Source organism: Dendropsophus ebraccatus, chromosome 9 (genome assembly GCF_027789765.1).
Source record: "Dendropsophus ebraccatus isolate aDenEbr1 chromosome 9, aDenEbr1.pat, whole genome shotgun sequence".
Taxonomy (NCBI): domain Eukaryota; kingdom Metazoa; phylum Chordata; class Amphibia; order Anura; family Hylidae; genus Dendropsophus; species Dendropsophus ebraccatus.
The window spans coordinates 37,121,572-37,265,750 of NC_091462.1; the positions used below are offsets into that span (position 1 = coordinate 37,121,572).

General features: G+C 44.8%; 2 protein-coding genes across 3 annotated transcripts in view; one reads left to right on the plus strand and one right to left on the minus strand.

The window, feature by feature from the left end:
- Positions 1-15,937: 15,937 nt before the first annotated feature.
- Positions 15,938-85,574, minus strand: NFE2L2 (NFE2 like bZIP transcription factor 2). Of its 2 annotated transcripts, none has more exons than XM_069983002.1 (5): positions 85,473-85,574; positions 21,078-21,350; positions 20,919-20,993; positions 19,358-19,534; positions 15,938-18,178 (listed from the first exon to the last, which is right to left on the minus strand). In XM_069983002.1, the coding sequence occupies exons 1-5, from the start codon at positions 85,503-85,505 to the stop codon at positions 16,994-16,996; spliced, it is 1,743 nt and encodes a 580-aa protein (XP_069839103.1). In that variant the 5' UTR covers positions 85,506-85,574; the 3' UTR covers positions 15,938-16,993. The 2 variants fall into 2 exon arrangements, with proteins under 2 accessions (XP_069839103.1, XP_069839102.1); XM_069983001.1 differs by lacking the exon at positions 85,473-85,574 and adding an exon at positions 40,676-40,881.
- Positions 85,575-122,898: 37,324 nt separating this feature from the next.
- The window catches only part of AGPS (alkylglycerone phosphate synthase), a 160,995-nt gene continuing 139,714 nt past the window's right edge, over positions 122,899-144,179 (plus strand). Inside the window, exon 1 of the mRNA XM_069983004.1 lies at positions 122,899-123,207. Within this exon, the coding sequence (XP_069839105.1) occupies positions 123,062-123,207 (146 nt within the window). The 5' untranslated portion in view covers positions 122,899-123,061. The remainder of the gene's footprint in view (positions 123,208-144,179) is intronic.

The following is a 144,179-nucleotide window of genomic DNA, read 5'->3' on the forward strand; positions in this document are numbered from 1 at the left end:
TAGTCTGACTAAACAGACCTCACATTTGCTTATTTTTGCATCACTTTTGGGAGTTTTAATAGCATGAAAATGCACTTGTATAGCTTTACTAAGGCTTCACATTAGTGTTCTTATGTAGAGCATTTGCCCAGAGGTGTTTGAAACAAACATTGGAAATGTTGTAATTTCCTGTCGGTAGTCTTGATGTCAACCATTCTTTAACTTCATGGAGGTTCCCTTCAGTGCAGATGGAAATCATGAGAAACTTTAAGGAGTTATCCAGCGCTACAAAAACATGGCCACTTTTCCCCCGTCTCGTCTCCAGATAGGGTGGGGTTTCATACTCCGTTCCATTGAGGTAAATGGAGCTTGCAAACCACATCTGAAATGGAGACAAGAGGCTGAAAAGTGGCCATGTTTTTGTAGCTCTGGATAACTCCTTTAAACTAGAGCTACACAGTTAAGTATGATTCAGTATGTCCACCATTTAATATCTACTATAACCACCATAGACAGATGCTAAATGTGCTGGGAGTGACTTACTAAGGTCATGATGGGTTGGCACAGGTATCTGGCCATGCTCGCTGCAGTGCATCCTACAGATGCTGGGTCTATGGGGGACATTTCTAGATTGGACATGATCAATGTGGTCCCGCAGAATTGGCTTCAAGTCTGGGAAGTTAGGAGGCTAGGGTAGTACTTAGAAGTCTTGGTCCTGCTCGTCCAACCATTTCTAGCCATGTGACCTGTCAGTTACTTACCGAAAGATCCCATCCACCCCAGGGAAGACAGTCCGGGTGTATAGATGCATAAAACAAATCGGTTGAGACTGGAATTCCACATTTAAAGGAGAAGTCTGCTGAAAATTTTTAATAAAGTATTGTATTGCCCCAGGGCCGGCGTTAGGGGGGGGGGGCAAGCAGGGCAAATGCCCAGGGCCCCCATCCCCCAGGGGCCCCTTACCGCAGTTACAGTAGGAGAGGAGAGCACAGACAGGGTCCTGCAGCGTCTGGCAGTGATCCCTGGCTGCCGCTATCAGGGGTCACACAGAGGCTGCAGGACGCTGGGCTCGGTGTCTGCTCCCCCTCCCTCCAGCTCCTCTTACTGCACGTGACTTCCTCCTCTGGTGTGGAGCTGTCAGGACGATGGAGGAGAGGGCTGCCGGGTGAGGATGACAGCCTGCTGCTGCAAGGAACATGAGGGAGATGCACCACTGCACCCAGCATGCTAGAGGGGGGTAAGTATTCTGTACATGTAGTGTGTAATGTGTATGGATGCTATGTGTATAATGGATGAATGCAGTGTGTGTTACATGTCATGTGTAGTGTGTGGGCTCGATGGTTTGAATCTGCATAATGTGCCGCCATTCTCTGGCCTCATCAGTCCTATGTAATTGCTGCAGCTCCTATGTATAGTGTATGGTGACATCACTAAGGCAATACCGTGTATTTTATTGAGAAAAAAATAAGGTGGTATTCAGTCCTTAGGTGGTGGTCAGTCTATGGCGGTAATATTGGTCTGTATGTAGTGTCATTATGCAGTGGTCACTCTTTGGCATTAATATTGGTCTGTATATAGCATATATATATATAGTCATTACTGCCATAGATTGACTACCACGTAATGACACTATATACAGACCAATATTACCGCCCTACAGTGACCACCACATAATGACTCTATATACACACTATATACAGACCAATAGTAGAACCATAGAGTGATCGCCACATAATATTGGTCTGTATATTGAGTCATTATGCAGTGGTCACTCTTTGGCATTAATATTGGTCTGCATATAGCGTATATATGGAGTCATTACTGCCATAGATTGACTACCACATAATGACACTATATACAGTACAGCCACAGTACAGTATATATAGTACAGCCATAGAGTGATCGCCACATAATATTGGTCTGCATACAGTGTATATAGAGTAATTATGCAGTGGTCACTCTATGGCGGTAATATTGGTCTGTATATAGAGTCATTATGGGGCGGTCACTTTATGGTGGTAATATTGGCCTAAATATAGTATGTTTTCTTCAAAAACTGTATGGAGGGAATATTTGGTCCTGATTATAGTGATTTTTTTTTATTTATTTTTTTTAAAGCAATTCATATAAATAGTTCTTGTGCTTACACCACTAGTGGCAGTCCTGACATGTAGGGGCAGTCCTGGCATTTAGCAGCAGTCCTGGCATGTAGCGGCAGTCCCGGCATGTAGCGGCGGTTCCGACATGTAGGGGCAGTCCCGGCATGTAGCGGCGGTCCCGACATGTAGGGGCAGTCCCGGTATGTAGCGGCAGTCCCGGCATGTAACCTTCTGAACTGAGTAAGGGCCCTAATACATGGAGCGAAAATTGTTCGAATCAGGACGCTATCGCTCTGTGAGGACACCGGGGAACGTGATCAGGTAGTATATATCTTTATTGTTTACTATATACAGCAAGGATTGCACACACATCACTAATGATATACTGTATATATACACATAGGGGGAGATTTATCAAACATGGTGTAAAGTGAAATTGGCTCAGTTGCCCCTAGCAACCAATCAGATTCCACCTTTCATTACTCACATTCTAAGTAGGTGGAATCTGATTGGTTGCGAGGGGCAACTGAGCCAATTCTTCTTTACACCAGTTTGATAAATCTCCTCCATAGCTTTTGCTGCATCATAAAAGAGCCATGTAGTAGGCTCTCTAAGCGAGCTCCATTCTACCAGATTGGCGCTCACTTCTGCGGAATATCGGGCCGTGTAATACGGCCTTAAAATTGGCCGTACACTTCCAATAACTGCTGGCTGAACAATCCTTCAGCTGACAATTATCTCTCCCATCCGGTCCCGTCCTCCCCATACACAGAAATTTGGCACATCTGAGTTTTCCTGTGTTCTCTATGAGAGGGGAAAGCCATAGCCATACAGATCTGATGGCGGCTTATCTCTCTGAGAACAAAGAGGTAGGGCATTGACTTCCCATCAAGCTCGACCCCCTATGTCCACTGATATCATCTGTCAGAGGACTGTCCAGAGAGCCCCATACACCTTACACTGATGGCTAAACCCACCAGGAGCAACAGGTACCACCAACAAAAGAGTAAAATGTATGGGGACCTTAACCCTTAGACGACCCAGGGCGTATAGTTACGCCATGGAAGTCTGTCCCCAGACGACCTAGGGCGTAACTGTACGCCCTGGGTGTTTCTCCCGCTATGAAGCGTGCTCCGGAGCGGAGCGCGCTTCATAGCAGGTGGGGGCCGGCTGCAATCAGCAGCCGGGACCCCACCGGTAATGACACGCTGCAGCGATCGCGCTGCTGCGTATCATTAACTCCTTAAACGCCGCGATCGCGGCACGGCCGCGGCGTTTAAGTGTAGGTGACAGGGGGAGTCCCCTGTCACTTACCGATCGGGACCCCGCAGTGTGACTGCGGGGGTCCCGATCGGTAAAACGGACCGCCGGAGGTCTCTTACCTGCCTTCGTGCGGTCCGATCGGCGATATGCTGCACTGAGCCTGCACAGGCAGGCTCAATGAGCAGATCACCGATAACACTGATCAATGCTATGCCTATCAGGGGTCCAGATGGCGACCAAAATGGTCGCCAATGCGACTGACATCTTGCAAATGGCGCCCAGATTTATTAATCTGGGCGCCATTTGCGACTGGCCCCGGCGGCGGTGCACTGTCTCTTTAAGGACAATGACCGCCTTCCGCACGCTGCACCGAAGCATGTCCCCGCACACTGGGGACACGCTTCTCCAGTGACGTCATCCAGCATGTCCGTCATTCATTGGACGGACGGCCGCAGAGGCGCCACACTCATCCAGCGCCTCTCTCACGCCTCTCCTCACCCGGCGGATCCTCAAGTTCACCCTAGCGGCACCATACTTAGATTGTTGGTGACTGGGTGAGTATAACCGGAGGGGCGGCAGGGGTGGCGGCCGGCCAGTAATGTGTGTGGGGGGGACCGCGGCCTGGGTAGTGTGTCTATTGTGATGGCGGCCAGGTGCGGTAGTCAGTGCGTGGGGGTGGGGGGGGGATGTATAGACTGCACAGTACCACTTCCCTCAGTGTCTGTATGTATATACACTGCACAGTACCACTTCCCTCAGTGTCTGCATGTATAGACTGCACAGTACCACTTCCCTCAGTGTCTGTATGTATATACACTGCACTGTACCACTTCCCTCAGTGTCTGCATGTATAGACTGCACAGTGCCACTTCCCTCAGTGTCTGTATGTGTAATAGACTGCACAGTACCACTTCCCTCAGTGTCTGGATGTATATACACTGCACAGTACCACTTCCCTCAGTGTCTGGATGTATATACACTGCACAGTACCACTTCCCTCAGTGTCTGGATGTATATACACTGCACAGTACCACTTCCCTCAGTGTCTGGATGTATAGACTGCACAGTACCACTTCCCTCAGTGTCTGTATATATATATATAGACTGCACAGTACCACTTCCCTCAGTGTCTGTATATATATATAGACTGCACAGTACCACTTCCCTCAGTGTCTGTATATATATATATAGACTGCACAGTACCACTTCCCTCAGTGTCTGTATATATATATATATATATACTGCACAGTACCACTTCCCTCAGTGTCTGTATATATATATATATATATATATATATATATATATATATATATAGACTGCACAGTACCACTTCCCTCAGTGTCTGTATATATATATATATATATATATATATATATATATATATATAGACTGCACAGTACCACTTCCCTCAGTGTCTGTGTGTGTGTGTATATATATATATATATATATATATATATATATATATATATATATAGACTGCACAGTACCACTTCCCTCAGTGTCTGTATAAATATATATATAGACTGCACAGTACCACTTCCCTCAGTGTCTGTATGTGTATATATATATATATATATATATATATCTATATATCTATATATATATATATATATATATATTAGACTGCACAGTACCACTTCCCTCAGTGTCTGTATATATATATAGACTGCACAGTACCACTTCCCTCAGTGTTTGTGTATGTATACACTGCACAGTACCACTTCCCATATACATTGCCACAGGGGCTATATGTCATCGGCTGCCGGGGGCTATATATATATATATATATATATATATATATATATATATATATATATATATGTGTATATATATATAGATGATTGCTGGTAAGATGGCAGCTGGCTGAGGGAACACACCGGCAGCAGGGGGGTATATGGTTGTCAAGTTGCAAGTTTCCATGTTGAACGTTTTCAAACTAAGAAAAGAGAGAATCTAAAGGAGGAGGATGCTGCCGTGGCCTCTGCACACAGTAAGTCCCATTTAACATAACATTAATTTTACATGGTTTAAAATGTTGGCGACCAAATATTCTATTTGGCGCCTAAATTTTTCAGGTTAGGAGCCTATGGCTCCTAGGTAAATTTTTTTAGTCTGGAGCCCTGCCTATGGCATAGCAATGATCAGTGTAAAAATCAAAGTAGTGTATGTACAAGTCCCCCAAAGGGACTTCAAATGTGTAAAAAAAAAAAAGTTAAAAACACTAACACACTACCCCAAAACCCCTCCCCCAATAAAAGTTGAAATCACCCCCCTTTCCCATTATATAAATAAAACATATAAAAATAAATAAACAAATAAACATAATATACCGTAGCGTGCGTAATTGTCCGATCTATTAAAATATAACAAGCGTTATTGCGAACGGTAAACGGCGTACACGAAAAGAGGGAAAAAAGTGCGCGGATTACCGATTATGTTACATTATATAGAAAAAAAATTCATAAAAAGTGATTAAAACGTCCGATCTTCACAAATATGGTATTAATAAAAACTAGAGATCATGGCGGAAAAAATGACACCCCATACAGCCCCATAGGTGAAAAAATAAAACCGTTATAAGCGTCACAATAGTCCCATTTTATTTATAATTAATTGCCAAAAAAAAGGATTTCATTTAAAAAAAATATATAACATTAGAGAATCAGTGTAAACCTGCATATGGTTCTGTTCGGACTGACCTATAGAATAATAGTATCATGTCGCTTTTACCATATAGTGCATTACGTAGACACAGGAACCCCCCAAACTTTACCATATTGCATTTTTTTTTTACGATTTCACCTATTTATATCTTCATAAATAATATATTTGGAATTCCATCATACATGTTATGGTAAAATGTAAGACGCCATTACAAAGTACAACTATTCCTGTAACAAATAAGCCCTTACATGGCCTAGTAGATAAAAAACTGAGAGTGCTAGAGCTCTTAGAAGGGGAGGAGGGAAAAACGGAAACACTAAGATCAAAATTTGCGCGGTCCACTGGGTCATTTTGGGCCTGGTCCTCAAAGGGTTAAATTGTTGCTAAAATATTTCAGCATTTGGGGCCCCACCTTCAACTTTTCCCAGGGCCACATCTAGTCTAAAACCGGCACTGTATTGCCCCCCAAAAGTTATACAAATTCCCAATATACACTTATAACGGGAAATGCACATAAAGTGCTTTTTTCCCTGCACTTACTACTGCATCAAGGCTTCACTTCCTGGATAACATGGTGATATCACGACCCGACTCCCAGAGCTGTGCGGGCTGTGGCTGCTGGAGAGGATGATGGCAGGGGGATGCTCAGTGTTCCTCCAGTGCCCTGAGTCCCGCTACCATCATCCTCTACAGCAGCCACAGCCCACACAGTTCTGGGAGTCAGGTCGTGACATCACCATGTTATCCAGGAAGTGAAGCCTTCATGCAGTATTAAGTGCGGGGGGGGGAAGCACATTATAAGCATTTCCTTTCATAAGTGTATATTGGTAATTTGTATAACTTTTGGGGGGCAACACAATACTTTTAAAAAAATTTTTTGCCATTAAGTGTGATGCTGTTTTTTTGCTGAAAAGCAGACATGTTTTTTTTTTAAAGCCTGGATAACACATGAAACACCTACTTGTCATCTATTCATACATTTTAGGAGGAAAAACTGCATACATTTATGCCAAAATTTACACATATATTGTCTTTGTTAATACATTTTTAGCCATGTCCTCCCCAATAAACCACACACCTTTTTCTTTAATTTATGTTGGACACTTTTTGCTCAGTTTTGGCACATGCAGTGATTTTCAGCAGTTTAACCCCTTAACGACATCGGGCGTAAGTATACGCCCCCGCAGGGTGGGCTTTAACGCAAACGGGCGTATACTTACGCCCGATGTTTCCCCGATCGGGGACGATGGCCTGCTATAATGTATAGCAGGCCATCTCTGCTCGTCAGCACGGGGGTGATTAACCCCTCCCGTGCCGACGATCGCTGCTATATGCTGATCAATACAGATCAGCATATAGCAGCTGAAAACAGCTTTCCGGGTCATCTGTGACCCGGAAAGCAATGGCGATTGGTGCTGTCCAAGATGGCACCAATCGCCATTAGTGTCCCCAAGAAAGATGGCGCCGATGCCACCCCCACGATCGCCGTGATAGGCCGGCCAGTACATCATGGCGATCATACTGTAAAAACACAGTTTTGCCGGGTTCTGCACCCCTCAGTTAGGTAGCTGAGGGGTGCAGAACAGATGTGTGTGGTGCAGGTGTACCATACTCACCTGATCTGGGCGTCCGGAGCGACGATCTGCGGTCCGCGCCGTCCTCGCGTCTTCTTCGGTTCACTTCCGGGTTCGGTCGTCTAGTGTCGGAAATCTTCGTAATCACTCGGGTTCGGCGGGCCTCGGCAATCTCCGGCAGTGTTGCTCTACTGCCTCCTAGCAGCTGATCAGTGAATATCATTCACTGATCAGTTGCTTTGGGTTAAAAAGATTTTATTTTATTTTTTTTCGTTTTTTGCGTCTAACGCTGCTGAGTGCTGATCAGCATTGCACGTAAGTGTGCCGCTGATCAGCAACTCCTCCTTTTTGGCATAGGGGCGTTTTTTTCCCCCCTATATCCTACCGCCACTGTCTGCTGATAAGTACCGCACATAAGTGCGGCATTTATCAGCAGCTTCTTTCTTGGCGTAGGGATATTTTGTTCTTACTGTCAAAAAAACACGTAAAAAACACCACTACACCACACTACATGAAATAAAGTTTTACACTACACCACTACACATATACATACCCCATATACCAATCCCCGTATAAAGATGACCCCCAGGGTGTTTTCGGTGGCGGACGCATACGCTATTATTGCCTCAGACACCGAAACAGCCAGTGAGGATGAATGGGGGATCCTTCTTTCCTCCATTCATCCTCATCATCCAGTGACGTGTCTAGGGGTAGCGTAGCATACGCTGCCCCCAGACACGTCTTTCCCGCCAGTACCGTCCCAATAAGAGATGACGGTATGGCGAAAAATTCTACAAACTCTGTGAGACTGTGAGTTCAGGGTACACTTACAGATCCAGGGTACGTGCACACTGCGGAATGGCGAAGGATAACCCTTTGTGCATTCCGCAGCTGGCACCCGCCGGCGGACTGATGGAGGCGCGTGTCTTCTCTCGTGTCATAGACTCCATCCTATGCACGGGTGGATTCCGTTGTCCGTCCAAAGAATAAACACGTTCACTCTTTGGACAGAGGGCAGAATCCGCCCGTGCATAGAATGGAGTTTGACACGAGAGGAGACGCGCGCCTGCATCAGTCCGCCGGTGGGTGCCAGCTGCGGAATGCACAAAGGGTTATCCTTCGCCATTCCGCAGTGTGCACGTACCCTTAGAGTGTATGAAGGAAGGGACACCCGAATCCAGCCCCCTCCCCCCATCCTCGGAGTTAGTGGGGAGATCATTCGGGAACTGATCTTCCCACTGCTGGATAAAGGTTACCACCTGTACGGGGATAACTTTTATACCAGCGCCCCCTCTTCCGGTCCCTCGCTGCCCGAGCTACAGTAGCTTGCGGCACGATCCAAAAATATCAGAAGCAGTAATAGAGCCCTAATATTTAGCAGCCATGGAGCGGACCCAGCGCTTCTGGATATGAAGGACCCCGTTTCGCACCAGGGTAACATTTTCCAGGTGACGTCCCGCACACTGGAAATTGGAGACCCCAGAAGAAGTGCAGAGCGTGGCGTAACAGGGGGATCAGGAAGGACACCATTTACCAGTGTGACGCCTGTCCTGATCACCCCGGCCTCTGCATACAGGATCACTTCAAGGCGTACCACACGTCACTGGAGTTCTACATTATCTAAATTCTGTCCCTTATTCCTATTTCAGGGGTCACATTGATCCAGGGATTATTCTGATCGCCATTATGGAGTCAGGAAGGAATTTTTCCCCTGTGATAAAGCTACTGTCGTCTGCCTCACAAGGGTTTTTGCCTTCCTCTCGATCAACACAGGTTGAATTTGATGGACACCTGTCAATTTCAACCTTATAAACTAATAATTGGACTAATACCCCCAAATAAATTAATAATTGTCCCTTTTCCCCAGCTAAATAGGTATGGCCGCCATTCCCATTAGAGGATACCATGATGCAATTACAAAGCCTCTGTGCGGCCAGGACAGTAGAAACCCCCCACGGCACATGTTCCACATATGTGCCCATCACCAGTGGGGTCCATATGCTCACTGCACCCCTTGTTAGATTCCTTATGGGGTGTAGTTTCCAGAATGGGGTCACTTGTGGGGGGTTTCTACTGTCCTGGCAGCACAGGAGCTTTTTAATTGCGACATGGCCTCCATCCTCCATTCCAGCCTCTAAATGGCGCTCTGTCCCTTTGGTGGCTTGCCCTGTGCCCATATGGCACATTATATCCACATGTGGGGTATTTTCGTACTCAGGGGAAATTACCCTACACGTTTTGTGTTCACTTTCTTTTTTAACCCCTTGTGGAAAAGGAAAAAATCAAGGCTAGACCAACATTTAGTGTAAAAAATGTTTAATTTTTACACTAAATCATTGATCTTGTCTTGATTTTTTCATTTTCACAAGGGGTTAAAAGATTAAAAAAAACACTAAATGGTTAGAGCAATTTCCCCTGAGTACGGAAATACCCCACATGTGGACATAAAGCGCCATGCGGGTGCAGGGTAAGCCTCCAAAGGGAAGGAGCGCCATTTGGCTTTTGGAGGCTGGATTTGGCTGGAATGGATTTCGAGGGGCCATGTTGCATTTAAAAGGCCCCTGTGTTGCCAAGACAGTTGAACCCCCCCACAAGTGACCCCATTATGGAAACTACACCCCTCAGGGAATGTAACAAGGGGGGTAGTGAGCATATGGACCCCACTGGTGACAGGCACAAATGTGGAACAATATGGCGTGAAAATTAAATATTACATTTTTTACAATATAATGTTGGTTTAGACTTCAATTTTTTATTTTCACAAGAGGTTAAAAGAGAAAAAAAACACACAAAATGTGTAGAGCAATTTCCCCTGAGTCCGTAAATACCCCGCATGTGGACATAAAGCACCATGTGGGCGCAGAGCAAGCCTCCAAAGGCAAGGAGCGCCATTTGGATTTTGGAGGCTGGATGTGGCCAGAATGGATGATGAACGCCATATCGCAGTTACAGAGCCCTGGTGCTGCCAAAACACTGAAAACCCCCCACAAGTGACCCCATTCTGGAAACTACTCCCCTCAAGGAACCTAACAAGGGGTGCAGTGAGGATATGGACCCCTTGATGACGGGCACATTTGTGCAGTGAAAGTGAAAAAATGAAAATTTTCCCTTTCACGTCACATTGTTCCACATTTGTGCCCGTCACCAGTGGGGTCCATATGCTTACTGCACCCCTTGTTAGATTCCTTGAGGGGTGTAGTTTCCAGAATGGGGTCACTTGTAAGGGGGTTTCCAGTGTTTTAGCAGCACGAGGGCTTTGTAAATGCAACATGACCCTTGAAATCCATTCCAGTAAAATCCAGCTTGCAAAGGCCAATTGGCGCTCCTTCTCTTTGGAGGCTCGTCCTGCGCCCGCTTGGCACTTTATGTTCACATGTGGGGTATTTCTGTACTCGGGAGAAACTGCGCTACATGTTTGGTGTTTTTTTTTTCTTTTATCCCCTTGTAAAAATGAAAAATGAATGCTAGAACAACATTTTAGTGTAAAAAATAGAATTTTTCCTTTTTTACGCCATATTGTTCTGAAAATCTGTGAAGCACCTGTGGGGTCCAAATGCTCACCGCACCCCTTGTTACATTCCTTGAGGGGTGTAGTTTTCTAAATGGTGTCCCTTTAGGGGTGCTTTTTAGGTTTTGGAACCCCAGAGCCTCTGCCAACCTGAAGTGGTACAGTCAGAAATGACCAAATATAACGGAGGCGTTGAAATTCACTAGGCGCTCCCTTATATCTGAAGCTTGTGGTTGCGTCAAATAGCGCAATAGGGCCACATATGGGGTATTTCTATAAACTGCAGAAACGGAGCAATCAATATTGGGGTGCATTTCTCTGCTAATAGGTTTATCATTATGAAAGATATTGGATCACAATAAAATCTCTGCACAGAAAATAAAAATTTTCACATTTCTTACACACTTAGCTTTTATTTCTGTGACTCCCCTAAAGGGTTAAAAAACTTTCTGGATGTGCTTTTGCAGAGTTTGGGGGGTGCAGTTTCTGAAATGGGGTGCTTTGTGGGGCTTTTTAACATACAGTCCCCTCAAATACACTTTGAACCTGAACAGGTCCCTAAAAATATCTGATTTTGAAATTTTAAAGAAAATTTGGAAAATTGCTGCTAATGTTTTAAGCTTCCTATTGTCTAAAAAAAATTAAATATAGTTTAATAAAAGCTACCAACATAAAGTAGACATGTTGCTAATGCTATTTAATATATAATTGATGTGGCATAACCATTTTCTGTATAAGCAGAAAGGTTTCAAAGTTGGAAAAATGCATTTTTTCAAAATTTTTCACGTTATTTTGGTGTTTTTCATAAAGATTCGTTATGAATATCGACTCCATTTTACCAGAAATGTAAAGTACAATATGTCACGAGAAAACAATCTCAGAATCGTCCGGATAGGTAAAAGCATCCCGAAGTTATTAATGACTAAAGTGACACAGGTCATATTCATAAAATTTGTCTCTGTCCTTAACCCCTTAGCGACCCATGACGTATCTGACACGTCATGGTGCCGCTCGGGGTGTTCAGAGCAGGGTCCCGCCGGGACCCCGCTCTGAACGGCGCTGATCCCGGCTGACACGTGCAGCCGGGCAGTGCCTCTATTAGCCGGCGCGGGTCCCGTAGCCGCGCCGGCTGCTAATTAAGCCTCTAAGTGCAGCTGTCAAACCTGACAGCTGCACTTAGAGGCTTCAGACCTCACGTCCCTGGTGTCTAGTGGGACGGATCTCCCCCCGGCGATGCGATCGCGGGGGGGAGATCAGTTCTTCTGCCCGTGCCGGGCCTCAGCGTCGGAATGACGCTGATCCCGGCTCGGCAATAGATTGCTATGGCCTGCAGCAGGCCATAGTAATCTATGACCGATCTAATCGATCTTTGCTGTGTATATACACAGCATTGATCTCTATGAGAGATCAGTGCTGTCTATATACAAGTCCCCCAGGGGGACTTCTAGTTACAGTAAAAAAAAAGTAAAAAAGTGTTTATTAATAAAAAATCCCCTCCCCTAATAAAAGTCCAAATCACCCCCCTTTTCCCATTTTATAAATATAAATTAATAAATAAACATATTTAGTATCGCCGCGCGCGTAATCGCCGAACTATTAATTAATCACATTCCTGATCTCGCGCGGTAAACGGCGTCAGCGCAAAAAAATTCCAAAGTGCAAAATTGCGCATTTTTGGTCGCATCAAATCCAGAAAAAATGTAATAAAAAACTATCAAAAAGTCGTATATGCGCAATCAAGGTACCGATAGAAAGAACACATCATGGCGCAAAAACTGACACCTCACACAGCCCCATAGACCAAAGGATAAAAGCGCTATAAGCCTGGGAATGGAGCGGTTTTAAGGAACGTTTATTTGTTAACAACGGTTTGAATTTTTTACAGGCCATCCGATACAATATAAGTTATACATGTTATATATCATAGTAATCGTAACGACTTGAGGAACATGCATAACAAGTCAGTTTTTTACCATAGGATGGACGGCGTAAATGCAAAACTCCCAGAAATCAAAACAAATTAGTTTTTTCTTTTCAATTTGACAGCGCAAATGATTTTTTTCCGGTTTCGCAGCATATGTTATGGAAAAATAATACCTGTCATTACAAAGTACAATTGGTTTCGCAAAAAATAAGCGCTCATATACGTCTCTAGGTGAAAAAAAAGCGCAAAAACGAAAATAGACTTTGACCTTAAGGGGTTAAAGGAGAAGTCCGGCCAAAATTATTTTTTTTATATGTTATTACTTATGAAAAGTTATACAATTTTCTAATGTACATTAATTATGGGAAATGCTGATATAGTGCTATTTCCCTTAATTTAGTGTATCAGGAAGTGTTAGAATTATCTCAGAAGCAGTGACGTCACAACAAAAGGTGTAATTCCTATGGAGTGTCCAGCAGGGGGCGCTCTTTATATAGAAGTCAATGAGTACCATTGACTTCTATATATAGTGCGCCCCTGCTGGACACTCCATAGGAATTACAGTGTATGTAATGTTATGCACTGTACTTTTGGGGACTTCATGAATACATTTATAGAATACTTTGGGGAGCAAGTGTCACACAGGGGCTGCCTCTGACTGCCACTCACTCCCACCCGCCCGCGCCGCTCCTCACTATCCCTGATTCCCGCCCGCGCCGCTACTCGCTATCCGGCCGCCCGCGCCACTCCTAGCTATCCCTGACTCCCGCCCGCACGCCCCGTTCCTCACACTATCTGGCCGCCGCCCTCTGCTCATGCATGACGGCCGCGTCAGCCCGCCCCCACCCCGGCCGGGGACACCAGGAAGTGCCGTGCTCCCGGCCGGGGTGGGGGCGGGCTGACGCGGCCGTCATGCATGAGCAGAGAGCGGCGGCCAGATAGTGTGAAGAGCAGTGAGGAACGGGGCGTGCGTGCGGGAGTCAGGGATAGTGAGGAGCGGCGCGGGCGGGAGTCAGGGATAGTGAGGAGCGGCACGGCCGGCCGGACAGTGAGTAGCGGCGCGGGCGGGTGGGAGTGAGCGGTAGCCAGAGGCAGCCCCTGTGTGAGCGGCGGCGGCGGTGATAGGCATAGCACAGGTACTACTCACCCATTATCTGGAGATAATGGGGGAGTAGTACTTTGTATATGTTCCCAGCACCGAGCAGGGAGGGAGGGGGGAGGTAGATGGCACTCCTCTCCCTCCCTGCTCGGTGCCCTGCAAATCTATTCATTGAATACATTTATGGGATACTTTGGGGAGCAAGGACACTTGCTCCCCAAAGTATTCTATAAATGTATTCATGAAGTCCCCAAAAGTACAGTGCATAACATTACATTACATACACTGTAATTCCTATGGAGTGTCCAGCAGGGGCGCACTATATATAGAAGTCAATGGTACTCATTGACTTCTATATTAAGAGTGCCCCCTGCTGGACACTCCATAGGAATTACACCTTTCGTCGTGACGTCACTGCTTCTGAGATAATTCTAACACTTCCTGATACACTAAATTAAGGGAAATAGCAGTATATCAGCATTTCCCATAATTAATGTACATTAGAAAATTGTATAACTTTTCATAAGTAATAACATATAAAAAAAAATAATTTTGGCTGGACTTCTCCTTTAAGGCCATTTCAGGCTCTGTCCTTAAGGGGTTAAATTCCCCTTGGAAATATAGGGGGGGGGGGAATAGACTGTGCAACTTCAACAGCCGTCAGAACTTCCTGTATATTTAATTTGCATGAACTATTGCACTCAAGCTAAATCAGATTGTTGCCAAAGGTTGATTAAGATGGTGAGCATTTAGTCTCCCTAGACCCAGACTTGTCTTCCGTGTAGGTGTGGTTACTACCGTGCTGAAGCATCATGGGATTGAAAACAAAGCACAAAGGAGGAGAAAGCTGGTGAAACCTGAAAATCAAAAAGGTGGCTGATCAGTAGACAGGAGGCTAGGTTGTAGAAAAGTATTTAAAATTTTTATGTAAGAACACTAGAGCTTTAAAGGGTATCAGTCATTGTGCACTGCCACTTGCTCTCTGGTGTGAAGAGATGCAGCTCATGCTGGGGATTGGGTTCTGAAGCAACCTCCCCATGCTCATCAGGTTCCAGGCATGAGCCCTACTAATTAGAATAGGGCTTGTGCACAGAACTTGGCCAGGCATGTAACCTTACCAAGCCATGATGCACAGGAATGAGTTGTTTGTGGCAGCGTATAGTGACATTTTAAAGGGGTTATCCAGCGCTACAAAAACATGGCCACTTTTCCCTCTCTCTTGTCTCCAGATTGGGTGGGGTTTCAAACTCCATTGAAGTAAATGGAGCTTTATTGCAAACCACACCTGACCTGGAGACGAGAGGGGGAAAAGTGGCCATGTTTTTGTAGCACTGGATAACCCCTTTAAAAACAAAAAAATAGGGGTTTTTCACATTTTACAAGGGGTCTTATTAAAATTTGCATAATACACACACACTATAAAACCACCTAAAATGCCATTTATTTTCTAAACTGTCTGCCACCAATCATTTATGACCATATGGGTCCTAACTGGACGGCTCAATGTTGGCTAATTTGAGAGCGTTTCCAGAGCTTTCACAAGGCATGAATGATCACTAGATCTTTCGATCAGCCCATTGCTATCCACTGTTGGCTGCACATCCCCTATTACACGAGATATGCAGCCAACAGCCAATCATTTTTCAGCCAATCAGAACAGCCCAAATGAGCACTTGCTTGTTTGTCAGCCGATCACTAGCCTCATTTCACGGAGGGATATCAACCTGTTTAAGCTAGTTCCATTACAACTATAGACCAGGGGACAGCAACACAGTCCATGCTTTATGAATACTTTCTGTTTCATGCCATTAATCACGGACACCAATCATCAGTTGATACATTTTATTAATGGTCGTTGAACTTTCATAAAGAAAATATAAAAAAAATGGCAAATTAAAATTTCTCCAAGTTAGTGAAAAGTCCTATAAAATAAGAACCCTGCAGTTTACAAAATGTGGCTTGAAACATGTTGCGGTGTGCAGTTTACGTTTATTTTTGGTATATTTGAAAACAAATAAAATAGGACGTAGTATATATTTATATAAATAGGATGCATTGTGATATTTACAGTTATCAAGAAGATGAGAAATAAATGCGGGCGCATTCACTCAGGTAAACATTGATACAAATAAACAAAACTGAAAATTAAAAAAAAGAAAGTTTGCTGACATTCAGGCTAGGGCTCCACCCTCAATTTGCAGTATGGCCGTAAAACTGCAATTTGGGGGAATCAATGCAATTCCATCATTTTACCTTGACTTGCAGGTAAGCATGCCACATTAATCTTTATTCAGTTGCCTCAAAGAGTATTGAAAGGCCTGCCTTTCTACAATAAGCCCAGCTGTTTGCTAATAGCCAAAAGAAGCAGAGATGTTGCCACCTATCACTGACTTTAATAAATGCTACCCATTATATATGATACTAAAGCAAGCCTGCAGACCTAGAAATCTTTAAAAAAAAATAATCAGGTATTTGGGATTACAGGAACATAGTCACACATACAGTGGAGAGCACACGCAATCAAATAGATGAAAAAGTAAAACTATGTTACTGACACATAAAATGCCCATCTCCGTTTGACGCTGACAAAGCAATCTACTTGCTTGGTAAAACGGTACATTTTTACTCCCAATCCTTCTGCCTATTGCACAACTTTTTTTTTTTTTTTTTACATATGCTAGTGAGTAAATTTTCTCAACCAAAGCCGATTTTATAGCAGGTAGTTTTTTTTTTATAACAATATTTTACTATTGTTTTTACAAGTGCTTCAGACCAAAAATGTTAGTTCTATAGTGCTACTCTATAGTACAACCCGTTCTCCTGTTCTAGAAGCATAGATTTTTGATTTTTTAAAAGAAGGGAGGGGGGGATAAAATCTACATTCTAGATTTGTTCTTTCTTAATCTCGATCTTCTTAGCTTTTGGGACAAGGAAGACGTTGCCGTCTTTTGTCTGCTGAAGAGAGTACTCATGGTGGGAGTAGGGATTGCCATCCTCGTCACGTAGTTTGCTGAAGACCTCCATGTATAAGGTTCCGAGCTGTTTTTTCATTAGGTGGAGACTGCTGTTATATTCCCCCTTCTCGGCAAGCAACTTCTCTTTCTCGTTCTTCAGGTTGTCTAGATCCGTTTCCAGCTCCACAATGTTCTCCATTTTCCTCTTCCGGCAGTTCTGAGCCGCTACCTTATTTTTGCCTCGCCTCCGTATATCTCGAATGAGAGCGAGCTGAGCCTCGTTGAATTGATGTTTGGACATTAAGACGTTGAAGTCATCCACAGGAAGATTAACAATTTTTTCCACAGAGAATGGTACGTTCAGAGCTTTCGCTCTTTGCGCGTCTCTAGTGAAACGAGCTTCCTGGCGACTTTGTAGCTTGTCTTTTGTAAAAGGAGTCTTACTTTGACCAGGCTTAACAGGTAGCTCTTTTTCTGGCGGATTCTGCGCTTCTATGTCAAAGCACGTGTCCAGCGGTACAATGGGCGAGAGTGCATAGAATGCGTCTTCTGTAAAGGGAATCGGGAATTTCTCTGCCGGATTCTGTTGTACATTTTCAGTTGTGCTATCCATATCGTCCATTTCAGAATCGCTGTATCCATATTGTGTGTCCCCATAAATGGAGGAACCCACGGACTGGCCAGGGGACGCAGAACAAGGGCTTGTGTTAATGGAGATCCCTGAATCAGAATCATTGAATTCTGTTGGACTGTTCCCATTAAAAGCTTTACATAATGATAAGTCTGTGATATCGACTGTTTCATTGAGAAGTTCAGTGAATGAGTGGCCTGAATTGTCTGTCAAAGGCACATTGGTCACTTTGGGATCAATAAGGGTAAATATATCATCACAAAATGATTCGACATTAAATGTTGAATTTGTGTTTACTGTGGGCACATTAGGGGCAAATGAACCAACAAAGTCATTAGAGAAAACTGGAACGGGGTCCTCTGCTGGTTTTTCACTGTTCAGCAACGGATTTTGGAACACGTAGTTGTTAGATGTTTCCGTCACTGCTTCTGTATTCGAGTATAGGCTCAGGTCAACAAAGCTGTCGATCTGACTGTTGAGGCACTACGGAAAGAAAGAGTAAAGAATGTTAAACACGGCAATGTACTGTATTGACATCTGTGCAACAGTAAATGGTCAATGCTGTTTAACTTCTCTTACCAAACAGAACTCCCTACACCCAGAAAAAAAGGCCCTAAAGTCGTGGCCATTTGTTACAGGAAATCTCTCTCTATTAACAGACAAAGCTAGATGTAAAACAAGGTGTGGGGCTTAGCTACTGCTACGTGCAGGAAAAGGAGAAAGCCCGGCCTGTATACATGCGAGCAAACCACAATCCACACTGTTTCTGAAAGGTAAAATAAGGCTTCCCTCTAATCTCTCACTACTCCCTTCTGTAAATATCAGTGTACCTACCGCTGTATGTCCCTAGTGCTGTAGTGTAATTTCTGCCTCCCTTTGACATGTTATCAGTAGCTTAGTGTAAACCCTTACTTGTTGTGCTGCTGACGTTTCTTTCCTTTCTGCTCATTTTTGACCATAGGTCTCTAAACTGCGGCCCTCCAGCTGTTGCAATACTTCATTTCCCATCATGGCTGGACAGCCAAATCCAAAGCTTTAGCTGTCCGGGCATGATGGGAATTGTGGTTTTGCAACAGCTGGAGGGCCTCAGTTTGGAGACCCAAGCTTTGGACCTTCTAAAGCCAGTGCATCAATAACCCTTTATCCACATACCATCTATAGTACTTTGTAAACCAACAACCCAGTACAGTTCCAGCCTGTTCAGTCTAGTGCACCTCACCAATGCTGTCACTGAATCACAGAGGAATATGTGCTGTGATTAACCAAAGGAAAATGAAGTGACTGTGTGAGAACTACTGGCAAACAGCATAGTTATAGTCCTGCCGTATACAAATGATCCCATTCACAGTTCTTCAGGTCCACATTTCAGGTGTGAATGCATTTATAAATACAATATACAGTCTATTACTGAAACATAAAATACTCCCAGAAATCAACTTTAGGATAGCAAATTAGCCTGTTAGGAGGAGTTCACATGTACAGGATCTGCAGCAGATTTGAAGTTGCAGATTCAAAGCAAATCTGCACCATCAAATCTGCTGCAGATCCTGTACATGTGAACGCACCCTTAAAGGGATATATGAACCTGAGAATAAAAATAAGGTCTGACACTTGACACTTGCCCTTTTAATTGGTTCACGGACACAATGATAAGGTGTTTACCTGCAGCTCGGGGATAGACATCAGTTCTTCCCATACCTGCTCCAACACGTTTTCTGTGTTGGGTCTCGTGTTCTGCAAAGTGTCTGGAACAGGGGGCTGCTCTGTGGGAAGAAAGTTCTGGCTGTTATCCATATGGGAGGTTGGTACCATTGCAGTTTGGAAGGTCATATCAGGTGCCTGGGAAATGAATAATAAATCATATGGTTACTATAAAAGAGAAGATGATTTCATAAATTCATACTCAGATATCGTGAAATATATTCTTTAACAAAAGTTTAAAAGTTCTTAAGGGTGGTTTTCCAGTTTAATACATGGATGGGCTTTTTAGCAAGTAAACGTCCCACCATGCAACCTCCAAAAACACGATGACATATTCCAGCAATGCATCTTCAATGTCTTATGTGGGAATTAAAATTTTGAAACTTCAAAGACCAGTTGAAAGTCAGGGATTTCCAACCTAGTTACAATAGAGGCTGTTAATAGCCTACTTATAGGGTTTGCCATGAAAGACGCAATCTACCCAATTGAGTGTCTGATCAGTCATAAGAACAGGGGGCCCCATGTTCCCCATGTTGGAATGAAGCAGCCATCAGATATGCATACTGTGACTCCATCTAAGTCTATGGGTCTGATGAAAATAGTCAAGTACTGTACTCGCCTATTATTGGCCCACAGAGGAGCGTGCAAACCTAACAGGAAAGGGACAATGGAACCCCCGTTCTAGTGATTTGGGGGGGTCCAAATTCTACAGATAGGTTAGTGTACTGTCCAGAGACTGAAAATATGATGGGACCAAAACAAAGGTTATTATATCTTTAAAGAAAATTTTCTTTGTAATGGAAATTTTTTTTTATAACAGAAGGTTCACACGACAATTCCAAGTCACTTATATTATCAAAATGGGATGCTGACCTATATTTGCACTGACAGTCAATGAGCCCAGTGACTCCAATGGACTAAATTCAGTCAGTCAGTGACTGCAATCAGGTCATTTCCCGAACGTATATGTATTTGGGGGCTGGACCAAAAAGTGAAGCACACCAATTTTGGGCCCAAGCCCAAACATGTATGTGTTTGAGAAATGTCCCAATCATAGTTACAAGCTGGCTATGTTCAAGCTACTGAAGTCAATTGGGCGCATGGCACTCCACAATGTATATGTCATCATCCCATTTTGCCAACCAGGTACAATCGTGAATGAGCCCCAATATATAGAGTATTTTATTACAAAACAAACGTTTGAGATCCAGTAACTAGAAAAGAGCAAACTTACAGTAATAACCAAGTGCTTTGCTAGCTCAGCAGTTGGCTTTTTAGCCTGCTGCCTGTCAACTCCATGCCACTCCTCCCCGGGTGCCTGGAAAAGCTGGATCCCAGGACTGGATCCAGCTTTTCCAGGCACCCAAAGCAGAGTGGCACATTCAAAGGCAGCAGGCTGATAGGCCGACTGCTGAGCTAGCAAACCACTTACTGGAAATCTGCTCATCTCTACCAGTAACCTATACTAAATAAAACTGAATTTCAAAGATAGAAGATTTATCTAATACATCTTAATATGTACCTCAAACTGGAATGTATCGGCTAAAATCTTCAAGCATTCATCAAAGGAGAGTTCTTGCCCTGGGCCAGATTTTCCCTAGAAAGACAAACACATCACCATTGTTAGTCTGTCGCTTCTGAGGAGTCTTGTGACATGTGCGTTAATAATCCGGCTAATTACCTGCAGAGAACTGGAGACTGTTTGTGTAACTACCGCGGCCTCCATGGGTGCCGGCTGCTGAACTGGAATGAATTCCCCAGTCTCCTCATCTAACTGCAGGTGGGCGTATAATGCCTTCTCCTGTTCCTTGCGTAGTTGTTCTTGATGCTCTTTTTCAAGCTTCTTCTGTTTTTCCAGTTCATATTCCTTCTGTCTTTGGCTGTAGTCAAAAACTTCACGGCCAACACCTAGATCAATGTCTTGTTTCCACAGGATGTCAATGAGATCCATATCCTACGAAAAACGATGCAACATCCATGAAATCTTTGATCCCGGAACCAATACTCTCCATATTAAAAGTCTTATAGTTATCAATAATAAATATTAGCGGTCTTCCACCTATAGACAAATCATAAACATTCCTAACTCCATTACACATTGCTAAGGGTTAATACTGCGTAACCTGAAAAATACATTTACATGCTTAATCCAAAGGACGTTGCCACTAGTCTATGGTACCCTCCAATGGTTGATAATATATTTTGCATTCATTTACTTAAGAATACGACTTGGATTGGCCAAAAGCTAGCTATAACAACACTCCATCCTATTGTGTGACTTGTCACCAAGTATTCCTAGGTAACACTCGCGTAACATCACAAATCAGAGCTGTGTGTAGAAGTCTATATGGCGGCACATGAGCTCCCTCGTGGCCCCTGTGCAAGAAGCCCGAGGGTTTTCTTCTATCATGCTGAAAGTAGTATCTTATGCTGCGTTTACACGAAGCGATAATTCGGCCAGTCGATTGTTTAACGATTTTAAAGAAACGATTTGGTTTTTATAACTATCAGCGTTTAAACGAATAAATAGTTAGAAAAATTGTAAAAAAAAAATTGTAAGAAAAATCGTTAATGCGATCGTTTTTAAGATCGCTTAAGCCCATCTTTTACATAGGGTGAATCTTTGAAAGACTGTTTACATGAAGTGATCTGCGAATTTTTAGCGAACCATTAATGACGATTTGAGAACATGTTGAAAGATCAAAATGAATGATTTTTCGCTCATCGCTTGATCGTTTGCTGTGTTTATACGGAAAAATTATCGCTCAAATGCAATGGCTATTGCGAAAATTCAAACAATAATCGTTCAGTGTAAACGCAGCATTAGACAGGTGTCAAAGTGCAGCCCTCAAGCTATTGCAAGTCTACAATTACCATCATACCTGGACAACTAAAGCTTTGGCTGTCCAGGCATCATGGAAATTGTAGTTTTGCAGCAGTTGGAGGGCCATTGGACACACCTGATCTAAGATATACCTTGCAGAGGGTGTATTCTCTGCTTAAAGGAGAAGTCCAGCGAAATTTTTTATTAAAGTATTGGATCACCCCCCAAAAGTTATACAAATCACCAATATACACTTATTACGGGAAATGCACATAAAGTGCTCTTTTCTCTGCACTTACTACTGCATCAAGGCTTCACTTCCTAGATAAACATGGTGATGTCACTTCCTGGATAACACGGTGATGTCACGACCCGACTCCCAGGGCTGTGGCTGCTGGAGAAAATGATGGCAGAGGGATGCTCAGTGTCCCTCAGTGTCTCCCTGCCATCATCCTCTCCAGCAGCCACAGCCCGCACAGCTCTAGGAGTCGGGTCGTGACATCACCATTTTATCCAGGAAGCACTTGATAAGCATTTCCCGTAATAAGTGTGTATTGGTGATTTGTATAACTTTTGGGGGGTAATACAATACTTTAATAAAAATTTTCACCAGACTTCTTCTTTGAATTCAGGTGACAGAATAATGCTAGGATATATTCTGACTGGCTTATCGGTGGAGGACCCATTGTCTCTGCACAGCCGCACTTTTGTCCAGGTGTCATAGAGGGTTTTAGAATGGGACAGAGTTGCAATACCTGTCCTCCATCGAGATGGGAATGGCGCTGTATAGACGTAAAGTTTAGAAGAACTTGCAACATTCTAAAAGCCCACTATTCTAAATAATAATGGTGGGTCCCACCAGTTAAATGCTTACGATCACATCCCTGCATATGCTTGGTTTGCTTCACATTGAAGTCACCCCTTGCCCCTGCTGCTATACCAGCCACCTGACAGCGACAGGTAAAGTTGTTATAATGCCTATAACTTCACATCTAGAATATCAACATTTATTGTTAACCCCTAAGGAAAAAAAAACAACAACATATATCTCAGATTTGTTGCGCTTCCCCATTATTCAGGTCACATGTTGCCCTCGGGTCTTATTTTCCCTTATCTTTTGTAATCACATGCAATGTCGGCCAACAATAAGGAGCCGTCGGAGGAACTGTGCTCATTTTCATTTCCTGTCAAAATAATATTCTACGGCACACAATGGTCTGGATCTGAGCCACAAAGAAACAGGCCGTCTATTAGCAGGCGGCTCACATATCAAGTTCCAAGACTAAGGGCGGGGGGGTTTGAATCTTGATATATATATTACCACCTGTAAATTATTAACATTACACATTAGATAAGGATTTGATCTGAGCCTAAGAAAACATTGTGTCATTTTATATTAGTATAGTGTATATTGCTAAACACCAATAGCGATGAAAATACCCTCGCAATATCATACAAGCAAAAACAAAGAAAAGGGTTATGCGTAAACCAAAATTAATTAATTGTACACAATTAAAAATAAAAATATAAATAAAGACTGCCCCTAGCAGTTATATAGTCACTGCTAGTACCTGGCCATAGAGTCTCCTGTACATATGTACAAAGATCTGATGATACAGATCTGTACAAAATGATTTGTCCAGGTTCGTGTCCTGTGTCACGTCTAGTCGCGGTCCCGTCGCGGTGTTGTTGTCAGTAACAATGCTATATAGGTTATAGTCAGTGATATACTATAATCAGCAATGTACTGTTTCTAGGATGCCTGTCGATCCATACAAGTTGACCCAATGCGGTCAAATATATTGTCCACAATTCATGCAGCTATAATCCAGACCCGTGTAAACCATTCCATCATACACGACAAGGTCATCTTAGTCACTTAATCCCTACGCGTTTCAGTCAACAAGTTAGTGTGACATCATCAGGGCAACAAAATATGTGACAATCATCAAGTAGCATAAAATATAATCCCAATGTAGGTGATTGAAGATCGCTGCTGATAACAGTACTCACAAATCCTCGGTGGGTGGGGTGCGATCTTACAGATACAGCATAGCAGTGGCTATTGCCAATCTTATGGCCCAGCACCCCTTCGCCTAGTGAGACTGTGTGCCATTCGGATCCGGTAGTGTCCCGGCAGCGCGTTCTGGTTCTCGAAGACGTGTGCACTCTGCTCGTCCACATCACATGGTGATGTCACTTCCTGGATAACATGGTGATGTCACTTCCTGGATAACATGGTGATGTCACGACCCGACTCCCAGGGCTGTGGCTGCTGGAGAAGATGATGGCAGGGGGATGCTCAGTGTCCCTCAGTGTCCCCCTGCCATCATCCTCTCCAGCAGCCACAGCCCGCACAGCTCTGGGAGTCGGGTCGTGACATCACCATTTTATCCAGGAAGCACTTGATAAGCATTTCCCGTAATAAGTGTGTATTGGTGATTTGTATAACTTTTGGGGGGTAATACAATACTTTAATAAAAATTTTCACCAGACTTCTCCTTTGAATTCAGGTGACAGAATAATGCTAGGATATATTCTGACTGGCTAATCGGTGGAGGACCCATTGTCTCTGCACAGCCGAACTTTTGTCCAGGTGTCTCAGAGGGTTTTAGAATGGGACAGAGTTGCAATACCTGTCCTCCATCGAGATGGGAATGGCGCTGTATAGACGTAAAGTTTAGAAGAACTTGCAACATTCTAAAAGCCCACTATTCTAAATAATAATGGTGGGTCCCACGAGTTAAATGCTTACGATCACATCCCTGCATATGCTTGGTTTGCTTCACATTGCAGTCACCCCTTGCCCCTGCTGCTATACCAACCACCTGACAGCGACAGGTAAAGTTGTCGCCTGTCGTCCCCAGTGACACTACCGGTTCCAAATACAGACTCTATGGCCAGGTACTAGCAGTGACTATATAACTTCTAGGGGCAGTATTTTTAATTGTGTACAATAAATTAATTTTGGTTTACGCATAACCCTCTTCTTTGTTTTTGATTGTGTCATTTTACTTCACATAAAATAAATCTGCATTGAATCAATGGGCGGATTTTATCCCTGCTGCACTAAAATCTACAGTAAAAAAAGAAAAAAAAAATCTGCAATGGGAATTGACATGTACACAGAAAATGTCAATGTTGTTTCTAACAACTCCATTGCATAATTCCCATCAAATGTGTTAATCACTTTATTGAAATGACTCCTTACCCCAGAAAAAAAAAAAAGCACAAAAAAACTGCTCTAATATTGGCCAATAGGTGTCTCCTGGGGGGGGGGGGTGTTATCTTCTATGTGCAGGGGTCGTGTTCCTGCAAGCTAAGCTACTCTGCCTGCTAAAGATGGTCCACAAAGGTAAATCAAGGCTTCCCTCTCATCTTACCACTCATATAATGCTCTGGGCAACTGTCTCTTATATAAATTGTCTGACAGGTGTCTCTCCTGACTCATGAATTTCCTGCTCTTTATGGAAAGGAAGAGTTAGCTGCAGTCAGACAACTCTGGCATTAACTTATCTTACCCAGAACAACAGGGCAAGGCAGCGAATATCCAATATATCTAATATTCTCTCCCCTATCATCATCTGTTGGTGTAGATTTCGGAGGCCACCATACATTTTAGACAACCGGCCTAACCTGTCAGAGTTGTTGGCCTACTTTTGTCTAACTTGTATGGGGACCTTAATCGGAGTCCCTTTTTTTTTTCTTTAACTATATGAAGTAAAATGACACCATGTCTCCCTAGGCTCATGGCAACCATTTCAGGCGATAAGCTCTTTACTGAGCAACTCATTATGGACAGGAACACAAAGTCTCAATGGGCTTGGCGTCATTCAGAAGAACAAGACTGTGTGCATTCCCTTCTAGATTCCAGAGATGCATAGGTGACTTTTACTCCACATCTACAGACAATATAAATCAAGATGAAAATATTCTAAAAAATAATTAAAAAAAAAGGTTTAAAGGCTTTATATAGTCGATCTAGAGTCCGATCTCCACAATAATACAAAACAGGATCATACGTAAAAGGAACAGTGGGACGAGACGGAAAAAACCTTCAGAAATTCCCTACTAGCAAGTGTGGTCTATTATCTCTCTTTCCGACGTTTTTTTTTTTTTGTTTTTTTTTTAAATTAGGAAGTGGGATTGTGGGTAATTAGAGAAAACAAATAGCACAAGATGCCAACATTTCACCATCAATGTCATAGACGGGAACATGAACCATCTACTTTCAAAATACAGAAGTAGGTGATTTTGTGGGTGGGTATAAAAAGTAGTAAGAGACATATCATATACCAGGGGTGTCAAACTGCTAAAGCTTTGGCTGTCCAGGCATGATGGGAATTGTAGTTTTGCAATTACTTGACATTGCGAGCAAACATCTGGCATTGAGAATACATTGGCATACATACATACATACATACATACATACATGGACCCCCTGACTTATTATAAGGTCCCCCTGGTTCCATCACTTTAAGAAGTATAGCACTGGATGCTGCACTATTTTTCCCATAAAAAGTAATGAACACAAAGACGAAGGATCTGTTCCTATACAGATGTAAATGCAGCCATCTGAGTGAGGTTCCACCTACAAGCTGAAGCCTTCACTTACATAAGTAACCCTTCAGAGACGTGTAATGTTATGACAACCCTGTCACTGAGTAATGAGCGCTTTGCACGCCGAGAACCCTGTTGTTATAATGGGCCTGGCTCATAAATAAAGCATGGAAAGTAAGACACCAGCACACCTCTACCAGAATTACTAGCTGAAACAATCCTTCTCATACACATGTGAAGCATCGGGGTCAGGCAACGTCCACCATACAATTGGGGCATAGACGGATCCCCACCAGACAGCAACACCGTTCATGCAAGAGATGTTTATTTTAGTTTCAGCAGTTCTGGATCTGAGGACATGAAATGCATTGGTATCATTGGTAGGTTTTATTTTTCACTGTTAAAAAATAAGGCTACATTCACACCTGGGCCTGACCTCCATTTAGCGCAGGTACATGAGGAGTGAATGGAAACGGAAGTTCTGTTGTGCCGTAACTACTCAACCCAACCAAGTGAGTTTATAACATCCACACCAAAGAGGGTTTGTGCACACGAGAAGCCCATTTTATTTTTATTGCTATACAGTTTTTTTCTCACAGATAGGAGGGTGAGAAATGTAGACCATACTCTATAAACAAAACTGCAAAAAACACACACACACACACACACACACACACACACACACACACACACACACACACGCGCGCCTGATTCACCTTTACCCAAGTGTACAAAGTGCATTCGGAATAGATTACCCTAGAAAGTGCAACTCAAGCAATAGTCAAAACCAGTCCGACATATTTATACACACACTAAAAAGTTGTACGTGGGGTTGTCACCTCCTAAACAAGACATTGTTTGAAACATAAGGACCCTAAAAGTGTTATGTGCTTAGAGGGTGACATAACTCAATATATGAATTCTTCATGAGAATTACTGTTCGGAAGTCCCGAAAAACCCACCCCATAAGGCCCCATTCACACGTCCGTGTCAGTTTTTATTGTCAGGAAATCCTGATCAGGAGGCCTCAAATGTCATCAGGAAAGTATCAGGATTTCCTGACAGTAATCCGTTTTTACCTTCAGGAAACCATCAGGAAAAACCTTCAGGATTTCCTGATCAGAAGAAAAAATAGGACACGATCAGAGATGTATTTCTGCAAACTGGATGGTCACAGCTTGCAGAAGTACAACTCCCATTATGCCCAGCTGACAGGTCATGATGGGAGTTGTACTTCTGCAGTCTGTGGTCACCCAGGTTGCAGGACATGATGGGAGTTGTACTTCTGCAACCTGGATGGCCACAGGCTGCAGAAGTACAACTCCCATCATGACCTGTCAGCAGGGGTGCCGCGAGTGGCCGGGGGTTGCCGATTACTCCGGTTCGTTGCTCAGGTCCGGGAAGGGAGTGGGGGTGTCAGCACTGCTGAGGTCCAGGGAGTGAAGAAGGAGGCAGCAGGAGGCCGGGGCAGACAATGTGTGCCCGGACCAACATTTTTTAATAGACTGTAAAGTAGCACATTATTAGATTCACTACACAGCCGCGTTTTAGACCTATTTTATTGTGGTATTTTGCATTAAATTTTCTGTGTAAACAAAGCCTAACAGTGTCTGCAATGTGCACAAGGCCCTAAGCCTCCCATGAGTTTGCAGCCATACTAAGCCTCTCACCCGTGGCTTGGGCCGCCTATAGACAGATAGCAGCTGATGACTTCTCCGGTATGCAGGGTAAACAGCTCCATTAGAGAACATTACCATTAATACAGTAACAAACTTCAAAGGCGTCAGCGAACACCTAACAGATGTTGTACTGCAGCAGAAGGCCGGCATTGTAAGCAGATCCCAACATGTGGACATGGCAGCCTGGTAACCTCCATATACAGTGTCAGCTTGTCAGGTCACTACGTTAGCACTAAGACGCCATATGCTCCACAAATATGTGCCGTATGCATTCAAGTACAAGAAAAGAGAAAACATACAGGTCTACTGCAATGGCGGAATAGCTACCTACAGCGCTGAACACGGCACTGGCAGCTATGCCCTTAGTACTGGATAGAGTATAATAACAACAACTTGTCTTGTTACACCATCAGCATAAAATGATTTCTAGGACCATAAAACTCTGAAGGTTTCTAACATAAAGGGTGCGACCCGACAGAGATGATGACAGGTTGGGAAATAAGTTTTTACTGCTGTATAAAGCCACATATATTAAAAGGTGGTTACTATCCTTTTACATAGAAAGGCAGGACAAAAAAAAAAAAAAACAAAAAAAAAAAACGATACTCACCCCTCCACTCTCTTTTATTCCTGTGCCGCTCTGGACATGACCCTGTGATGTCACTGTACACGGGACGCTGCAGTCAGTCAATCTCTGGTCTCAATGGTCACATGCCACAATAAGTGTACATGATCACTTGTGATTGGCTGCAGCACCTTGTGCACAGTGTAAGGTGACATCATCAGGGCAGTCCAGAGCAGGGGGTCCTAGAATATAATCAGAGCGGGAATGTTTTAATTTTTTTTGTTTTGGAAAAGGTCAGAAAAACTCTTGGAAGTGGAAAGATCTCATTCACCAACTAAGGCTGGATAACACTACCGCCACTATCATTACTGGGCAGTGGATGCCGATACTTTGTGGTTCTCTCATCTTCCTGACCTGGGTGGAATGGCATGACCCTTAAGTTGAAGGGGTATTCCAAGAAAAGTTAACTTGTCGTCAACTATCCACAGGAGAGGGGACAAGTAAGAGATCACAGAGGCCCGATCTCCAAACCCCCTGGTGATCTCCATATCGGCTCCCTGTTTCTGTGTTATGAATAGAGCCGCGGATACTGCATGTGGCGGAGAGAGACAAGTAAGCACTCTTCCGACTTGGCTCTTTCCAGTGGCTCTATGGATTTCTATGGAGCCACTGGAGAGAGCCAATTACAGCACTCTTCCAGTTTACTCGGCTCTTTCAGGCACCTCCACAGTAATCGCCCGGGGGGGGGGGGATGTTCAGCAGATGGACCCCCCATGATCTCTTACCTGTCCCCTGTGTATAGAGGACAAGTAAATTTTTCTTGGAACACCTCTTTAAGGTTACCTAAGTATCCAGTTGGGCAGTGAACCCTGCACAGCTTGACATGGCTCATAAGAGATGGGGCAATACTGACCTGGAGGCCCTCACTGTACTTTGCCCGGGTCTGCTATATAACGTGTGCCTCTAAATAATTTATGTATCCTTGGAATCGTACTGTAAAATGTGTTGACGTTATATATATTTATTATCATATACATGATACATACCGGCATTAGAAAATAGTGACAAATGGGTTAGGAGACTTATATTATCAATGTAGCACGGAGCAGGAGGCCATGGAAGCATAACAGCGTATAATAACATGATTACATGAGCAAACCAGTAAGTGGATGCAGCGTGTCCCTATGCAATGCTGAATGTAACAATGCTGCCTCCTTATCCTAATGGGTCCAATAACTGGGCTCAGTTCCTACTAATACATCTATACTAACCCTTATAATCAGCTCGGGTTCGCATGAAATCCTTCTGAGCGCTGTTGTGCCCTGACACCAAGGTAGGGCTGGTGCGCCCTGTCACTGTGGTGGATGGTGGAGCAGGTGTACCCTCTGGTGTTCCCTGGCACCGAGGTAAAGCTGGAGTTCATGAAGAGAATCTACCTGGGCAGGGACTATTCTGAAGGAACAAACTCTGACCAAATCTATAATTAAAATGTCAGTATGATCTGTAATTATAGGTATGCAAAAGAAGAGCCCGTGGAGCCTCATCAAAGAGTCTCGAAACACAGGACTAGACAGATATCTCTCCGGGAAGGACCCAGCCAAGGGGTGGCTTCTATAAGGAAACCACCAAAACCACCATATTAAGTGGCCCTATAAGTCAATGTAATGAAAAGGGAAAAACCAAGGCCAGGTAACCATCCACATACAGCTGTTTCGGGGTGTTGCCCATCATCAGTGGGGAGCAGTTTCGAGACTCTTTGATGAGGCTCCACGGGCTCTTTTTTTGCATATTCATGTTTCCCAGGGGGCAATGCACCTAGGACTTCACTGCTTTGAGCTCTTTCACTAGCAGCCGGCAGTGTTATCGTTTGGCTGGTCTCCCTAAGATCAGCGACCTGTTTCTCTTATGGCTCTACTAGGCATTGCTCCCACCTAGCCAGAATCCTGCTCCACACTGATGAGGGGCAACACCCGAAACAGCTGTATGTGGATGGTTACCTGGCCTTGGTTTATCCCTTGTCAGTACATTGACTTAGAGGGCCACTTAATATGGTGTTTTTGGTGGTTTCCTTAAAGGACCCACCTCTTGGCTGGGTCCTTCCCGGAGGGATATCTGGCTAGTCCTGTGTTTTCGAGACTCTTTGATGAGGCTCCACAGGCTCTTCTTTTGCATATTCATGTTTCCGAGGGGGCAATGCACCTAGGACTTCACTGCTTTAAGCGCTTTCACTAGCAGCCGGCAGTGTTATCGTTTGGCTGGTCTCCCTGAGATCAGCGATCTGCTTCTCTTATGGCTGTAATTATAGGTAGAATCCTTATTCAACAATATACAGTTATGGTACTGTGCCTTATATGACCCAATACCAGTGAGACTATGGCCTTTCCGTGCACATTCATATCTGCACCTCGTTTGGCTCATGTACCCAAACCAAAGAGGTCACATGTCCGCATTTATACTTGGAGGATACTATACACAACTGTCTCATACATTTGCACACTTTGTTCAGTAGAATGCATGTGTCACTTTAGTTTGGTGTTTTTTTTCAGCAGAAGACCTCTGAGGACAAACAGTCTCTATGGACAGTTTATTGGTAGATTCCATCAAAACTGGTGGAATCCATTGAGAAAGATCTATTCAAATCCTACTAAAGTGTCACCCAACTGTGTTCATTTCCATTTATTTCTAGAAGATTTCAAGAAAGTCAACGACGAGCCTAAACGAACCGAATGACAGAAGGATACGTTTCCTGTTTTTCACCCGCAATGAAGACTTCACTTTATAAAAGGTCAAGTATGGGGGGTTCAGTTTAAGGAACTGAGATGGTGACTTCATAAATCGCCCAATTACAAGGACGGGAATTTCATGATACAATAGAACGCCAGACTTTCTATTCCCCTTTTAGGGATTTCACAATCGTAACAAAAAGTTATTACTCTGAAATATAATTCACATTTATATAAGGTTTTACTTTACTGTAAAATAATCTATTTGGTTCGTACGAACCCAAACCATCGGCATTTGACTCCCGCTGCCTTCCTGCTCCGTGGGGAAGGTGGAGACAGCCCAGTACCGCCTGGAAAACAGGGATACAGCCTATTACCAGTAGTCAGGCTGTCTCCACCTTCCCCACAGAACGGGAAGGCAGCGGGAGTCAAATGCCGATGGTTTGGATTTGTACAAACCTGAACTTCGGCCCTGTTCGATCATCTCTACTGATCAGCACCCATATCAATCAATAGATATCAAAGTACGAACAATATTTTATGCCCTACTGTTCTAGTCATAAGCAGTCTGTGTCGTAAAGATAAGACATTTCCAAGAACTGTTACTTTACATTCCTTACAAGGCTTCTATACACAGATACAAAATACACTAAAGAGGATGAAAGTCTAAGATGTCAACAAAAACAATCATTTGTCGGGTGCAATTTAACACGGATCGATCTTTCGTATTATCCGTTATCCACATAAAAAGAAGTCGTCCATGGTTGAAGTTGTCCCAGTTTTAGTAACAAATATTCTCAGAATGGTTGTTCATCCTCCATTTGCTGTCACTGATCGAATTGACCAACTGTAATGACCAATATGGACTCAAAGGGGGAGATTTATCAAACATAGTGTAAAGTGAAACTGGCTCAGTTGCCCCTAGCAACCAGATTCCACCTTTCATTTTCCAGAGTCTGTGAGGAATGAAAAGTGGAATCTGATTGGTTGCTAGGGGCAACTGAGCCAGTTTCACTTTACAGCATGTTTGATAAATCTTCCCCCATGTGTACATTTGTGTCTATGAAACCATTGTTCATCAGACGATGATGACATTGATTTTACAGCTGTTAGACCATCAACCTACTTCTATCTCTGTATAACCACTTAAATCTTCCAAGGAAATATTCAAGGATAGGAACAGTGGGGGGGGGGGGGGGGGTTAAACCTCTGGGTACAGTGCTAAACTATTTTCAGCAATGGATTACTCCTCCCCATAGGGAACACAGGAACTCTGGGAGCTCGGGAGGTGGGCGGAAGATGAAACCGACAATTGTTTGGCCATCAGTTATTAAAAATATATGGGGAGACCTAGAACTTACTGTACGTTTGCTCGTCTCTACTTGTAAGTCCAATCATGACCACAGCTGTTAGTTCAGTTCATCAGATATGTGGTCAGGCCAGGGCCATAATACAGACACGAAAACTAGAAGAAATTATTGTTCCTATCATTTTAAGGTTAATCATTGACTGCAATTTATACAGAAAATACTACCAATCCTATTAAAACTATATTATATTGTACCAATAATGTCCACAGGTCATCTCATCATGAGATCTAATAGATGTAACCGTTCTGGCACATGCCGCCTACCCATAAAAGTCACTTATATAGTTTATTGTGGTCAGATCAGGCAAAGCGTAAGAACTACAGATATTATAAAAGTTTTATGCAGACACCCGATACAGTGATGTACATGAAAACCAGTCTATAAAAAGTTTGCTTCTTTCCTCCAGGATATCTGTGTACTTGCACTGTCTCCTATCCATCAGCTAAAGTATGCAGAATTGTGCAATCTGACTGTAACATTATGTGGATGGCTGCTGGCTGCTAAATCCAGATGTAGTCGGAAAAGAAAAGAAAAGGCTGCCCTTGGCAGAAGGAGCGGAGGGAAGAAGTGCACAGGCTGCTTGCGCAAGAGTCTCAGCAGTCCCAACAACTCCCTGCTGTGCAGAGTGCAGAGCAGCTCACACGCACAGGAACAGGGATCCTTCAAGGGGACTGCGGACGGCCAACGAGTAAGGACACCAGACCCTCCTGCACAGAGAAAAGCTAAAGAATCCTACTGTGGTCACCGGCAACTAGAACTAAATAACATATATACAACCCAGACATTCATATAGTGTTATAACCTGTAATGTATTACATTGAAACAAACAGAAAAAAGGGGGGTCCGCTCACCTATGGTTGCTGTAATGGTTGACTCAGTTGGCAAGTGATATCTCCTAGCACGTGGAAGAGCATATTGCGGGCTGCAACCCGTAAGGCATCCTAAAAAAGTTAAGTGTCCACAGCTTCTGAAGTATAAATGTTTCTTTATTTAGCGCATCAAAACATAAAACCAACAAAACAAAAAGTGAATGGTGAGCTAAAAACGCCGACGTGTTGCGAGGTTCTCCCTCTTAATCAAGGCCATGATTAAGAGGGAGAACCTCGCAACGCGTCGGCGTTTTTAGCTCACCATTCACTTTTTGTTTTGTTGGTTTTATGTTTTGATGCGCTAAATAAAGAAACATTTATACTTCAGAAGCTGTGGACACTTAACTTTTTTAGAATGTATTACATTGTTAGAGCCGGACACATACAAGGTCAATGCATGAAATGTTAATGTGCTTGTCTTCTTCAGTCTGACTCATGTTTCACAACCACCACCGCCACCATCTAACCAGCGATGAAGTCCTGCAACTTCTCATTATATTACTCTGCATTTCGATTCCTCACAGTTAGAAAGCTTTCTGCTTGCTGCCAATGAATGAAGTTTCTGGCTCATCTCTAGAGGATGATCTGGTAATCGGTCTAGGTGATCACACAGATGCATGTGCATTAGGGAAATTAAAAAAATAAAAAAACACAAAGTTTTGATTCACTAACAGCAAGCAGAGAGAATGGTAGGGAATTGACACACTATTGATCAGAACTTTTCTTTACACAATAAATAGCCTTAAAGGAGTAGTACAAGGTGAAAAGGGTCAAATCGTAGGTGGGTGCGTCTGACTGCTGAGATCATCCATGATCCCCAAAGTGGCACATGCATTCTGCTGCTCAATTCACCGCCAAAGAAAAGTGTTGTGCTACCTTTGCCAGCTTAAGTCCTGGCGTTTAGACCTACCATAATCTGACTCTTAGGCTGGGTTCACACTACGTGTGAACCTGGGTCGACCACGTTTTTGTGTCCGTCAAAAAAAAAACAAAAAAAAACGGATCCGTTTTGATCCTTTTTTTTTTTTATAATGGAAGTGAACAGAAAAACGTATCAGTTTTTTAGATCAGTTTTTTGCAAAAAACGGATTGCAAAAACGTAGCGTGAACCCAGCCTTATTCTGTGTTACCCCTTTCTTGCCATTTTTTTCCTTTCAGCTAACACAACACCTTGCAAAGCCCCTTCTCAGTTACCCCTCCTCCCTCCACATGCCATCTATAGTGGTGTACTGTAATCCATCACCAGCACAGTGCATGCCTGTTCAGTTCAGTGCACTTTCTCCATGGCATAGCAGTAAAGAGTAAGGGCCCTATTCCACCAGACGATTATCGTTCGCATAATCGTTAACGATTAACGATCTCAAACTACCGCTATTGCGAAAGACCTGAAAACGTTCACTCATTTCCATTGAACTATAATAGTTACTTATGATCGTATTTGCGATTGTTTTTTCTTTGCTATTGCGTTCGTATCTACTGCGAACGACCGAACGATGTCTTATTCAATGCGAACGATTTGCGAGCGTTTTGCGAACAAGCAACGATAAAAATAGGTCCAGGTCTTATAAAGCAATCAACGATTTCGGTCGACCGGTGGAATAGGGCCCTAAGTGTGAAAACTAAGTAACTGTGTGTGTACTAGCGGCTGTTAATATATAGAATATATATGTCTCCCCCAAATTTAAGTAACCATAGCTACCCTCTAAGTCATTGTCTGACCCAATTAATAGTCTTGAAACATGACTTGGAATTTTCTGCCAAACCAGAGTCTCCTCCAAAAGGAAGAGGCAACCATCTGCCATTTAGGGGGTCTTGCTTCTTGTCAGTAGAGAGCTATATGCTGGTTGGCTGGGTGAGATGCAACTTTTGGCAAATACTGGTTCTCCTTGCAGAGATCCGGCTAGTGTATGGAGTCTCTGGTTTGTCCGATATCCCTAGTCATGTTTCAAGGCTGCTAAATGGGCCGGACACAGACTTACAGGGTAGCTCTCTTTCTTCTGAATAGAGTTAATTTGCACACTTTTGCCAATGAGCATTGCCTGCAAAACTCCATACACCAACTGGATCGCCACAAGAAGGACCATCCCCTCTTCATTAAAAACATATATAAAATGTTTCAACATTTATGGTGCATGGGCTCCGCAGTAGAAGTCGTCATCCTGCGGCTCTGCAGCTTTCAGGAAACTACATATCCAAGTATATTCAAACAAAAGCAAGATGGGGTAATCCCACAAAAGCTGCAGAGCCGCATGTCTGTAGATCAGGGCGGCCAGGGAGTCCCACCCACAGCTCTGACATGTTGCGTGACAGCAGTAATAGGTGAAAGCCGAGGATCAAGGCCTGTTGTACAAGGACAAACATCCGGAATGATTTCATTCTCTTTTTCTTTATGAAAATGCACTCATATCCGGTCTACAATATTATCAGCCATCAAACAAGATGGCCACAAAGAGCTCTACATGGCTTCCCTTCCATGGAGTTTTCAAGGGAGGGCAGGTGGTTGGGATTGATGTTATACAACCCCACAAATGTGGCTCCACTAACGTCTGGGAGGGTCGGGGTGCTATATTACACAGCCAGACTCATGCCCAATGTAGTAGACCTCTACTGTATTGGGACCTAAGGGATCTGAGAAGATCCCAGTGATCATTGCAGGTGGACAATCTCATAAACATTAGACTTCTGCAGGGAAATGCTCATTATTATTACTGGATCCAGCAAACAACCAGCTACAACCAATGATAAGTGACATCAGAGATGTCGGCAGCTGCATATCCCCCATTTATACTGAATTAACCTGAATTTGGACAAGATGGACATGCTGCCTGGCAATAACCTTTTAAATCTCTAATGTTTATGGCTACCCCATCATGCCAACCTATGTTCGTGTGCACGCTTTGGGGGGTTCTGAATATGCTCCCATCCACGTCTTGCGTAACAGAATAAAAGTACTTTTTCTCATTAAAGGGGTACTCCGGGTGGGGGTTAATTTTAGGGTATAGCCAGGGAAGGGGTGGAAATAGAGGCTGCCAGTCACTTTCCTCCCCAATTCCATCGCCGGGTCCCGGATCTCGACGCCCCGTTCTGCCGTCCGGCCGCCGCTTCCTGGTCTGAGCTGCGGCTTAATACGTGACGTCTCAAAGCAGCTCAGCTATTTAGCGGCTGAGGTGGGACTCCGCTCCGAACGCTGAATGGCTGAGCTGCCTTGAGATGTCACGTATTAAGCCGCCGCTCAGACCAGGAAGCGGCGGCCGGACAGCAGAACGGGGCGTCGAGATCCGGGACCCGGCGAGGAACCGGGGAGGTAAGTGACTTGCAGCCTCTATTTCCACCCCTTTACTAGCCATACCCTAAAAATAACCCCCACCTGGAGTGCTCCTTTAATAAAGCTACTGCTGCAGCCGTGGCCAGTACGTGCCACAGTAGTAGCTCTATACTATAATTCTGAGAACCATTTCAGCACTGTTCGGTTCCCTTTAAGGGTGGGTTCACACACACACACACACACACACACACACACACACACACAACAGATCCACAGCAGATTTCACACTGCAAATTTGAAGCGAAATCCGCTGCGGATCCTGGACTGTCATGTTAAATAAGATTCCATACTCACAGCAGGATTGTTATCCTGCTGCTTGTATGTAAAAGTCAACCCCCTTACCCCCCATGGCCCAGTACATACATTACCGGGTCTGCGCTCCGGCTTGCTTCGGGGGCTCCTGGTGCTCAGCCAATCAGTGTGTTGACCCACAGCAGTGCACTGATTGGATGAACACCGGGAGATGCTGGGAAAAAAACGTGGCCACTTTCTTCCAGAAACAGCACCACTCATCTCCAGTTTAGATCCGGGGTTTTGCAGCTTAGTTCCATTGAAGTGAATAGAGATGAAATATAACATCACACACAACCTGAGCACAGGGGTGGTGCTGTTTTTGCTAGAAAGTAGCTGTGGGTTTTTTTTCTAATCCTGGATGTTGCCATCACTGCATATTCTCCCTGGTTCATGTAAAACATAAAAAAACAACAACAATAATTTTTTCCCACCTATAACACTTCGCCTAACCTTCAAATAACTTTACAGCATAGACTGCAAATATCAACATGTGCAGAACATCAAGTGTCAGACCCAGGGTTATCCTTTAGATAAAAGAAGGACCTCCCCTGGGTTACTGTATTTTAAATCCACACATTGTGGATTTCATCCATGGATCTGCCGCAAAAAATCCACAGCATTCAAAGTTCTGTAGCAAATTTCAACAGCCGATTTCACCTTTTAATATACGGGTATGTTCACATATGTCCGGTTTAGGCCAAAGGATCCACTGGCAGGAATCCAAGACTGGCACTCAGATACAGACTGAAGTGTCACGGATCTATATGAACAGTAATTTCATTGTTATTCAATGGCTCTTATGTTCCTGTATGCGGAATCCATGGAAATAAGTTGCATTTTATTATTTTTCTGTAGGTGTGAACAAGCTCTATTGATGTCAAATCCACATGCAAGGCTCGGTTCACATCACGATTTTGCAATCCGTCTCCCTGTATCCCTTTGGAAAACGTACAGAAAAACGTGGTCGACCACGTTTCTGTGTACATTACATAATGTAAAAAAAAAAAATTTAAAAAAAATCTGTGGCATACAACAGCATAGAACGGATAGCAAAATCGTGATGTGACCCCAGCCTTACACATTAGGTTTTTGCAGCAAAGTCTGCCGTGGGTCTGGGGCAGAAACACTTGAAACGTTACTGCCCCTTAAGTGGCCGTTACCCAGCTCTCTAGACTCCTGCATGGCAAGTTTACTTAGTTATAACAAACATGTACAGCACTTGTATCGCTAAATAAGGCTGGGTTCACACTATGTATTTGCAAAAAAAAAAAAGGGTGCATTTGTGTGCATCCGTTTTTCCATTGACTTCCACTATAATAAAAGCAGCAAAATGCGTACACAATACACAGTAAAGCACACAAAAATAAGGTCAGCTACATTTTTGTGTACGTAAGTAAAAAAAAAAAAAAAACTGGCGTTATGATCAACGTACACAAAAACGTAGCCGACCTTATTTTTGTGTGCTTTATTGTGTATGCATTTTGATGCTTTTATTATAGTGGAAGTCAATGGAAAAACGGATGCACACAAATGCATCAGTTTTTTCATCTGTTTTTTTGCAAAAACTGATGAAAAAAACAAAAACAAAAAAAAAAAAAAAAACTGTGAACCCAGCCTACCTGGATACATTTATTAACAAGCACTGTGTGGTGGCAGCCTTCATCAGCCGTCACCCAGCTTTCCCTGAAAGCTGAACAGAGTTTTTACCAACTTATCAAAAGTTACATTTTCTGCTACGTTTTTGTTCAAGGGTACTTAGTTTATTTTATTATTTTTTTTTTATAAAGCTGTCCTGCAGCATGGAGTCTATAATGTCCTGTATAATATACAACAAGTTCTGAACACTTCCTTGTAAGTTCTCCCCGAATCCCCTAAGGAGCCCCCTGGTGACTCTGCACATTCAGTTGTCTAGGAGAGACCATGCACGCTCCTCCATAGAACCCCAGTATGGAGGCTGAAGACCAGAACGAAAGGAAACATTAACCCCTTCCATGTTTATGACAAGCCGCAGCTGCTGGGGCCTGATCTGTGTTCTAGAAACGCAACAACATTGTAAACTTCCCCAAATATTTAGACATTGTATCAATCTGGCGGATACTGGGACAATAATGGGACGGGACGGTGGGCTCCAACTATGGAGAAAAGTTCCTGATAATCCCTTCCTGCGGCAGTGGTGGCAGAACTACATCTCCCAGCATGGCTTTACCTTCTTCGTCTGTCCCGGCATAATGGGAGTTGTAGTTCTGCAACCACTGGAGGGTCAAAGGTTAGAGAACGCGGTTCTAAGGTGATCTAAGTTGTGGCACATTCCCGTACTACGCAGGTGATCTCAGAGCCCAGAGACATGAGGTTCTGCAGCATCTGAGGCCCCGACCGGATGTGACAGTACAAGTCCCAGCTGACAGGACACAATTCTCTGCACTTTCCCCTACCACCAGTCTCCTTAGTACTCCAGCTATGTGTTTCTCATTCCTCCAGCAGAAGCGGAGACGTCACTCCCCCCGTGATTAACTCCTAACAGGCTAAGGAAAGTATGTACCCCCCCAGACCCTCCAGCTGCTGCAGAACTACAACTCCCAGCATGCCCAGACAGCCACTGTACATTTACAACAACTGGACAGCCACTGGTTGGGGATCGCTGGCGACTACAGACCGGTAGGTCCATTGGATCACATGACCTGGCCTTCAGCTCTAAATGGGTCAGCGGATCGCTGGCGACTGGCAGGCGGCTACGGACATCAGAACTTTTGAGAATTTTTTTACCCCCCAATAGCGGCCGTTTTATGCTAACAAATGGGAAAGTTTCCCAATAAATCCACAGCCGATGCGATCGACAAACTTTCACCAATGTCAAAATCATTGTGATCAATAACAAGCTGATTACATTGTCCCATACATTGATACAAAGTATAACAACACTTTCCAGCCGATTGGTCCCCACAGATCCAATCGATATCGCATGGCACAGATGATATCGGCCGATGATTGGTCACGTGACGTCAGCGGGCCCCGCGCTCCATATCCAGACACCAAGGTGACATCCCGGCGCCGCCCCCAGGTGTCTCCTCACCTGCTGTGACTGCTTAGCGGGGGGTAACTCTATTTCCATCATGGTGGCCCCTAGCCCCGGCCGGGAATATCCTCCGTGAAGTTGTCGCAGTATGTCCAGGTCTGTCGGTGTGCCGCGCCCCCCGTATTACTCTTCCCGGACCGGTGACTCTCACTCCGTTCTCAGGACCGTCCTAAGAGCTATGACGGGAAAGTCCGGGGCAACACGGCCAAAGTCGACTGTCAAGCCCTCTCAGCCAATGAGAGCAGCGTAGGATTATCCGACCCCGCCCACAGGTGATGACACAAGACATCACGATGCTGCGCTCGTCGCCCACCACCCTCCGACCACGCCCTCTTTATTAACCCCTTTACTGCTGGCTGAATTTGTATAACAATAAAAATTCCTACTTTCCCGAAGAGATTCCTGTGTGAGATTCATGTCTGTGCTGTATTACAGGCAGCGCTGTCACTGCTGTCACCTAAGGCTGTCACTGTCACTGGCAGCAGAGCAGCACAGGAGCACTGGAGCGGCCCCATACCGGCGAGCGCTGTGATTGGTCAGGGAGGCGATCAGTGACCAATCACAGCTGTCAGGCGCTGCTTCGCGCTGTTTACTGAAGATCATCCCTGTGCTGGATTGTCCCTGGGCCTGTAACTGTACTGCCCGGAGCCTGCCAGAGTCCTGATCCCATAGTGCCCTCCCCATCACCCCCACATAGTGCCCTCCCCATCACCCCCACATAGTGCCCTCCCCATCACCCCCACATAGTGCCCTCCCCATCACCCCCCACATAGTGCCCTCCCCATCACCCCCACATAGTGCCCTCCCCATCACCCCCACATAGTGCCCCTCCTTATCACCCCACATAGTGCCCCTCCCCATCACCCCCACATAGTGCCCCTCCTTATCACCCCACATAGTGCCCTCCCCATCACCCCCACATAGTGCCCTCCCCATCACCCCCACATAGTGCCCTCCCCATCACCCCCACATAGTGCCCCTCCTTATCACCCCACATAGTGCCCCTCCCCATCACCCCCCACATAGTGCCCTCCCCATCACCCCCACATAGTGCCCTCCCCATCACCCCCACATAGTGCCCTCCCCATCACCCCCACATAGTGCCGTCCCCATCACCCCCCACATAGTGCCCCTCCCCATTACCCCCACATAGTGCCCCCCCCATCTACCCCCACATAGTGCCCCTCCCCATCACCCCCCACATAGTGCCCTCCCCATCACCCCCACATAGTGCCCTCGCCATCACCCCCCACATAGTGCCCTCCCCATCACCCCCACATAGTGCCCTCCCCATCACCCCCCACATAGTGCCTCTCCCCATCACCCCCCCCCACACACACACATAGTGCCCTCCCAATCACCCCCACATAGTGCCCTCCCCATCACCCCCACATAGTGCCCTCCCCATCACCCCCCACATAGTGCCCTCCCCATCTACCCCCACATAGTGCCCCTCCCCATCACCCCCCACATAGTGCCCCTCCCCATCACCCCCCACATAGTGCCCTCCCCATCACCCCCACATAGTGCCCCTCCTTATCACCCCACATAGTGCCCCTCCCCATCACCCCCACATAGTGCCCCTCCTTATCACCCCACATAGTGCCCCTCCCCATCAACTCCCACATAGTGCCCCTCCCCATCACCCCCACATAGTGCCCCCCCATCTACCCCCACATAGTGCCCCTCCCCATCACCCCCCCCCACATAGTGCCCCTCCCCATCACCCCCCCCCCCACATACTGCCCCTCCCCATCACCCCCCCCCACATAGTGCCCCTCCCCATCACCCCTAGAACAAGAGGATCGCCCTTCAGTGCCCCCTGAACAGGAGGATTACCCACCAGTGCCCCCTGAACAGGAGGATTACCCACCAGTGCCCCCAGAACAGGAGGATGGCCCACCAGTGCCCCCAGAACAGAAGGATGGCCCACCAGTGCCCCCAGAACAGGAGGATGGCCCACCAGTGCCCCCAGAACAGAAGGATGGCCCACCAGTGCTCCCAGAACAGGAGGATGGCCCACCACTGCCCCCAGAACAGGAGGATGGCCCACCAGTGCCCCCAGAACAGAAGGATGGCCCACCAGTGCTCCCAGAACAGGAGGATGGCCCACCAGTGCCCCCAGAACAGGAGGATGGCCCACCACTGCCCCCAGAACAGGAGGATGGCCCACCACTGCCCCCAGAAAAGGAGGATGGCCCACCACTGCCCCCAGAACAGGAGGATGGCTTACCAGTGCCCCCAGAACAGGAGGATGGCCCACCACTGCCCCCAGAACAGGAGGATGGCCCACCAATGCCCCCAGAACAGGAGGATGGCCCACCAGTACCCCCAGAACAGGAGGATGGCCCACCAGTACCCCCAGAACAGGAGGATGGCCCACCAGTACCCCCAGAACAGGAGGATGGCCCACCAGTGCCCCCAGAACAGGAGGATGGCCAACCAGAGCTCCCAGAACAAGAGTATCGCCCACCAGTGCTCCCAGAACAAGAGGATCGCCAACCAGTGCCCCCAGAATGGGAGGATCACCCACCAGTGCCGCCAGAACAGAAGGATGGCCCACCAGTGCCCCCAGAATGGGAGGATCACCCATCAGTGCCCCCAGAATGGGAGGATCACCCACCAGTGCCCTCCCCTCTCCTGTCTCCTGCTTCTTTACATTGTTAGGATATGTCCCCACAGCGTAAGAGACCGGCCGTTTTGTCACCCGGCCGGGTCACGGAACAGCCAGTCTCTGAAAGATCTTCCCAGCCGGTACTACCGGACGGATGATCTTTCGGGCCGCAGAATTCCGATGCGGGCGCATCCGGGCGTGCCCGCATCAGAGCACTCCACTGCACACTATGGAGCAAGCGGCCGGAGCTCCATAATGTGAACTGACAGGGCTTTCTGCGGCCACTATTCACTGAATAGCGGCCGCAGAAAACTGACGTGTCAGTTTTCTACGGTGCTGCGAGAGAGCCTGTCCGGGATCCCATAGAGGAATAGGTAACGTATGTTTTCATGAAAAGTATGGCCGTTGTTGCCGATTACAACAACGGGCGTACTTTTACGAAAACATACATTGTGTGAACATAGCTTTACATAGTTTGCTACATACCCCTGCCTCAAATCATCACTTGAAGTGTACCTGTCCTTATAACTAGTGATGAGTGAAGATGTTCGTACGAACATGACGCTAATTGTTCGCGTTTGCCGATCAATAACAATTTGTTCGATGATCAGAATGGTTATAACCATCATTTTCGAACATGCGAACGTTTATCTTGCGATGTATGCAACTGCGTAAACTTTCTCCCACCAATTTGAAAGAGCCAATGAACATGTGGGGAAGGAAGGGCACATCAGGTCATGTGGTGGCCACGTTCACTACTGGCATTACTGTGATTGGCTGTAAGATTAGCGTCATTACGTACGTTATGTACATGCTATAAAAACGCAACGCTGAGGCGAATTTTCTCACAGTCTTTCCTGATTCTTGTGCCGTTCAGTAGGGAGAGTGAAACAAGCAGGGACAGCATCTGAATATAGTTAGGCAGCAATACTCACAGTGGTAGTCAGTGTAGGGAGGGAGAGCTGACCGAGTAGGGCTTAGAACGTTGTGAAATTGTCAGTGTAGGGAGGGTGACAAAATCCAGAATTTTTTCATTAAAGGGCTTGTACACCAAAAAATTTTTTCTTTCAAATCAACTGCTGCCACAAAGTGCCAGAGATTTGTAATTTACTTCTATTAAAAAAATCTCAAGCCTTCCAGTACTTATCAGCTGCTGTATGCCTAGCAGGAAGTTGTATTATTTCCAGTCTGGAAAGCAGGAGAGGTTTTCTATGGGGATTTGCTGCTGCTCTGGACAGTTCCTGACATGGACAGAGGAGGCAACAGAGAGCACTGTGTCAGATAGGAAAGAAAACACCACATCCTGCAGGACACACAGCAGCTGATAAGTACTGGAAGACTTAAGATTTTTAATAGAAGTGAATTACAAATCTCTGGCACTTTATGGCACCAGTTGATTTGAAAGAAAAAAAAATTTGGTGAACAACCCCTTTAATTTTTCTGTCTGGCTCTGCTGTGTTCCAGTGATCGCCAGTAAATACGCAGGGGCGAATAAAAGGTTACACTAATGCTACTCGCCTCGCAATTGCTCCGTTGTTACCTATTTTACGCTTTGCACCTGATAATTTGTACACATGTGTAGTACGTTTGTTATTTGTTTGTTAGTGTTCGGCGCACACAAACACATCACAATCTTTTTATTTTAAATTTTTTTTAAGTTCGTGTTCAGGATCCGAAGTGAACATTAAGCACTTACAGAGAGAAGGCAGTCATGTGACTGATGGACACATTGAGCTGTGACTCTCTGTACTGGCCGGAATCCCTGTGTTTAGTCTGTTTTTTTACAACCAGTCAGAAAATCTGCCTTCAGGAGACTGGACCTGGATTTCTGGTAAGTACAGCTTTGTTATACAGCATGATAACAACAACTAAAAAATAATTAATGTATATTGCAAACTTGCTTTATTTCACTTCTACTGGTGATTTAGATTTTGAAAATTATAACCACAGTGACACTTTAATCCCAGTTGCAGATCATCTTAACCTTTGCTGCTGTAAAGTCTGTGTCCGTTCCCAAATGAACGTGTTCAGGTCCCCAGACCCCAGCCCAGAATTCAGCAACAAAATCCACTCAAACAATACATTTTATGAAAAGCTGCTAAGCAACCAATTAGCAAACCTTACTTCAGTGGACAAACACAGCCTTTCCCAGTATGTATAACAGCGGCAGTCAGGCGTCCCGCCACCATTCTGCTGCAGGCTAGAGCAGGGACTGGTTGCTGCTGGTAGGCAGGGAAACTGAACCCAATGCCCCTTTTAGGGCAAATAGATATCCTGAAGAGTGTTAAAGGGGTTAGATAAACACAGCCACTTTCTTCCAGAGACTACAAAGAAAACTACGGGTGGTAGTTGTGTGGGGAGCTGTAGTTGGGTGGTAGTTGTGTGGGGAGCTGTAGTTGGGTGGGGGCTGTAGTTGTTTCGGGGGCTGGGGGTGTTAGTTGTTTGGGGGGGCTGGGGGTGGTAGTTTTGTGAGGAGCTGGGGGTGGTAGTTGTTTGGGGGGCTTGGGGTGGTAGTTGTGAGGAGAGCTGTAGTTGGGTGGGGGCTATAGTTTGGGGGGGCAGGGGGTGGTAGTTTTGTGAGGAGCTGGGGGTGGTAGTTGTGTGGGGGGCTTGGGGTGGTAGTTGTGAGGAGAGCTGTAGTTGGGTGGGGGCTATAGTTGTTTGGGGGGGCAGGGGGTGGTAGTTTTGTGAGGAGCTGGGGTGGTAGTTGTGTGGGGGGCTTGGGGTGGTAGTTGTGAGGAGAGCTGTAGTTGGGTGGGGGCTATAGTTGTTTGGGGGGGCAGGGGGTTGTAGTTGTGTGGGGGGCTGGGGGTGGTAGTTGTGAGGAGAGCTGTAGTTGGGTGGGGGCTATAGTTTGGGGGGGCAGGGGTGGTAGTTTTGTGAGGAGCTGGGGGTGGTAGTTGTGTGGGGGGCTTGGGGTGGTAGTTGTGAGGAGAGCTGTAGTTGGGTGGGGGCTATAGTTGTTTGGGGGGGCAGGGGGTGGTAGTTTTGTGAGGAGCTGGGGTGGTAGTTGTGTGGGGGGCTTGGGGTGGTAGTTGTGAGGAGAGCTGTAGTTGGGTGGGGGCTATAGTTGTTTGGGGGGGCAGGGGGTTGTAGTTGTGTGGGGGGCTGGGGGTGGTAGTTGTGAGGAGAGCTGTAGTTGGGTGGGGGCTTTAGTTGTTTGGGGGGCTGGGGGTGGTAGTTGTATAGGGAGCTGGGTATGATAGTTTTTGGGGGGCTGTAAGTTGTGTGAATGGCTGGGGGGGTAGTTGTGTGTATGGTGGGGGGTCGGGTCATGGGTGTTGTCTGGAGGGGTGGGAGGCTGAAGGAGCTTTATTATACCTTAAAGGGGGGTGCCGCAAATAAGGTTTTGAGAGGGCGCCATTTACCCCCAGGCCGGCCCTGTACAACAACATGCTGTCTAGATCTTTAGCATGGTGAAGGTGTGGAGGAGCGCTGTCCTTATGTAATCTGACATAGTTTTACTGTTCAGGGGAATACATATACAGTAGAGTACAAAGTCATTCTGGTTGCCATGGCTGTGTCCAGGGAAGCATATAGAAGTGCACTTTGTGTTCCAGTTTATACTAAACGCATTACATACAAATGCACATTGTTACGTAAGTTATGTATACAAAGCACACAGATCTACAGTATTTATCTTTAAAAATTCCAAGTTCCTAGCCTGGCAGCGCGCTGGTGGTGTTTATGGGGCCTGTATTTTGTAAATGTATTGCTGCAGTGTAGATGTCATAGTGTCTACCCCTTAGTGTACAGTAAACATCACCATCATTTCCTTCTTGTGTATTCCCATTACGAGATGTAAAGGACGGATTAGATGGCCGGTCTGTAAACGACCACTGATCTCGGTGACCGCCACTCATCTACAGATCCTTCACAAGGCCGATCAGTCATGTGTTCGCACCAGGTAAACTGTTGCTGGATCGTCGCTTTCCTGCAAAGTGATGTCCGGCCACACATCCACTACAGAGAGAAGTGTGGCTGAAGGACGATATATTTTCCACAGGTCAGAATGTCCCAATCAGCTGATAATGACCTTATGTAATAGGGCTCAACCTGTAGCTTGTGAGCACCATCTGTAACAGGGTCCCCATCTACCATGTACCATTCAAAATACTGATGTCTTACTATGTGACAGAGGAAGCTGAGGGCCCCTCAGGCACCAGGGCCTGGCATGACTGCTACTCTTACCCCCTATAAAACACCAGGCTATAGCTTTGTCAGGGGTTAGACCAGAGCGTAGCATTATTGGGACCTTATTTCCTACCTCACATCCTCAAGAATGATTCCCATGCTCCAACTTTTTAATGGAATATTATTGGATAAAGTAAAAGACTGAGTTACCTTTCTTCTTCTCCCATATGGTGTCAAGGGAACCCAAACACAATTGGACTGGACACTCAATGCAAATTGCCATCTATAACATCACCTGTGCAGCCCTCCTTCACTGCACCACCCTAAAGGCCTTATTATATGGCAGATATCACCACATGTAATAGATTCAGCAATCATCCGATGGGCGAGCTACTCAGAACACTCACATGGGACATGTAAAAAATAATCTGCCATCAACAATGTGTTACATCACGCTGAACGGACAGTAGATTCTTTGTCCACAATCTGACTTAAAGGGGTACTCCAGCAGGGGGGCACTTTTTTGCTGGGACCGGGGAGGAGGTGGCTGAGGGAAAAGATGTCCACTCACCTCCCCGGCTCCAGCGGCAGGTCCCGCATTGCGGCGCTCCAGTGCTCGGTTCCCGTCCTCTTCCGGGTGTCTGACCCGGGCCCGAGACGTGACGGATCCCGCCTCCTTCACTGAGTGGCTGAGCGGACCTGAGACGTCACGTCTCGGGCCCGTGTCAGACACCCAGAAGCGGCCGGGCACTGGGGTGCCGCGATGCGGCACCCGCCGCTGGAACTGGGGTGGTGAGTGGACGTCTTTTCCCTCGGCCACCTCCTCCCCGGTCCCAGCAAAAAAGTGCCCCCCTCCGCTGGAGTACCCCTTTAAAGACAATCTGTCACTAGGTTTATAATGCCTTAAATGAGGACAGCATAACCTAGTGACAGAAATTCTGAACAGATCAATGTATTACTTACATAATTTTGTTCTGCTGTTCTAATATGCCTGTCCTCCAACTGCTGGTTGAAAGCTGTCTGCCTATACACAGCATAGATAGACAGATGCCAATATGCAGCCGGTGGGCAGAGGGAACTGGTGCTCATGAATATCCAGGACTACTAAGCACATGCACATAATAAGAGGATTAGTTATTTTCCTTGCTATTTAGGAGAATATCTCCAAATCCACTACAAAAAACTATATACGTGACACATCATTCTGTTCAGCTTCTCTGTCACTAGTTTATGCTGCACTTAAATAGGGCCAGGAGAAGGCTCTGTGGTCAGTTTCCTATAGTAAGGACTTGACTCTAAGTAATACCTGAGGAATATCATCCTAAAACACTAAAGACCACACTAAAGGACTGGTGGCTGTGCGTACGGAAAACATCAAGGTTAATGAGAATTAGGCTGTGGCGCATCTGGTATAACCACAAGTACTTTTAACGTCTCCAATCCACTAAGCTTCTTGGCGAGAGTTCACGAAAACAGGATTTTATTTGTGTTAAACAATATTAATACGGCTTTACTTGTAAGATGTCTGTAAAGACCTTCTACCGCCACACTGCAGAACAAGCTATAAAGCATGCTGAAACATATCTGTACTTTTAAAGGTGAAGTCTTGATTATCACTATTCCCTGGGGGATCAGAACATTTGGTCCTAAATTCTGTGCTGCTACATCATTCCGCCTGGTATGAGGTACATGTAACACATGGAAGTTAGGTTTGAAGATTACAATTAGTTTTAGGGTCTCTCACACAGGGGGAGTATTTACTAAAAAGCTGAAGAGTTTCTGCACCAGGATCCACAGAAAATCTGCACTACATTAATCTACACAAATCCAAACTGTGTGCTGGCAGGGAATTACTGAAGATTGGCGTTTTAGACTGTAGTCTTAACCCCTTAAGGACAGAGCCTGAAATGGCCTTAAGGACAGAGACAAATTTTATGAATATGACCAGTGTCACTTTATTCATTAATAACTTCGGGATGCTTTTACCTATCCGGACGATTCTGAGATTGTTTTCTCGTGACATATTGTACATTACATTTCTGTTAAAATGGAGTCGATACTCATAACAAATCTTTATGAAAAACACCAAAATAACGTGAAAAATTGTGAAAAAAATGCATTTTTCCAAATTTGAAACCTTTCTGCTTATACAGAAAATGATTATGCCACATCAATTATATATTAAATAGCATTAGCAACATGTCTACTTTATGTTGGCGGCATTTATTAAACTATATTTAATTTTTTTTAGACAATAGGAAGCTTAAAACATTAGCAGCAATTTTCCAAATTTTCTGTAAAATTTCAAAATCAGATATTTTTAGGGACCTGTTCAGGTTCAAAGTGTATTTGAGGGGCCTGTATATTAGAAAGCCCCACAAAGCACCCCATTTCAGAAACTGCACCCCCCAAACTCTGCAAAAGCACATCCAGAAAGTTTTTTAACCCTTTAGGGGAGTCACAGAAATAAAAGCGAAGTGTGTAAGAAATTTGAAAATTTTTATTTTCTGTGCAGAGATTTTATTGTGATCCAATATCTTTCATAATGATAAACCTATTAGCAGAGAAATGCACCCCAATATTGATTGCTCCGTTTCTGCAGTTTATAGAAATATCCCATATGTGGCCCTATTGCGCTATTTGATGCAACCACAAGCCTCAGATATAAGGGAGTGCCTAGTGAATTTCAACGCCTCCGTTATATTTGGTCATTTTTGACCATACCACTTCAGGTTGGCAGAGGCTCTGGGGTTCCAAAACCTAAAAAGCACCCCTAAAGGGACACCATTTAGAAAACTACACCCCTCAAGGAATGTAACAAGGGGTGCGGTGAGCATTTGGACCCCACAGGTGCTTTGCAGATTTTCAGAACAATGTGGTGTAAAAAAGGAAAAATTCTATTTTTTACACTAAAATGTTGTTCTACCCTTCATTTTTCATTTTTACAAGGGGATAAAAGAAAAAAAAAACACTAAACATGTAGCGCAGTTTCTCCCGAGTACAGAAATACCCCACATGTGGACATAAAGTGCCAAGCGGGCGCAGGACGAGCCTCCAAAGGGAAGGAGCGCCAATTGGCGTTTGAAAGCTGGATTTTACTGGAATGGATTTCAAGGGTCATGTCGCATTTACAGAGCCCTCGTGCTGCCAAAACACTGGAAACCCCCCACAAGTGACCCATTCTGGAAACTACACCCCTCAAGGAATCTAACAAGGGGTTCAGTAAGCATCTGGACCCCACTGGTGACGGGCACAAATGTGGAACAATGTGACGTGAAAGGGAAAAATTTCATTTTTTCACTTTCACGGCACAAATGTGGCCGTCATCAAGGGGTCCATATCCTCACTGCACCCCTTGTTAGATTCCTTGAGGGGTGTAGTTTCCAGAATGGGGTCACTTGTGGGGGGTTTCCAGTGTTTTGGCAGCACGAGGGCTCTGTAAATGCGACATGGCGTTCATCATCCATTCTGGCCACATCCAGCCTGCAAAATCCAAATGGCGCTCTTTCCCTTCGGAGGCTTGCCCTGCGCCCACATGGCGCTTTATGTCCACATGTGTGGTATTTACGGACTCAGGGGGAATTGCTCTACACATTTTGTGTGTTTTTTTCTCTTTTAACCTCTTGTGAAAATGAAAAATTTAAGGCTAAACCAACAATAGAGTGTAAAAAATGTAATATTTCATTTTCACGCCATATTGTTCCACATTTGTGCCCGTCACCAGTGGGGTCCATATGCTCACTACACCCCTTGTTACATTCCCTAAGGGGTGTAGTTTCCATAATGGGGTCACTTGTGGGGGGGTTCAACTGTCTTGGCAACACAGGGGCCTTTTAAATGCAACATGGCCCCTCGAAATCCATTCCAGCCAAATCCAGCCTCAAAAAGCCAAATGGCGCTCCTTCCCTTTGGAGGCTTACCCTGCAACCGCATGGCGCTTTATGTCCACATGTGGGGTATTTCCATACTCAGGGGAAATTGCTCTACACATTTAGTGTTTTTTTTATCTTTTAACAACTTGTGAAAATGAAAAAATCAAGACAAGATCAATGATTTAGTGTAAAAATTAAACATTTTTTACACTAAATGTTGGTCTAGCCTTGATTTTTTCCTTTTCCACAAGGGGTTAAAAAAGAAAGTGAACACAAAACGTGTAGGGTGATTTCTCCTGAGTACGAAAATACCCCACATGTGGATATAATGTGCCATATGCCCAGAGGGCAAGCCACCAAAGGGACAGAGCGCTATTTAGAGGCTGGAATGGAGGATGGAGGCCATGTCGCAATTAAAAAGCTCCTGTGCTGCCAGGACAGTAGAAACCCCCCACAAGTGACCCCATTATGAAAACTACACCCCATAAGGAATCCAACAAGGGGTACAGTGAGCATATGGACCCCACTGGTGACGGGCACATAAGTGGAACATGTGCCATGAAAATAAAAAATACAATTTTTTTTCATTTTCACGGCCCAAATGTGGCTGTCACCAGGGGGCCATATCCCCACTGCCCCCCTCGTTAGATTCCTTATGGGGTGTAGTTTGCAGAATGGGGTCACTTGTGGGGGGTTTCTACTGTCCTGGCAGCACAGAGGCTTTGTAATTGCATCATGGTATCTTCTAATGGGAATGGCGGCCATACCTACTTAGCTGGGGAAAAGGGACAATTATAATTTATTTGGGGGTATTAGGCCAATTATTAGTTTATAAGGTTGAAAATGACAGGTGTCCATCAAATTCAACCTGTGTTGATCCAGAGGAAGGCAAAAAACCCTTGTGAGGCAGACGACAGTAGCCTCATCACAGGGGAAAAATTCCTTCCTCACTCCATAATGGCAATTAGAATAATCCCTGGATCAACGTGACCCCTGAAATAGGAATAAGGGACAGAATTTAGATAATGTAGAACTCCAATGACGTGTGGTGCGCCTTGAAGCGATCAAGTATGCAGAGGCCGGGGTGATCAGGACAGGTGTCACACTGGAAAATGGTGTCCTTCCTGATCCCCCTGTTACACCACACTCTGCACTTCTTCTGGGGTCTCCCGTTCTCCAGTGTGGGGGACGTCACCTGGAAAATGTTGCCCTGGTGCGATACGGGGTCCTTCATATCCAGAAGCGCTGGGTCCGCTCCATGGCTGCTAAATATTAGGGCTTTATTACTGCTTCTGATATTTTCGGATTGTGCCGCAAGCTACAGTAGCTCAGGCAGCGAGGGACCGGAAGAGGAGGTGCTGGTATAAAAGTTATCCCCGTACAGGTGGTGACCTTTATCCAGCAGTGGGAAGATCAGTTCCCGAACGATCTTCCCACTAATTCCGAGGATGGGTGGGTGGGGGGACATCTGGGGGCTGGATTTGGGTGTCCCTTCCTTCATACACTCTAAGGGTACGTGCACACTGTGGAATGGCGAAGGATAACCCTTTGTGCATTCCGCAGCTGGCACCCGCCGGCGGACTGATGCAGGCACGCGTCTCCGCTCGTGTCACACTCCATTATATGCACGGGCGGATTCCGCCCTCTGTCCAAAGAATGAACGTGTTCATTCTTTGGGCGGACGACGGAATCTGCCCGTGCATAGAATGGAGTCTATGACACGGGTGGAGACGCGCGCCTCCATCAGTCCGCCGGCGGGTGCCAGCTGCGGAATGCACAAAGGGTTATCCTTCGCCATTCCACAGTGTGCACGTACCCTGGATCTGTAAGTGTACCTTGAGGTACGCTCACAGAGTTTGTAGAATTTCACGCCATACCGTCATCTCTTATTGGGACGGTACTGGCGGAAAAGACGTGTCTGGGGGGCAGCGTACGCAACGCTACCCCCAGACACGTCACTGGATGATGAGGATGATGAGGATGAATGGAGGAAAGAAGGATCCCCCCATTCATCCTCACTGGCTGTTTCGGTGTCGGAGGCAATAATAGCGTATGCATCCGACGCCGAAAACACCCTGGGGGCCATCTTTATACGGGGATTGGTATATGGGGTATGTAAATGTGTAGTGGTGTAGTGTAAAACTTTATTCCATGTAGTGTGGTGAAGTGTAGTGTTTTTTACGTGTTTGTTTGACAGTAAGAAAAAATATCCCTACGCCAAGAAAGGAGCTGCTGATAAATGCCGCACTTATGTGCGGCACTTATCAGCAGACAGTGGCGGTAGGATATAGGGGGGGAAAACGCCCCTACGCCAAAAAGGAGGAGTTGCTGATCAGCAATGCTGATCAGCACTCAGCGGCGTTAGGGCACAAAAAAAGAAAAAAAAAAATTGGGGAAAAAAAAATTATCTTTTTAACCCAAAGCAACTGATCAGTGAATGATATTCACTGATCAGCCGCTAGGGGGCAGTAGAGCAACGCTGCCGGAGATTGCCGAGACCCGCTGAACCCGAGGACCCGAACGTTTTCGAAGATTTCAGACGCTGGACGACCGAACCCGGAAGTGAAGCGAAGAAGACGCGAGGACGGCGCGGACCGCAGATCTCCGCTCCGGACGCCCAGGTCAGGTGAGTATGGTACACCTGCACCACACACACCTGTTCTGCACCCCTCAGCTACCTAGCTGAGGGGTGCAGAATCCGACAAAACAGTTTTTTTACAGTTTGATCGCCATGATGGGCCGGCCGGTACTGGCCGGCCTATCACGGCGATCGTGGGGGTGGCATCAGCGCCATCTTTCCCCAGTACACTAATGGCGATTGGTGCTTGGTGCTATCTCGGACAGCACCAATCGCCATTGCTTTCCGGGTCACCGATGACTCGGAAAGCTGTTTTTAGCTGCTATATGCTGATCTGTATTGATCAGCATATAGCAGCGATCGTCGGCACGGGAGGGGTTAATCACCCCCCGTGCCGATGAGCAGAGATGGCCTGCTATACATTATAGCAGGCCATCTTCCCCGACCACTGTGTGTGAACACACAGCGATCGGGGAAACATCGGGCGTAAGTATACGCCCGTTTGCGTTAAAGCCCACCCTGCGGGGGCGTATACTTACGCCCGATGTCGTTAAGGGGTTAATACACCCCCTACCCCATAGTTTTTTTGTTTTTATTGTTTTGGTGAAAAAAAATGCTGCAGATTTTCTTCTGCAGCAATCCAGAGTATCTGCCCTTTGTGAACATTCCCTTAAAAAGAATCTGGCCGCTCCATATCATGTTTAGAGCTAGAGACATGGGCAGATAGCTGATAAGGGGATAAACAAATGATATCCGTATTTTGGTTAATAGCAGTTATGCATTATAAAATCCTATTGTATGGGCCTTTTACACAGGCAGATTATCAGCCAGGAGCAGCAGTGACAGACAGTGATCAGCCGAGGAGCGGGCAAACCTTGGCTAATCTTGTCTTTTGAGCAAGCTTTAAAATGTATTGTCATCGGGTGCACATTTTCCTTTATAAACAGGCTGTGCTGCCGTCTGTGTTTTCAGGCCCCACCTCTTCCAGAATGATTTACAGGAGGAGGAGACGGGGCCTGAAAATACATTTGGCAGGTGGAAGACTGGAGAGACGTGCCAAATTACAAGCAGCGCGGATGGTGAGTATACACTGCTTGTGATTTAGAAATTCACAGTACAGATATATACATAGCAGCCTAGCAGCTTGATTTGTCGTGCCGTGTAAGTGCTCAAGTGTCATAGAGGCCGTGCTGAGCTGCCTCCTCCCCTTCCCACCCCTCAGCCTGGCCTCTTTGACACTTGAGCTTAGAAGGAAAACATGATTTTATAGATCTGCAACCAGCCATCATCTAAGAGACAGATATCATTTGTTATCCCCAGCTTTCTGCCCACATCTGCAGCCCTGACTATGTTATATAGCTGACAGATTTCCTTTAAGGCAGAAGTGTCACATTGACGTTCCTCCAGCTGCTACAAAACTACAATTCTTATCATGCCCAGACAGCAATGCCCCCCCCCTTCCCTCAAATATAATTTCCTCTTCATATTGAACTGGAACCTTTGTTTACTTTGAGAAGTTAAAAATCCACCTCGGCCACACAAGTGTTTGGTCTGTTTCAAGAGCGAGCTGAGTTCTCAGTAATAATAAGATTTGTTACCATGATTTCTGCCATTGTGTCAGATATGTAAAGGAGGCTTCCAGAAACTGATGCATATGGCACAGACATGACCTAATTCAGATGGATGGAACAGAAATGTTTACAATAAATCTGCCACCTATGGGAAAGCACCACTGTCATAAGGCATGTTAAATATAGGATATAAAATACCCATAAAGGGTTTAAAACAACAGAAAGGACAACAGCAGTTTAGGGGTACTACTGGTAAGGACACGTGGGCAGATTTATTTCTTATTAATGGGAAAAATGGAAGTGAAAAAATAACAGCGAGACATATGTCATAACCCTGCATTTCTGGATTTATTTTCAGAAACAGTTACACTATGGGCAAAATACAGAACGTTACCTGATCCAAAGGTAAGAAACTGGAATCAGATTATGGCTATGAACTGGAGAACCGGGGAGATTCTCAGTTGGGGTCTGGACTGTCCAAACCGGTGTCTGAAGACTCCTCAGCCCAAGTGCTCTATGACGTCACCTGACTCCGTCAAGCCTCTACCCGGCCTACCGGCGGAATACCAAGACTTGGCTGATGTCTTCTCTGCCAAGGAGGCGGATTCTCTGCCCCCTCACCGGACATACGATTGCCCCATAGACCTCCTTCCTGGAACTTCTCCTCCACGTGGTCGGGTGTACCCTCTCTCCATACTCGAGACTGAGGCCATGTCCTCCTGCATCCGGGAAAACTTACAGAAGGGTTTCATCCGCAAATCCACGTCCCCTGCTGGCGCAGGATTCTTCTTTGTGCAGAAGAAGGACGGTTCTCTCCGCCCATGCATAGACTACCGGGGCCTAAATAAGGTGACTGTCAAGAACCGATATCCTCTTCCACTTATCCCCAAACTGTTCGACCGTCTCCGTGGAGCCAGGATCTTCTCCAAGCTGCATCTCAGGGGAGCGTACAATTTAATCCGTATTCGTTAAGGAGACAAATGGAAGACCGCTTTTAACACCAGAGATGGGCACTACGAATACCTGGTCATGCCATTCGGCCGATGCAATGCCCCAGCGGTCTTCCAGGAATTCGTCAACGACATATTCCGTGACCTCCTCTATGTCTGCGTCATCGTCTATCTCGACGTCATTCTGGTCTTCTCCCCTGACCAGCAGACTCACGTGACCCAAGTACGTCAGGTCCTATGAAGACTACGGGCCAATCGTTTGTACGCCAAGCTGGAAAAGTGCGTTTTCCATCAGCGCAGCCTTCCGTTTCTTGGCTATATTGTCTCCGATCGAGGTCTACAGATGGATCCAGCCAAACTCTCAGCTGTTCTCCAGTGGCCACGTCCCGTGGGACTCAGAGCTATCCAACGCCTCCTAGGATTTGCCAACTACTATCGGCAGTTCATCCCACATTTCTCTACCCTGGTCGCACCCATCGTGGCTCTCACTAAGAAGAGGGCGGATCCCAGGCATTGGCCACCTGAGGCCGAGCAAGCCTTCACTAGCCTAAAGTCGGCCTTTGCCTCTGCCCCTGCTCTAGTACGCCCGGATGCCACCAAGCCGGTTTCACTTGAGGTCGACGCTTCTTCAGTGGGCGCTGGAGCCGTCCTCTCGCAAAAGGCAAGACCAGAACCTGTGGGTTCTTCTCAAAGACTTTTTCCCCTGCCGAGAGGAACTATACTATTGGTGACCGAGAACTCTTGGCGATTAAGCTGGCACTGGAGGAGTGGCGTCATCTCCTAGAGGGGGCTAGGCATCCGGTCAACATCTATACGGACCGCAAGAACCTTCTCTACCTCCAATCGGCCCAACGCCTCAATCCCCGGCAGGCCAGGTGGTCGCTTTTCTTTTCACGTTTCAACTTTGTTATCCATTTTCGTCCGGCTGAGAAGAACGTGAAAGCCGATGCTCTCTCCCGAGCATCTGATGTCATGGGACAAGAGCACTCTCCTCACCACATCATACCTCCGGATCGTCTGATGCCAGTCGCCACTTCGGCTTTTCAGGGAATACCCCCGGAAAGACCTATGTTTGCCCTGCGCTTCGAGGAAGGATTCTGAAATGGGGACACTCCTCATTGGTGGCCGGGCACCCTGGAGTCCAAAAGACCGGGCAACTGATCTCCCGCCACTACTGGTGGCCCAGCCTTTTCCAAGATGTCAAAGACTTTGTGGCTTCCTGTACAATCTGTGCCAAAAACAAGTCCTCCCGACTAAGGCCTGCCGGCCTATTACAGCCCTTGCCAGTTCCAAGCCGTCCCTGGTGCCACATAGGCATGGACTTTGTCACAGACTTGCCTCCATCTGCGGGAAACACAGTCATTTGGGTGGTCACTGACCGCTTCTCCAAGATGTCTCATTTTGTGGCTCTTCCTGGATTTCCATCTGCTCCCCGTCTGGCCCAGTTGTTCTTTCAACACATCTTCCGCTTACATGGTCTTCCCCTTCACATCGTGTCCGACAGAGGCTCACAATTTGTCTCAAAGTTTTGGCGTGCCCTCTGCTCACAGCTCCAAGTGAAGTTGGACTTTTCATCTGCCTATCACCCCCAGACCAACGGGCAAGTGGAGAGGGTCAACCAGATCCTGGGCAATTATCTACGTCATTTTGTCTCAGCTCGCCAAGACATCTGGTCCAGCCTACTTCCATGGGCAGAGTTTTCCTACAACCATCTGGACTCGAGTTCCACAGGCAAGTCACCCTTCTATGTGGTCTATGGGCGTCACCCTCGCCCTCTCTCTCTCCATCCACCGAGGTCCCAGCCGTGGAGGAATTGTTGTCTGACCTGCAGTCGATCTGGGAACAGACTCGACAATCTTTGCTCAAGGCATCTGACCGCATGAAGGACCAGGCGGATAAGAGAAGGAGACCTGCCACAAACTTTCTCCCAGGTGACAAAGTCTGGCTCTCGGCCAAATATGTCCGACTCAAGATTCCCAGCTACAAGTTGGGTCCTCGATTTCTCTGTCCTTTCTCGGTGCTAAAACGCATCAACCCAGTCACCTACAAACTCCGTCTACCCCCTACTATGCGAATCCCGAATGCCTTCCATGTTTCCCTCTTAAAGCCAGTGGTCCTCAACCGATTCTCCAACAAATCTTTGTCCTCTGCTCCACAAGCCGTCTCAGACGACGTCTACATTGTTAAAGACATTCTGGCCATGAAAACTCTCAGAGGAAGACATTTTTTCCTAGTGGACTGGAGAGGTTTTGGTCCTGAGGAGAGATCCTGGGAACCCGAGTCTAATATCCTGGATTGGGACCTTATCAAGGGATTCTTGCAGGCTAGAAAGAGGGGGAGGCCAAAGGGGGGGGGTACTGTCAGGGCTGCGGCGGCGTCCCGCGCTCCGGACCGCCGCCGCACCCCCTCACCTTGTCCTGCAGTCGCCGGTGTCCACGTGCAGGGACCCGGCGCTGCTGCCACTTCGGCCCCTGGGGGCGCCTCACCTCGCCCCGCTCCTGTTCGTCGCTGTGCCGGCTGTGCCTAGGAGGCGGGGACGCGCGCGCCGGCTGTCTCAGAGTTAAAGGGGCAGTCCGCCCCTAATTGGTCACAGCCCACACACTCTCCTATAAATTCCAGCCCTGCCCCACCAATTCCAGCCCTGCCCCACCTTGGTGTTAGAGCCTCTACATGCTTCCCATAGCGTTTGGCCCAGCTCCCTGTTGTTCCTGACCTCAGTCCTTGTTCCCAGTTCCTGTCCACTGTCCTGGTCCCTAGCTCCTGCCCGCTGCTTAACCCGTTGTTTCCTGAGTACTGTCTGCCACCTGCGGTCACGCCTACAGACCTCTGACTGCACTTCTGCCTACTGCTCCTGCCACGCCTCGCCTGCTGTCACTAGCAACCGAGCCAGAGGTAGCGACCTGGGGGTCGCCTGCCGCAGCAAGTCCATCCCGCCTTGCGGCGGGCTCTGGTGAAAACCAGTGGCCCCTTAGACTCCGCTCCCTGGTGAGGTTAGTGCCATCGCTAGTGACGGTTCAGTGATTCCATGACTCCAGGCGTTACACTAAGCCACACAGACCTCTCTCCAGCTACTTAGTAAGCCTGCAGGGTAGTGATGAGTGAACTTACCGAACCCCTAGGAGTCCTAGAAAACATGAATACAGCCATAGGCTATGTTCACACAACGTAAATTTTCAATTAATCACGGCTGTTGTTGCAAATGGCAACACCGGCCGTGATTAATTGAAAATTTACATTGCACAGAAGTCAATGGAATCCCGGCCAAAGTGTAGAAACATAGTATACACCCTGGCTGGGATTTCAAGCGGCCGCAGCGAAAACGTACTGTACATGTCAGTTTTGTGCAGCCGCTGTTTATTGAATACTGGCCACACAACACTGACAGTTCACACAATGTAGAGTGTGGCTCTGCCTGCACTTTACATTGTGTGCTGTAAGTAATTGGTATGCGGTCGCACATGAATGCGCCCACATTCCAATTGTAAAGAAATTAAGTTCCGGCCAGGATGAACTTCACTGACACCAGCCTTTCTGTGACAAGCTTGTTTCACAGAACGAACGGTGTCATACTGTGTGTGAACCTGGCCATAGGCTCTTTACAGTAAGTTCACTCATCACTACTGCAAGGCAACCAATTCCAACATTAGCTATTTTTCAGCTTACTAGGGATTTCCCCTTAGCTCCCAAAAAAGACCTACCAACACCCCTTCCAGGGATTAAGTATTCCACCAACTTCCCCCTACCGGTTATCTATACCCACAGTCCTGCAGACTCCCCACAACTAGATACTTACAGTGTGGTGGCAAACAAAATACACTGTTAGCCGTCCACATCTATGGTCAGTCCTATCTGGCCCAAGGACCTTGCTAGCTCACTGTCTGCTTTGCAACATGTTATCAATCTGCTCCTCTTTCAATGAAATTCCTTCTCTGCACAGATAGCCTTCCCGATCAGCTCCACATGGATTATACTACAAATCCTGGCCACCAGCACACTTCCCTCCTAATATTATGCCCCTCTCAATGCCTATATCCATACCTGGCTTAAACCAACATGGCAGCACTGCTGTGCATTGCCAGCTACCATGATGCACCACCTATACCAGAACACATATACAAGTGCAACATAGAAGCATAGACGTGTATAGTATAAAAAAACACAAGGGGGGGCATATCAGTTTTTTGAGATCATTTATCGTTAATTGCCAAAAATTTGTCCAGTGTAATACCATCCTAACTTCTCAGGAAGTAGCGTTAAATACAGATCGAGATTGCCAAATTATATATAAACGTGCTGAAAGACTTTATTGCTGCCTTTGCTGTAATATCGCTTCATAGACAACTTTAAAATGAATCTGCCATCTCTGTATCACTCTCAGAGCTGCAGACATAGGCAAAGAGCCGACAGAAAAAAACTAATTATACCTGTCTCTTAGGGGCCTATTCCACGGAAGCAATAATCGGCCGAATAGGTAACAATGTCCTTGCAGCCCTTGCTCAGCGATCATCGGGCCGTGGAATAGGCCCAGTAAACGAGCGCTGATCTAGCATATCGGTGCTCGTTTACATCATTGATCGGGCCCCCATCGGCCCTTGAAATAGGACCCTTAGGGCCCTATTCCACGGGACGATTATCGTTCGCATAATCGTTAACGATAAACAATTTCAAACGACTGCTATTGCGAACGGCCTGAAATCGTTCACCCATTTACATGGAACGATAATCGTTACTTATGATCGTTCTTACGGTCGTCTTGTCGATGCTATTGTGTTTGTTGCTACTGCAAACGACCGAACGACATCTTATTCAATGTGAACTATTTGCGAATGAGCAACGATAAAAATAGGTCCAGGTCTTATTAAGCGATCAATGATTTCTCGATCGTCGTTTAATCGTTAACTGCTATTCAACCAAACGATTATCATTTAGACCTGAACGATGTAACGATAATTCGTACGATAATTCAAACAATAATTGTCCTGTGGAATAGGGCCCTTAGCCTTTGGCTGTTTGCAAAGGTTTAAAATCATGTTCTCCTTCTAAGATTAAGAGTCATAGAGGTGATATAGACACCTCCTCTCCAGGGCTGTATTAACAGCTGCTGCTGCCCTAGGCACCAAACCTGAAGATGCCCCATCTTCTCTCACCAATCAGCATCAGGATTCAGTGCTAGAAGCCAAGTAGGGAGTAGTGTGGTATGCATGCTGCAGCTCAGCACCACCTCTATGACTCTCATACCTAAAAAACATAATCTTGTTACCTTGCAAACAGACATCGGCTAAGAGATATCTGCCCATATCTATAAAGGATGACATATTCCTATTAATACGGGAGCAGCCAGACTTACACATGAAAAAGCTGATAATGTCCATACATCCAAGTATATTCAGGATCTGAGATGTAAACACAGCCCATAATATTCTGTAGGGCCTCCGCTGTATCTGTTTGCTTCCAGTTTTATCATGAAGTCATTGAGAAAAAGAAGTCATCGCATGCTATATCACACGCTATCCTGGAAAAAAGGAAGTCTGTGAGCCTCTTGACCTCTTTTCCACAGGCCTAACCTTTGAAGGTTCAGTTGATAGAAGCCAAAACTCTGCTGATAAAGGCTAACAAGCCTCATAAAGCTGTATGATCTAAAAGATCTGTGCCCTCTTATCTGGATGTATTATTGGTGACAAAGGCCAAGAAAGCAAAAGTGACACATCTCTATCCACAAGTAAAGCTTCACCCTCTTTTCGAAGGCCTTGCTTCCTGTAACAAATAAGAGGAGTTTTTTTCCCTATTTTATTTGCTAGGATGTCTTCTATTTTGGCTATAAAATGGAAATTATTAGGGCTGACACCAGCACCGGCCATGTGAGCCCACTAGGCTTGTGGGAGACAATGGCAATCCAGGGGAACATGCTCTACACTTGTCAATCAAAGGGTGTGTTAAAGGGGTTATCCAGCATTAGACAACTTTTAGAAGAAAAAAGACCCTACGCTTACCTCTCTATGCTCCCTCTGTGTCCTCCTACAGGTCTCCGGTGTCCCCCATTGATCGCAGCCGCCTTCACTTCCGAGACAAACTTATATTAGGTAGGACGGCCTGCTCAGCCAATCACTGACTGAGCCGAGACAGTGCCATGGCCAGTGATTGGCTGAGCGGGCTGTCACTCCTGAGATGAATTGATGTCGGCAATGGAGTTGGCTGTAATCCGCAGGAGACACCGGAGACCCATAGTAGGAAATCAGGGGAGCAGGGAGAGGTAAGTATGGGCTCTTTTTTGTTTTTTATGTAACAGCAGCAGTATATTAGTAAGTGGCCATATAGTCAGCTCTGGAGGGGGAAAAGGACTATTTTACATTAGAAATAATCACGTTTTCCCTGGATACTGAATACAGAGGAGCAGCAACACTGTCTATTAGGTTTTATAGGTTTCCTGAGGTACTTTCTTCTGAACAAAACACAAAAAACTTCCCTGACCTCGCTTGACTAACCTGCTTGTTTAGTCTGATCAGCAGATACACCGACATCATCTTTAACCTACTGGAGGTGCCAAAGTGTTCTGCAATCACAGGTCACCGGAGTTTTCTTTAGGCATAAAACTCTGCCTATCCTTTTAATGTTCCAGTGAAGTGTGATAAATGAGTTGGCTCGGTGCAGAGGCAGAAAACACCGAAAGGCTGAACGCTTTACAGAAGACAGGCTGAAGTTAAAAGAAATCTATAAAACTGTCAGCTGACAAAACTAAAGTCACAGAACGACAGAAGTGCTACAACGAATGGGGTTCTGGGGCTAAATTCAAACCAAGCTGGATCTTTATGTTTGGCAATTAAAAGAGTTATATTACTTGTATGAATATATGGTACAGATGGATATGGTGCAATCAGAAATTATCAAAGTATAAAAAATGTATATTTCCTGCTTTACTTCCATTATAACTATATACCAATGAAAACTACAGCTCACCCTGCAAACACTGGATACCTTTACGGCTGCGTTCACACTGCGTATATTTCAGTCAGTATTGCAACCAAAACCAGGAGTGGATTAAAAACACAGAAAGGATCTGTTCACACAATGTTGAAATTGAGTGGATGGCTGCCATATAACAGTTAATGTAGAAATATGTAGAAGACGGCACTTCCGTGGCGGTGGTGCTCGAGGTGAGAAAAATGTTCAGATATTAGGAAGAGCCCGGCACTCACCAAGTAAATTATGCTTCTTTATTGTAGTGTAGCAAACATATGGTACAAGGACGCGTTTCGGCCAAGCATGGCCTTCATCAGGTACACCCCTAAGCTGATGAAGGCCATGCTTGGCGTCCTTGTACCATATGTTTGCTACACTACAATAAAAAAGCATAATTTACTTGGTGAGTGCCGGGCTCTTCCTAATATATAACAGTTAATAACTGCCATTATTTCAATATGACAGCCATTGTTCTAAAATAACAGCAAATATTTGCCATTAAACGGCAGCCATCCACTCAATTTCAACATTGTGTGAACAGATCCTTTTTGTGTTTTTAATCCACTCCTGGTTTTGGTTGCAATACTGACTGAAATATACTGACTGAAATATACATATACTGACTGAAATATACGTAGTGTGAACGCAACCTTAAGGTGCACTTTTTTCTTTCAAATCAACTGGTGTCAAAAAGTTATATAGATTTGCAATTTACTTCTATAAAAAAAAACTGAAGTCTTCCAGTACTTGTCAGCTGCTGTATGTCCTACAGGAAGTGGAGTATTCTTTCCAGTTGGCACAGTGCTCTCTGCTGCCTCGTCTGTCCGTGACAGGAACTGTCAAGAGCAGGATAGGATTTCTATGGGCATTTGCTACTGCTATGGACAGCTCCACACTGATGAGGGGCAACACCCTGAAACAGCTGTATGTGGATGGTTACCTGGCCTTGGTTTTTCCCTTGTCATTACATTGACTTATAGGGCCACTTAATATGGTGGTTTTGGTGGTTTCTTTACAGGAGCCACCCCTTGGCTGGGTCCTTCCGGAGGGCTAGTCCTGTGTTTCGAGATTCTTCAATGAGGCTCCACGGGCTCTTTTGCATGTTCATGTTTCCCAGTGGGCAATGCACCTAGGACTTCACTGCATTGAGTGCTTTTACTAGCAGCCAGCGGTGTTGTAGTTTGGCTGGTCTCCCTGAGATCAGTGATGTGTTTCTCTTATGGACAGTTCCTGTCATGGACAGAGGTATATATATGTATATCCGTGCTGTCAGTTTTCATACATGCATCGTTCATGAAGCTCAGCTGCTCGATTTATCGTGTCCTGTAAAGGCACTGCAACTGAGTGTGGATCTCGCTGAAAATTCTATGTAAAAGATGACTTTGTTAATAAAGATGGACATTTATGTTGGCGAGCGGTCTCATTTCCGTCTCTATCCACCATCTGGCAGATATAGAAGGGGTTGGGTTACTAGGAGCCCATGTCATTCTGTCCTGCTCTACAGCCATGGTGGTGTCTGAATATTGGGAGCCACTATCAGGATCCTAGTAAGGCAATAGATGAAGCCAAGCTCTGCTTTAGCAACCAGGATATAATAGCTGTAGGGCACATCAGACATGCAGAGAACAGGGAGGCAACCAAATGGAAGGGGAAGAGGGAAAAGCCCATTTAAGGAACCAGTTATCTGTATAGGATGATGAAATAAATTGTTGCAAACCACCTCTTCATAACCACCCGGGTCTGTGCAAAGTGCACCTCTAATATCAGGATAAAGGGGCTGATAAACTTATCACATTTCATAAAACAAACAAGAGATCAATGAGATTCTGCCTCAATTATATCAGGAAATTACAGAAAATATAACAGCATGGCGTTATCGTATGAGTCAGTATAAGCTTCCTGTGTCTGCAAACATTAAACCGCTCAGACTTGCCTAGTTTACATCTATACAGTATGTGTTACCGCTATTATGCACTCTGACTCCACTAACTAATAAGAAAATTCTAACATTCCCTTGCAGAACAATACTGAGTGCAGGAACATGGTACGAGGACATCAGGACACTGGGATAGGGTCTGCCCACCATGAGCTGGTTTACATCAAGGTTTGCTTGCATGCACCCCCATGTGGGCTGTGTGCCTAAAAAGTTTATATTTTTATGTGTTGCCTAAAAGCACCACCATTCTATTACAAGCAATAGGAACCCTTACTTTTTAGGCATCTGTGACCTATTGGCTATGTTCACACAAAAATCGAGAAAAGGCGTCTCCTTTTGCTATTTAAAAAAAACATCCGTTATTGCCGCGATTTTACTGACTGCAATGCAAAATATTGCAGTCAATGGAAAGACGGACGTCCAGTGCACGCATTGTATTGAATAACGGATGTTTTTACCGCGGTCGTCAAAATAATAATCTTGTTCATTATTTTCGGACGTCTTTTGCAAACAGCGGATGTTTTTTATTAGTTGTTCACACACAGTTTTTTGTTTTTCACAGTTCTTACTCTATTTTTACTATTAAACTTAATAAACTTTTCAATTAAGCCACACCCAAAGGCCAATTACTAACCCAATCGAGAATAATGTACCAACAGCTGTGAAGGGGAGGCCAGACAGCTAAATGACGTCCTTTATTTTAGCCTCAAAATGACAGACGTCATGATAAACGCAGCCGCACTCTGAATCTACCATAAAAGTTCACACTAATCATTATAATCATAATCATTATATATATATACATATATATATACATATACAGTATATATATATATATATATATATATATTATGATTATGTATATATATATATATATATATATATATATATATATATATATACACACACACACACGTAATGGTAATAGCAATGGGGTATTACTTAAAGTGTACCTACCAGCATGGCCGCTGTCAGATAAGTGGCGAAGTCAACTGTTAATTCGGCCGTTTGCGGATCTATGGTTACTAACCGCCTGTATCTGAAATGCATACAACCTATATTCTGATCCAATGGAGGTCTCGCGCATTTCCATCAAGCGTGGCTTATAACTTTAGGTACCCAAACTTCTAGATTAAGAGTTGACTTAGCCGCTGATCCAGCAGCGGCCGTGCTGGTAGGTATACTTTAAACTTAATATAATATTCAATACTCAGCTCTTTCTATGAATGAGGACATGGGATCAGCTCTGTTTATTCAGTTTAGTACACTTCAGTGGGGTGGAGGCTGCAGCAGATTTTACATTGGGGATAGGCAGCTCCTCTTGGACTGTATACTTACTGTGGGTATAACTATAATGTAATTGACAGAATGAAAGAATAATTGATATATAAAAAAAGAAGAACACACAGTTACATATAACAAGTATTCCCATTGCTTTCTATGTTTCATGAGCTTTCTTTAACATGTAGCCTGTACATACTGCACAGCACTGCTATTACTTTGTTACTCTATACCTGTTTACTTCTCAGCCATTTTAATTATTGATAGGACATTGATGAGCATGTGCTCCTTGTACTACAGTAACAGCTATCCTGTCTGACCTCATACCATAGACTGGTGGTCTACAACCTGTCAAGATATGGCGAAGATATGGACTATGCACAAAAAAAGTATTAATGGAGAAGTGCAAAACTCCAGACAATGGAGTGTCAACCGGAGAGACAATACATCATGTTGTCATGGTGGGCAGTGATTGATGGCTGGTGTCCTGGTACATTGGCAATGTTGTTAATCAATAAAGAAATTCATGGCTGATCTGCAGCTTACCAGTGACAAGATCCTGCTAATCCACTTCCTATGTACCATTGTCCTCAAAAGTTTACACGCCCTGGCAGCATTTTTGTTTTCTTGCCTTTTTTTTTTCCAGAGAGTATCAATGATAAAACAAAATCTTTTTTCCCACTCATGGCTAGTGGTTTAGTGGTTGGATAAAGCCATTTATTGTCAGACTACTGTTTTTTCTCTTTTTAAATCATAATAATAACCAAAAACATCCAAATGACCCTGATCAAAAGCTGCCCATTCTTCTTGGCAATAAGCCTCCAGTTCCTGTAAATTCCTGGGCTGTCTTGCATGAACTACATGCTTGAGATCTCCCCAGAGTGGTTCAATGATACTGAGGTCAGGAGACTGAGATGGCCACTCCAGAACCTTCACTTTGTTCTGTTGTAGCCAATGACAGGTCGACTTGGCCTTGTGTTCTGGATCATTGGTATGCTGGAACATCTAAGCACATCCCATGTGCAGCTTTCAGGCTGGTGAGTGCTTATAACCTGCTGCATTCATCTTACCTTCAACTTTGACCAAGTTTTTTGTGCCTTTGTAGCTCACACATCCCCAAAACATCAGCTATTCACCTGCGTGCTTTACAGTAGGAATGGCTTCCTTTCATCATAGGCATTGTTAACACCTCTACAAATGTAACATTTATGGTTGTGGTCAAAAAGTTTGATTTTGGTCTTATCACTCTAATTACCTCATTCCAGAAGTATTGAGGCTTGTCTCTGTGCTGTTTGATGAGATACTTTGTGGCATTTGCCCAGTAATGGCTTTCTTCTGGCAACTCGACCATGCAGCCGATTTTTCTTCAAGTGCCTCTTTAGGCTGGGTTCACACTGCTTTTTTAGCATCTGTTTAATGGATCCGTTTTTTTTAACGGTCAAAAAAGTAGTGTCAACAGTACTTTATTGTGCGTAAAAAAAAAACACATCCGTTTTGATCCGTTTTTTTTTTATAATGGAAGTCAATGGAAAAACGGATCAAAAACTGATGCACACAAATGCATCCGTTTTTTGCAATCCGTTTTTTTTAAAAAAACGGATCCGTTAAACGGATGCTAAAAACGCAGTGTGAACCAAGCCTAATTGTGCATCTTGAAACAGTCCTGTATTTCAGCTGATGTTATTCTGTGAGTTTTTCTTTGCATCCAAAACAATTTTCCTAGCGGTTGTGGCAGAAATTTTTACAAGTTTGTGTCAACTTCTGTGCATCTTATCAGGTCAAATCACCAGGGTATGTAAACTTTTGATCAGGGTCATTTGGATGTATTTGGTTGTCATGATCAACCTGTGATTGGCTACAGCAGAACAAAGTGAAGGTTCTGGATTGGCCATCTCAGTCTCCTGACCTCAATATCATTGAGCCACTGTAGGCAAATCTAAAGCATGCCGTTCATGCAGCACAGCCCAGGAAATTACAGGAACTGGAGTCTTTTTTTCCAAGAAGAATGGGGAGCTTTACCATCTAAGAAAATAAAGAGCCTCATCCACCACTACCACAAAAGACTTCAAGCTGTCATTGATGTTAGAGGGGGCAATACACAGTATTAAGTACTGGGGTATGTAAACTTTTGATCAGGGTCATTCGGATGTTTTTGGTTGTCATAAGGATTTAAAAAGAGAAAACACAGTAGTTTGACAATAAATGGCTTCACCCGACCACTAACCATGAGGGAAAAAATAGTTTGTGTGTTATCATTTATCTGTGTTATCATATTCTCTGAAAAAGGACAAGAAAGCAAAAATTTTGCCACAGTAGTTTTGAAGGTATTGATAGTCTCTACTGGTATTGCATCACACAGCAATGAGAAAGGTATGACGGTGTATACCTTCCAAGTCTACTGCATTCTCTGTCTACACATAATACAAGGGTCACGCTTGGCTTTTGTATAGACCGTACCTACTATACAAGTCTGAGCTGGAAACTGTATCTGCAGCTTCTACTATGTAGTGTAAATCAAATATTTACAAAGGTCTTACAAGTGTCTGTTTTAGGGTGTGTTAGGGATAAAGAAGGACAGGCAGCTATAGAGGATTATGACAGCTTTGGAGGTTATAAGAAGCATGTATGAAAGAATATTAATGGAGTAAAACAGTTTACGGTGATTTGTGAGCAAATAGCAGATAAATGCTCCTACTGAGTTACATGTATTGTCCGCCCCTTAAAGTGGTGACTGTGTAAAAATATTACCCAACAGTAATCTGATAAATCATAATATATATATATATATATATATATATATTGCCTAAGGGTCATATTAGACAAGATCGTTTTCACCGATTAACATTAAAAGATCGCAAACTAGCGCTTTTACGAATGGCCTGAAATCATTCACCATATACAGAACGATAGTTGTTAGTTAGATCATTGTGGCCGTTGTCCTATCATCAGTGATCTTAGTTTTTTGAGCTTTTATCTCCCAGTATTGACCAGCAAACGACTGAACGACCTGTACATACACTATAAGATTTGCAGATAATTAACCATCGCTTAAAGCGGCTCTGTACCCATAATCTGACCCCCCCCCCAAACCACGTGTACCTTCGGATTGCTGCTTCTAATCCAAAATCTGTCCTGGGGCCCGTTCGGCAGGTGATGCCGTTATTGTCCTAAAAAACAACTTTGAAACTTTCAGCTCCGTGCCCAATGGCCGTGGCCTACAGTATCTGTGCCCTAACTTTGCACCACCCCTCCGTCCCTCCTCCCCACCCCCTTCATCATTAGGAATGCCCCTAGAACATTTTCTCCTGTCTGAACATTGCACAGGCGTCTTAACGATCCAGCCCATGTTCAGTATTCACACAGCTGAGGAATAGGAGACAATCTGCCTGGAGCATTCCTAATGATGAGGAGGGCAGGGAGGAGGGACAGAGAGGTTGTGCAAGCCTAATGCATTCACAATCTAAGCCCCGGCCGCTGGGCACGGGGCTGCCAGATTAAAAGTTGTTTTTTAGGACACTAACTGCATCACCTGCTGAATAGACCCAGGACAGATCTTGGATTAAAAGCAGCTAGCTGGAGCTACAAGTGGTTTGGGGGGGTCAGATTGTGGGCGCAGAGTCGCTTTTAACAACGATTTTATGGTCAGCTCAAAAGATGTGATCAACAACACACGAACGACTTCTCTTTAGTTCGATCGTTGCCTGCACTCACATGTAAAGATAATCGTTTCAGTCCGAATGATATAACGCTTTTTCGCACAATTATCTTCCTGTGTAATTGTGTGGACTGTAATTGCGGTACAGATGTTCCTATAGAAGTCTATGGAAGCGTCCGTAATTTTTGCGATCCATAAAAAAATACAGACAAAAAGTCAGATGAATAAACATTTCAAACCATTCTCACTTAGTTAACTATCACCTTCTCTCCGCAAAAATATGGATTACAGATGCAATACAGATGATTTTTTGTGGATTGTGGGTGATTGCAGACATCATATATGATCCTAAAAAAAACTACTGAACATAGAAATGTAGTCTAAGGGCCGATTATCATTCAAAAAATCGTTAGATCGTTCGGATTTAAACGATAATTGTTTTGTGTAATAGCAGGTAACGATTAAAGGACCAAAAAATAATCGTTGATCGTTTCATAGAATCTAGACCTAGTTCAAACATAGTTCGGTGTAATAATGTATCGTTCCCTTGTCTATCAGCCAGGAAAGGGCGAGCTCAAGAATGACTGTAAGTAACGATCTTAGGGTGAACGATTGAAGATCTTTGTCATAAAAGTCGTTTGAGATTGTTTATTGTTAATTGTGGAAAAATCGTCCCATGTAATACCACCCTAAGTGTACTTGTTGTTTTTCAGACGTCTTTCTCCCTCTCCCATTGTTGCAGACTGATAGCCCTATTTCATGGAACGATTATCGTTCATAGACTCGCTCCAACGACCACTCGTTAACGAGCACTTAACTATTTTTTTAAGCGAACGATAACACATAATGTGGGAATGTGAACGATATCTGTAGTGTAACGATTTTTTTGCGATCGTTACTTGGTCGTTTAAAACGTGGGGAAATGTAGGTAGACATTTCAAGAACGACTGAAAGATTTTTTATTCAACGAAAAGATTAGCGAATTATTGTTGAAAGACCAACGATTTTTTTTCGACATGTTGAAAAAAAATCGTGAACGACTCAACGACTATTTCGCTGTTGTCGTTCGCTCGTTTACAGCTATTCGAGAGAACGAATTTCGTTTGAGCGATTTTATGAACGATAATCGTTCAAAAAAGTTCCGTGGAATAGGGCCTTGACTTCTTTATAAAGTGAATGTGGTTGGTGACTTAATGGGAAAAGAGGATTATTGTGACAAGGTAAGTGGCTCTGTTATATAAGAACTATGGCACCTGAATGATATTCTAAGGCGTGTATGGCTTACTGCAACTTCAAGTCTACAGAGATCTGTCACGTACAAAAGTTGAAGATATGTTCTCTCTACACCCCCATGTTATGTGGATACATTGTAAGGAGTAAATTAAAAATTGGTACAGTTCACTAACAGAGACCAGCACAGAACCATGCTATGTCAATTGAGCAATGATAAAGAGCCTCAGGAGTACTTGACCCTTGACACTGTAGTGTCGGACTGGGGTATCTGGGGCCCACCAGAGGAAATGATCCTGGGGGCCCACCAATGAAGAACTAAAACGACATGTCAGTCAATGTTTGTGCAGGTTCTAGAGCAGGGGGCCCACTGGAGGATTCTCCTGTTCTCTGGTGGGTCAGTCCGGCACTGATTGACTGGAAACCCTGAGAAATAGTGCTATAAAATATCTATGAGTGTTCTGAACATGGATAAATGCTTTGTATGTCTTGGTCATTATATATATATTTTTTTTTACATACTGCATACTGTGGCACTAAGGGTCCTATAAGACTAAGCAATTTTTCGTTTTTCTGATTAATTATAAACAATCGCAAACAAGCATTTTTGGGAACGACCTGAAATTGTTAAACATAACACACAGAACAAATGTTGTTAGTTATTGTCAGGATTGTATGTTTGCGGAGCTTGATGCGCCCCTGGGCTCGTGCTGTGCGGCCGAGATGGCGCTGATTTTCTTGAGTTTGTACTGGTTCTGTGCTTTGTTTTGCATTAGTCTGAACAGTGGTTCATTTTGTCTGCTCACTTGGTTTCATGGACACACCCGACTGAGTTCTGTCTGGCCATTTCATGGTTAATCTTGTGTTGGTTCTTTCTGTGACTGGCAGATATTCCTGCCAGTGGATGTGTTTTGTGGTCAGGTGCCTGTGGTTGGAGATCAGTGGGATGGTCCAATTGTATTCTGGACCAGACCCCTGGCCTCCTATATAACACCCTCATGGTGTGTTTACACAGAGAGATTTATCTGACAGATTTTGGAAGCCAAAGCCAGGAAGAGACTATAAACAGGGAGCAGGTCATAAAGGAAAGACTGAGATTTCTCCTCTTTTCAAATCCAGTCCTGGCTTTGGCTTCCAAAATCTGTCAGATAAATCTCTCTGTGTAAACACACCATCCGTCTGTGTACTCATTGCTGGTTATTGAGCTAGTCTCTGCCTGCTTGTGCTAGTGTCTTATATATATATATATATATATATATATATATATATATATATATGATTTTGACCTTTTGGCTTTTGCTCCCTGACTCTCACTGTTTTCAGCTTGCCTTGATCTTTCTGCCTGACGCGGATCCGATTTTGTACCTTTGCTGCCCGACGTTGCTGACCTGGTCTGTCCACACTGAACTATTGTGTTTGTTTGTCTGTCCATGTTTTGTATACCACCTATACCAGAGCAGGGACCGTCCTCGTGGTTGTCCGTAGTCGCCTAGGGCTGTCAGTGGGCGGGAACAGCAGAGGGCTCACTGTCCGTGTCTTTCTGTCTATTCCCCCGTTGCCACGTACGTAACAGTTACTATCGTTATTACCATCATTACTAAGATTGTTTACTCCTTCTGATCTCAGCAAAAGAAAGAACGATGTGTACATAGACGGAAGATTAGTAAGAATTTAGTGGACATTTAGCGGACAATGATTTTATGGTCCACTTAAAAGATGCAATCAATGATACCCAAAGATATTGTTTACATTCTAACGATATAACAATGTTTCGCACAATAATCATCCAGTGTAATAGGGACCTTAGAGATATGTGAATGTGGCCTAATGCAAAATCAGACGTCTAACAAACCCTAGAGGTTGACCAATCACCGCCAGAACAATTTCCTAAAAAAAGCATAAAAGTCCCTCTCTGCAAATGAGTGTGAGAGCTGGCACTATATGCAGAAGGATAGTCATAAGCGATCAGTAACATGGGTGGACATTGGAGGATGTGAAGAAAGTGAGAACACTCCAGGAGCATTCACAATTACAAGACACAAGAGACATCAGTAGTGCGACAAAGATCAAGGACATAAGATGAAGCTGATTGTTTACTACATAAGCACTGCTATCTCCACCCACTGTAACACAGCACTGGCAAGATTATGGAAGTGAAGACACAAAAGGCCCCTTTCATGTCTGGAGTTGTCCTTTAATCTTACTTTGTCTGCTGGTTCTGCAGTTGTCTGATAGGCTTATCACCAAGCGAGGAACGTCTACTGACACAAGCGAGGAACGTCTACTTCACAAGACCTCCTCAACACATAAGCAATGAGAGTAGTAAAATATTTTTATTTACAGTGGTACCTTGGTTTAAGAGTAACTTGGTTTAAGAGCGTTTTGGTTTAAGAGCTCACAGTTTTTCAAAATTGTGACTTGGTTTAAGAGCATTGCTTTGGTTTAAGAGCTCCTTGTACTGGGTGGGAGGGGGAGTGGGGGAGGGGCATGGTCTGCATAGTGGGGTCGACAGCACTGTACTCTGACCCAGGAAGTCTCCCTCACCTTCCAAATCATGGCAGATCCACGTCAGGCTGGGGCTTACATCAGGGGACAGGGCTGTGGAGGTAATCTCTACATAGCTGTAACCCCTCTCTCCCCGGACAGAGAGTGCTGCATGTGTGTGCCCACATCTGTCCTGCTCATTCCCTCATGCTCCCTGAAGTCTCTGTCAGCCCTTGTGTTTCTCATCCTCTCCATTATTGTACCGTAACTTATAATATCACATATTCTGCTGTTTCTAAATTATTGTTTCATCTGTGTTACATGTTATTCAGAATAATAAATGATTATTTTTGGGGTGTGGAACCAATTGTCTGCATTTCTATGATTTCTTATGGGAAAATTTGCTTTGGTTTAAGAGTGGATTTGGATTACAAGCGCGGTCCTGGAACGATCTATGCTCTTAATCCAAGGCACCACTGTAAACAACATTTGTCTTAGAGAAATGGCAGCCCAACATGACCAATGCCCATTATACATATTCACTAGTCTAATTGATATTAGTTGGTTGGCAAGTAAGCTTGAGGGTCCAAGTCATAATGCCAACAATTGTTGTCTTATAATACTACCTGTATTGGTCTACAACCCTTGTTTTATCACAAGCCGCTTCATGTAAGCACACTGAACATGCCCTCCACTGCACCCATGATAATCAGACCCTTAGTATTTAGGCCTCCTGCATTACTTCCTTAAGAAATAACATTAAAGGGGTAGTTCACCAAAAATGTTTTCGTTTAAATCAACTGGAGCCCGAAATTGCCAGCGTAATTTACTTCTATTAAAAAATCTCCAGTTTTCCCAGTACTCCCAGCTGCTTTATGTCCTACAGGAAGTGGTGTATTCTTTCCAGTCTGACACAGTGCTTTCTGCTGCCACCTCTGTCCATGACAGGAACTGTCAAGAGCAGTAGCAAATCCCTAAAGAAAACATCCGCTGCTCTCCACACTGAAAAGAAAACACCACTTCCTGCAGGACATACAGCAGCTAAAAAGTACTGGAATAATTGAGATTTTTTTTTTATAGAAGTAAATTACATATCTCTGCACTTTCTGGCACCAGTTAATTTGAAACAAAAAGATTTCTGGGGAACAACCCCTTTAAGGGGAACTAAACATTTGTAAGGTAACTTCAACCTTTAGGCCGGGTTTACACTACGTAAGACACCGGCCGTTCTGTGAGCCAGATGTGTCATAGAACTGCTGGTGTCAGTAAAGTTTATCCCGGTCGGTACTGCAATACCAGCCGGATAAACTTCAATCCTATTGGATTGATACCAATTCACAGTTGAACCAGCCGGAGCCGCACTCTCCACTGTGTGACCTGTCAGGCTTGTGCAGCTGCTATTCAATGAATAGCGGCCACACAAAACTGACATGACAGTTTTCCGTACGGCCGGAGCATATACTATGTGTATACACTCTGACCGGGATTCCCTCTGACTGCAGTAAAATATAAGTTTTGTATTATTCATGGCCGTTGTTGCAAATCAGCAACAATGGCCGTAATTTATACAAAATTTACGTTGTGTGAACATAGCCTTAGAATGACAGCTATCTGAAACATATCATCTGTGTTACACCCGCACCTCATATGTATTATTTCTCTAATTTCCGCCCAAGTGTACCTGTCATTATAAAAAAAACTTTAAGATGTCACAGAGACATGTCAAACATTTTGAAGAGGACTGTGTTAATCTGGCTACAGTAGTCACTTTATTATACCATTATACAACGGCAGTAACCTTGCATGTTGTCTGTGACTCTAGCATTGGGCATGTCTGCTTAGAATTAGATATGTTACACTGATCCTCCCTCTGGCAATAGCAGTTGTGGTTAGAAAAACAGAAAATTACGTCACCATTCATAATAGCTAACCAGTGCGTGCCAAGGTCTCGCTAGCAGTTTGAGTCGGGATAATCCTCTCTACAAAGGAGAATACGAGTCGCCTTGGGGGAAAACGGAGCCGCTCTTCACTTTTAATTGCTCTGTAAGCAAAAATGCATTAATTTCTTTACAAACACTGAATTACCTGGCTCTTATAGATTCATTATCCTCTCTAAACATGTCTTATTCATAGTCCTCTCTATAGTACTTGTTACCTACACAACCGCACATTAGAAAAAGATCTCTGGTGCCAGTGCCGTATGGACAAGACAAAACAAGAAGACAGCGACTCGGGCCTGTTAACTAGGGCTCGAGATTCTACAAATAACGTGCATGGCAATGTGAAGTGGTACTGTGGATTAAAACAGTGGCTGAGACCCTCACAATCAATAAATCTAGCTGGGAGAAGTGTCCGGCTGTGCGCTTCACTCTCTGACTTTCTGCTGGATCAGACAGATTGCAGGAGACGGGTTCCATTGCAAGTCTCAGGAGCTCATCTGTAGTGAGGATCGAGAAATGAGTCAGGGAGTGAAGCATGCAGCCTTATGCTGCGTTTACACGTAACGATTATCGTGCGAATTTGCGCGATAACGGTCGAATTGGAACGATAATCGTACGTGTAAACGCAGCGAACGATCGAACGACGCACGATAAATCGTACATCGTGATCTTTCATCAGGTCAGCAAATTGTCGTTCATCGTACGCAAAAAAATTTGCAAATCGTTCCGTGTGAACAGTCGTTCGCCGATTTAACCTATGTGTGAGATAGGCCTAAACGATCGCAAAACGATCGCAGTGCGAATTTTCGTACGATATATCGTACCGTCTAAACGCTGATCGTTATAAAAAAAAAATCGTAAATCCGACATCGCTAATCGTACGATCGGGCCAATAATCGTTACGTGTAAACGCAGCATTAGGGCCCTATTACACGGGACAATTATCGTGCGAAAAATCGTTATATCGTTCGAATTTAAACGATAATCGTTCTGTGTAATTGCAGGCAACGATCGAAAAATCGTTCCTATGTCGTTAATCGATGATTTAGATCTGAACCTAAAATTATCATTAATCCTTCGCTAATCATTCGCTGTAATTCCACCTTTGTTCGCTCAAGTTCCGCAATTGTTCACTAATTGTTCAGTGTAATTGCACATTGTTCATTGTTTTGCTGGGATCAAAAGGAATAAACAATCATAGTAACAATCGCAATAACGATCATAGTAACAATCGCAATAACGATCATAGTAACAATCGCAATAACGATCATAGTAACAATCGCAATAACGATCATAGTAACAATCGCAATAACGATCATAGTAACAATCGCAATAACGATCATAGTAACAATCACAATAACGATCATAGTAACAATCGCAATAACGATCATAGTAACAATCGCAATAACGATCATAGTAACAATCGCAATAACGATCATAGTAACGATCGCAATAACGATCATAGTAACGATCGCAATAACGATCATAGTAACAATCGCAATAACGATCATAGTAACAATCGCAATAACGATCATAGTAACAATCACAATAACGATCATAGTAACAATCGCAATAACGATCATAGTAACAATCGCAATAACGATCATAGTAACAATCGCAATAACGATTGTAAAAAATATTGTAACTAATGACCTTCGTTCTGTGTAATATAGTGAACGATTTTAAGTTAAGGATAAATAATCTCGTTTGCGATCGTTTATCGTTAGTCATTAATCGTTAAAAATCGCTCCGTGTAATAGGACCCTTACGCTTCTCCCAGTTATATCTTGGGATTGGTGGGGGGCTTAGCACTGAGATAAAGTTTTTCCTTTAAGTGACAGTAATATTGTAAGGTAGAAAACATTGCAGATTCACAAACGGGATCAAGAGGTGCAGGTAGTGATCACAGTGTAGGATAGAAGGGGGGAAGGGCAGCATGGAGACCAAAATAGACATAAAGTCATAAAGAACCTATTTTGTGCATAAAGTAATTGTATAGGATTAGAAAAACATCTGCTTCATTCTAAATAATGGTGCTGAGCTACAATACAATGCACAGGTGGACAGGTGTGGCTTGTCTATGGGAGAAAGCAGGCATGTTTTTCTAATCCTGTACAATTCCTTTAAGGTGGTCATAGTGAAATTCTACTCCAAGCTTTGGTATAAGGCTTCAGGGTTACTTGCTATTCCCTTAGGTGCTATCACTCATGTTGTTGATATCCAGGCAGGGATCCGTTAATAGGACATGAGGTGTAAGGGCCCTATTACACGGAATGATAATCGGCCCTATCTGGCCAATTATCGTTCCGTGTAATAAACACAAACATCAGCCAATGACAACGATCATCGGCTGATCGTTAATATAGGTTTGGACCTATAATTGCCGGGCGCCGACCACATGTAATAGCGGTGCGCGGCCGGCGACTGACAATTTGCAATGTGCATACAATACCTATCCATGGTCCAGGGCTCCCCTTGCGGTCTGCTTCTCCCCAGGTCCTGAGCGCTGCAGCTTCAGAGCGGCCTGTCTTAGCTGACAGGCCGCTCAGCCAATCACTGGCCGGGACAGCTGGGAAAGGCCGCTCTGAAGCTGCAGCGCGCGGGACCCGGGGAGAAGCAGACCGCAAGGGGAGCCCTGGACCATGGATAGGTAATGTATGCAGTTTAAGCAAGGGCTGAAAGGACATTGGTAACGATGTCCATGCAGCCCTTGTTAAATGATTATTGGGCCGTGTAATAGGCCCAGTAAACAAGTGCCGATCTAGCAGATTGGCACTCGTTTACAGTTATTATCAGGCCCTGTAATAGTACCTATGAGAGAATGCTTAAAGGGATTGTCTGGTAGACAGCCTTTTTAATATATTTTAAATGGAAGACAAGAGACCTAAGAACTGCCGGTCAAGCTTGAGTCAAGTCACTCGACGTATGGAGCACAGGTGCAGCAGCAGTACAACTCCCATAAAGATAGCCTGTGACTAGTGATGCGCAGATCGGAACACATGTATACAGCAGCAAAAAGAGAAAGAAATCCGGCACTCACCAAGAATATGATGATAGGCTTGCTTCTTTATTTCATATAGACATCACAGCAGGGGGAGTGAGGGTGCGTGGCGTGTCTCTAATGGCAATTAGAGACACACCACGCACTCTCCCTCTCCCTGCTGTGATGTCTATATGAAATAAAGAAGCAAGCCTATCATATTCTTGGTGAGTGCCGGATTCATTTCTCTTTTTGCTGCTTTTTAATATATTGCTGCTGGTGCATATAAGACAATAAACATATTATCTATACCTGTCTGCACTCCCTCCTTGTCCTCTTCTGGTGTCCCTCATGGACTGCAGAGCCTCCACTTCCGAGGCACACTCATCTCAGGAGTGACAGCCTGCTCAGCCAATCACTGTCTGAGATGGGACAGTGCCATGGCCAGTAATTGGTTAAGCGGGCTGCCACACCTGAGATGAGTTTGTCTCAAGTTTGGCTGTGCAGTCAGTGGAGGACACCGGTGACACTAGAGAAGAACACCAGGGAGCACAGACTTCTCCAACAGTGAGAAGTGTACACTAAAGCCTCTTTTACATGGGCCGATTAATATTGGACAGGGGCCTTCGGCTGATAATCGGCCTGTGTAAAAGTGTCATTAATCAGCTGAGGACCGGCAAAACGCCTGCTCATCGGCTAATCGCATTTTTTGTGGAGTTTCAAAATTTCGGCTGCACATCTCCCTCTGTAAACAGGAGATACGCAGCCGATAGCAATATATTTAAATGGCCGTGAAATCAACATACTGATCGCTCGTGTGGCCCGGCCGTGTGATTTATGTACTACAAATGAGCGCCGATTTTGCTGATTGTCGCTTGCTTGTTTCCTGGCATTGACAAATGCGTTCTCTTCCCAGCTCTATGGCTGGAACTAACTCCTAATGTAAGTATATGGGACCATCTTGTGATGCAAGTACACAGAGCAGAGGGAAGCGCTTAGCTGCATGCTTCTCCCTGCTCATTCTAGCAATAAGCCTAGAGGCCCCTACCAGTTTTTCTTTCCTTTTCCTGGAGCAATGAGGAACCATACAGCCTCGTAACCAATACAACCAATCAGTGGTCTCAGTGGTCACAAGTCATTATTGAAATCAGAAATGATGAAACCAGACGCAAAAGCCACGAGCATATGAGGCATGTCATTGCTGCTGGGAAATAAAGGCCGCTGCGGACCACCACAGCATCGGCACTGGAGCCGCAGGGGATTTTAAATCTTATTTGTTATTTTAGAACATTTCCAGCAGCCACTTTCATTTTATATAGTCTTGGACATCCCCTTTAACTACTACATCCCCTTTCATTCGTACCATATATGTGCAGAAATACAGAGAGATCTCTCATATATAACTGGAACTACCCTGTTGCCGGCACACTTTCTTCCTGACTTTATCCAGCTCCACATAAAGTGAGTTGTAATAATAAAAAAAAAAAAAAAAAAAACAAGAATTATGGCTCACTGGACAGTCTGAGAAATACAATGCACAGAGTCACTGGCTTAGAAGAATCCCTTAGTTTGTACTGTCGTGGCCGCCAGCATTTCTCCTGTTTATAATCAGTTACAGTAGAGTCAATGCTGATTCTTCATTGTAGCGGAGAAGATACAGGAAGACAGAATGTGAGACGAGGCACATACTGTAACATCATGCCAAATGCCTTCTCCTACTGTTTAGTCTGCAGGAAAGTCATTTACCGTTCAGTCTCTGAGTACAGATTTATTCAGTTATGTGTTGGAGAATTAAAGGGTTTATCCCAAGATTAAAAGTTAGGATAAACTAACTAGAGGGGGTGTACACCCACTGATCACAACAAGGGAGGCCCACTGCCCCTCAAGTAAATAGAAAAGCAATGTGAATGCTTGACCAGTGTTTAAAGGGAACTCCGGTTAAGAAAGAGTTAACCCTGTTTAATCCCCACCCATTATCTGAGCTTGTTTGTCATAGGTTTCTATTACATGAACTGTGCCGTTTGTCTGCAGCACATCCTGACTCCCCAAAGCTGCTGAAAATCCTCACCTCCTGGTCCACTCTGTCTCCACTCCGCTGTCCTCCCCCTCCCTTCTGAGACAAAGGTCACATGACCGCTGTCTCTTTTGTGTATTTTTTTTTCTTTATGGTATTGCTGGAGTTCCCCTTTAATGCATGGGACTTCCAAACATAGCTAAGCACAAGGCTTCTATGGCTTCCTCAGATGGGTTTTCTTTGCTAGACCATTGCTAAATCCATGCCAGTTTATGGGTAATATTTTGCACAAAGCTGTTGTTAGGAACCGGACAGCAGGACAAGACAAGACAGTGAGCCCTAAGCTCAGCCCATGCCCTCTGTCCTCTACCTACTTGCCACTATCCGCCCTAAGATGGCGGCGAGCAACTGGGCGGCAGTCCCTGCACTGGCTAGGTGAAACACAAATACAAAACAGACAGACAAACACAATGAAGAATAGTCCACAAGCCGGGTCACAACAGTCGGGCAGCAAAAGTACAAAATCAGGATCCAAAGGCGTAATCAGAAAACAGGCAATATGATCAGGGGCAGGCAGCAAGCAAGGGAGGTCAGAGATACAATGCAGTAGTCAGGAGATGCAAAGAAACAGAATCCACAAGCAGGCAGAGACTAAGTCAATAACCAGCAATAAGTGCACAGGCTGAGGTTTGTTATATAGGAGACCAGGGCTCTGGTCCTGAACGTAATTGGACCATCCCCCTGATCTCCAAGCACAGACACCTGAGAACAAGACAGATCCACTGGCAGGAAGACCTGTCAGTCACAGCAGAACCAGAACACAGATTAACCCTGACATGGCCAGACAGAACTCAGCAGGTGAGGTCGGGTGTGTCTCCCAAAGAGAGCAAATAAACCAGAGTTCACACACAGCAAAACAAAACACAGAACAGAATAAGAGAATATCAGCGCCTTCTCGGCCGCACAGCACGAGCAGAGGGACGCATAACGCTCCGCAAAGATACCATCCTGACAGTACCCCCCCTTTTATGAGGGGCCTCAGGACCCTCACAGGACTCAACTTCACTTAGAAGATTGCCATCTGACTCCCATTCATCAGAAGAAGAGTCCATGGCATGGAGAACAGGCTTACTGACAGGACGAGCAGAAGAACATGATAAATTCACATCAGATACAGGCAAATCAGGTACAACAGAACTAGAAATATTAATTTCGCCGGAGGGTACCTGTGCGCCCAAGTGACTTTCCTGGGAGTCACCTGGACGCCGATGATCTGGGTGCAGGTTTTCTTGCCGCTTGGGCCGCTTGTGGCAGAAACTGATGTAATGGCCGCTGTCACCACAGTAGTAACATAGACCATTGTGTCTCCGGTGTTCTCGCCTGGTCTTGGCGTCTAATAGTCCCAGCTGCATGGGCTCGTCCTCAGGAATAGTAGGGGTAACAAGAGGGGTTTTGACAGAATAGGAGACAGATTGTTTAGAAGAGTCAGAGTCTACTCTCTCCCTATGTCTGTCACGGAGCCTGCGGTATATACAAATAGCTAAATTCATGGCCTGCTTATGGGTGGAAGGATCTGGGTGTCCTGTCCAGGCATCCTTAATGCCATCAGACAACCCCTGCTTAAACTTGCATCTAAGTGCAGGATCATTCCATCAGGATGGAACGCACCACTGGCGGAACTCAGCACAATACTCCTCCACCGGTCGCTTGCCCTGTCTCAAAGTAGTCAACTGCCTCTCAGCTGCTGCTGCCCTGTCAGGGTCATCATAGAGTAATTCCAATGCAGAGAAAAACTGATCCACAGAAGACAATTCAGTGGCATCTGGAGGCAAAGAAAAGGCCCACTCCTGCGGAGGTCCTTGTAAGAGTGACATAATGATGCCCACTCTCTGGCTCTCATCCCCAGAGGACCGGGGACAAAGCCTGAAAAACAACTTACATCCCTCTCTGAAGATTCGAAAGGCCCTTCTCTCACCTTTGAACCTATCAGGAAGCTGCACAGGAGGTTCTGGGGGAGCAGCAGCAGATAGCATAGCATTCTGGCCCAGGAAAGACTCTACCTGCTGCACCCGTTGCGTAAGGTCCAGAACAAGCTGGTTGAGACTTTGCATTTGCTCCACAAGAGCTTTCACGGGGTCCATAGTCAGGTGGGGAGAGAGAAAAAAAAAAAAAAAAGTAGGACTGATTATTCTGTTAGGAACCGGACAGCAGGACAAGACAAGACAGTGAGCCCTAAGCTCAGCCCCGCCCACTGTCCTCTACCTACTTGCCACTATCCGCCCTAAGATGGCGGCGAGCAACTGGGCGGCAGTCCCTGCACTGGCTGTCATGATCTCGCCTGAAAAGGCATCAGTGCCACCCTCTGCTGCGAAGATTAGACCTCTGCGCCAAAGACTGCGATTTTGGCCATAATCTTCCATTTATTCTGTGTTTAGTTTGCCTTGTTTTTGCCCTGTCTGAACTGTGTCTTATTTCTTCTGGTCTGCTAATTGTTTTCCCTGACCCACCCGTGTCTGTGCTGCAAAGTTTCCTCTGGTCATGGAACAGTTAACCTGCCTTGCCTCAGTGATTGACAGCTGGTCCCTCCAATCATCTTCTGGACTTGGTTCCTGGTGTCCTATTTAAGATTTCAGCTTCTGCCTGTGCCTTGCCGGTTATTGACTTAGTCTCTGCCTGCTTGTGGTTCTGTTTTCTGGTTTCTCCTGATTCCTGCTTTGTATCTTTGACCTCCCTTGCTTGCCGCCTGCCCCTGACCTTATTGCCTGTTTTCTGACTACTCTTTTGGATCCTGATTTTGTACCTTTGCTGCCAGACTGTTGTGACCCGGATTCCTGACCATTCTCATTGTGTTTTGTCTGTCTGTCTTGTCTTTTTGTCCCACCTAGCCAGTACAGGGACCGCCGCCCAGTTGCTGCCCTAGGGTTTAGCCTAGGGGGGCAAGTAGGTAGAGTCAGTGGGCGGGGCTGAGCTTAGGGCTCACTGTCTCTGTGTGTCTGGTGTCACCGGTTCCTGACACTGGCTAGGTGAAACACAAATACAAAACAGACAGACAAACACAATGAAGAATAGTCCACAACCGGGTCACAACAGTCGGGCAGCAAAAGTACAAAATCAGGATCCAAAGGCGTAATCAGAAAACAGGCAATATGATCAGGGGCAGGCAGCAAGCAAGGGAGGTCAGAGATACAATGCAGTAGTCAGGAGATGCAAAGAAACAGAATCCACAAGCAGGCAGAGACTAAGTCAATAACCAGCAATAAGTGCACAGGCTGAGGTTTGTTATATAGGAGACCAGGGCTCTGGTCCAGAACGTAATTGGACCATCCCCCTGATCTCCAAGCACAGACACCTGAGAACAAGACAGATCCACTGGCAGGAAGACCTGTCAGTCACAGCAGAACCAGAACACAGATTAACCCTGACATGGCCAGACAGAACTCAGCAGGTGAGGTTGGGTGTGTCTCCCAAAGAGAGCAAATAAACCAGTGTTCAGACACAGAAAAACAAAACACAGAACAGAATAAGAGAATATCAGCGCCTTCTCGGCCGCACAGCACGAGCAGAGATACCATCCTGACAGCTGTTCTCCTTTTTATAATTTATCTGTGCACATATGAGTTGATTCTTTTTGTGTTGACGTTTCTTTGGGGAGGTGCATTATATATTATCTCATCAGGTATGGTTTATGTTCCCCATATACTGTAGGTATGCAATGACCCCCAGAGATTAGCTGTAAGCTGTGGGAAAACCTGGCAGTAAGAGCTCAAATTCCCCACAGCACTCCCACAGGGGAAATAAGGTATTACACTATTTCTATTAGGATCAGTGTGCAGAGTGTGTAATGCTGGACGGGACAGGTCATCCAGAAAGAGATATACTCCTTGTAATTGCTGACTGTGTCTGATCAGTGCTATCAAACAAAAAGAAATATGTATAATGGGCAAAGGTTAAACTTTATTGGTACACACAGGATAAGGCATAATAAAAACATGAATAAAAGTCATAGACATGGCAGAATGGTCAAAGATACATATAATACCATGCTCCTAGCAGACAGAAAAGTGTGGGATCCCAACATTTCTTACACAGGAAAAGAAGTAAATGTCACCAAGTTGGAACCGTACATAGGAAAACACGATATAATATACACATTGCAGACAATGAGGTAAAAAAAGGAGGGAAATGGGAGAGCCCAACCATACCTAACAACCTTTGAATTTTTTGGCTTAAAGGGTTAGTCCTCTGTGAGAAACTTAACATCTGCAAGACCACTTACAATGCTTAGATCAGGGATGGGGAACCTGCGGCCCTCCAGCTGTTGCAAAGCTACAATTCCCATCAAGCCTGGACAACCAAAGCTAAAGCATGATGGGAATTGTAGTTTTGCAACAGCTGGAGGGCTGCAGGTTCCCCATCCCTGGCTTAGATGGTTAGTAAGTTAGAAGTATCATTAATCATAAACATCCATTGACACACTAGTAACAGAAGGATTACCATATTATACAGTGCAGTTCTGGTAATATTAAAGGACTATTGGCTGAAAGTTACAACTAATGGGACATTATAGAAGAGAAGAAACTGTAAAGAATCCTACTGACTAGATCTGAAGTCCGCAGCCTCCCGGCTTTCATTGTGTGCTGGCTTCCAGGGTGCGGTAGGCAGGTTTGCCATAACTTGTTCTGTTCTATCTCTGACAAATGGAAGGTTGTAGGGATAGAGTGATTTTTTTTTTATTGAGAGGAGGGATCAGATTTATTTTACCCTCCCTGGCTTTATGTAGGGGCAGGATGATTTTAGAAGACCAGCTAAGATGTCTGGTTACCACTGGGATGGTTCTTAATAATTTCTGAAAGTGTAGGGTTCTCCAAGACCACTTTTATTTCAAATCAACTGGTGTCTGCACGTTATACAAATTTGTAATTTACTTCTGTTTAAAAATCTCAAGTCTTCCAGTACTTATCAACTGCTGTATGCCCTACAGGAAGTGGTGTAATCTCTCCAGTCTGACACGCAGCCCTCTGCTGCCACCTTTGTCTATGACAGGAGCTGTCCAGAGCAGTAGAAAATCACCATAGAAAACCTCTGCTGCTCTGGACAGTTCCTGTCACAGACAAAGGTGGCAGCAGAGAGCACTATGTCAGCCTAGAAAGAATACACCACTTTTTGCAGGACATGCAGCAGTTGATAAGTATTGGATGACTTGAGATTTTTAAATAGCAGTAAATTTACAAATCAATATAAGTTTCTGACACAAGTCGATTTAAAAGAAAAACATTTTTGCCAGAGTACCCCTTTAACCAGCTGTCAAACATGAATTATAGTATACGCTTGGTCAAATAGTATACGCTCAGTCCAGGATTCCATCCGGCCGCATCAAAAACTGACATGTCTGTTTTCTGCATTGAATAGCGGCCGCACAGAACATGTCAGTTAACACAATGGAGCATGCGGCTCCGGCCACACGCTCCATTATGTGCAGCGGTGAATTGGGATGCGGGCGCGTACGGGTGCACTCGCATCTGACTTTACCAGAAATGAAGAGCATACCGGCCAGGATGATCTTCTCTGACACCGGCCATTCTGTGACGCGGCTGGGTCACAGAATGGCTGGTGTTATACGCAATGTGAACATGGCCTATAAATGTATACACAACAATGCTCACCCCTAGAGCCCACAACTGGGAAAACAGGGGGTCTCTACAGTTCATAGAGTCAAGATCAAAGGGTTACAAGCCTATTTTCGTATAGGAATCACTTCCCTCAACAATAGAAAATCCTGACGTTGCCTTTATCAAGCTTAGTCATGTGCCTAATGTAATGAATATTATCATACATAAAGATATAATGAAGGTCAGTGTAAAGTATTTTATTCCCAAGGAAATAGTGTAGGTGTATAGGAGGTTACTAGCGTTCCAATAGCAGGGCTGTTTCACCTTTTTTAGGGTTTAAAAAAAAAAAAAAAATATATATATATATATATATATATATATCAATCTCTGTTGTTGATAATCCTGGTAACAGCATAGTGTACAATACAATTAAAAAGGAAGTGCATTGGTTTTGTTTAAGTTTATGTTGTACCCACTTATTATGTATAAATGTTATATAATATAAATGTTATATAATAACATAATTTAGGGTGTATTGACTTAAAGGGGTAATCCAGAGAAAAAAAAATTAAAAAAATTTATTCAACTGTTGTCAGAAAGTGTTAAAGATTTGTAAATTACGTCTATTTAAAAACTCATCTTCCACTACTTATCAGCTGCTACATGTCCTGCTGGAAGAGGTGTATTATTTCCAGTCTGACACAGTGCTCCTGTCCACGACAGGAACTATCCAGAGCCGTAGCAAATCCCCATAAAATTTTTCTACTGCTCTGGGCAGTTCCTGACACCAACAGAGGTGTCAGCAGAGAGCACTGTGTCACACTGCAAAGGAAACTCCACTTCCTGCAGGGCATACAGCAGCTGATAAGTACTGAAAGATTTCTTGAGATGTAATTTACAAACTTGTATAATTTTTTGACACCAGTTGATTTAAAAGCAATTTGTTTTTCTCTGGAATATCCCATTCATTGATGTGACACTTCTACGTGAACTTTAAAGGGGTACTCCAGAAGAAACAAATTCTTAACCAACTGGTATCAGTAAGATTTTTAAATTACTTCTATTTCAAGATCTCCAGTCTTCCAGTACATATCCATTCTATCCATTCTTTATTCCTTTTCCACCACTGTGCTCTCTGCTGCCACCTCTGTCTGTGACCGGAACTCTCCAAAGCCATATAGGTTTTCTTTGGGGATTTCCTGCTGCTCTGGACAGTTTCTGTCATGTGCAGAGGTGGCAGCAGAGAGCACTGTGCCAGACTGGAGAGATTACATCACTTTCTGCAGGACATACAGCAGCTGGATATTTTTAAATAAAATCATATTACAAATCTGTATAATTTTCTCATACCAGTTGATTTAATTTTTTTTTTTTTTTTTTTTTTTACTATGAGTACCCCTTAAAAAATAAGGATATTAAACCTACTATTTGTAATTAAGAATAAATAAAGAAATAAAAAAAAATTACAAGAAATAACAAAAATTTACATCTAAAATCCAAAGTGTGGCTTTATGTTCCTGGATCCCTATGTAAATTTCTGTACAGGTTCCAGACATATTAGTGGTGATTTTTTTATGGGTCCCCTCAGGCAGCAGGGTGGGACGGCTACCTCTCACCTCCTATAGCTACACCCCTGTATATAATTACTAATTGTAATGTTGTGTAAGTGCGGCCATTTTCTCTTCTTTGTTATTATAACAGAAATAAGTGATGTAGTGAGAGAAGGCTTTACAATGAAGAAGCCTACCTACGCCTTCTGCTAACTAGTCTGTAACTACTGTATGTAACAAAGTCCATTCTGCAATGTGGCAGAGATTTCCTGACGTTATGTTTGACTATTGTTATCCCCACGTTCTAGCGTATATCTTTTCCTTGTGTAAATACACTTTGTGTTGCTGTAACTGAATGAGAATCAGCTTTAGCTCCATAATAATGTGATTTCTTATCAGTTTGTTAATATGGAATCGCAGAAACGGCTTACGAGGAAAGAATGAAAAGCTGGTTTACCAAGCTGATAATCTGCAAACATTCAGAAGCAGCTAAGAAGTCTACAGCCCGCCCACTTACTTTATGTTTTACTGTACAGATGAGCAGGTCGAGTCTCCAGAATCCAGATTCTTTCAGAACTTTGCAAAAAGTTTGGTCCTCCACCGAACCAACCGCATGGCGGCCGCACATCCAAAAGATGAAACAAAAAGATATTATCTGCTGTTTGAGCTCTCCTGGTGTCTTCTTGTGGCTCTCCAGTGTCTTCAGCTGCCTGTACAGTGATGGCCTGCTCAGCCAATCACTGGCTGACTGGGACAGGACAGCACTGCGGCCTGTGATTGGCCGAGCGGGCTGTCACTGAAGAAGATGGTACTGGAGAAGAAGGACACGCGGGAATCGCGGACAAGTAACTATGATGAGTGACCTTTGGAAACAACGGTAAAACAGTTAAAGCGACTCTGTACCCATAATCTAACCCCCCCCCCCCCCCCAAACCACTTGTACCTTCGGATAGCTGCTTTTACACCAAGATCTGTCCTGGGGTCCGTTCGGCAGGTGATGCGGTTATTGTCCTAAAAGACAACTTTTAAACTTGCAGCCCTGTGCCCAACGGCCGTGGCTTAGAGTATCTGTGCCCTAACTTTGCACCATCCCTCCGTCCCTCCTCCTTATCCTCTTCATCATTAGGAATGCCACAGGAAAATTTTCTCCATACTGAACATTACACAGGTGCCTTAACGATTAGCCCATGTGCCGGGCTGACACAGGTGGGGAATAGGAGGCAATCTGCCTGGAGCATTCCTAATGATGAAGAGGGCGGGGAGGAGGGACAGAGAGGTTGTGCCAGCCTAATGCACACACAATCTAGGCCACGGCCGTTGGGCACGGGGCTGCAAGTTTAAAAGTTGTTTTCTAGGACAATAACTGCATCACCTGTTGAACGGACCCCAGGACAGATCTTGGATTTAAAGCAGCTATCCGAAGGTACAAGTGGTTTGGGGGGTCAGATTGTGGGTACAGAGTCACTTTAAATGCCTGCAATCATTTTGCTGTTTTAATGTGGTTTTTTAAAGTTCGGTTCGGGACAAACCCAAACTGTAGTTTAAAGGGAACCAATCGGCCCAGTTGGGCTGATTTGGTTCCCTGGTACACAGTATAAAGCTCCTGTGCAGCCTGCGGCATGTACCAGCCGTGGCTGCAGCAGAAGCTTTATACCGGAGAAAATGAAGTTTTAATCGGCTGGTGCACAGAGGGGATGATTGACAGGGAGCGAGGCCAGTAACGGGCTGGTGGCTGGCCAAGAAGTAGCTACCGTGTTCTTCACCCACTTATAACTACCGATCACAGTGGCTCTCAGGAATGAGACTTTTGACATGTGTGGACAACATATCAAAACCTTAAAAAAATGACAGTAGCACTTTAAATCAAGCTCTCGTATGTAACCCACCCATGAAAAAAAATACTGTAAACAATGTTTTCACCTTTCACCCTAACCCATCAATATTTTCCTGTAAAATTTTAACAGAAGTACAAGTTGGGACTCGAGCTTTGTACCAACATCTACACAACACACATCTCTCCATCTAGGACTAAGCAAATACTGGAATATAACCACAAACTGTACAAACCAGCTCTGAAAATGCGAATGTGTTTACAAGGGATTATAGGAACAAAGACCTTTAGGCCTAGAAAAAATAATTCACTGTATGTTTTCTTAATATGGAGGGTTGTAAAGTACCTTGGTATATACATGTCTATAGTGCTGGTTAGTTAAAAGGGGGACTCCGGAGGCCGCTTGTTTTGGAAACAAGCGGCCTGTAAATGTCACGTCTCAAGCCGCTCCACAGACCAGGAAGCGGCCGAGGACCACAGACTGGAGTAGTGCTGGAACCGTGAAGGTTAGTGGACGTCATTGCCTTCATCCACCCCCTCCCTGGCCATAGCAGAAAAAAACCCTCCTGCCCGGAGTACCCCTTTAATGTTGTTATCAAAGCAAGGGTTAGAGCTGTAGATGTATATACTGTATACGTGTAGTTTTATGTGTTATATTCTTTTACTACTGCAATTGATAATGAACCTAGATTTGGGATTGCATAAAACAAATGGAGAAGTGTGATAGTCGTGTTCTCTTTTATATGACATCTTTATGTTGCCAAAAGTATTCTCGATTAAAGCGGGATTGCAAAATATGTAGAGAAAATGTTAGAGAGTGTGGTGACTCTCACCAATTCATAAGAGGCCCTGCAACCAAATGAAGCGTTCCAAACAATTTCTAGGCCAAAAAGCAATCTCATTACTCTTGATGAAAGTTTCGCTGTGATGCCAGTCATCAGCCACAGGGCAGGATTACTTATTTATATAGTAATGCTGGCACCACTACAAGACTTCGGGAGGCCAACAGGTATAAACAAAATAATCACTATAAATGACTGACCACCTCATATGTACTAACATATAGAGGGGTATGGTTGGCATCTCACATCCTCCCTAGTCACACTGACCATATAGTATTGTAACAGTGTCCTAAACCGCAGTCCCGACACACCCATGAATTTGGGTCATAGACACCCCTGCTAGTCACACACTAACAATAATTCTCCTTTGAAACATGTCAGATCTGACAATGCTTGCTCCTAAAAAAAGAAGAGCGCAAGTGGTCATGTTTATAGTGAAATATAATACGCTGCATTCATACGTCCCTTGTTTGCTCTGTGAAGCACGGACAGGAAATCCCTGTACTGGAGTGTATCCCAGCGGGACATGATGTATGAATATCATGCTGAGAGCAGGGAAACTGTTTGAATGTTCTTGCCGCTGTAATGACACAGCTGTACGGCTGTGTCATTAACAGTTTCCCTGTTCCCAGCATGATATTAAAACATCATGTCGCACTGGGAAACACTCCAGTACAGGGATTCTCCATCTGTGCTTCACTGAGCAAACATGGGACATGTTAATGCAGCCTATTGTGGTTTCCCACCGCGGGTGTTCTTTTTTCTTGTGCACCTGTCACAAAATGATGTCAGTATTTTTTATATGTATGCTTTTATGTGTTGCACAGCTGAAGTTATTAAGATATCTCTTCTTTTCTTTTTCTTGCACACATTACACCAGTCACAGGGTACCTTACTTAGCCCCTGTAGGAGGCTACCTGGTGGGAGGAGGTATAGCGTCAGTTCTTACCCAGATTCTTGTGGGAGAAGGACACACAGAGCAGATGTCCCTGCTGTAGCCAAGCCAGGGCCTGGCTGTGCTAGGACCCTCGTCCGGGCAAAGTCAGTTCAGTTCAGTGCAGTCTAGTCTAAGACACGTGTAGTCAGATGCAACTAAAGACACCTAGTTCTTTCAGTACTTATACTATATCTACTATGTAGTGCAAAACAACAGTAAGGGAGAAGAGCCCAGGGACACCCTAGTCCACGCCAGGAGATCCAGGGCCATTGCTGAGGGACTATTCTTGTTCTCAAAACTCTGTAAGAAACAGAAAGAAAACACGTCTTTTTAAATCCCCAGCTGAAGGAACTTACTCTCACAGTCTGGTCAACTAAAGTCAATACAGAGGTACAAGTAACTTCTCACTCTAGAGTTTTCTCTGAAGTTCCGGCAGAGTACATTTCTACATTGGGTTCGGATTCACTTGACTCCTCTCCTCTATGCTACTCTACTCTACTTCCAACTCTTCAAGCACCACTACAACTACCTCTACACTACTCTTCAAGCATCTCATCAGCATAAACAAGTTCAAGTACTAAAGTCTGTGTAAAGATCTATCTATTTGCTGTAAAAGTGAATTGTACTACCAAGAGACTGTACAGTAAAGCTGTTATATTTTTATATCACTGGGACTCATCCTTCCCTACGTACCAGCACCCATACACATTGGCCGCACACCTTGGGTTGTTTCTCCCCTTTTTGTGGGTGGTGGTACCGATAGTCTGGGTGGGTCAATTGCCACTCAGAACTACCGTGACAAAAGCTCAAGGAACCCATCATAGCCTGGCAGGTCATCGATCATTTCTGGGGATTGCAGTCAACCACAACAGAAAGCAGGTACTACCACCATACCTGTCATGACACTTACATCTTTGGCTGAGCTGTACAGCAGAAAGTCAACCACCGAGTACTATACCACAAAATCATTTAAGAAAAATTTTCTTACGTGTCATAGCAAGATATCAGAAGTTTGCATTGGTGGGGGTCCAGGTGCTAAGACCCCCGCTGATCACTAGAGATTAAGGGGCAGAGTGCATGCTGCTGAGCGCGTCTGCCCCTTCATTTTAGTGATCGGCGAGGGTCTCATTACCTGGACCCCCATCTATGCAAACTTATGACATGTCGCTATGCCATGTCAGAAGTTTTCTTAAATGATAGGTACGCCTGCCTGCTTCAGTGTGTCAATGGGATGCCGTGTGTGCCTCCGTGGAGCAGAGGAGAGTGGAGGCGCATGAGGCATCCTATTGACACACTGAGGCAGGTGGGATCCTGCGGCTTTTACTCAGTGTGAACATACCCTAAATGAAAAAAAAGGTGCTATGCTTGTCAGAGACTTGTGGTTGAAACATTGCATGTCTGCACTTGATGATTTAATAAAAGCTTGAAGACTCCACAATTTCTGGATGCTGTCGGATCCCCTCCTTAATGTCTTAGAAACATGTCGAAAGTTTTGATCAGTCGGGGTCTGAGCCGGGTTCAGAATGTGCTAGACGCATTCTCTTCCAGCTATGTGCTACGGGACCAAGACCAACACCTAATGTAAGTCAATGGGATTGATTCAGTCCCCTGTTCTCCCTGTTCATTCTAACAATCAGTTGGGGCCTGAACATTTAAAGGGTCATAGGTACATTTTTTTTTCCAAATTTTTTTTGCTATCTTTACGACAGGCCATCAATATCTAATTGGTGGGGGTCTGACTCCTGGCACCCCTGCTGATCAGCGGACTGAAGGAACTGCGTCACTGGGATGCAGTGCAATACAAGGTGTAGCTGCTATCTAGTTTATGACACTGTGGATAGTAAGAAGTGATGAGGTGGCAGAACTCACAAGTGCTGCAGGCAGCTCTTCAATCAGTCGATCAGTGGGGGGGGGGGGGGGGGGGTTGGGAGTTGGACCATCAATATAATAGGCCATCCCCTCAATAAAAAAAAATCCTGGAAAAAAACCTTTATCTTTGGTTATGACTACAGAGCCGAGCACGCAGCACAGGTCGCTGTGCCCAGGTCTAACAGATGCGCTTTGTTCATCACAAGTGATCTATGGCAAACATGAAATTCCTTGGATAAACTTGAACTGGGAGAAGGTTTATCACGCAGACTAATAATTAATCTGGTGGAGCTCTGTGTTCACCGATGGACTCAGCAACGTTTAATCAGTTTTTGCTATTAACTTATCGTTTGTCCTTGGCTGTTTGGCAGTAGGCAATCTCTACCAGTGTGGATAATGTCGGAAAGCGGCTAAAGCTGATATTGAGCAAGAGAATAATTAAACTTGACCTTTTAATACTTTCATAATAGTTAAAGTATAACCTCTCTGAGACAATTCTTATAAAATAATGGACACTAGCTAAAAGCTCAAATGAATTATTAGTTTTTCTTGTTGGCGCAAACGGTAGGGGGATCCTGTGAACAGGATGCATATCTAGGACGGGTTCAGGAGATGCATGTAGTGTTGCTTTGGGGTCTAAGGCTGCATTCACACGTCCTGTAAAAGTGTCCATGGTTGCGGATCCGCAACCATGGACAATTTAAGGAACCATTCCAGTGAATGCAGCCATTCACACAATCTGTGCTGCTCCCCCCACTGCGATCTGAACCGCAAAAAATAGGACATGTCCAAGTCAGATTGCGGCACAGATCCCCCCGCCACCCGGCAGCAAGTGTGTCAGGAGCGCAGAAGACAACTACTCGCCTACCCCCAATGTCGGTGAACATGTGAGCCGGCCGGCACAGGGGGACTAGGCGAGTAGTTGTCTTCTGCGCTCCTGTCATCTCTGCTTACCGGCATTGGGGGGGGCTGCACCGGTCATTGAGGTGTGGATCCCGCCACGGATCGTGTGAAAGAGCTCCAAGTGTCTACTGCAGGGATGAGGACCCTTTGGCTGCAAAACTACAAATCCCATCATGCTAAAGGCTGTCCAGGCATGATGGGAACTGTAGTTTTGCAACAGCTGGTAAGCCAAAGGTTCCCCATCCTTGGTCTATTGGCTTTCACTTGAGTGATAGAAAAACACTGGATACAGCTTTAGGCTGGGTTCACACTATGTATATTTGAGGCTGTATTTGTGAGGCTGTATAGCAACCAAAACCAGGAGTGGATTGAAAACACAGAAAGGCTCTGTTCACATAATGTTGTAATTGAGTGGACGGCCATCATTTAATGGCAAATATTTGCTGTTATTTTAAAACAACGGCTGTGGTATTGAAATAATGGCCGTTATTTACTGTTATATGGCGGCCATCCACTCAATTTCAACATTGTGTGAACAGATCCTTTCTGTGTTTTCAATCCACTCCTGGTTTTGGTTGCTATGAGGACCTGACATGAGGACCAAATACTGCCTGAAATATACATAGTGTGAACCCAGCCTTAAAAAAAAACTACTGTAAATAGTCCACATACCAAAATACTTAATATTCTAATGTAGAAGCAGCCTGGTGGAGAATAATTGTCTGTGTACTTTGGACTGAATTCGGTGCCAAAAAAAACAACAACCATTAGGATCCAGGCTTTATATATGACAATGCTGCTGAATCAGATATTGTATAATGTGGTTTAGTAAGAATGGTTTGTCTGTAAGCAGAGAACCTCGATTTGTTGAGCAATGAAGTGGCATGGTGGTGGCCAAAACCTTGTCCCTTGTTTGCCCTCGCACCAACATATTCTGCAGCACATTACAATTCCGAGTCTGAGTATGAAGACAAAATTGGATATTACGGTCACGTCAGGGGTTAAGCATGAGCCCTGATCTTACCGGCGGTTTCCGTCCTTGCCCGCTTGCCAATTTTGCACTAGGCCACAATCGACAACTGGGTGACGGTCCCTGCGCTGCTGTATGCAGGGACAATCAGGAGGTAGGGTCAACCATCAGTCCAGGTCAGAAACAAATGGTTATGTATATGCCACCAATCAGAACCCTGAGCCAAAGTCAGATAACTAGCCAGGCGTAAAAACCGAGAGACAATGCAGAACAAAATCAGAACCAATTGGAAAAGCGATATACAAGCTAAGGACAAACACTGTCTGTAGCGAGGTACAAAATCAGAAGACCCAGTATAGTAACACAGGGAAATGCTAGTGAAGTATGGCAGGCCAAGCACTATCAGGGGCACAGCTTACAGATCCCAGATCCCCTGCAGGTGATTGGTGCAGCCTCCTGGCCTTGCTATTGGCCCATGTGAAATCCCCCCCCCCCCCCCCGTCCAGAGTGGCTGTGCGCCTGTCACTTCAGAGATTTCTAGCAGAACATCTCCCTAGGTTAGTGTAGAGGCCAAGATTAGGCAGAACAGGCATCCCGTTTAGAACTCCCACTCTCCAACCACAGCCAGAACTATTCCTGTTGTTACAAATAAGCAGGGTCAGGAGTGCTGGAGCTAGCTGCTGTATACTTTAGCTGAACCCCCTGAAGAAGCTATAACCTGAAACGCACGTTGGGGTGCATCAGTGGGCAGCATGCTGTATACTCTGTAGGTAAGTCAATGATGCTGTAATTATTTCGCCCTTCCAGCGTACACACGGTAAACACCTGCTCTGTAGATATTAAAAATTAAAATATAAATGTTTTTTTTTTTTAAGAAAAGTGAGGATCTTAGCAAACTCTTTGATCAAACAGAGTGTACCATGTTACCACGTTAAGGCATCCTCAAAAACACGGTCCCTACACTAGCAATGGCCTCTCCTGATCATTTGGCTCCTATCTGCCCAGTTGTAGGCTTATTTAGCCACGGAGAGGCCATTGCTAGTGTGGAAATGCTAGAGTAGGGACCGTGTCTATGAGGACGCCTTAACGTGGCGACATGGTACACTCTGTTTGATCAAATAGTTTGCTAAGCTCACTTTTCTAAAAAAAAATATATATATATATTTTAATTTTTAACATCTACAGAGCAGGTGTCTACCGTGTGTACGCTGGGAGGAGTATATACGGTAAGCCCTTGCACCTGTGGGTTGCTGTTGCACTTTTTGTTTTTGGTCTGTAATTATTTAGCACTATAGCCCGGGATCATTTATGACTTTGTTCTATGTTTGTCATTGGTGGATCAGCCAAGATTGTGCATGTTGGCTGATCATTGCCTTACTGCATGACCTATTACACTAAACGATTATCAGCCAAAACGGCTGATAATCTGCCAAGTATTGTCATTACTTTTTGGTGTAATAGTACCCTTACTCCCTGGTTTGCTGATCTCTGTCCAGGTCATAGTAGATGTATGATTAAAGACCATTTAGCTGTAACATTTCAGATCTATTTCTCTACCATGTGGATGAGATTCTAATGTCTGTTATACTAACAGAGAAGCTTTTATTTGAATTTTTGGTGCTGGACCTTTTGTGCACATACTGATTCCAGTTGATGAGGTTGGGAGCTGCTTGCTTTTATTGTATTTTCAGAGACTGTATTATTTACGGTTGGTTTATTTTCAAATGTATTCTAATAGTTAACCGTTTAGTTTTTCCTGCAATGACCACAAATGGTAATTACAGTGGTACCTTGGTTTAAGAGTGTTTTGGTTTAAGAGCTCACAGTTTTTCAAAATTGTGACTTGGTTTAAGAGCATTGTTTTGGTTTAAGAGCTCCCTGTACTGGGTGGGAGGGCAAGTGGGGGAGGGGCATGGTCTGCATAGCGGGGTCTACAGCACTGTACTCTGACCCAGGAAGTCTCCCTCACCTTGCAAATCATAGAAGATCCACTTCATGCTGAGGCTTACATCAGGGGACAGGACTGTGGAGGTAATCTCTCCATAGCTGTAACCCCTCTCTCCCCGGACAGAGAGCGCTGCATTATGTGCCCACATCTGTCCTGCTCATTCCTTCATGCTCCCTGCAGTCTTTGTCAGTCCTGATTGGTCCATGCTGAACACACCCCTTCCCCATTGCTGTCATGTGACCACACAGACCTCTGACAGCAGCCCTGCTTCTCTATTTTAGCCTGTTGTACTATGTTACTGCATTATGGGGATCTGCAGTTCCATCCTGTATCTACAAACTGCTGCTGTTTTTTTCAGGTTTATGCTATTGCTATACATTATACTCCACATGCTGATTGCTATACTGTACAGTAACTTATAATATTCCATATTCGGCTGTTTATAAATGCTTGTTTCATTTGTTTTACATGTTTTTCAGAATAAAAAATCATTATTTTTGGGGTGTGGAACCAATTGTCTGCATTTCAATTATTTCTTATGGGACAATTTGCTTTGGTTTAAGGGTGGATTTGGATTACAAGCACGGTCCCGGAACGAATTATGCTCATAATCCAAGGCACCACTGTATATTGTTATAATTATAATAATATAGCTAATCACTTCACGCCGCCCATCACCGTTCAGATACACCTTGGCTTGTGTTAGTAAAAGCTTGCAGATCTTAGACACATGATATTTTATTAGACTTTGAGATCTCTGAAGAAACATGCCATGCTATCATAGCAAATGGAAGGATAAAATAAAGCCTTTTTTTCTTGCTGATGGGTGTAGGCTCCAGTTGTTGGCATTAGTGAAATCTGACCTTGTATAGAATGGAATGGTATTCGGAGCCCTAACTTCGGATAACCACACCTAGAGCTTTACACAAACAATGATAATCTTTTTGGCAGGGAATGTGCAGCACCCACCTCGCTGGCTGAGCTTCACCCTGCCTGAAGCCATGCTGGCCAGATCCTTATATCGTGCCAGATGTATTATATGAACACTTTTACTCTTGACTGTGCCAGGGTTATGTAAGGGAATTAATCTCCAATAACAATACTTACTGTATATTTAGGCAATGGTAAAAGAATACCTATTGGTATAGTTTAACATTTGAATACTTTGTACTATGTCTTGTTGATGTGAAATAACTAGAGATAAGCGAACCGGGTTCGGGTCGAGTCCATCCGAACCCGAACGTTCGGTATTTGATTAGCTGGGGCTGCTGAACTTGGATAAAGCTCTAAGGTTGTCTGGAAAACATGGATACAGCCAATGACTATATCCATGTTTTCCACATAGCCTTAGGGCTTTATCCAAGTTCAGCAGCCACCGCTAATCAAATGCCGAAAGTTCGGGTTCGGATGGACTCGAGCATGCTCCAGGTTCGCTCATCTCTAGAAATAACCTCTTCCTCACTTTCCCTCCTGGAATTACTGCAGCTTCAGGTTCACTCTTTGCCTGTGTCTGTGAGATTGCATGCTGTGAGAGGGGAGAAGGAGCAGCACTGTGGAGACACCTGACTGGCTCAGAGAGCTGTGATTCAATGGAGCCGTCATCACATATGAGGAGGAGGCATCGACAGAGCAGTCTTTTGTAGGCAGAATAACTTAGACCCTTTGAACACTGTTAAACGGATAAGTTTGTACATCAAAAGAAAGGTATGCAAACACGTACTGTGAAAATATGAACATTTTGATGGTACCGTATTTTCCGGCGTATAAGACGACTGGGCATGCAAGACGACCCCTGACTTTTAAGAAGATTTTCAGGGGTTTGTCTTATACGCTGTAAAATGTTAACCTGTGGTCAGGCAGGAGATAACTGAAGTGGAAAAAAGAACCCAACAACAATCAACTCACCTGTCACCCGTTCCCGGCAGCTACGCATCTCCCATCATGCTCCCGACGCAGGCAGTGTGATGCACAATGCCTGGGCCAGAGGTCCCCGAAGCTCTCCCGGCAGCTTAGCATCTCATCGGAAAAGCTAGGCTGCCGGGACAGCTTTGGGGACCTTCGGTGCAGGCAGTGTCTCTGCATCACACTGCCTGCGTCGGAAATATAACAGGAGACACGTGGCTGCCGGGAACAGATGACAGGTGAGTGGAATAGTTTGTTTGTTTTTTATAGCAGTCGCAGCATATGGTGGGGATGCAGACGTTTTTGAGCTCCCCCATCACATGCGGTGCTCATACCCAGCATATAACATGACTCCTGACTTCTGAGAAGATTTTTCGGGGTTAAAAAGTTGTATATGCCGAAAGATACGGTAGATTCCTTCCAAGTCAGTGGTTGGCTCTTTCAAGAAGCCTTAGAACATGACTGGGGATTAAATAAGCCAAGTCAGAAAGGCTCCTAAAATGTGAATAGGCCATTAATGTTATAGTATCGGACAACCCTTATATGAAAACTCATATATGAAAACATTGAAAGGTTTAAACCTGTAAATGTATGAACTGGCTTTTTATAGGGGATCCAGTCTTTATCTTACATCCTGCCCAATGACTTAACATCCTGTTTAGCACTAAGTAAAACAATGCTTCAAGTGACACCAAATCACAGGTTCATGTCAAGAACCCCACTATGGCCGCTGACTGGCTGAGTGGGGCTGACACATCAAGACCTGAACAGCGGACCCCTGCACTTGAGCTGGGGAGGTAGGTGCATGTTGTTATGCCATCTCCTCCCCGGCTCTTTTGAAAAAAAATGTCCAACACCGGACTTCCCCTTTAAAATAAATGTAATTTTTTTTTTTTTTTTAAAGTGCACAAATATTCATTGCAAGTGTGACATTGATTATAGGAGTGCTTCAGGACTAGTTGATGCTTAGGAAAGGTCATCAGTGCCTACTCATGGGGGTTCTTCATTGGTCACCAGAAAGTAATTGTTGTAATCAGGCTAACTGTTTATTGCAGAAAATTCACAACGTGTTTCAAGGTTGGATCAGTCCCTTTATCAGGTCCTCATATAAAAATGAGTGCATACAGCAGGTATATATACAAATGTCAGAGGGAGGAAACCAATTCACCAGTGCTATGGACTTCACAATATCTCTGCACCTATCCAGGAAGTGTCGGCAAAGTTTTACATTTTAAAATGATCCAATGCTAATGCATAAAACATTAAACCTTTATTAAAGATGGTTAAAAACAGAACGTACAAAATGTATGTATCTCTCTGGCCCAAGCCGACGCATTTCTGGTGCTGCTCTGCCTCCTTATTCATGGCCATACACAAATACAAGTACATATATGGACCTGGCATCACTTCACATCAAACTGAATGAAAAGAAGAATATTGACAAAAATAAACATAATTGTTACAACAAAAGGATTAACATTCCACATTGAGGATATACTAATTTTCTTTTGTTTTATTCATAAAGCATATATATAAGAATTTGGACTTTACTTGCCTCAGACTGACTTTGATGTCACATACGTGTTAATATAAGAGCAGGATTGCAGCAGCTGCTGTATCTAGAATGATATTACTTCTCGGCAGAACACAATGCTCACAAGAAGCAACTTTCTCACAATGCAATTATATTGTCGTTTCAATAAAAAATCTTTACAACAGCAAAAAAACAGGTGGCACATGCAGAATATCAAAGAGAGTTACGTTCATTAGTATAGAGTGATATAATATAGAGAAGAGAACTTTAAAGGGACATTAGCATCTAAATGCATTTGGCTAAGGAAATCTATACTCGGCTTGGCTTATTCTTATTAATAATTTATAACTAAGTTCTCTTATCGTGCCTAATTTTTGTCTTCGGCTTCATGTACATTATGTGGTAATGCAATGTCAGCATACATAGTGACTGGTTTACAGACAGGATAAGATATTCATAAGGTGGGTGCAGGGTCGGCTCCAGGCTTTGCGGCCCCTCGGATGACAGATCCTTAGCGGGCCCCTCATCCATCCACTATGTACCCATCATTCACACACTATGCACAACCACTTGAGACACTACTAACATGCACAACCACACATTACTGACACAGACACTGACTGACACACACATTACTGACACTAACACATTACTGACACACACTTACTGACACAAGCTGAGTGACAATCACAATGACTGATGCACACATTACTGACACAGACACTGACTGACACACACATTACTGACACTAACACATTACTGACACAGACACTGACTGACACACACATTACTGACACTAACACATTACTGACACACACTTACTGACACAAACTGAGTGACACTCACAATGACTGATGCACACATTACTGACACTAACACATTACTGACACAGACACTGACTGACACACACATTACTGACACTAACACATTACTGACACACACTGACACAAACTGAGTGACACTCACAATGACTGATGCACACATTACTGACACTAACACATTACTGACACACACACACATTATTGACTTACTGAAACACATTACTGACACTAACACATTACTGACACACACACTGACACAGACTTACTGACACAAACTGACTGACACACACAATGACTGACACACAAACATTACTGATACACTTACTGACACACACAGCACTTACAGCTCAGTCCTCTCCATCTTCCGGGCTGATCTCCACACTTTATGGGTGGATTCACACTACAGAACCCGAGCAGAGAATTTCCGCCGGATTCCGTAGCTTGTACTAGTTCACGGCCGCGCGACTCTCCGCCTGTGCCATAGACACCATTCTATGCATGGGCGGATTCCGCATTCCGCCGAAAGAATTGGCGTGTCGGCTGTGAACGGGTACGAGCTACGGAATCTGTCGGAAATTCTCCGCTTGAGTTCCGTTGTGTGAACCCACCCTAAAGGTGAGGACCTGTGGGTCATGACAGATCCTGCTCCTTTCTCCCGTGTCTTCTGATGTTCAGCCCGCTCATCCTGGACTATGGGCTGCACCACCACCGTCTCTCCATCTATTGCATTGATACATAAATAGATATGAGCGAACTTGTTCACGCCAACCTCAACGATTGGCATTTGAATCCTCGTTTGACTTTGCGTGAACCAGAACTTTAAGCAAGTTTACTCTTTTCTATACATAAACAAGCTGAGAATTAGTTTTTTTTTCTTTTTTGGTGTTGAGTAAGCTTGCTGAAAACATTTGACACCCGGCATCTGGAGAAATTGGATGCCGCAGTAGGGCTGCCAGGAAAACATGGCTATAGCCTATGGACTCCCAGGGCCCCCTAGTTCTGCATCCAACTTCTAGAGCCACCATGAGTCAAATGCCGAGGGTTTCGATGAACGTTGCCAAACCTCAACTTTTGACAAGTTCACTCAACACAATTTATTTTTAATGACAGTATTTTTTGTATCTATCTTCTATGTATCTATCATCTTTTTACATTTTAACTAATGTCCAGCAGCTCAAAAAATTAACTATGGATCGCCTTCAGCAGGCAGACTGGTTCAGCTTGCAGGTACACACCCCTGGCTGTCTAATGATCTTCCCCCTCATGTACATAGCACTAGCTAACCCCCACCCTCACTTCCTGTGTTTTGTCCTCTGTCTCTCTGTTACTAGAGACAGAAATCTCTTGACAACAGTCAGTGCACAGAAGACTGTAAAAATGGGCCAAGACTTTGCATATATTTTTCTAGAGTAAGGATAAAATTATACCTATTCTTTTTACAAGTTATAGTTACATATCAAAAGTTTTGATTCATGGGATTCAGATACATTGACCTTTATCTATTGCTATAGGAAAGGGTCAGAATTGCTCTTCTAAGCGGTGATTCACTTTTGCTTAGCTAACTTTACATCTTCAGGACTTTCTCGAAACCACATGCTAGGATTTACCAGGAGACACAAGCAGACACCTAAGGGTCCATGTCCCTATGGGCCTTTTCAGATGGGCATTGCAGGTCCTGACAACAAGCACTGATCCTATTGATTGGTGGCCATTTATATGGCTCATGTATTGCGCTGGCCAGGTCATATAAACCATCACTGGATTATTTAATTACATGATTGTTGTAATATCTATAATTTTTAAGGATCTCTATCATTTTTACATATCTTAATGACTTTATACACAGGCCGATTATCAGCCAAATGAGCGTTCCTACCAATATCTGGCCCAAGTAAATGGTAGATGTGTGGCCAATTGTGATGACTTTTCTGGCTGCCGACAAACAAGTACTTTTTTGTTTATTGTCAGCTGATGTCTGGCCCTTTTACATAGACCAATTCTTATAAATGATAATTTGGCTGATGATCAAAGGCCCTTGAGATATAAAAAAAGAAAGATATCCTTTAACAAAGAACACGCACCAATAGTGGTCTCATGTGAGAATCTCCTGCACCTAGTGACCTATTGCATTCAGCCCCCATATTAGAGATGATATGTGCTCCGCATGCATAGAGTGTATAGTTTTTATATTTCATTTTTACACACACATATAACAGTATGTCCTGTCTCACAGAACACGGCATCCAGAATCCTCTATGAATGTAAGGCAGCACATGATATAATCAGCAGACACCCCGGCCTTCATGGAAGAATACAATAGAAGAGGTTCATGAAGATACTATGTCACGTCTATTTATATCTATGCTAGGCATCTGATCTTATACACACTGTGCATGTTACCAGAAATAGTGCACGCCGTCTTCTGATGCTAGATGATAAAGTAATCTGACTGTAGCCATCTTCTATCTCCTATGTATAACAGCAGAACAATGTCCCATTCATGTAATACTAACTATTCAGCCGCTGTACATCTTCTTCTGGTATCTGTTACACCACCACATTATTCATGGAGTTATAAAGATTATATAATGTAGAGCATTGTACAATCCAGTAGTATAAAGGGGTACTCCACTTATTTCATTAAATGTCATTTATAATGGAGGCATAGGATGGTATGACTTCTATCTTTTAATGGTATGACCTATCTTTTAATGGAGGAAACCAGACAGAAAGTCTATAGCAACCAGTCTGTGTCAGATAACTCCAATCTTCAGCTCAAGATGGCGGCTAGAAGCAAAGGTTTTGGGGTGCTTTGGGGGCTGTTCCAATGTTGCATTTTTAAACCGTCCATACAATACAAATACATATTAGTATACAACTGCTTCTAGTGCTCCACTCTCTCATCCCAGTTCTTGATTCACACTACTCAGCTCTGCTATATAATGTCCTCCAATAAAGAAGATGGGGGATGGCATCACATACATAGAAGGCCAATATCATTAAAGGCCCTATTCCACCAACAGATCTGATGACAGATTATCTGCCAAAGATTTGAAGCCAAACCCAGGAGTGGATTTGAAAAGAGGAGAAATATCAGTCTTTCCTTTATGACCTGTTCTCTGATTATAGTCTGTTCCTGGGTTTGGCTTCAAATCTTTGGCAGATAATCTGTCATCAGATCTGTTGGTGGTATAGGGCCTTTAGGGTACAAACACACACACTGTATACGCAGCGTATTTACTGCTGCGATACGCAGCAGATACGCAGCAGATTAGATCTAAATTTCCATTACATACACAATGCAAAAAAAGAAACAAAAACACCAATTACATGCAAACAAACTGTTTCTAAAAGGCGAAACTGAATACCACACTTTACTAGCACCCCCCTAACCAATATCTACTCTGTGGGCAACTAAGAGAAAAACAAAAACAATAATAAAAAAGTAAAAAAACAGAAAAAAGAACCTCAATCAAATACATTACCTTCCACTTTGGTCCATTTTAGCCAAAATCTTCTTACAGTGCTCTAGCCCTGGGGTTCTTCCCTTTGCTTCCATTGGACAATGGTTTATCTGGTTATGGTAATTGGTGATTTTATATATATATATATATATATATATATATATATATATATATATAAATTTTCTGATTATTTTATGTCTGTATTTCATAATGTTTGTTTAACCTTTTATCATTGTGCAATCTGTTTAGCCTTTCCAACACTTTCATGTAATGTGCTATGTTTGATAAATGACAAAACTGTCCTTGCATAAAGTTATAAAACAGCTTTTAAGTTGCGCACGTTTTTGGCATCATTACTATAATTCCTTACAAGCTATAAAGTACATGAACATTTGTCCATACTTGCAGGGAAGCACACATTTTCTTTCCCTTGATCAATAAGTTACCAGAGAAAAGAAAAAAATTGAAGATATGTCATGTGACATGAGATGAATGAAAAGACCTGTCTTCTTCTCCGCTCGTACCTTTGTTCTGTAATCACATTAGTGGATTTAGATGTCCGATTTAGTGAGGATTCACAGTCACAGAGAAAAAATAGAGATTGAAAATAATTAACAGGATGTTTAAGGATAAATCAATAAACTATAGGATGTTTTTAAAGGGGTAGTGCGGCGGTAAACAATTATTCACAGAATAACACACATTACAAAGTTATACAACTTTGTAATGTATGTTGTGTCTTTGAATGGCCCTCTTCCCCGTGTCCCACCACCCCCACCCGTGTACCCGGAAGTGTGGTGCGCTATACATACCTGTCACGTGCCGACTCGTCTCCGATCTTCAGTCAGCGATGTCGTCTTCAGCCGAATCCCTCCGTCCGTCCTGAGTGCCGGACGCCCTCTGCCGCGTCATCGGCTGCTCAGCCGCGATTGGCTGAGCATAACTGTGCTCAGCCAATCGCGGCTGAGCATCTGATGACGCTGAAGAGGGCGGCCGGCACTCAGGACGCTCGGAGGGATTCGGCCCGGCCGTCCGAAGACGACATCGCTGACTGAAGATCGGAGACGAGTCGGCACGTGACAGGTATGTATAGCGCACCACACTTCCGGGTACACGGGTGGGGGTGGTGGGACACGGGGAAGGGGGCCATTCACAGACATAACATACATTACAAAGTTGTATAACTTTGTAATGTGTGTTATTCTGTGAATAATTGTTTACTGCCGCACTACCCCTTTAAGTCTACCTATCAGCGATCAGTGGTCCTTTTATTTCTATCATTACATTGTATATAGCAATACTGATGGTAGATGTTAATTACTTGTACAAGTGGATTTGTGCAGGTATCGATCACTTAAAGGGGTACTCCGGGCAAATTACATAATTTAACACTGCACTTACAAAGGAAAGTTATATAACATTGCCATTTACACTCATTAGGACAGCTGTAATGTTACCCATTTTTCAAAGAATCAAAGTCCCACAGGAAGTTCTGTAGTTCAGAAAGAAGGAAACACATCACGTCTCAATGCTGTTCCACAGGTGCCATATTGAGACGTGATGTATTTCCTCTTTGTCACAGGGAAACCCGCCCCTCAACACATCCTCTGCCCGGCCCTCAACACATCCTCTGCCCGCCCCACTCCTCTGCCCGCCCAGTTTTACAATACATACTATATTATCTGTCGGGCTCCCTCCCTGCACGATTTCAGTCTCCTCTGCTTCTTAGTCATCCTGGAGATCGGCAGCTACTTGCAGCATCAGATGTCACAGATCTAATAGGAGGCATTTGGCACCCTTTCAATGCCAGATGCCTGCTAGGAGATCACTGGTGTCTGATGCTACAGGATTCTCCTCCAGAATGACTGAGAAGCAGAGGAGACCTCGGACACCAGATTCAGCTATAACTCATAGTCCAGCAGCTGACATCAAGCAGCAACATCTTTCTGGAGCTGAAAGGCTTTGTTTCAATGCTCCCTGGAAGATCCTGGCCGAGTTCAAGCTCTTGAAGGATGTTGCTGCTTGCTGTCAGCTGCTGGTCTATGTGTTATAGCTGAATCTGGTGCCCGAGGTCTCCTCTGCTTCATAAGCACAATCACCATCATCAAGTATCAGCATGGCATGATGGTGGGGGTTGTATGTGTGCAAGCTGGAGTTGCACAGCTTCCAGAACTACTACCACCATCATCATTGTCTCTTGGACAAGATGCTGGTAGTAATTTTTCAAGCTGTGCAACTCCAGGTTGCACAACCACAACCCTCAGCATCATGCCATATTAAAAGTAGACAATGGTGGCTGCAGTTTTAATTCACTGGACACTCAAATAAGGGGTCTTGGTTGTCAGTATTTACCATTACTGCTTGTGTAGTGGAATAAGCTGTGCAGTGGGAGGGGAATAGATGGAGGGAGGCAGGGAATAGAGGACATAGGGATGGGGGGCGGGGTTGTGGCCATGTTTGTGGGTGGGAGGAGGAGGTGGGAGGTTTACAGAGGCAGGCCAGGGAAACAAGGCATTGTGGGGGCTGTAGGAATATGCAGCACACAGGCACTGGTCCAAACAGGAAGCTGGAGCTGTAATCAGCAGGAACAGAGAACAGTGCAGGGGGCAGCTAGAGCAGCCAGAGTGGGAAGAAATGTGACAGAGAGGAAGCCAGTAACCATCCCCCAGTGTGTGAGGAGTTTAGATTTTACAGGGGGTGCCTGCAGTACTCCTTTTACAGCTAAATCTGGCCATACATTTAAGTAAGTGCTGAGTGGCCTTGCCCAACTGTTAGGCCGGGTTCACACTATTCTATGGAGAAGTTAGATGCCGCCCTTGGGCTGCCAGAAAAACATGGATACAGCCTATGGTTTGCAGGACTCCCTAGGGCGTCATCCAACTTCTCCAGACGCAGGGAGTCAAATGCCGAGCGCTTTCAACCAAAACCAAAGGGTGGGTCGAAAACACTGAAAAGGCGCAAATTGTCTTATTATAATTTCTCTCTTCTGTCAGTTCCATTTTTTAATTTTGGCAACAAATACTGACCAAACTACAAGAGAATACAACATTAGCCTTATACTACATTTTTTACACACATTTTTCACTTTAAGGCTATGTTTACACAATCCTATTTTTCGGCCAACTTTTTGGATGGCTGTTGTTTTGATAATTATGGCCGTCAATTGCAAAATACACTATGTCCTTAAAATTACGGCCACTTAAAAATAGGCTGCGAAAATAAGTTGTGGGAACCTAGCTCTAGGCTCTGTAAACTGCATCAAAACCTGAAACTCAACCTGTGGCAAAAACATGTTTTTAGCTCAATGCGTTGCTTATATAATTCTGCTTATATGCTGGGTATGGTCGCCAAATGTGATGGGGGAGCTCAAAAACAGCTGCATCCCCACCGTATGCTGCAACTGCTATAGAATAACAAACAATTCAGAGACACTGCCTGTGCCGGAAGTCCCTGAAGCCTCTACCATTCCGAAGCTTTCCCGGTAGCCGAGCTTCTCCGATGAGACGCTCAGCTGTTGAAGAGCTTTGGGGACCTCCCGCAGAGGCAGTGACTCTGGAACATGTAGATGTGTGGCTGTTGGGAACAGGTGACAGGTGAGTTGATTGTTTTTGTTTTTTTTTCAACTTCAGTTAACCCCTGCCTCACAGCAGCAGGGCTCCAGCTAGCAAACCCTGCTGCGGTCTGGCAGGGGTTAACATTTTGGGTCGTATAAGATGAACCCCGGAAAATCTTCTTAAAAGTCAGGGGTCGACTTATACCCCGGATAATACACTACTTGCACGTTCAGAAATATTCCAGCACCTATAAGCAGAGAGGGGATGGCATGTACATACAGAGGATAGGTTGGGAAACAAACGCCCTTCCATAATTGTACACACTAACATAATGACCACATAATATTTAGCACAGGCTGCCCCTCCCTGTCTGTGCTGTTGTACAGACATGATATCTATTAACGCTACTAGGTTATTTCATTTTTTACTAAGAGATTGTTTATGTGTTGAGTGGCTTCTATTAATTATATCCACAATGATCCGGTAATGAGCCTTATATTATTAGATAAATGGGCTCCTGCTGGACAGGCTTTTGTGCCTCTCCAGTCTCAGGATATGATGATGTTATTCTAGTTTAGTCTGATTTTTACTTTAGTTGAAAGAATACCAGGAATTCAGTGTAGACCGGGAACTCAGGTTTACTTCTCTCTGGGTGAAGGGGTAATTGCAGTATCTAGACATTGCAGTCTATAGATTGTCAAGAGGGTGCTAACCATTGTATTCAAAGTGGAACTCCGGATGAGAAAGATTTAACCCTGTTCAATTACCACCCATAATCAAAGCTTGTTCATAATAGGTTATTAAACAAATCGGCCCGTCTGATTCACATCCTGAAACTGCTGAAAATCCTCACTTCCTGGTCCACTCTGTCTCAGCCCCTCTGTCCTCCCCCTCCCTTCTGAGACAGAGGGCACATGATCTGTCTCTTCTGTTGCCAGGCAAGCTGTAACACCTCATCTGTAACCCTGCCCACCACTGACATCACACAGTGACCACCTGGCAAGGGGCGAAGAAACATGGACATCACTAACGATAGATATATACAGCCCTTGCTGCGAGATTGTCAAGCCATGTAATGGGATCAGTAAGCGAGCGGAGATCTAGCACCAATGTGAGAACCATGGGGGGCAGTGGAACCTTCAAGCAAAAAGTTGGAGTGATAAAAAAAATGGCTTCCTAAGAAAAAATACTCCATGATTGGTAGTTTTCATTGTCTACACTAGACACTGACTGTGATAAGCTTTTTTGATAACATTTTTGATAAGCTTATTTTAGCAAATAGGTGGAACTTAGTGTAAAGTGGACATGCAAGGTGGCATGGCTTCCTGCTACACTGGATTTATTACTGCTTCATTGATTTATTAAGAGCTGGGTGCCCTGTAAATCAGAAGAACCAGCAACATTTCACATTAAAGGGGTTATCCAGTGCTACAAAAACATGGCCACTTTCTTTCAGAGACAACACGACTCTTGTCTCAGGTGCGGTTTGCAATTAAGTTCCATTTACTTCAATAGAACTGAGCAGCAAAACCCCGACCAAGCTGGAGACACGAGTGGTGCTGTTTCTGGAAGAAAGTGGCCATGTTTTTGTAGCGCTGGATAACCCCTTTAAGATCACTGTGTAAAATGCCAGTCTGGATATATGAAACAGTGGCTGAAAAGAAATCGCAGGGCGCCATAGGGTGAAAACTGGGAAACACAGGTGAAATTGTAACTTTCTGTATACGCTTACCTTGAGATGTTGTACTAAGAGCACAACACCTATATGCGCTGTCAGTGGAGATGGAGGAGCCGGAGCCGTCGGGAGTAGATGTTGTTAGATTGATCCAGAGCCACTGGGTTCTAACACAGGAATCTTATGCTGCGTTCACACAGAACGATTATCGTGCGAATTTGCACGATAACGATAGAATTCGAACGATAATCGTACGTGTAAACGCAACAAACGATTGAACGACGAGCGAGAAATCGTTCATTTTGATCTTTGAACATGTTCTTAAATCGTCATTCGCAAAAAATTCGCAGATCGTTCCGTGTAAACAGTCGTTCACCTATTTTACCTATGTGCGAGATAGGCTTAGGCGATCGCTTCACTTTACACCATGTTTGATAAATCTCCCCTATGGAGTTTTTAGTATGTGCAGTTATCCAACAATGTCCCGCTTTGAAAATCTGAGGTCAAGTTCCAGAGTCATGTCCGAAATTTCCAATATGCTTGTCTAGAGTACTGCAGGTGGTCCCAATGCATGACTTTTTCTGCCCCATCATGATGCCCTGTACTGAAAATGCAAGAGGCTGGGAGTGATATCACAGATTCAGTCACTTACATAATCATTGGGTAGCATCATGAAAAAAGCAGTGCACTGGGAACAATGCTAGATTTCATTTAAAAGAGAAATAAAAAAAAAAGGCAGGAAGGCGGGGGTGCGGGAACATTATAAACAAAGTATAGCCATCCGTCCCGTTTTCATGGAACCAGCTCCTCCAGTTGCAAAGTCTTTGCATGGCTGATGGATGTTTCGCCCCAGTCACTGATTGGTTGAGCGGGCAATCGATCAGCTGGGTATGTGAAGTTGCAGCTGGAGAAGTGGGGCACGTGACATATCCAGATGCCGGCCAAAAATGACAGCTGGTGGGCGTCAGCAGGACCTGGGAGCAGTGCAACTGAGGAACTAGGACGGGTGAGTATACTTAAAGCGTAACTGTCATTTCAGGGCCATTTTTCTGAAAACATTAAATATCAACAGTTCAAGCGATTTTAAGAAACTCTGTAATAGGTTTTATGTACTAAAAGAGTTACCTTCTGTACTGAAAAAGCAATCTCCCAGCCTCCCCCCTCACATCAAATGAAGCAGGATTTCTGTCTCCATTATGTGGCTATGGAGAGGGGAGGGGCTGTTAGGAGTGACTGAGCACGGAGCAGTCCTGCACAGCACAACACCCTGCAATCTTCTCTCAGTAAGTTCATAGATAAGCACTGACCTTTCTGACACCTGAATTTAGCGTTTTAGGTGCCCAGAGAGTCTACAAACAGCTGACCTTCATGTCTCCTCTTCCTGCTCCCTCATCTCCCTCAGCCCCTCCCCCCTTCATAGGCTTACAATGGAGAGAGCAGAACCCGTCTTCACTGGCTTCTTTGTAATGAAGACGTGTTTGCCTGATACTGCACAGATAAGAAGTCAGGGGGGGGGGGGGGCTGGGAGATTGCTTCTTGAGTACAGGAGGCTTTTTTGGCTAATGAAACCTATTACAGAGTTTCTTAAAATCGCTTATACTACTGATTTCTGCAATAAAAAAAAAACATGACAGTTACGCTTTAATATGTTCCTGCCCTGCCTTCCTGTAATTTTTCTGGGTCAAAAAGTGTTGAATTTAAACCATCTTTTTACTATACAATTTTACTTCTTCATTTTAGACACCATCATTAGTGTATATAACATATGAGCTCTGTCCAAAGACTACAGGTGTACAGACTCGCTGACAACCTAAAAAATATTATCACTGATATGATTAAAAATGTAGTACACATCTGTAAAATTATTGTCATGCTGACATGTTTCGCTGAAGAAAAGCATCATCAGGGGAATGGGACAAACTGGAAATGTCTGTTCTTTGTGTTGTGGCCGTGCTGGGTTACTGCAGCTCACTTCAATGGGAGCTCAGCTCTACAATGAACAGGGTTGTTGGCTTCTGGCTCAGTTCACTGTGTATATTCCAGGGCAGTGGCTTGTGCAAACAGCTGATCAGTGGAGTGTTGGGTGTTGGCACCTGACTGACCTAATATTGGTGACCAATCAATATGTTGTGACTAGAAAGCCCCATTAAACTGTGATTAAGGATAGAAAATATAGAAATGTGTGGGGAAGAAAAAAACTCTGTCTAAACTTGAGACTTCACTTTTAATCAATCACCTTATTCCTGGCATGCGTTTCCTCTGACTGAAGCCCAGCGTCTTCTCGCCCTTCCCACAGATAGGACTCTGCTATTAAAATAATTGGTTTATTTGCAGTATTCTTTGTATAATTATGATTGACAGGTACATGGAAAAGGAGGCACATTTTTCCTTAGAGCTTTGGCAAGGGAGTAGCCTTTGGCCGCCACCCAACTGGAAACCTTTTAGTAGATTTCTTTATACAATCTATAACTTTCATGTGCACAGATTTAACCCTTACACTGTCTATCGTTTTTGGACATTTTGGAGATCTGGTAGCGGAGACAATATAACAATAAAACCTAAATTGTAGAATTAAGGAGTCCTACTGACCCCCTAACCCTGAGCAGACACCTGGCATATTGTCAAAATAGCACTCAGTACCTTATACACACAGACATCTTCATGTAATTTTATGTTAAAGAAGTGCTCTTGAGAATTTTTTTTTCTTCAAATGGCATGGTGCTCTCTGCCGCCACCTCTGTCCATGTCAGGAACTGTCCAGAGCAGAAAAGGTTTTCAATGTGGATTTGCTACTGCTCTGGATAGTACCTGCCACGAACAGAGGTGGCAGCAGATAGCATGGTTCAGATTGGAAATAATACACCTTATCCTGCAGGTTATACTGCAACTGAAAAGTATTGGAAGAGTAAAAAAAAACATGCCCCTTGAAAGAGGTTATAATAGATTTGCACAGTATGGCTATGTTTACACACAGTCCTTTTTTGGCCACTTGACGGACAACTTTTAGGATAGACGTCATTTTGAGGTCAAATAATGGCTGTGTTTGTACAAATAACGGTAATCGTTTTAAAATAACGAGTTATTTGGGATCAAAATGGGGGCCAACCTAAAAGTCAGCCATCAAACGGCTATAAAAAGACGGTTTGTAAACATAGCCTAAGGGCCCTATTCCACGGGCCCGATCAACAGTGTAAATTAGCGCCGATCTGCTAGATCGGCCCTCGTTAACTGGGCCAATTCCACGGCCTGATGATCGTTTAGTGAGGGCTGCTGGGACATCAGTGATTGGCTGAGCGGTCTGACATCTCAGTCAGGCCGCACCGAAGCTGCTGCTGCGCCACGGGACCTGGGGAGGAAGACGGAGCGGAGGAGAAGCCCTGCTAGGTAATGTATGCTGCTTGAATTTTCGGTCACCCGCTCCACATTGTTATTCCACGAAGTGATGCGCAGTGGGTGACCGATGATTTTAGGTTTGGGCCTAAATAAACGTTCAGCCGATGACACCATGATCAGCTGACACGATGGTTTCCGCTGCGGATCCCTGCCCATTAAGCTCTATGGGCAGACAAACTCGCAGCAGGATGCACATCCCACTGCGAGTTTGTCCGCCCCGTTAACCCCCCAGCCGTTGGAGCGTATACATCACCGGGGCCCTGCTCTGGCTTGCTTCGGGGCTCCCGGTGTCTTCACATCCAGCCAATCCGGTGGGGCTGCGCACTGATTGGCCGAGCGGGACAAGCCGAGAACCCCCGAAGCAAGCTGGAGCGGGGTCCAGGTGACGGGGGTTAAAGGGGCGGGCTGCGGACAAACTCACAGCGGGATGTGTATCCTGCTGCGAGTTTGCCTGCCCAAAGAGCTTACTGGGCAGGGATCCGCAGCGGGTCTCGCTGCGAATACGCAGTGAGAAACCCGCTGCAGATCAAGTACGTGTAAACGTACCCTAACTATGTTTTCAACCCTGGTTTTGGTTAAAAAAATACTGACTGATATTTTGTGTGTGAACACAGCTTTAGGGCAGGGGTTCAGAGCTTATTTTTCTGCTGTAAAAAATTCTTACAGAAAAAATTATGAGGGTGGCTTTACTCTTTTGAGGCTGGTTTTACACAGCGTAAGGCTAAGTTCACACGTCATATGAGACCGGCCGTTCCGTGATCATTCGCCGCTGTGTGAACTGACAGGGTTTCCTACGGCCACAATTCACTGAATTGCGGCCGCAGAAAACTGACATGTCAGTTATTTGTGGCTTCTCATGGGATCCCGGCCGGAGCATATACGATGTGTATACGCTCCTGACGGGATCTCATAAAGAAACAGGCAATGTTCACAGGCGCAAAATTTTTTTTTTTAAGCAAAAACGCCCCTAAAAATGTCATGGTGTTCATTTTAGCTAAAATGCATGTGGTCAGATGTTAGCTGGCAGTCGAAGGAATTTAAGTTTAGGTTGATGCCCATTTTCAACACTCTTCTGGGTGTGGCTATTTTTAAAGATCCATTGAATTTCCTTTAAAAAAAGAAGATGAAAGGAGGGGCATAAAAAAAACACTGTGTAATCAACTTAAAATAACGGCCGTCAATAAATGTCCTGAACATTAATTTGGTGGCCACTGCAAACTGACATTAATCTATGCATTGTTTGAACTAACAGACACGTCCACTCTCCACTCTAAATTTAAAAAAAGATTCGGACTTATAATGGGCTCCTATGGAACCCGACCACTCTCCTTGGACCACTAACATGCATAATAATGTTATTTTTCAGCCTTTCTAGCAATGCCGTATGACTGCTCTCATGTGACTGCCATGATGATCGGTGAAAGTGTCAGTCACTCTCACTTCCTCCCTGGCAGTCGTCTCCAACCTGTGGATCTGTAACTCTCCTAAAACGACTATTTTCATATCCGCTAAGATGTAAATAAGAACAGATGATTGCTGTGTGATATACATAGTATATACGGTGCTCATAAAGGCCTGTGAATCTACTGCTACTGCTACAGCAGGGCTCCTCACCACCAGAGCTGCTTGTGGAACCGAGCTCCGTAAACAGAAATAAAACTAGAAAAGCCAGACTTGCAGTCGGTTTTTCCTTTGTGACGTTGATTGAGAAGCTCATCCTCCAGGTTCTTATTGGTTACCCACATAGACAAGCCACAGGACTCTATCATGCAAGGAGAAGGTGACACCTGTTGGCAGACGAGTATTGTACTGCGGAAATACTGTAACTATTTTTTTTTCTCTTTGTTGTCTTGTTGGTTTGGTTTGGAAAACCTTCAGATTCTGTGACGTAACAGAGATGTTTTATAGAGCCCACTATGAGAGGAGCACAGCAGTGTTCACTTCGCAGCAACATAGAAGTTGTCACCACAATTTCTGAAACAGTGACATTACTGCAATATGTGATCACAGCCGAAAACTTTCCCATCTACAGTTCTTTTTTTTTGTACACATTTTGTTAAAAAAAAATGTTTCTGATGGATCAGTAGCTGGGTAATCAACTCAACTGGTGTCTGAAAGTTATACAGATTTGCAAATTATAATTATTTAAAAATCTCAAGTCTTCCAGTACTTACCAGCTGTAGGAAGTGGTGTTTTCTTTGCAGTCTGACACAGTGCTCTCTGCTGCCACCTCTGTCCGATGCAGGAACTGTCTAGAGCAGGCGCAAATCCCCATAGAATACCTCTTCTGACATGGACAGAGTTGGCAGCAGAGAGCACCGTGTCAGACTGGAAAGAATACACCACTTCCTCCAGGACATAAAGCAGCTGATACGTACTGGAAGACTTGAGTTTTTTGAATAGAACTAACTTGATTTAGGGAAAAAACACCACAAAAATTACATCATAGGGAAAAAAAAGGCACAAAACACTATGCAAAAAGTATGTCTGGAGGAAGCCTTATAGAGCCCTCTTTTGGCTTTGTTCACAGACTATATTTGAGGGTAGGCCAGATCCGCAGTATATTTTTTGCTGCAAATTTGCAGTGAAATCCGCTGTGGATCTTTAAAGGGGTAAAAGGGGTACTCCGGGCTGGGGTTATTTTTGATGTATGGCCGGGGGGGGGGGGGGAGATATAGGAGCTGCCGGTCACTTACCTCCCCGGTTCCAGCGCCAGGTCCCGGATCGCGCCAACCCGTTCTTCCGTCAGGCTGCCGCTTCCTGGTCTGAGCTGCGGCTTCAGGCATAGCCTCTCTAGCCACAGCTCAGCCACTCAGCGGCCGAGGCAGGACTCCGCTACGACCGCTGAATAGCTGAGCTGCCTTGAGACGTCACGCGTCAAGCCACAGCTCAGATCAGGAAGCGCTAGCCGGACGGGAGAACAGGGCGGCGCGATCCGGGACCTGGCGCTGGAAACGGGGAGGTAAGTGACCGGCAGCTTGTATATACATCCCTCCCCCCGGCCATACAATAAAAATAACCCCAGCCCTGAGTACCCTTTTAACTGTCAGTTTCTATGAGAAGAAAAAATTGACAGCCCCGATAACCCTCCGACGTACAGAGCATACTGTACCTGCTCCATGCTCCGGCTTACTTTGGGGGTTCCTGACTGGACAACCCGCTCAGCCAATCAGTGGCTGCCCCACCGCAGCCACTGATTGGCTGAGCGGAAACATCCAGATGCCCGGAGCCCCTGAAGCAAGCCAATGTGTGGTGCAGGTACAGTATGCTCCGTCCAACGGGAGGTTAATGGGGCTGTCAATTACATTACATACTGTCTTCTCATAGAAACTAACAGTTAAAGATCCACAGCGGATTACACTGCGAATTTGCAGTCTGTGGATCTGGCCTGTGCATTTGTACCCTTAGGGTCTGTCCACACATACAGACTTGCGGCATAAATCTTGCTGCGAGTCTGGCAGGTCCTGGCAGTTCCCTGTCACTACATACTCGCAGCTGTCTGAAAGCCCGCTGCGAGTATGTAATTCTGCCGCCCCCTTAACCCCTTCGGCTCCCGCTCTGCTGCATATATACATTACCTCTCCTTGCTCCACAGGGTCCCGGGCGTACTGCTCTCCCGGCCAGCCAATCAGCGGCTGCGGCTGGGCAACACACCGATTGGCTGGGCGGAAGAACAGTATGCCGGGACCCCGTGCAGCAAGGAGTATATAGTGACAGGGAACTGCCAGGACCTGACAGACTTGCAGCGACTTTTATGTTGCGAGTCTGTACGTGTGGACAGACCCCTAGGGTCCTTTCCCATGGGCCGGGCAGGGCCCGATCAACGATGTAAGCGAGCACCGCTCTGCTAGATTGTTTACTGGGCCTATTCCACGTTACCGATGTCCTTGCAGCCCTTGTTTCATACACCACCTGTCCAGGCGCAGGTCTTCTCATTCTCCCGGTCCCGCGCGGAAGCATCAGCTTCGGAGCGGCCTGACTGAACTGACAGAACACTCAGCAAATCACTGGCCGCAGCGGTCCTGGCCAGTGATTGGCTGAGCGCTCTGTCAGCTCAGGCAGGCCGCTCCGAAGCTGATGCTGCTGCGCGGGACCGGGAGAAGGAGAAGACCTATTCCTCGTAGTGATGCTCGGGTGGCGACCTATGATTTTAGGTTTGAACCTAAATGAACGATCAGCTGATGACACGATCATCGGCTGATCGTTCTCTCTATTCCACGGAGCAATAATTGGCCAAATCGGGCCAATTCGGCCAATCATCGCTCCGTGGAATAGGCCCCTTAGCCAGTATTTGTAGCCAAAACCAGGAGTGGATCTTACAGGCAAAATTAGAATGGAAAGATGTGCACAGCTTCCGTGTTGTCAATCCACTGCTAGTTTTTGTTAAAAAAAATACTGACTGACAGAAATACTATGAACTTAAATAAATTAAAAAATGTGCATTTGTTTGCACATAAAATGACCGTAATAAAAACAAAAAAAAAAAACATATACACTTTTTTTATGGTTTAAAAAACAAACTATATGTAAGCATTTTCCCATTGAATTTGCTGTAATTTAATGACAAAAAAATACAGTGGTACCTTGGTTTAAGAGTAACTTGGATTAAGAGCGTTTTGCAAGAAGAGCTCACATTTTTTCCAAAATTGTAACTTGATTTAAGAGCATTGCTTTGGTTTAAGAGCTTCCTGTACTGGGTGGGAGGGGGAATGAGGGAGGGGCATGGTCTGCACAGCGGGGTCTACAGCACTGTACTCTGACCCAGGGAGTCTTTCTCACCTTCCAAATCATAGCAGGCTGGGGCTTACATCAGGGGACAGGACTGTTGGGGTAAACTCTTCAAAGCTGTAACCGCTCTCTCCCCGGACAGAGAGCGCTGCACGTATGTGCCCACATCTGTCCTGCTCATTCGTTCATGCTCCCTGCAGTCTCTGTCCGCCCTTGTGTTTCCCATCCTCTCCATTCCTGCTATAATGTGCCTGCACTTACACTCAGCTGTACACACTGCTGCAGAATCTGCACTTATTTCACATCTAGAACAACCTCTTACCATCCATCGCCACTCATTGACTTCACACATTCTGTAGATACGGTCCGTGCAGGGACTATGGGGGACATTTACTAAGGAGTCTAATTTACTAATGTGTGTGACTCTTCTAGTAAGGATTGCTGTGTATTTTGTTCCAATATCTTATGACTGATTTATTAACATGTCGCACTGCCATAGTAAACGTATCTAAGTAAAAAGTCGCAGAAAAAGTTGCAAAAATTGGGCAAGCATATTCCCCTGGTACTGACCAGACGTAAGTCTGCACCAGTTTGTGCCAAAAGTCGCATATGATAAATTGGGCGCTAATCCCGGATTATACAAACTTTTGGGTAAATACTCAATACAGGCAGATAAAAAAAGTTGCATCTAAAAAATATTCGCCTGTTAAGTACTGGGTTAGCAATAGAACTTGGTCAAAAAATCCAATTATTCACCTAAAATAGGCACAAAGCCCTTGATAAATGTCCCCCTATGTGCTACAGACTAGACCTCGGAACTGGTTATGATGACGTTACATCTCCACTCTACTGTACTCACACAGCGTAATGAATGATGATGATGGAAGGGTGAAGGGTGACTTTTTTTTTCTTACATTTCCCCCCTTAAAAGTCTAGGAGAGGAGAAACGTCATTTCTTAAAAGAAAATGCAAAATACATAACCTGACCATACGCTGACCGCCATATGCCAATTTTACTGTTCTAAGTACACCCTTAGCCGCTTTTTAAACTTTTTTTTCTGATGTTTTCTTCCTTTTTTCATTAAAGGGGTACTCCAAAAAACATTTTCATTTATAACCACTGGTGCCAGAGATTAGTAAATTACTTCTATTAAAAATGTTTACTTATTCCAGTACTTATCAGCAGCTGTATGTCCTGCAGGCAGTGGTGTATTTCCAGTCTAGAGAGCCGAAGAGGTTTTCTGTTTCAATATATTTTATTGAATTTTTGTCAGCCGAAGAAGTTTTCTATGGGGATTTGCTCCTGCTCTGGACAGTTCCTGACATGGACAGCGGTGGCAGCAGAGAGCACTGTATTAGACTGGAGAGAAAACAACACTTCCTGCAGGACATACAGCAGCTGAGAAGCACTGGGAGACTTGAGATACTTTAATAGAAATAATTAACAAATCTCAGGCTCTTTCTGAAAGAAAAGAAAAAAAATCACTGGACTACCCCTTTAAAGTGACTGTACCACCAGGCCCAGGCTGAAGCACTGGAGGCGGCCAACCCACCCTTAGTGGGAGGAAACCCCAGCCCCTCTATGATAGGGTTCCATTGATTATAATGGAGTCACATCATGGAGGGGCTGGGGTTTCTTCCCACTAAGGGTGGGTCGGCCGCCTCCAGTGCTTCAGCCTGGGCCTGGTGGTACAGTCACTTTAAGGCAAATACTTACCTGCAATCCGCAAACTGGTTTTAGGACTAAAATGTCCCAAATCCAAAATGACTTTTCCCCTAAAGGGGAACTCCGGAAAAGAAAAATTTGTTTTCTATTATAAGTTATATAGATGTGTCTATACCATGTATTGCCGTATCTGTACGGTTCTGCCACACTGGTAGCTGATAGAAATCCAGGAAGTGAAGAAAAATGGCCCCTGTGCCAATCCACATTGTCTCCTGCTCCTTCTGCTATCCCCCCTTAGGAGACAAATATTCCATGCCTCTGTCTCACATTGTGTGTGTTTGCTGAGCACAGGCTGATGATGCAGACAGGGAGCAGGGCGTGATTCACCATCTCCTACTGGCCAGAAGCAGGTGTTTCAACTTCTCCAAAACTCTGCAGTGAATTTAGGGCTGTGTTCACACGTTAGAGTTTCATTGCAGTACTGCAGCATCTGCACAAAAATGATGCAGTAACAGAATAAAATGATGCTAAACGGCAGAGAGGATCAGAGCCGGCACTGACAAACCCACCTGCACAAAAAACAAGGCACAAACAGTATATCCCATGTAAGATAGTATCCAATAAACTCCTTACTGTGCGGCTCAACTTCAAAGATAAAAGATGCTTGATCATAATATGTGCATGGAGATGAAAAAAAAAAAAGAAAAAGAAAATTAAATTTAAAAAGTTCTTAACCCTTAGAGGACCAGGCCAATTTCATTTTTTGCGTTTTCGTTTTTCCCTCCTTGTGCTTAAAAGGCCATAGCTGAATTTTTTCATAAAGTACACTGCGAAACCAGAAAAAATTCAATGTGTGGTGAAATTGAAAAAAAAAAAAAAAAAAAAAAAAAAATAAAAAATCGCATTTTTTTTATTTGTTTTTTTTTTTCGTTTTTACGCCGTTCACCCTGGGGTAAAACTGACTTGTTATGCATGTTCCTCAAGTCGTTATGATTACATGATATGTAACATGTAGAATTTTTATTGTATCTGATGGCCTGTAAAAAATTCAAACCATTGTTAACAAATATATGTTCCTTAAAGGGGTAGTGCGGCGGTAAAGAATTATTCACAGAATAACACACATTACAAAGTTATACAACTTTGTAATGTATGTTATGTCTGTGAATGGCCCCCTTCCCCGTGTCCCACCACCCCCACCCGTGTACCCGGAAGTGTGGTGCGCTATACATACCTGTCACGTGCCGACCTCCGTCTCCGATCTTCAGTCAGTGACGTCTTCTTCGGGCGGCCAGCAAACAGCTCCGACTCTCCCGAATGCCGGCCGCCCTCTGCAGCGTCATCCGATGCTCAGCCGTGATTGGCTGAGCATAACTGCGCTCAGCCAATCGCGGCTGATGACGCGGCGACGGAGGTCGGCACGTGACAGGTATGTATGTCGCACCACACTTCCGGGTACACAGGTGTGGGTGGTGGGACACGGGGAAGGGGGCCATTCACAGACATAACATACATTACAAAGTTGTATAACTTTGTAATGTGTGTTATTCTGTGAATAATTCTTTACCGCCGCACTACCCCTTTAAAATCGCTCCATTCCCAGGCTATCAACTTTGACAGCTGCATCTGATTACTTTATTAGTGGGCACAGCGATCGGACTGTGCCCGCTAATAGCCACGGTCCTGGGCTACCGCGGCGGCTCAGAGCGTGGCTGATGCGCAGCCCCACTCTGAACACATGGAGGCGGCCCTGCACGTACGGGCACGTCCAGGGTCGCCTAGGGGTTAATGACATGATAAAGTACTGCAATCAATTCAGTTACACAATGAAACTGCAATGTGTGAACACAGCCTAGATGTTCTGCAACAGCTTTGTTCGGGGAATAGGCAGGGTGGAGGACTGTGGTGAACAGCTGAGGGAAAGCATTGCATTCTGGAACCTGTAGTACTGAGTACATCTGCTCAACCAGGAAATACAGAAACACAAAACAGAACAAAACCCCCCAAAACAAATGGATTTTTGGTAGTTTCAAAACTGGGATAGATAGGAAAGTATTGTTATATGCTTCTGCAAAAGTTTCATTTTTTTTTACCTCTACCCGGAGTTCCCCTTTAAAGGGATTATCGGAGAAGCAGAGCAGGTATTAGCACTTTGCTCCCATGGTGTGGTACCTCCTGTATAAGGTGAGGATGAGCGGCTCGGCCACTTTTGTTGCGATCACTACGCGTTCCCAGAGGCCAATGGGCACCCAATGCTGCGGCCATATTGTCCAGCCATTTCGCCCACACGTGATGATCACAGTGAAGGACACGTGAGGACATGGAGCGTCAGTGGGCAATTAGTGCTCATGACTTTTTTTGCTCCCTGGGCAACCCCTTTAATTTTACAGCCATAAGGTTTATTGGATGGGAACAGCCATGGGAAATCAATAAAAAAAAAACTGACCAAACTACTGTGTGTGAACAGAGTCTGAGTGTAAGGAGGCGGGATACACAGCAAGGCCTGAGAACCGCATGGAGCGCTAGGACACTGTACAGACTGGCAGCTGAGACCACAGATGCGGTATTTAGGATTAAACAGGCGCATAACCGTGCAGCTACAGGGAGAAGAGGCGGCAGTTACAGCCGGAGCCCCCGGTAGTTGTTGCTGATGATGGTGACCTCCCCGGTGCCCCCGCCGTACACTGCCCCCGGGCCGCTCTTTCCGTTCGCAGCCTTTGGCTCCCTTCCCGGCCTCACACCCGCCACACCCGTCACACCCTCATTGTCAACAGAACGGTCACTAAAGCCGCCGCCCTCCTCTCCGTCACGTGACGCCCCGCCCCCTTTCTTCAGCAGGTGAACTAGGAAGCGAGGACCAGTGAGAGAAGAAGATTGTGGCGTTCTGCCGTTGCCTAGTAACGCGGGCTGCGCGCTGCATGATGGGAAAGCACGGAGTGCCCACGCTGTGACCTCTCCCCTAGGCCCCCCTCCGCTGCACAACACGGAAGCATGGCGGCCGCCCAGGGCTCCCCGGTGTCTGCCTGTGCACAGCGCCGGCTGAGGATCATCTCCGGTCACCTCCAGGCCGGGGCCGCCGCATCCCTCACTGCCAGCGAGTGCAAGGCCCCGGCGGCTCCACACATCCCTAAGAAGCGGTAGGTGTGGCGGGCGGAGCAGGTGGGTGCGCGGGAGGAGCGCAGGGTGCGGTGAGGTGACAGGTGTGAGGTGCGGACCGGCGCCAGGTAACGGCGTGCAGGGCTCCGGGGCGGGGTGCATGGCGGTGCCAGCCTGGGGGCAGTGACAACCTGTGGCATCGGCTGTCTGTGTGTATAGATGTGTGTGTGTGTGTGTGTGTGTGTGTCTATGTCTGTATATGTCTGTATATGTGTGTGTCTATGTCTGTATGTGTGTGTCTGTATGTGTGAGAGAGAGAGAGTATGTATGTAGAGAGAGAGTGTGTGTGTGGGGCACTGTGCTGTGTGTGTGAGTGTGAGCCTCAGCTGCTCCCGGGCATTGCTACCTGTGCTGTGTGGGGGTGACATGGTGCTGTGTGATGCTGGGTGGTGCTGTGTGATGGCGGGGGTGACGTGATGCTGGGGGTGACATGGTGCTGTGTGCTGCCTGTGCTGTGTGATGCTGGGGGGTGACATGGTGCTGTGTGATGGCGGGGGTGACATGGTGCTGTGTGATGGCGGGGGTGACATGGTGCTGTATGATGCCGGGGGTGACATGGTGCTGTGTGATGGCGTGGGGTGACATGGTGCTGTGTGATGGCGGGGGTGACATGGTGCTGTGTGATGGCGGGGGTGACATGGTGCTGTGTGATGGCGGGGGTGACATGGTGCTGTGTGATGGCGGGGTGACATGGTGCTGTGTGATGGCGGGGGTGACATGGTGCTGTGTGATGGCGGGGGTGACATGGTGCTGTGTGATGGCGGGGGTGACATGGTGCTGTGTGATGGCGGGGGTGACATGGTGCTGTGTGATGGCGGGGGTGACATGGTGCTGTGTGATGCTGGGGGGTGACATGGTGCTGTGTGATGCTGGGCGGTGACATGGTGCTGTGTGATGCTGGGGGTGAGAGGGTACACAGGTGGCATGGTGCTGTGTGCTGCCTGTGCTGTGTGATGCTGGGGGGTGACATGGTGCTGTGTGATGGCGGGGGTGACATGGTGCTGTGTGATGGCGGGGGTGACATGGTGCTGTGTGATGGCGGGGGTGACATGGTGCTGTGTGATGCCGGGGGTGACATGGTGCTGTGTGATGCCGGGGGTGACATGGTGCTGTGTGATGCCGGGGGTGACATGGTGCTGTGTGATGCCGGGGGTGACATGGTGCTGTGTGATGCCGGGGGTGACATGGTGCTGTGTGATGCCGGGGGTGACATGGTGCTGTGTGATGCCTGGGGTGACATGGTGCTGTGTGATGCCGGGGGTGAGCGGGTACACAGGTGACCTGGTGCTGGGGGGTGACGTGGTGCTGTGTGATGGCGGGGGTGACATGGTGCTGTGTGATGCCGGGGGTGAGAGGGTACACAGGTGGCATGGTGCTGTGTGATGCCTGTGCTGTGTGATGCTGGGGGGGGTGACATGGTGCTGTGTGATGCGGGGGGGGGGGGGGGTGAGAGGGTGCACAGGTGACATGGTGCTGAGGAGCAGGGGTGCCTAGGTAACAAGGTGCTGGTGGTGAGGGGGGGGGGGGGTGCCCAAGTCACATGTAGTCTTGCAGGAGAATCCCAGGCTGGATACAGGTGGTATATACACAGGGATGTGAGTAATACGGACCCCCGCTATCTGATGGCTTGCTGGCTGGTGGATGCAGTGATCTGTATTTTCAAAGTCTTGACAGCATCATGTGAGTGTGAGGGCAGTGCTCCACCTGTGCAGATATATATTTTGCGGGCAGTGGGGATGAGGAGACCACCCCGTGTATCTGGCTGTGAGTCTGAAGCCTGGGATATACATAAGAATTATCATAGTGATGTGTGATAACTCTCGGCTTCCTCGCTGCTCTGCCAGATCTCCCTCAGGTTATACTAACACCCGTCCTGCTTTCTATTTACTCCAATTTCCCCAGGATAATATCTGCGCTGTGTACAGTACATGTGAGTGTATCCTTAGGGTGTGTGCACACTATGCTGATTGTCTACAACTGATTATAAGGACATGTATTTGTTAATCCAGAGAAGCACACATTGTATATAATATATATTATGCACACACACACACACACACACACACACACACACACACACACACACTGTGAGGAGTCTTCCCACAGTATCCAAGGATATTCCCTAGTTGTCTGTGAGGTGCAGACCCCAGCTCTTAGACCCTCATGGTGGTGCACCAAGGTGGCTGCCGTATCCCAGGTGAGAGAGACTCTCCATTCACTTCTATGGAGATACTGAATGTTCCAAGTAGTTTTTTTTAGAAACAGCACCGGCCCTCTTTTCAGGTTGTATGTGGTATTACACCTTGGCTCAATTCACTTCCCTGGGATTGAGGTGAAACGCCACACACACACACACACACACACACACACACACTGAGGACAGGAGTGGTGCTGATCCTGGTAGAAAGCGGCCATATTTTCTGGATGACCCTTGTATTCCCCAGTGAGCAGTCACATTCTGTCTGTTCCATCATTCTTTATAATACTCTGGTGTACATGGTCAGTGACTGATCTCTCCTGGGTACATAGGACCATGTGAGTTCTGGACGGTATACATCATCATTTCTTTTTTTACTTTATAGAAAAGTGTGGTCAGCTATTTATTTTCTGCACGTTCTGCATTTTTTCTTTTACATTGAAGCCCTTGGGTGATGTATCCCTTTGTATTGCTCTATATACAGTGCTGTGTGTTGGAGGTTTATAAGAAAAATCCTTCCAAAGTATACCCCAAACAGGGGGGGCCAAACTCGTCGCCTTCCAGCAGTTGCAAAACTACAATTCCCATCATACCTGGACAGTCAAAGCTTTAGCTCTCCAGGCATGATGGGAATTGTAGTTTTGCAGCAGCTGGAGGGCGCCGAGTTTGACCCCTTGGTTTGTGGTATACATTGGATGCAGAATAAGACTCTGGCTATAGATTGTGCTGAGTTCTGGAGAATTTTTGTGCAGAACAATCAGAGTTTTGCTTGCAGAGGTGGAACAATCCTTGTATTATGTTCTTCCTGCCTGAGACTGTATAGCGGCTCTTGTGTACCAGCTGCGCCAGTGTGAAGCCGTGGCAGCCGCACGTATATAAAAGCCTCTTTAGTTTGGTGATATCTACCCCCAGCTTATTACAATGGCAGGGCTTCTCCTCACTCCTCTGGAGATCTAGTTAGGATTGGTGATGATCTTCCAGCCTAACTACCTAAAGGGGCTCCCTGCCTTGGCTTGTTAGGAGGGACCCTTGACAGTAAGGTGCAGGAACCCTTAGCGATCAGCTGTTCTCTGAATAAACCTGGTAGTAAGTTTTCCGTTTCCATGCTGCGCCACCACAGGTTAAATGATGCATTACACTAAGCCCTATTAACTCAATGGGTTGTCAGTCTCCAGTTCAGGTGCGGTTTGCAATTAAGCTTCATTCATTTCAATGGAACTGAGCAGCAAAACCTCTGCCCAAGCTGGTGACAAGAGTGGGGCTGTCTCTGGAAGAAAGTGGCCATGTTTTTGTAGCGCTGAATAACCCCTTTAAGGATTTACATTACTTGGGGATATCTTTGTTATTAGTGAGCGCTCTTCAGTATATGGAGCTATAACCTCCTATCACATACATGGCTGGTTATCGGTATGACGCTATTATTGCTGCTCTGTATCGGTCATTGTAGTGGATAGATGCCGTGTGTAGCAATGTGACTGACGTCTCCTGCTGTTTTTATGGTTTTGGCCTGTCAGGTCATTGTCCTTCAGTAGAATCCCTCTGCGGTGAATCGGGGTCAGGCCTGTGAGGTTTATGTTCTTTGGCCTGAAGCGACTTTTAATTAGTTCTATTCACGTGCTGGATGAAGACTTGTTTTTATTTTGGACCGAATATCAAACCTTTGACAAATATGTCAGTGTCACCATTCAGCTTTAAAGGAGAAGTCCGTCCATTTTTTTTAAATCTGACAGCCGGCAGGGACAGGGGGGAATTAGATAACTAGTAGTAGCTTACCTCTCCCCGTGCCTGTGGTGAGTGGCGGGACCAGCCTCAGGACCACCGCTGGAAGGCATTTCCCCCGAGTTGTGATGAAGTGGAAAGACCTGTCCCAGATGATGAACTGGCGGCTTGGCCAATCAGTCACTGGAGCAGCATCCCGCCACAGTCACTGACTGGCTGAGCGACCAGTCCATCAGCCAGGTCGTGGCGTGTCAAAATATTCAATATTGACCTAAATCCCTGCTTGTTCTGGACTTTCGAGTCCAGTGGGTGATCCTACTCATTGATTGACGGCCTTCATTGTATCCCAATCTAGTGCCCCTGGGCCGGGAGACCCCACCCCAGTTTTACCAGTTCTGTTGGTGCATTGTATTACTCACCAGTATATGGGAGTTATTACAGCTTCCTTTAGCAGGATATGAAGTAAGCTTAGATGTCAGCAGTTATTACAACGTATTGTATAACATTATAAATATATATGTATCACGTTACCTGAATCCTAAACACTACAAGGGCATAGATGCTACCATTTAAAGTGAAGAAAGTTTAATGAGAAATTATATTCTATTGCACAGTGCAAAAGTCTACAGTAATATACTCATATATAGTGGTGCCTTGGATTACGAGCATAATTCGTTCCAGGACTGCGCTTGTAATCCAAATCCACTCTTAAACCAAAGCAAATTTTCCCATAAGAAGTTATAGAAATGCAGACAATTGGTTCCACACCCCAAAATAATGGTTTATTATTCTGAATAACATGTAAAACAAATAAAACAAACATTCAGAAACAGCAGAATATGTGATATTATAAGTTACTGTACAGTAATGGAGAGGATGGGAAACACAAGGACTGACAGAGACAGCAGGGAGCAGGAAGGAATGAGCAGGACAGATGTGGGCACACACATGCAGCGCTCTCTGTCTGGGGAGAGAGGGGTTACAGCTATGGAGAGATCACCTCCACAGTCCTGTCCCTTGATGTAAGCCCCAGCCTGAAGTGGATCTGCTATGATTTGAAGGGTAAGGGAGACTTCCTGGGTCAGAGTACAGTGCTGTAGACCACTATGCAGACCATGCCCCTCCTCCACTTGCCCTCCCACCCAGTACAGGGAGCTCTTAAACCAAATCAATGTTCTTAAACAAAGTCACAATTTTGAAAAACTGTGAGCTCTTAAACCAAAGTACCACTGCATATGTGTATATATACATATATATATATATATATAAATAAATTATATTATAATTATATTATACGGACAATGAGAGAAAGAAGCTGCTGCACATCACACCTATGGCTGACACTAATGCCTCTCGGCTACATTTAAAAATCAACGCCGGGATGTTGGTATATAATTTGATCAAACCATATTGCCTCATGTACCACATGCTGGTCCCCTGGCCCACATGAGTCCCTACACTAACTCACCACTGTGTCAGTCAGCGACCGCTAACCCTGCAAATCGACCACAAACAGGGAGGGGAGGGGCCCCTGGGGATTGGTCCTGTGTAGAGATGAGCGAACCTCGAGCATGGTCGAGTCGATCCGGACCCGAACTTTTGGCATTTGATTAGCGGGGGCTGCTGAACTTGGATAAAGCCCTAAGGCTATGTGGAAATCGTGGATATAGTCATTGGCTGTATCCATGTTTTCCAGACAACCTTAGAGCTTTATCCAAGTTCAGCAGCCCCAGCTTATCAAATACTGAACGTTTGGGTTCGGATCGACTCAAACCTGAACCCGGTTCCCTCATCTCTAGTCCTGTGACATTGGGGTTGCAGGGCCATTCTATGGCCTCCCCTCCCTGTTTGTGCTTGCTTTGCAGGGTTAGCGGTCGCTGACTGACACAGTGGTGAGTTAGTGTAGGAACTCATGTGAACCAGGGGACCAGCATGTGGTACATGAGGCAATATGGTGTGATCAAATTATATACCAACATCCTGCCGTTGGTTTTTAAATGTAGCTGAGAGGCATTAGTGTCAGCCATAGGGGTGAGGTGCAGCAGCTTCTTTCTCTCCTTGTCCGTACTCAAATATAGATATAGATACACACAAATAGAGATAAGCGAACCTGGAGCATGCTCGAGTCCATCCGAACCCGAACTTTCGGCATTTGATTAGCGGTGGCTGCTGAAGTTGGATAAAGCCCTAAGGCTATGTGGAAAACATGGATATAGTCATTCGCTGTATCCATGTTTTCCAGACAACCTTAGAGCTTTATCCAACTTCAGCAGCCCCCGCTAATCAAATGCCGAACGTTCGGGTTCAGATGGACTCGAGCATGCGGCCGCGTCACCAGCCACGGGGGGGGGGGCGGCGTCAGCGATTCGGCCGGTCGAAGATGACGTTTGGCACAAGATGGAGGACATGCGCGACATGGATCAGGTAATGTATAATGCACCAACACTTCCGGGTACACGGGCGGGGGTGGTGGGACACGGGAAGGGGGCGATTTACAGACATAACATACATTACAAAGAAAAATCGTTATTGCGATCGTTTTTAAGATCGCTTAAGCCCATCTTTTACATAGGGTAAATCGGTGAAAGACTGTTTACATGAAGCTATCATGCGAATTTTCAGCGAACGACAATTTAAGAACATGTTGAAAGATCAAAATAAACGATTTCTCGCTCATCGTTTGATCGTTTGCTGAGTTTCCACAGTACGATTATCGCTCAAATGCGATGGTTTATGCGAAAATTCGAGCGATAATCGTTCCGTGTAAACGCAGCATTACGTGGGAGATTGAATTTCCACATGCCATCATTTCATGTCAGTATTAGTTTACCTCCGGCTTTACTTTCAAGTCTAATATGAATACTGTTTTAAGAAAAATATAATAAAAATTATTAGCTGCTGTATGTCCTGCAGGAAGTGATGTTGTCTTTTCAGTGTGACACACACGTTGCTCTCTGCTGCCACCTCTGTCCAGCTTTAAAGGGAACCTGTCACCCCCCCCCCGTGCCGGGGTGACAGGCTCCTGACCCCCCGTTAGAGCCCCCTATACTCACCTAATCCCGCCGGGTCCCGCTTCTGGAGGTGGTCGGGTGATGAAGATCTCAGCCGCTGCAGCCCGGCGCGTGCGCTGAGAGATGAGTCCAACACCCATAGAGAATGACAGGAGAGTCCAGCGCTCCGTCATTCTCAAGGGCGTTGGACTCATCCCTCAGCGCGGATTAGGTGAGTATAGGGGGCTCTAACGGGGGGTCGGGAGCCTGTCACCCCGACACGGTGGGTGACAGGTTCCCTTTAAATAGAAGTAATTATCAAATCTGTATAACTTTTTGACACAATTTGATTTAACAGGAAAACAAATCACCAGAGTTTACCTTTAGTCTATATAAAACATTTACTGTGTTTGCTCATATTATGTGACTGTTCCATTGAATGGCATTAGCTGTAGTACCAAGCAGCCACTTATGTGAGTGACTCAATATTATAACATCATTGTGTGGATTGGCGCTGGTCCAGAAGGTCAGCTTATTAGTGAGCAAACAGTGATGGTATATTTTAAAGGGGAATTCTGGAGTAAAAAATTTATCAACTGGTGCCGAAGAGTTATACAGATTTGTGAATTACTTTTATATATTAAAAAAGTAAGCTTTCTAGTACTTATTAGCTGCCATATGAGCTGGAGAAGGTTGTGAAGTTCTTTCCTATCCAGCAGTGTGCTCTCTGCTGCCACCTACTACCCCTGTAAGAACTAATCATCTTTCCCCCATCTCGCTCCACCCCGCCGTCTAATCTGTCAGTCACTATCATTGGCTGCACTCTGTCCCCCGTCCCCCGAAGTCCGCTGCCTTGGGGGTCACCCTTGACTCTGTCCTGTCTTTTAAACCACATATTCAGGCCCTGACCACCTCCTGCCGCCCTCGCCTCAAAAACATTTCCAGAATCTGCTCTTTTCTCACCGGTGATTCCACTTGGACTACTGTAACCTCCTCCTCTCTGACCTTCCATCTAATTCCCTTGCTCCCCTCCAGTCTATCCTTAGCTCTGCTGCCCGACTAATCCACCTCTCCCCTCGCTTTGCCACTCTCCCCTCTCCCAATCCCTTCACTGGCTCCCCATTGCCCAACGTATTCACTTGCTGACCATGACATACAAGGCCATACACAACCTGTCCCCTCCGTACATCTCTGACCTGATATCCCACTACCGTCCCTTACACAACCTCCGATCCTCCAGTGACCTCCTTTTGTGCTCCCCCTTGTTCGTACCTCACACAACCGCCTCCATAACTTTGCCCGAGCCTCCCCCATACTCTGGAACTCACTACCCCGACACATCTGTCTCTCATCCACCATCAAGACCTTCAAAAGTAACCTGAAAACCCATCTCTTCAAACTAGGCTACAACCTACAATAACTCTGCATCACACTTTACTGGCTGCACCTTACCTCCTGTTTCTCCCCCATTACCTTTATAGATTGTAAGCCCTCGTGGGCAGGGTCCTCTCCCCCCATGTACCAGTCTGCCATTTGCCTTCACGTAATATGTTTTTGATCTTGTATTATTCCTGTTTTTTATCCTTATAGCTTGTATAGCGCTCTGTGATTAAGGGCGCTGAATAATATTAATAATGATAAAAAAATATATAATAATAATATATTATTACTCCTGTAGGTGACAGCACATCATCACTTGACCACAGTGGCCAATCACTGCCTGCCATGGTGCCATTTTTAGTGAATTGTATTGTGGGAAATCCTGCTTTTACAGGGTATTATATAGTAATCTGAGGATAAATGGGCTTTGCTGTAACATTATAGGAGCTGAGTTGGACATCTGCATGTACACTATAGGCTGTAAGTCAGGATACATAGGAGAAAAGTAATGTATGTACATGGTGACACAACCCCTTATAAACAACCAGTGACATGCTGGTCAGGGGTAGTGATGAATACCCACTAATATCAGCATTGTGGGGCTTATTAGCTTATATGTGAACCCAGACTGCAATGCTGCATCAGTCATATGACAAAGAGCATCAGTGGCTGCTGTTCCCATTGAATTACATGTAATGAGCAGTATGTCCACACTTGGCAAAATGATAATGGGAAGCCTCAGAGCTACATTAGAAGTGTCATAGCAAAGAGTCTGAATACTTTTTATTGCATTCTCATTAGGGCTGGGCGATAATGGCCTAAATCAATATCGCGGTTTATCGTACATGTAGCCGCGGTAACGATAAATTGAACGATAATTATGACACGCCCCCTTTAAAAGCCACACCCCTTTGAAAACCCCATTTTCCGATGGTAATACAAACGTGAATTTACTCCATAGAACAATGTGCAGCAAACTTCACAAGTAATACACAATATTTTGGCACCTCCTACACCATTTTCAAGTGGCATTTGAAAATGGCATAGGAGATGCCAAAACATTGTATATTACTTGTGAAGTTTGCTGCACATTGTTATATGGAGTAAATTCACGTTTTCACGTTTGTATTACCATCGGAGTATTTTTTTACTAGCTGACTTGATCCAAGGTCTGGGATTCGTCTGCTGGCACCCACAGTTTGTTTATTGTGCTGCCTATATTTTTTGCTATATCTATCTTTATACTGTGGGGAGATTTATCAAACATGGTGTAAAGTGAAACTGGCTGTTGCCCCTAGCAACCAATCAGATTCCACCTTTCATTTTCCAAAGAGTCTGTGAGGAATGAAAGGTGGAATCTGATTGGTTGCCGGGGGCAACTGTGACTGTGTCTGTGTGTGTCTGTGTCTGTGTGTGTAATATATATATATATATATATATATATATATATATATATATATATATATATAATATTATATATACACACACACGTCCAAAATTAGGGTACCGGCACTCCAAATGAAGAATAAGTGTTTTATTTCAGCTCACAGGAACAAACTAGCCAAGGCTAGTTTGTTCCTGTGAGCTGAAATAAAACACTTATTCTTCATTTGGAGTGCCGGTACCCTAATTTTGGACGTGTATATTCTGCACTCGAGGATCCACAGTGCAGGGGTGGCACCCACTCTTCTTATTTACTGCCCGGGTGCCGTGGACTTTTGTTGTTTGTGTAGGAGATAGAGAGATAGATAGAGAGATAGATAGAGAGATAGGAGATAGATAGATGGATAGATAGATAGGAGATAGATAGATAGATGGATAGATAGATAGGAGATCTTTCTACCCAATATCTGCCCCCAGTCACAAGCTGTTCTGCCCCCCCCCCTCTCCCGCACATACACTTGGGGTCAGGTATAGGTCGGCACCTCCATGCTCCACCGGGCACCGCACTCTCTCTCTCTCTCTCCTGCACGGCTACTTTGCATATCCTTTCTTCTCTCCTGCACAGGAATCCTCTGCCCCCGTACCTCAGTGTTGTAGCACATATATCTGCCGGCAGCGTCACCGGCAGAGCGTCACACACGGCTGCTTCCAGCACTGCCAAAAGATAACGGGACGCCGAGGATTCCTGTCAGAGTGCGACAGAGTGCGGTGCCTGGTGGGGGGAGGATGTGCCGACCCATACCTGACCCCAGCAGCCACTTTATGTACGGGAGAGGGGAGGCAGGGCACGCCGTGCAGCTTCCAGAGCCGCCCGGAAGCAGCGGCAGCGCTGAGCACACAGCACGCCTGTGCGCAGCCTGTCACATCTCCAGTCTTCCTCCTCAGGAAGATTAAACGGAGTGGAGCAGAGCATGCGGCCGCCGGTGAGGAGGGAGGGGGGAAATACCGCAGATACCGTCCTGGCAGAGTTGAGGTCGGTTAACCGACGCCAGAGACGGTATCGGTATTTTTGCGGTATACCGCCCTGCCCTAATTCTCATTATGAAAACTTTTTTATTTTTTAGAACCAGACCCCACTATAACAATTTTTTTTTTTTAAAGTCAAAGGGTCTTAAGGTTTTCTGAATGTTTTGTATATCACTCACATATGATGATCTTTATACCCTCTGGGCCTATTGGATGAAAGCCTAGCTTTCTATATATGTGGTTCATTAGCTGCACCCTTATTATTGTAATGTTGGCAGATATACTCCTATATATCATGCTGGCTGCTGCCTTGGCAGACTTAATCCTCCCATAAATAAGTTTACAGTTTCCCTTTTGTGATCAGAATTGCAGGTAATAGGTCATAATATCTTGTAATTATATATTTTGTCACTGAAATGTTGCTATTAATGTGTCCAAAGTGGATGCATGTGCCCTTGTCCTTCCACGGTGTGTGTGTGTGTATATGTATATGTGTATATATATATATATATACATATATGGGGAGTTTATCATTCAGTCTAATAACGATTTTTTTTCTGTGTCCCCCTTTTAACCCCTTCATCACCAAAGGTCATTGATGCACAGATGTCCAAGTCACAGTGAAGCAATGTTCCTCCTCACTTTCTAAGAGCCAAAATGCTTTTTTTTTTTTTTTTTTATTTTTAACCTTTAAGGCTCCTTTTTTTTTTTTTGCGCCGTGATCTCTAGTATTTATTGGTACCATATTGTTGTAGATGGGAAATTTTGATCGTAGATAACTACATGTTTGCAGAGCAATAAAAGTGACTTTCACCGTAAGAATATAGACCCTACTATCTCATAAGATATAAGACCCAAAGAATTACTTACTTACAGGAGTAAGAATATGTTATTGATTATCACACACTGTTACATGTCTGCTTCTGTTTACTCACTTTACTGTAAGAAATTAAAGGAGAAGTCTAGTGAAAATTTTTTTATTAAAATATTGTATTGCCCCCCAAAAGTTATACAAATCCACAATATACACTTATTACAGGAAATGCTTATAAAGTGCTTTTTTCCCTGCACTTATTCACAGTGAGATCCGCTGCGGATCCCTGCCCTGTACACTATGGGCAGACAAACACAAAGTCGCAGCGGGATGCACATCCTTTTGCAAGTGTGTCAGCAGCCCGCCCCGGCAACCCCCCTGGCCGCCGGAACGTATGCATCACCTGGTCCCCGCTCCGGCTTGCTTTGGGGCTCCAGGCGTCTTCACGTCCCGCTCAGCGTGCCCAGAGTATACAGGACAGGGATCCGCAGTGGATCTCGCTGTAAATTCGCAGCGAGGAATCCGCTGTGGATCCGTTACGTGTAAACGCACCCTAAATATTAGTGGACACAGTATGTGGACTGTGGCTCGAGGGCTGGGTGATCAAGTAGATGAGTTTTTTTTTTTATTGTTCCTTACAATTTAAAAGGGCATCCCAGTGTGTGTAAAAAATAAAAAAAATATATGGTACTGGCAGTATGGTAAACATAAAATGACGCTCTTCTACCTGGTTAGATTCCAGTAACTTCCAGAACGTGATCATTCTTTTGACGGATGAAGGAATCCACCCGTGCATAGAATGGAGTCTATAACACAGGCGGAGACGCCCGCGCCCGCCGTAGTCCGCGAGCTGAGAATTCCGCAACGGAATTTCAACCGAATGGTTATCGTTTAGATTCAAACGATTTAACGATAATCTGAACGATAATCGTCCGGTGGAATAGGGCCCTAAGGAGGACAGTGCCACTGCCAGTGATTGGTTGAGTAGGCAGGTTCTGCCCTTACGTCTGAATTTGGAAACTGTGACCAGCAGGGGATTAGGGTAGGTGAGTATGACCATAACCATCCGCTCAACACTACTCGTAATTAGAGAAGAGCGAACTTTGAGCATGCTTGAGACGATCTGAACCCGACCTTTCGGCATTTGATTAGCGGTGGCTGCTGAACTTGGATAAAGCCCTAAGGCTATGTGGAAAACATGGATATAGTCACTGGCTGTATCCATGTTTTCCAGACAACCTTAGAGCTTTATCCAAGTTCAGCAGCCCCAGCTAATCAAATCGGATCGACTCGAAACCCGGTTCGCTCATCTCTACTCCTAATGTTTTCAGCAAAAATAATGCAGCATGGCAGACACCAGCGGTTTGTCAGGGATCGTCTAAATCTTCTTTAAAAAGAATTTGTATAAGTTTTTGGCTCCTCCGACGCACCTTCTTCTAGACATTCTTCATAACTGTGTTTAATAAATAACAAGAATTGACACATGCATTGTACTCCACCTTTGGCCTTATATTAGTACATCCCCTCCCTTTGTGTTTTTAGCTTGGAATGCCACATTTCAAGTATGTACAGGTCAGCATAGCTTGTGGCTGAAGGCTTAATGGTATTTGCCTTGGTTTACTTAGAGTTTGGGGCAGGGTTCATAAATGGGATTAAGGGATATTGCTGCTTTTCTTTTTTTTTCTTTTCTGCAGAACTCTTCTTGCAAAATAGCAAAAATACCAGACCTCTAAAGTAAAATTTACTGTAGTAATGGTAAGATTGGGTTTTCTTCTCACCAAGATATAGATAATATGGTCGCTTGGCGGATAAAGCATATTTTTTGGAATACAGTTAAAGGGGTTTTCTGGGTCTATAACATTAATGTGCTAGTCATATACTGGTTGACACCTTCCACCCTCAGCTGTTCGGCAGAGCCACTTCATCCGCGCCTATACACAGTGAACCAAGCCCTACTCCATCTACTGTGATGTGGTGGGGTAGGTTACTGCTGCTCAGCTCCTATTGAATTGAACTGGAGTTTGTTTCTTTGTTCATTGGCTAATCGCCAGACCCTTTTACACGGGACGATTATCTGGAATGAATGTTCCTAGGCACACTAGTTTTCATGATATTGAGGCCGTGTAAAAGGATGGTAACAAGTACAATAAACATTGTACAGTCATAGGCTTCCTCTCAGCAGCAGTTCAGCTGTAAATGTAACCCCTTCCTTGCTGTGCTGCTGCTGTCTTAGCACTTTGCAGAACCAGGCATTAATAACCCCCTTCTTTCCCCATATGAGTACTGTAAATCATCCCCCAGCACAGTGAAGACTATTGAGGCCAGTAAACTTTTTCCTGCACCGTGTCATGGCACAGCAGAGGCCTCAGCAAGAGACATGAGATTATTAAAGTCTAGCGATGAGCAAACCTCAAGCACACTCGCATCCATCCAAACCTGAGCGCTCTGCAATTGATTACCAGTGGCTAAAGATGTTGGAGGCAGCCATAGGCTGCATCTATGTTTTCCAGGACTTCCTAGGGCTGCATCCAACTTCTTCAGTCACTGGTAGTCAAATGCAAAGCTTTTAGGCTCGGACGGATCAGAGAGTGCTCAAGGTTTGCTCATCTCTACTAAAAATCACCTGGTCACCACTTTAAAGGGTTAACGTAACCAAACCGTGTAGGTTTTTAAAACCTTTAAAGTGTACCTGTTATTAAAAAAAACTCAGAGACGTATCAAAAGTTTTAATTGGTCGAAATCCGAGTGCCTGTACCTACCGGGAGATAGAGAGGGGAAAGGACGTGCTGCAGCCTTTGTCCTCTCCCCGCTCTATCTCCCGACCGGTATGGGTTTGAGCACTCAGACTCGGACTGATTAAAACTTTTGACACGTCTCTATAACATGTCAAAAGTTTTTTTATAACAACATATATGGCGGGGGGTTAACTGGGCGGTCGTCCCGGTCAGCCAATCAGTGCGCTGCCCCACCACAGTGCTCTGACGCTGGGAACCCCCGAAGCAAGCCGGAGTGTGGAGCAGGTAATGTATGCACCGGTTGTTGGGGTTGACAGAGTTGTCACTTACATACTCGCAGCAGGAGGTCAATCCCGATGCAAGTATGTCTTCCCATACAAACTAAAGGCAAGGGATTGGCAGTGTATTTCGCTGTGGATCCGGCCTGTACCCATAGAGGGAATGCGGGTTCTCCAGAATCTCCATCCCCAGTAGACCTTGTGTCCCTGAGCCCAGCACTGATGACGCTCATGATGTGAACGTAGCCGAGTCATTTTGCGAATTAGAAGACATGTAGCAGTGTTGTTGGGAATAATTGATGGCGTCTCGTGCATTAGATTTCTTTAACTCCTACGGCCGTCTAGACCATTTCAGTTTTGTATTGGACGTATTAAAATAGAGAAAGTAGAAGCCAATCTAAAGCCCCCAGTCACTCCTATGTACTGTCAGGCACTGTGGGTGCGGGTCTGACAGGTAGTAGAGAATATTTATGGTTAATCTGGCCATGAAGTACTTAAGTTCATGATGTTTGGCTCTGCGCCTGGAGTATCGCTTTCCTGGCATCGGCACTTACAGTAAACAGGACAGGCGAGCCACATTCCATTGTTGATCCTCTCCTCTGACGTTCAGCCGCCTCTCAGGAAGGAAGCTTTCCTGACTACTGAAAGTGAAATGCAGAGCCAGACTCCGTTTTATAGCTTTATTCCATTTTACTAGGAAAGTAACAGGCTGCATATTGTTTTATATGCCATTTTTACTTTTTGTTATATGTATAGAATGTTTATTGTGGACATGGAAGATTCCTATGCCTTTTTAGGTTAAAGGGTTTTTTCCCATGAGGGTGTTGTATTAGGGTGTCCTAATAGGTGTAGGACGGGGGGGGGGGGGGGGCGGGATCCCACCTCCGTCACTGACTGGCTGAGCGGACTTGAAACGTCACGTCTCGAGCCTGCGTCAAGAGACCAGGAAGCGACCGGGCAGCGGGTACCAGAGCTCCGTGATACGGGACCCGCCGCTAGAACCGGGGAGGTGAGTGGATGTCGTTGCCCTCAGCCACCTCCTTCCCGGGCAGATTGGAAAAAAGCCCCCCCTCCTGCGCCAGAGTACCCCTTTAAGGCCGTATTACACGGCACCATATTGAGGGGAAAGCGAGCGCCGACCTGTCAGGTAAGCACTCCCTTTCTCCTTATTCCCTACTCGCTGCCTGAGCTATTACACACACACGGTGAGCGGGGAGCTGAGGGCAGACTCTATGAGAAGATCGCGATCTGACAGGATGACAGGACGGAGGTAATTGTTTTACCCCTGCCTGCCAAGGAAAGTGATGAGGACAATGTATATGTATATGTATATGTGTGTTCTTACTGCACAGGACATCGGCAGTAGAGATATTGCTGATGTGAAGGGGTTAAAAACAGTTTAGGCCCCCATGAGATATATATATATATATATATATATATATATATATATATATATATATATATATATATATATATAATATAATATATTATATCTCAGAAAATAGAAACAGATTAGAAAAACCACATGTTCCAATACCAGGCTGTGATCAGAAAATCAAATCTGGATGATATATTCTCTTTAAATGGGTACTGTCATTCAGGGTACAAACCCACTTGACGTATTTGCTGCGTGAATCAGTCTTAAAAATAAGCAGGCAAAACGCAGGTTGGCTTTATACGATTGTTCTGCGTTAAAATACGCAATTGCGTATTTTTGAAGCGTGAAGCTTGTTGTTAGCAAAGCATCAGTTGTTAACAACCTGTGCGAAAAACGCATGTAGCTCCACGCTTCAAAAATACGCAATTGCGTATTTTAACGCAGAACAATGGTATAAAGCCAACCTGCGTTTTGCCTGCTTATTTTTAAGACTGATTCACGCAGCAAATACGTCAAGTGGGTTTGTACCCTAAGGGGAACCATTCATCAAAAAAAAAAAGGGGTATACAGCTAAGCAAACATGCTGATACATCACCCAGCACACTTCTCAAATATATACATGTAGCCAGCGTCAGTGCCCGCTACAACCCGCAAACCTACCGTATTTTCCGACATAAAAGACGACCCCCAACTTTTCTAGTTAAAATATAGAGTTTGAGATATACACGTCGTATACTACCCCTCTTCCAAGGCACACCAAATAAAAATGAATAAAAAACATCAGACAGCAGCAAGATCTGAGAGGCAGAGAAGAAGGTACAGTAATACTGGTAGGATAGAAGGGCGGCCAGATGGGGGAAAGAGGTGTGTTTTATGGGCACAGCACCACTCTACCGTATCTCTTTTTTTCCCCCATACCTAGGACACCTGAAGCTTGCTCTGCCCTTCATACGACGGGGATGCAGCTGTTTTTGAGCTCCCCCACCCTATGCGGTGACCGCAGATTCTCCAGTCCAGTTCTGAAGGTTTTAAGAACCCGTCCTATAAGACAACACCCGGTGTATAAGACGACCCCTGATTGAAGATTTTCCTAGGTTAAAAAGTAGTCTTATACGCAGGAAAATACAGTACTTTAAAAATTTCCTGCGCTGTATGTAAATGCGGACCAAATAATCATCTGGGTGTTGTCTGTCGGCCAGGTAGTCACAGTCAGTGGGCCTGCTAGCACTGTAGTCACTACCCCTGTGGGCGTGATTGACAGCACAGTATCAGCAATGTTACCAAGAGGCGGGCCTTCCATTGCGTCATCACTCCGACTTCATTATGGTGGCATGAATAGGACGCCGCTCTACGGCACGTGCACCATAATGAAGACCTTGGAGCGTTCATGCGCCCCCCTCTTAACATTGCTGATATAGCAATAAGTTTGCAGGTTATAACGGGCGGGGTGATGTATCAGCACACTAATGGTCCTTTTACACGGGCCGATTATCGTTAGTTTTTGCACGATAACGGTCGAATTCGAACGATAATCGTACGTGTAAATGCTGCAAACGACGAGTGAGAAATCGTTCATTTTGATCTTTCAACATGTTCTTAAAGTGTCACTGTCGTGAAATTTTTTTTTGCAGAAATCAATAGTCCAGGCGATTTTAAGAAACTTTGTAATTGGGTTTATTATCCGAAAAATGCATTTTTATCATGAAAAAGCAGTTTGAAGCTCTCCCCCCTGCCTTCATTGTTCTCCTATGGAGAGAGCTAAAGAAAAGACCAAAACAGGACAACAAAGAGTTCATCTACAAATCCCTCACGGGATATCTCCTGTGACAGTCACCAGTGACCTGTCTGAGCTCAGATTACAGCTGTCACCCAGCTCCGTGCCTGTAATCCTCTGTTATCTGCTTTCTGCTGCCGGCTAACTCCCTCCTTCCTCCTCCCCCCTCCCCTCTCCCTAGAACAGACAGGGGACGACTCCTGCAACAAGTCACAATTTTCAGATTTTTCAGAGTGGATGAAAAAGAGGAAGGAGAAGGGGACCTGGGAAAAGGCTTTTTACATGCAGATAATGGCAGATTTGGCTAATAAACCCAATTACAAAGTTTCTTAAAATCGCCTGGACTATTGATTGCTGCAAAAAAAAAAAAAAATACGACAGTGACTCTTTAAATCATCGTTGATCGTTCGCAAAAAATTTGCAGATCGTTCAGTGTAAACATTCTTTCAACGATTTCCTGTATGTGTGAGATAGCGAATTTTCCATACAATGTATCGTTCCGTCTAAACGCTGATCGTTATAAAAAAAACATTGTTCATTCAAAATCGTTAATGGTGCGATCGGGCGAATTATCGCACCGTGTAAAAGGACCATTACTTAGCTGTATACTCGTACCCCGCACCCAAACTGAGGACAAGAGCGGTGCTTTTTCTGGAAGAATCCGTCCATGAATCCATATCCGTCCATACAGGGATGGTGGCTGTAGGGAGTGGCACTGATGCCCATGTCCACAGAGAACGGCATACATGAATGACTTCTGTGTCTGAGGTTTTTGTTGAAGCGTTTTATGACTTGCACATGTCTTCTGCTGAGAATCCAGAAGTGTATAAAGCTCCATTGATTTGTGACAGGCAAGGGACCATGGATCCCAAGGATATCCCCAGGTGCTGTTCTCACAACATTTATTAAAGCACACACATAGATGAGAATAAAAGCAGGCCGGCACAAGCATCCTTATTGTACCCGCCTAGAGAATGAGGAAGTAACATATAGATGTACGTCAGAGGCTCGTAAACCACGCCGGCTCTGGTGCCTTCATCCTTCCGTCTATAAGAAGCGCATGATGGATCTGAAGAGCTGCAAACTTGAACCTTGACCCATAGCCCATAAAAGAGTGAGGATTGTAAATGAAAGTGCGTGCAAGAATAACAAGACTTTTTTTTTTTTTTTTTGAATAACCCACGTGTTTAGTATTATGGCTTTAGGCTATTAATTTTCAGGCCTCACTAAGACAACCCTTGTCCATATGCCTAAAAGAGCCTATAAACCCCACAAAGGGGTGGGGGGCTCCTATGAGCTGGAGCCATCATGTAATTCTACCAATGTCTGGCTAGAGGTTCCCCTGACAATTGGTTGTCTGCTGTAAAATTGTTTTCTGATCAACTGGTGTCAGAAGGTTGTATGTATTTGTAATTTACTTCTATTTAAAGGGTTACTCCGGCTATAATCTGTTTCTTTCAAATGAACTGGTTTCAGAAAGTTATATAGATTTGTAATTTACTTCTATTTAAAAATCTTAACCTTTCCCATACTCATCAGATACTGTATGTCCTGCAGAAAATGGTGTATTCTTCTTCTGGTGTCTGACACAGTGATCTCTGCTTTCCTCTCTGTCCATGATAGGAACTGTGCAGAGTAGCAGCAAACCCCCATAGAATACCTCTCCTGCTCTGGACAGTTCCTAACATGGACAGAGATGGCAGCAGAGAGCACTGTGTGAGAATGGAAAGAATACACCACTTCCCGCTGGGCATACAGCAGCTGGTAAGTACTGGACAACTTGAGATTTTTTATTAGAAGTAAATTGCAAATCTCTGGTGCTTTCTGGCATCTGTTTAACTGTCCAGAGCAGTTTCAAATCCTCATAGAAAACCGCCCCTGCTCTGGACAGTTCCTGTCACGGACAGGGGTGGCAGCAGAGAGCACTGTATTAGATTGAAAAGAATACACCACTTCCTGCAGGACATACAGCTGCTGATAAGTGCTTACAAATCTGCATATTGTTTCTTACACCAGTTGATTTGAAAACTCCCCCCCCCCCCCCCCCCCTCTTATAATTTCCACCCTAATATCTGCACCAAATGATGGATTAGTTGCGTAAATGATTTGACACACACTTTTTTGAGTGTACTTTCCCTTTAAATGAGTGTTTACACCACCAAGTGGAAATGTGCTCCCGCCGAGCCGGATTCCAGTTCATCTGCCGTCTGCCTGCAGGAAGTGACTGGTGGCCGGCCTGCATAGAATAATGTGGGAAGCCTTTGCATCCTGCAGTGACATCTGGTGCCGGCTTCTTTGATAGCAGAATTCTCTCCACGTTCGTCTTCACATGCGCTCAGCAAGTCCTACATGACTCAAAATGGATGCTGATCAGTTAGTGGTGAAATATAGAGCTGTAAAAGCTGGCACGTCTCTGCATCATTGCCTGCTCATGTGTCCTCAGCAGCTACAGAGAAATACAGGCTCCCGGCATCCAGTAGCGACAATCTAGAATCTTCTTTCTGATTAGAAATCTTCTTTTTCTGATTGTAGCATCTTATCCAATGAACGTCCTAACGGTTTAGTAGCAGTTTTATAAATTCTGCTTCACATCAAGCGTCAAATAATAAAACCTATAAGACGTGATTCTTATGTCAGATTTGTTTCCAGCGGCCACAAGGTAGATCGACAGATTTATTTTGTCATATAATGTGAACAGATACTGGATCCTAGGTTGATGTCAGCATTTTCATGACTTTGTTTGTATGTCCTATAGCCAGTATGTTTCTATCCGAGCACATGAGCGCTACCCCCGGACACTGGAGTCATAGTATACCAAAAAGAGACAATTCTCTTGCCCCCAAGTTAAAAATTCCTTATTGCGTTTCAGATTTCAGATTTTAAAATGCTGACCGGTTTCGGACCTTCCATTCTTTAGTCATGGCCATGAAGGTCTGAAACACTTTGGAATATTAAATATGGGGGGGGGAAGCAATTAGGAATTTTAACTCTAGCTTTCTTTTCTGGTAATTTTTTTTTTTTATTATTATTTTTAATTAAAAAAAAATAAATTCAAAAACAATTGAAACAATCTGATGCCAAATACATATAAGATGATTCAGGATTAAGTTTATTCCTTTTATATAATACAGTCAGCCTGAACTTAATAGTTTGTTACATGGGAAGGCCATGCACAGAAACTATACCAACCTCTAACCCCCTAAGTTAAAAGAAAAAAAATTATTTTTTGGTCATTTAAACAGAACCTATACTTTTTTTTTTTTTTCTTTTCTATCATGT

Excerpts from the sequence above, each read along its gene's own strand:
- NFE2L2 (XM_069983001.1), bottom strand. The coding sequence starts at position 40,717 with ATGATGGAAATAGAGTTACCCCCCGCTAAGCAGTCACAGCAG. Across the intron at positions 20,994-21,077 it reads CAGTCTCCAGTTCTCTGCAG|GGAAAATCTGGCCCAGGGCA; the intron begins GTAATTAGCCGG and ends TTGTCTTTCTAG. Across the intron at positions 19,535-20,918 it reads CCGATACATTCCAGTTTGAG|GCACCTGATATGACCTTCCA; the intron begins GTACATATTAAG and ends TTCATTTCCCAG.